Source organism: Balaenoptera ricei, chromosome 12, assembly GCF_028023285.1.
Source record: "Balaenoptera ricei isolate mBalRic1 chromosome 12, mBalRic1.hap2, whole genome shotgun sequence".
NCBI classification, from domain to species: domain Eukaryota; kingdom Metazoa; phylum Chordata; class Mammalia; order Artiodactyla; family Balaenopteridae; genus Balaenoptera; species Balaenoptera ricei.
In genome coordinates, this window is record NC_082650.1 from 31,439,071 (window position 1) to 31,560,966 (window position 121,896).

Genomic DNA, 121,896 nt, shown 5'->3' on the forward strand with positions numbered 1-121,896 from the left:
CTGCCACGTGCAGTGACGACATAGACCTCATTCCATTAACAACGTGAAACTCATCAGGATTCAAATCAAATCATCCCATGGCAAAAGAAGGGGAAAGCTGTAAGCCTGAAATGCACACTGTATTCCGTATGAGGAAAGTGCTTTTTCACTGAAGATGAAGCTCATAAAATAAGCAGTATGTTAATAACACGCTGAGACATGCCTATTAAGGGATACTTGTGAAAAAATTCTGTCTATGGTAGATACTGCTTCAATGCCAATGGCCTGTCTGAGAGTCTGCCATGGTATTTATGCACAAGGGTTGCTTATCAGTGAATGATGCAATTATTCAAGAAGACTTTTTTGATGCCTGTGGTTGGTCCGAGTCTCAGCCTAAACAAGACAGCACTGAGTTAGAGACTGAACATTTTCAGTGTGGGCTGCGGCTGATGTCATAGAAGTACACACCCTGATATTAAGCCTCCCAAAGCATACCCATCATCTTGATTCATGTTTCCTTTTTTAGCTACATCAGTTCCTTAGTGGATAAGAAGCAACACATCTGCCTACACAGCAAAAATCTTAATTGTCGGGGGAAAAAAATCTTTGTCTAAACCCAAGAGTCTCTCCTAATACAGATCAGTAAACGCTATCTTTCTACTTCATGCTTATCTCAGACCGCAGCATAATACTGACTATGCTAATTAGCCCACAGTGTTTTATATGCCTTCTAGCGTTTGTGCTTTAAGAGTTTTAAGAAGCTCTGAGATAACTATCTTAAGAACATACATTGTTCAGAGATCAGTGTGTATAGAATGTGAAGAAAAGAAGCAGTGGAGTTTGAAAAGAAGTGTTCCCTTTAGAACCGAATTTAGACTCACATGTCCCTGCTCCACCTCTGCCCAAGGTTATGTAATGTTACTTAGCCTTCTTGGACCTCAATTTCCTCACATGCAAAATGGGGAGAATAATCCCTCAGAGGGCTGTTAGGAAGCTGAAGTGAGATGGTGTATGCAAAAGGGCTTTTGTAAATTTAAAATTTCTACATAAACGGAAGGTGATATAGCCATATAGGGTATCCATTTCAGGCACCCTGACAGAGCACTAAGAGGCATTCTTGTTAAATTGATCAGACAAAACTGGCATTGTGAGTTCTAACATCAGATTAAACAATGCATTAGTTCACATTTACTTCAAATCTGATGATGTCAAGAGTTTAAATAGAGTGGCTTTTCTTCCTTTATGGTGTAAGCTCTGACCTAGAAGCCTGATGCCTTCGCAAAAAGCCTTATCCATCTGTTCAGATTTTAATATATGATTCCCATAGGCAAAGTTATTTAAAAATTCCCACATAGAGGAATATTTTAGAAACTCTTTGGACAATTTGAACAGCTTAGTTTTTAACACTTTAGCATGTACTGGCTACCAGTTTCCATTCAATTTGAAAACTTGCTTGTCACTATCATGGTAGCATAGTTCACATTTAAAATTAAATGAAAGGAGAAAGTCTAATGTAGAGTGTAAAATGTCTGTGGCATTAGGTTAAGCAAAAAAATACCATCTTGGTTTCTGAGGAATAAATAACCTAAAGAAAACATCACTGAAACAGGCAATAATAATAAATTTTCAGTTGTCTCTTGAATATTTACACATGATATTTTTACCTAAAAGTTTCATTTGTTAAATGTCTCTACCAATTCTGAGCACCTAATCTAAAAAATGAAGAAGTCAGATTTGATGTTCTCTAAGCTCCCGCGGAATTTTAACACTCAGAAATCCCTGCAAAGATGAATGGTGTTATCAAGTCAGACCGCAATGGGCTTTTTAAAATCAAGGCTTAGTTGGACTTAAGAAGAGGAAGAGCCACTGAAAGACAGAAGAGATGGGTACATTTAAAATCCTCATACATTATCTAAAAGTACTTTCATAAACATGGTCTCCTTGGGCTGAAAAATAACTATGAGCAGGTGGGAAATTGGGGGCTCAGGGAAGATTAGGTCTGACCCTGAGCTCCCATGGCAGGTAAACAGCAGGTGTGGAACTCACACCTCCACCCTCCTAGCCAGTTCTCTGGGTCCTACTTAATGATTTTCAAAAAGTATTCCAGGAAGCCCTGAAGTTGTGAGAAGGGGCTTTCAAAATATTTATCCTTTCATTTACTCCCATTCTTTGAAATAAATTCTCATCTCAATTCTGTCTTCCTCTTAAACCTATTGATTTGCTTTCCCCAAATCACACATTTGAAAGAATGGTTACCTCCACTCTTTTCATTCCTACTCACTTATCACCTTAATTATCACCGAGGGGACTCTACCTGTTTAGGTAGAGAAAACAAAGGGTTGTAAATACTCCTGGTTGCTATGGTAATACATTTGAGTTGCTAATCTGTCAGGAAAAGTGTTAGAGAGACATCTCCATGTAGAAGCATCTGTATTCTCCAGCACCATCTCAGACTAATGCAAGCAGACTACAGGCAACACAGGATTCTAACTAAACTAACAGAATAAGTGGGGCAAGTAGCAAACTGAAGGAAATAGCATATTTTTTAAAATTCTTTTCCTTCCTCACCCCTCTAACCCTCAATTCCATTTACCAGCAAGTAAATGAACAGGCAAACATAAAACACAGACCACATGCAACAGTCTTGACTACCTTCTGACAAATAACTTTGCATCAGAAAATATCCTAAGAAAGTCAGAGAACTAATTATAAGGAGGGAAAAGCATGAAGGAAATGAATGTAATTTAGATAGTAAACATCCGTGCTTCTTTCCCACCTCTGAACTCCCAGGGAGTACGCCCTCTCTTTAACCTTCATCTTAAGCAAATACAAGGAAATGTAAGCCAAGCCAGGGTCCCTGAAGATTTTAGGATAATATTTATGACTATTTTTCAGAAAGCCTTCTGGCACACCATGTTTTTTGCTGGAATTCATTTACATGATTGGATTTGAGGCATGTCAGAAATATCGGAAGCCCACTCCCAACCGACCATCACGACAAATCATTCCCCGTCCAGATATCCTTATATGGCCAGACTTCCTATAAATCTGATGGCTTAGTGTATGCATTGCGTATGGGTCTTGGCTCTGAGTCACATTCCCTGGGAGCTCTGATTTCCGCTTTGAGGGCTGGCACAGACTCCTGCTTGCTCTTATAAGAAAATGTCTACGACTGAAAGCTGAAATGTGCAAGATTCCTTCTTCAAGTACACAAACACTCCAAGTCTGGCCACTTTCCTGTAGTCCTGCCAGGTTTTCTCTATGTCTGATACCTGATCAAGTAACCTTTTTTTCAGGGAAAAAAAACCCAAAAAACATAAGAGAAGGAATGTAGTACATCCGCAGCTGAACATCTTACAAGCCTTAACCAAACGACCTGTACAAATGATGCCTGAGTAGACACACACATACCTTATATAGCTCTGTAAATAGGACTCAGTGGCCAACTCAGTGAATTCCTCATTCTACCAGGAAAAAGAAAAAATGCTCTCTAAAAAGCATTTGCTAGATAAACACTTGCTTACAAGACAAAATTAGTGCATCTTAACCATTTTACACACAAATTCAAAGACCTTTTTCTCCCAATTCTGACCTGCTGTCAATCAAAAGGGTTGGGATAAGTCAGAGCTGGAAGAAGTTATAAGAAGCCACTATTTCCACTTTACTGCCCAGGCACACACAAACATTTGCTGAGTCATTTATAATAGTGCAAGAATTCAAATCCCATGGCATGAGTGAAGGACAGAGTGTCAGCCGTTCCCTTTGAATTTCCTGGCATTTGATGGTCCATATCACAATATAAACATACTTTTGAGTCTGTGAATATCTTGGGTGTATTCATTCTTTCTCTCCCGCCCTCCTTCTGTCACTGTCTTAATAATCTTTCATTTTAAACCTTTCAAAAGAGTTTTGATCATAAAGCCCCAATCTAACCTTACATGCACAGCATATTTTTCTATTCTGAGATTCCATGTTCTGTATATTTCAATATGCTTATTTTCTCTTAGCCAATATTAAAACCATCCAACTGGAGCTAACTATGGACTTCTGAGACTTTGAGGGACCACGTGAATTTTATTAAAACCAAATTCTTTTTATAATACTTCCCGATATTTTAACAACACAGTAGAATAGGAATATACTTGTTATGCTTGTGGAGAAAGAGAAAATCAAGAAAGATCAAAAAGATAAAATTAAATTAAATTTAAAAATAAAGTAAAATAAAATAAAGCACCAGTTCTCTGAGAACTGTAGTCTAATTAACTATCATTAAACCAGCATTTTATAAACGGAAACTCAGGAATATGACTCCTACTTATGACTTCCCTACGATTTGTGAATGGTAGCTCCAAGAATACAACCCAGGTCACCCAACTGTAACCCAGTCCAGCAATTTAGCCCCTCCATGAATGAGAGTCTCCACTCTACTGGACATGAAGTGGTGGCTCTTAGACTCTCCAGAGTATTCAAAAATTCCCAACCAGTTCTCCCATCTACCTCACCCTGCAAGCCACAAGAGCTCATGGCTCAGGCCACATGTCACTTTGGGTGAGGTCCCAGCTTCACATCCCTCCCCTTCCCCATCCACCACACCTTTCCAACCATTAGTGGTAGATATAATTGGGGGTTTAGGTCTTGAAAGATTTCACTGTGGCTTCCCACATATTTTGGACTTTTAAAATCATCCACAGGGGAAGAAAAAGTTGGGGGCCAAGTTGCCTTTAACACACATGTGGCTATTAACATAACTCGGAATGTTCCTTCTTTAAATAGGAACTTTTAAGGCCTCTTCTCGTTGAGGAATGCTTGGAAAGAACATGAAATAACAATGATGAAAATTCTTCCTGAGCTTCAGAGACCCTCATCGTTGGCTGGCCATTCCCACTGTTGACATGCAACTACACTGTACAACATGTGGACTGCTTAACAAGGTAATTGTGCACAGATGATGTGGTCTGTGCTGAAGTTGGAGTAGTTATTTTTTTTCTTGGCTCTTTTTCAACAGAATGAAATGAAACTTGAAAAAATGTGGCCAGTTTAAACAGGCTATTTTCAAATTATAAATCTATAATGTTTCTGAAAGCTTGCCTTTGCATCTGAAACAGATAGGTTAATCTTCCACCTATACAAGGAAGCATCAACAACTAAAATGAATCTACTCATGGGTAACACCAGCATCAAAGGATGTGGCATTACAATAGGAAAAAATGGCATAGCCCTGGAATCATTCTCTTTACATAAAGTGGAAACTGGAGTTATTAACAAAACACAACTAAACTATAGATTCTAGAGGGAAGCACAGTTAATTAACTGACTCCTTAGTGAAGCTAAATAGCAATATTAGGAAAGGGACATATGTTTAGACTTTATTGGCCATATCTGACATCTGCACACAAGCAGAGAGAATAAAACCTATTCTTTCCTTGTCCTGATCTCCCTCCTTTAGGCTACAGGCTCCTTGGGTAATAAGAAGTAACAATCACTATTCACAGGTGTGTGGAGAGTCACTAAAATATATTACTTACTGACACTCTTAGTTTATAACCAAATATAATGGGGGTACAGTGTTCTCATTATATAATCAGATTTTCTTTTCAACTGCAACACAACTAAATCTTCACATTTGAAGATTATAGGTTTTAGCATAAGAAAAATCACTCATTTCTCAAAGACCCACAAATGTGTTTAAAACTCCCCAAGTGAACCCCAAGCTTCTTGCTGCTCCCCTCCTGTATGGTTCCCCTGTCTTCCCACCCCCTTTCCATCTCAGCACCCAGGGCTTCTACCTACCCAACACATAATCACTTGCTCTGACATAACAATAGATGGATTTTTCTGGAAGTGTTGATGTCCACTCACCCCTTTTCCCTCTCTATAGCCCCAACCATAAAACTGCTACATATATTAAGAGAAAACAAAGCAAGAGTGGTGGAAATCCCTCCCAGAAAACTGCATCCCTACGCAGACCCCTGTCTTTATTCTCCTTCTCGTCTGGCGTGGGCATCCAAACCGTTACTCCAAGTGACAAATGATCAAATTCCTGCATCTCCAATGTGGGATTCAGGGATTTGCAGGTATGCTTCTGCTTCTAGGGGATTTCAAGCAGTTAAAAGCAACGTACCCCTTTTCTGCTCTCTGAAGAGTTTCAAAGGCAGACAGCCTCTAAAACTAAAAATCATTATCAAACCAATAAAAAAGGAAACCTTTTCGAATTTTTTAGGAATCCCTGCTATTAGCCTCTTCAGCTACCTACCTCCTACAAAGGATTTATGTCAGTGTGTAGAACAAGCACAGCTATTAGAAACAGAAGTGAGTGGCATAAAAATAATGATAATCACTGCCGATGTATTTTTTTTAAATGATATAAATCAGGAGTGATGCGAAGAGGCAAGAGGGAAAAAAAAATCCTATTTGGTGGCTGGAAATACTGAGCCTTTTTTTTTTTTTTTTTTTTTTTTGGTGAGCTGGAGTGTGCCAGCTTTTTCAGACGGGAGGAATGCTGAGTGTCAAGGGGTCAGGATCAATCCGGTGTGAGTTGATGAGGCAGGAAGGTGGGGAGGAATGCGAGGAATGTCCCTGTTTGTGTAGGACTCCATTCAGCTCATTGGCGAGCCGGGGCCGCCCTGAGCGTATAAAAGCCTCGGGCTGCCCGTCCTGGCCTCACACAACAACTCTTCCCCGCCGAGAGGAGGCAGCCAGTGCGACTCCCACCGCCGACGACCCACTGCCTTCAGCCCGACGGCAGCCGCCCAGGCCGACAGCTCCCGAGACAGCAGCCCGGCGCGTCCCGACCCCGCCTCCGGCCCGAACTCGAGCCGCCCGCCCGGCCCGCCGCGCCACCCCCGCCCCGCCGCCGCCCGCCGCCCGCCGCCCGCAGCGCCCCGACCATGTCCGCCGCCGGCCTGGGCCCCGTCCGCTGCGCCTTCGTGCTCCTGCTCGCCCTCTGCAGCCGGGTAAGCACCGGAGACCCCCGCGGCGGCCGGGGCCGGGCGGGGGACCGGGAGGGACCCCGGCGGCGCCGAGGGGCGTGCGCCCGGCTGACAGCCGCCTCCCTCCGCAGCCCGCCTCCGGCCAAGACTGCGGCGGCCGGTGCCAGTGCGCTGCCGGCCCGGCGCCGCGCTGCCCCGCCGGCGTCAGCCTGGTGCTGGACAGCTGCGGCTGCTGCCGCGTGTGCGCCAAGCAGCTGGGCGAGCTGTGCACCGAGCGCGACCCCTGCGACCCGCACAAGGGCCTCTTCTGCGACTTCGGCTCCCCGGCCAACCGCAAGATCGGCGTGTGCACCGGTAAGACCTGCAGCCCCCGTCCCCTTCCGCCTCCCCGGGCCCCTCGCCCCGCGCCGCCGCCACCACCACCGGGGCGCCGGGGGACACTCGATGACCCACCACCTCTTCCCCTCACGCTCACCGTCCCGCCGGAAAAGAAAGCCGCTCGAATTGCGTCCCTTCCTCAGGCTGTTCCCCTGGAGCCCTGCTCCCAGCTCCCATCCCCGACGCGCTTCCGGTTCAGGCTCGAGAACCGATGCTTGACCCCTGCACGTCCCCTTTTTCCCTTCCTCTCCTTCAGCCAAAGATGGTGCCCCCTGCGTCTTCGGAGGGACGGTGTACCGGAGCGGAGAGTCCTTCCAGAGCAGCTGCAAATACCAGTGCACTTGCCTGGACGGGGCGGTGGGCTGCGTGCCCCTGTGCAGCATGGACGTCCGCCTGCCCAGCCCCGACTGCCCCTTCCCACGAAGGGTCAAGCTGCCCGGGAAATGCTGCGAGGAGTGGGTGTGTGACGAGCCCAAGGACCACACCGTGGTCGGCCCTGCCCTCGCTGGTGAGCTGAGTCTTCCTCTAAGTCAGCCTCGTGATTCTCCCCCCTGGGGCTGAATCCTGACTTTGCCAAGGGCAGGGGGAAATGTCTTAGCCTGGCGTCTTACCTCGTGTTTGCGTGCTCTGCTCTCACAGCTTACCGACTGGAAGACACGTTTGGCCCAGACCCAACCATGATTCGAGCCAACTGCCTGGTCCAGACCACAGAGTGGAGTGCCTGTTCCAAGACCTGCGGGATGGGCATCTCCACCCGGGTTACCAATGACAACGCCTTCTGCAGGCTGGAGAAGCAGAGCCGCCTCTGCATGGTCAGGCCTTGTGAAGCTGACTTGGAAGAGAACATTAAGGTACGTTTTCTCCTCCTATTAACTCATAATCATGGAACAAGAGTGGACAGGACCAAAGTTAGGACAGGACCAAAGTTAGGTCTCTTACCACCCTTGTTATTATAGGCCTGTCATCTCCAAAAATATCCAACCATTGAGCTGTTTTGATGGAATGAGATGTTATGTAATAGGAACCACCAATTTTCCACTCGGAAATCCTCCGCAGTGTTAGTTCATTCAAGACATCCCAGAAGAGGCCATGTCTATTTTTGGAAAACTGGCAAATGAGACTCAACCTTCCCCTCCTCAAAACATAAACAGAAGTCAGACAGCCCTAAGGCGAGAACACACAGAGGTTGAAGAAAGCCACACCCCTTGCAGAGTCATTGATTTTTCTGTCCTCCCTTGTCTTCCTCAGAAGGGCAAAAAGTGCATCCGGACCCCCAAAATCTCCAAGCCTGTCAAGTTTGAGCTTTCTGGCTGCACCAGCGTAAAGACATTCCGGGCTAAATTCTGCGGCGTGTGCACCGACGGGCGGTGCTGCACCCCGCACAGAACCGCGACCCTTCCCGTGGAGTTCAAGTGTCCCGATGGCGAGGTCATGAAGAAGAGCATGATGTTCATCAAGACCTGTGCCTGCCATTACAACTGCCCCGGGGACAATGACATCTTTGAGTCGCTGTACTACAGGAAGATGTATGGAGACATGGCCTAAAGCCAGAGAGAGAGACATGAACTCTTTAGGCTGTCACTTGAACTGATTCACATCTCATTTTTGTGTAAACATGATTTCAGTAGCACAGGTTATTTAAATTTGTTTTTCTAACTGGGGAAAAGAAAAATTCCCACCAAATTCAAAATCTTGTGCCATATGACATTCAAACAGTCTGTCAACCCCAGACACTGGTTTGAAGGAAGCAAGACTTGACCGTGGGACTGCATTAGTGCATAGCACCAGCATGTATGCTAGGAGCAGTGGTAGGGGACCAATAGAAAGCCTTGTCATCTTACAGTAGTGATGTGCCTGCTATTTGGAGTGTCACTGGGAAGGAAGACTCACTGACCTGCCTGTAGCTCCAGTGACAGCTAGGATGTGCGTTCTCCAGCCGTCATGAGGATGAGTCAAGTTCTTCTCTAAGTCATAACAGCAGATTCAGCTCTGACCTTCTGATTTGGATGACAGTGTTCAGGAATCAGAATCATGTCTATTAGACTGGACAGCTTGTGGCAAGCTAATTTGCCTGTAACAAGCCAGATTTTTTTTTTATTGATACTGTAAATACTGTGTGTATATATATATATATATATATTTGTACAGTTATCTAAGTTAATTTAAAGTTGTTTGTGCCTTTTTGTTTATGTTTTTAATGCTTTGATATTTCAAATGTTAGCCTCAATTCTGAACACCATAGGTAGGACATAAAGCTTGTCTGATAACTCAAAGCATGAAATGGATATTCAAATGGAAATTCTGCTCAGTTAGAGCAACAGTTCATCAAAACAGGTTTTTTGCTAAAGGTGAGGCAGCAATGTCCTTGGAAGTCCGATTTGTAGGTTGGAAATGTGGTAGGCTCACTTTTAATGTACAAATGACCTTTATTAAAAAATGAGTGGCTCTGTATAGCTGATTGGTTTTTCCACCTGGAAGCATTTGTTTCTACTTTGACTATGACTGTTTTTTTGGACAGTTTATTTGTTGAGAGTGTGACCAAAAGTTACATGTTTGCACCTTTCTAGTTGAAAATAAAGTATATATTTTTTCTACAAAGGGCTTGGTTATTCATTTATTCTCTAAACATTTCTGAGTTTTCTTGAGTAAAAATGGGAAGCTTTTGTTTGTCTTAAAACAATTCACTTATAATTTTCTAGATATCTTTTATCATCTAATCAATTGGTTAATCCCTTCAATAGAATTTTTACATGAATACACATCACACTGAATCAGGTGTCACAAATTTGCAGGCATATACACTGTATTGAGTACACAGGCATTTTTTGTTATCTTCACAGTACTTTATAAACACTTCAATTCTCTCTAGATTATTTCAGTCTCCACTAACCCCTGTTGTATTACACTTGGTCCTGTTTACATTTAATACCTCTCTGGCCATTGTGGGCATCTAATTTCCAACCTGTCATCACACAATAGCCCATGTGCCTTGCACATAGAAAAATGTTTTGAATTTGTATGCTCTACTGTAGATCACACACTAGCCTATGTGCCTTGCACATAGAAAATGTTTAACTATTTTTTGAATTTGTATGCTTTACTGTAGATTTATTTCTGAACTTGAATATCTTACTGTTAAATCTAAAAAAGTATAAAATCTCCATTAAAGTGGAACAACTTAATAAGTCTTATTTTGCATTGTTCTTTCATTTGCCAGATAACAAATCACAAATACATGATGGCATAAGTAGAAAAAGAAGGATAAGCAAATCTTCCATTCATTTGTATCATAGAAATTTGCCTTAAATTAAAAGCAACTCCTCCATTTCTCCTGATGAAGTTTTTCACTTTATCAGATCTCAAAATCAATAATTTACCAAGTGGTTTGACAAAATGAAATTGTTCAAGAAGCCCTGTGTAGAAATGATATTGGACCTCACCAGGTTTCCACTGAAAAATCAACTGACATAAGTGGCAAACAAAAGGAACACTCCAGGGACAACTAAAAGCCCATTTTTTTCTAGATCAGAATAGCTGTGGATTCTAGGGGAAAAAAAAATAGTTGCAGACAGACCAAGCCCTCACAAGGTAATTAGCAATGTTGTAGTGCCAGTGTCATTCTAAGAGACAGAAATACAACCGAAAATAAAGACTAGTTCTACAAACAGTACCCATGCCACAAACCAAAGGGAAAGCTTCCCATGTTCAAAATGTGAAAAGTATTTCTGGTCAAAACGTTGGACTTGGGCTTCCCTGGTGGCGCAGTGGTTGAGAGTCTGCCTGCGGATGCGGAGGACACGGGTTCGAGCCCTGGTCTGGGAGGATCCCACATGCCGCGGAGCGACTGGGCCCGTGAGCCACAGCTGCTGAGCCTGCGCGTCTGGAGCCTGTGCTCTGCAACAAGAGAGGCCGCGATAGTGAGAGGCCCGCGCACCGCGATGAAGAGTGGCCCCCGCTCGCTGCAACTAGAGAAAGCCCTAGCACAGAAACGAAAACCCAACATAGCAACCAATCAATCAATTAAATAAATAAATCTTTAAAAAAAACAAAAAACAAAAAAACAAAAAACGTTGGACTTTTAGGATACACCTACATACGTATACAGCAATGCCATCAGTAGCTGCACTCCACTTCCCCAAATAAGCCCACATGCAAACACACACACACACACACAGAGCACACTGTTTGCTTTACATTTCCTTTCTGTCAGTTGACTCCTAGCTGCAAAGATGAAGGGCCATGGTAAATGAGCCTAACTGTTTTAAAAGGAATTTGAGAATTCTGGGAAGATAGAAGTAATAATGGAAGCATAGATTTTAGATTTTCCAAATCTCCACATAAAAACAGAGTAACTAGATTGCAAAATCAAAACACCATGAGACATATTTACAACAGAATTATATGGCAATGTATCCCTTGCCCCAAGATAAGAGAGGGGGAAAATCATCAACCACCACAAGATCCGCACTATGTCAGCATAAATGTGAGAAAAAGCAAAGGAATGCAATAGGGTATCTGATGCTTCTGAGAAAGGGAGAGCTCCAAAATATCCAACAGTGAAATATAGGAGATCAATCTGAGGATAGCTTATGAAACTGGTAGGAGTTTTGCCCATTCCAACAAAACTTAGAAACCAAGGCTCTCTCCCAAGGGAGGACTCCACATTCTTGGGAGTAAAATCAAAATTAAGCAAGTCAGAGACAGCGAAAACATTGAGAGAGAGGGTCCAGGTAAAAATGAGAATAGAAACAGATTCAAAATCTCAGGAAGCAAATGACCATATTTTTAATGCTGCATGAAAACAACCAAAGAGGGAGCTCTATGAAGTCAGAAAAGCTATTTAAACCAAGCCTCCTTCCTAAATAAAGTCCAGGAAAACTAATTTTACCTAAAAAATAGAAAAGCAAAATTATCAAAGCTAAATCCATAATGATAAAAATCCTCCAGAAAGTAGGCATACAGGGCACTTACCTCAATATACTAGAGGCCGTATATGACAAACCCACAGCCAACATCATTCTCAATGGTGAAAAACTGAAACCATTTCCTCTAATATCAGGAACAAGAAAAGATTGCCCACTCTCACCACTATTATTCAACATAGTTTTGGAAGTTTTAGCCACAGCAATCAGAGAAGAAAAAGAAATAAAAGGAATCCAAATCGGAAAAGAAGAAGTAAAGATGTCACGGTTTGCAGATGACATGACACTATACATAGAGAATCCTAAACATGCTACCAGAAAACTACTAGAGCTAATCACAGAATTTGGTAAAGTAGCAGGCTACAAAATTAATGCACAGAAATCTCTTGCATTCCTATACACTAATGATGAAAAATCTGAAAGAGAACTTAAGGAAACACTCCCATTTACCACTGCAACAAAAAAAATAACATACCTAGGAATAAACCTACCTAAGGAGACAAAAGACCTGTATGCAGAAAATTATAAGACACTGACAAAAGAAATTAAAGATGACACAAACAGATGGAGAGATATACCATGTTCTTGGATTAGAAGAATCAACATAGTGAAAATGACTGTACTACCCAAAGCAATCTACAGATTCAATGCAGTCCCTATCAAACTACCACTGGCATTTTTCACAGAACTAGAACATTTTTCACAATTTGTATGGAAACACAAAAGACCCTGAATAGCCAAAGCAATCTTGAGAAAGGAAAACGGAGCTGGAGGAATCAGCTCCCGGACTTCAGACTATACTACAAACCTACAATAATCAAGACGGTATGGTACTGGCACAAAAACAGAAATAAAGATCAATGTAACAGGATAGAAAGCCCAGAGATACACCCACACACATATGGTTACCTTATTTTTGATAAAAGAGGCAAGAATATACAGTGGAGAAAAGACAGCCTCTTCAATAAGTGGTGCTGGGAAAACTGGACACCTACAAGTAAAAGAATGAAATTAGAACACTCTCTAGGGCTTCCCTGGTGGCGCAGTGGTTGAGAATCTGCCTGCCAATGCAGGGGACACGGGTTCGAGCCCTGGTCTGGGAAGATCCCACATGCCGCAGAGCAACTAGGCCCGTGAGCCACAACTACTGAGCCTGCGCATCTGGAGCCTGTGCTCTGCAACAAGAGAGGCCGTGATAGTGAAGAGGCCCACGGACCGCGATGAAGAGTGTCCCCCACTTGCCGCAACTAGAGAAAGCCCTCGCACAGAAACAAAGACCCAACACACCCAAAAAATAAATATAAAAATAAAATAATAAAATAAATAAATAAATAAAGATTACTATTTAAAAAAAAAAAAAAGAACACTCCCTAACACCATACACAAAAATAAATGCAAAATGGATTAAAGACCTAAATGTAAGGCCAGACACTATAAAACTCTTAGAGGAAAACATAGGCAGGACACTCTATGACATAAATCACAGCAAGATCCTTTTTGACCCACCTCCTAGAGAAATGGAAATAAAAACAAAAATAAACAAATGGGACCTAATGAAACTTAAAAGCTTTTGCACAGCAAAAGGAAACCATAAACATGACGAAAAGACAACCCTCAGAATGGGAGAAAATATTTGCAAACGAAGCAACTGACAAAGGATTAATGTCCAAAATTTACAAGCAGCTTATGCAGCTCGATATCAAAAAAACAAACAACCCAATCCAAAAATGGGCAGAAGACCTAAATAGACATTTCTCCAAAGAAGATATACAGATTACCAACAAACACATGAAAGGATGCTCAACATCACTAATCATTAGAGAAATGTGAATCAAAACTACAATGAGGTATCACCTCACACCAGTCAGAATGGCCATCACCAAAAAATCTACAAACAATAAATGCTGGAGAGGGTGTGGAGAAAAGGGAACCCTCTTACACTGTTGGTGGGAATGTAAATTGATACAGCCACTATGGAGAACAGTATGGAGGTTCCTTAAAAAACTAAAAATAGAACTACCGTATGACCCAGCAATCCCACTACTGAGCATATACCCTGAGAAAATCAGAATTCAAAAAAGAGTCATGTACCACAATGTTCATTGCAGCTCTATTTACAATAGCCAGGACATGGAAGCAACCTAAGTGTCCATTGACAGATGACTGGATAAAGAAGATGTGGCACATATATACAATGGAATATTACTCAGCAATAAAAAGAAACAAAATTGAGTTATTTGTAGTGAGGTGGCTGGACCTAGAGTCTGTCATACAGAGTGAAGTAAGTCAGAAAGAGAAAAACAAATACTGTATGCTAGCACATATATATGGAATCTAAAAAAAAAAAAAAAGGTTCTGAAGAACCTAGGGGCAGGACAGGAATAAAGACACAGATGTGGAGAATGGACTTGAGGACACAGGGAGTGGGAAGGGTAAGGTGGGATGAAGTGAGAGAATGGCATGGACATATATACACTACGAAATGTAAAATCGATAGCTAGTGGGAAGCAGCCACATAGCATAGGGAGATCAGCTCGATGCTTTGTGACCATCTAGAGGGGTGGGATAGGGAGGGTGTGAGGGGGATGCAAGAGGGAGGAGATATGGGGACATATGTATATGTATAGCTGATTCACTTTGTTATAAAGCAGAAACTAACACACCATTGTAAAGCAATTATACTCCAATAAAGATGTTTTAAAAAAAAAAAGCCAAATGCATACAACAATATTATACAAACAAATAATAAAGGACAGAATAACATATCTACAGATAATAAAAGCATGCCAGAAATACATGCCCAGAAAACATGTCAAAACTATAACCTACTATTTCAAAAGAACATTAAGAAAATAACACTGGACATAAATGATTAAAAGGTAACGACTAATGACATAAAATAACAACATAAACGAGTTAGTAAAACCTGGAAATATGGTGATAAAAACTCAAGAAGGAATTAGAAATTAAAGAAATATTAGAAAAATAGAAGGAACACAAGAGTGAACAAACACAACAGTTAATTCCTTAAGAAGAAGAGATAATGAGGAGAGAAATTTTTTTAAATAAAAAAAGAATTAAAAGGTTTCAAGAAAAAGTGGTAAATATTACTGATAGGCAAAGAAGGTCCCACATATGAATAGTAGGAGTTCCTGAAGAAGAACAAAACCAAAAACTATAAATCAAGAAAACTGAAATAAAAAGTGATTTGAAAGAGATACTGAAAAAAAAGAAAGAAAGAAAGAAAGAAAGAAAGAAAGAAAGAAAAGAAAGAAAGAAAGGAAGAAAGAAAGAAGGAAAGAAAGAAAGAAAAAGAAAGAAAGAAAGAAAGAAAGTGATACTGAAAAAGCATGCCATATACCTAATAAAATCAACCAACACTAAGACATATTCTAGTAAAATTGCTGCACTATAAAGAAAAAGGAAAAACTGTTGGGACATCTAGGCAAAAAGAACATAAACCTTATAAGTAAAAGAAAATTAATTCATTATTCTGATAATGACAGCAACACTTCATATCAGAAAAATTACAATAACATGTTTAAGATACTGAAGGAAAGAAAATGTGAGCCAAAGAATTTTTACCCTTCAAAACTGATATTCAAGAATAAAGGACACAGGCAAATCATCAAAACCATGTAAGAACTCAGGGCATATTGTTCCTATGAACACTTTCTGAGGAGCCTAACTGAGAAAAAGCTAAAAAAACAAAAATGTCTGAGAGATGCTAACGTAAGGACTGGTGGTGAGCATTAAATATAGCTTATCTTTAGAACTAAGACTAAATAAAGGCTAAAGAGGAGAGAGTAGAGTATACAGTGGCTATATACTCTGATAGTGCGGAGTGCAACCATACAATGTTTGGGGAGAGAATGAAAGTAGCATATGCCCCCCCCACACACATTTAACTCCTTTTATTGGTGGTGGTGGTGGTGGTATTGTTATTCTGAGACTATGGGGTGTGTAATGTGAGATCAAGCAAATTAGCCATTATGGACATTCTAACACTATCCCAAGTGGTGGTGAGTTCCTAGGATTCTTAGTGAGGAAGTCAGAAAATACAGATGTAATATAAAAGTGGTTAAGTTAGATTCTGTAGTCCTGAATTTGAATTAGAAATATCAGCGTAAACTTATGATGTATTTTATCTTTTAAAACACACACACGTATGTACATTTCTTCCTACATCTGCTCACTGAAAAAGCTTAGCTACAATGACAACTAAAAAGCAATGGGCATCCCTAAGTCCAGATTGTACTCTTGTTATTTTCCACTAAAAAAACCTAAGGCTTCTTGGAGAATGGCTGACTCCAGGACTGGGGCAGTAAATGTGTAAGGTAAATACATTTATGCAGGGAACACCTTTATATATTGGATAATAATGAAGCTAACAAGGACCATTAAGATCATACTGAAAGGATTCAGGAGGCAAATTGAAGAGACTCCTACTAAAGATGGGGCAATTTGAGCTTCTATGAGAATAAGAATTGCAGTGTATTAAGCCTATCATCTATCCTTAAATTGATTAGCTCATTATGATAGCTAAAGAAAAAACCTAATTGGCCACCTGAGAATATTAGGGAACCTATTCATTATACACTAAATGTAATACATCCATGATGACTTTGGTTTCATATCTTTGTTCACATCTTTGTTTTTCTACACAGCTCATAGTGCTTCAGAAGAGATTGGTCTAATCTGTACCAACTCCAGACATAATCCAGAGATGACTTTTAAAAGAAATAAATCTCTTAGTAGTATTCATCTCATGATATTCAATTTAAAGTAATTTTATATTCTTTAAAAATAATTTTCTATAATTTTCCAAAATGAACATGCATTATTTCATAATCAGAAAAAGTTTTAAAAAATAAATCTTTTAACTCATTAAAAAAATGGCAAGAATATGCCAAAAAGTGTTAGAGTTTTTCATGATTTCAGATTTAGATAAACAGCTCACGATACATAAACAGATGGCTAAGCCATTCAAGTCACCATTCTTTAATGTGCCATGTGCCCAGGAGCATGTGCAACACACATATAACCTCTAGGCTACATGTATTCATGTATATTAAGTGTATTCTCTTACCTCATTTTCCAATTCCGTAAATAAATTCATGGAAGATTTTCTATTATAAATTTACAATAACTATTCTTTATCTCATGAATCATACTGATTATATATAGACTGTTGCTAGGACTAAGAATAAAGTATGCAATGTAAAATGTATTCTTAAAATACTGTCACATTCCAAATCTAAACATAGGATCCAAAACAATAAACATGGAGACCCTCTTCTATATTAGATATTTAAAAGACAAAGAATAGTAAGAAATGTAGAATGTCACTGATTAATTCGAATTTATGTCTCAAGAATGTAAAACATATGTAAGATTTGCATTAAGTCAACAAATTCAAATACAGTTTTTGTCAGCACAGTTAACACAATTGGGTTAATTCAAATTGGGAAACTGAGATCAAAATTTAAATTTATACTTCTACATTAACTGCTAACAATGTTTATATTCTCCATTTTTCAATCCAATATATATTGATTTATTCTGTTTGAGATTGAAGTCCTTTAAAATTGAAACCCTTAGCATTAAAAAAAAAGACAAACTATTATTATTTAATTCTTTTTTCAAATGTTCTTTTATATCATTCCAGAGGATTTTTTTTTTTAACTAAGCATATGCTCAACTCTTTATTTTTCTCCCCAATTCCTCTCTTCCTGGATTCTTTCTGATCTGTGGTCAGTATTTGTTGTATCCTCTCTAGTGAGTTCTTACAAAATACTGAAAATGACATTACATCTAAGGGCTTAGGAAATATTTTCTACATGACTGTTTTTTTTGTTTGTTTGTTTTTGCATTTTGCTTATTTGCTGGTTTTTAAACTTTACCCATAATTTGGGCTGATGAATCTCAATATGAAAATTATTTCATGTCACTGATAATTTGTAACTCAAGGCAAGTTTCCATGTTTATATTAAGGAGCTCTGAGAAGTCTGAGAAATTCCCAGAACTCCATTTGCATAAACACCTTGAAATAGGGATGTGGTGAGAGAAGGGACATGTGCGGGGCATGAGCCAAACACTAAAATTGCCTAGATTTGAGGAGGGAGTTATGGGATTTATAATGTGACCATTGGGAGATACATTTTAAGGAAGACAGGAGCTTTGCTGGAACTCTGGGGAAGTCAGTTCATGTGTTCTGCCTTGGTGAACAGCAAAAGAAAGTGGGAAAGGCAACTAAAAATGGTGTCCTGTATACAGAATAGTATACATATTCTCAATTCTCTCATTTCTGGTTTCTGGTAGCTTTCATCCTTTTGAGTTTGAGTCTTTGTCAATTTTCTAACTATCTTTTTGAGGTATTCTTTCTGTTTCTCTGCTCCAAACATGATTGTCTAGTGACCTCCTACACCCAGAGATTTCTCGGCTAACTGGAGTACATAGAGGACCCCACAATGAGTAAACACTCATCAGTCCTTCAAGCCAGAAGCCCAGCATCTCTGTCTATGGGACTTTTCTACCAGGTATGTAGAGTAACCAATGGAGATATAAAGGACTTTGAAAGAACAGTGTGCCATCTTAACTGCCCCTAAAGGGCTTAATAGAGAGCCTATTGAGATCTGGTCTTGAGGAGTGATGCTGGAAGTCTAATGCTCCCATTAGTCACTGAGGGAAACCAGAAGACTTTTGAGAAGATGTATGGGATTGAGGTCCTTTACAATTAAATCTTTTAGAATTTAATGGGATTCCAAGGATAAGCAGTCAAGAGCTGCTGGCAATCTCTTGGAGCCGTGTTCACCAGAAGGAAGACCTGCTAGGATGTGTTGCTGCTGGTTAGGATCTGTGACAATATGGGTGGCCACTGGAAGCTCCTGCTATGGAAATTCTTGCTGACTACTGTTGGAAGTAGTGGCCAAGAAGTGGTCATTGCCAAGAGCAACAGCCAAGAGGCTCTCCTGGGCGATGTTGACTGGAGGCACCCTTGGGTGTTTTTAATAGAGAGCTGGGTCCAGGGATCATCTGCTTGAAGAGCTTTTTGAGGGAAGATGTTGTTCGTTTTGTGTAAATATGCTTAGGTGAATCATCCTTGATGTTAGGAAAAAAAGAGGAATACTATTGGTCTTATTATGCTCCTCACTAAGAGAACATCATAATTTCTCTCAAAATCAACTTCTCCATGTGACTCTGCATTTCTATTAATAGCACTATTAATCTACTTGTTACCCAGGTGGAAACACTCCATTATCATGGAATCCTCCACTTTCCTTTTACCCACACTCAAATATTTTAACTTCAATTTAGAAATTTATTTATAGAGAAAGTAGTCCCAGACGCAGTCATAAGGAGAGCCCCATGCTTTTGTGAATCTTACCTCCAGGAGCTCTATGAATATTGGAGGAAAATCCCCTCTTGCTTCATGCAGGGGAAAGGGAAAAGTAACCATTTAAAAATACACCAGAGGGCTTCCCTGGTGCCGCAGTGGTTGAGAATCTGCCTGCCAATGCAGGGGACACGGGTTCGAGCCCTGGTCTGGGAAGATCCCACATGCCACGGAGCCACTGGGCCCGTGAGCCACAACTACTGAGCCTGCGCGTCTGGAGCCTGTGCTCTGCAACAAGAGAGGCCGCGATAGTGAGAGGCCCGCGCACCGCGATGAAGAGTGGCTCCCGCTTGCCACAACTGGAGAAAGCCCTCGCACAGAAACGAAGACCCAACACAGCCAAAAATAAATAAATAATTCTTTAAAAAAAAAAAAAAAACACACCAGAGCCCTCTGTTCTTCTTAACAAGGCCAGGCCCAAGGAGAAATTATTTTACTAGAGCCTTACCTATTGGGATTTTGTTCGAGTCTAACCTACCTGGAGGAAGGAAAATACTTAACTTCACCTCCCTCTAGCTATGTGGTCACACCAAACACAGGGGGGACTGAAAGTACTGGTGATGTTTACAGGGGCACAAGCTCAGCAAAAGACTGAGGCCCAATCATAGGACTATAAAATGCTTCCCCTCCCCCAACACCTTACTACTACATTACTAAAGGCCTATTTACTGCAGTTCCTTTTACTCAGTACATCATGTCTACCTTTCAATAAAAAATTACAAAACATACTGAAAGGCAAAAAGCAAAACCAAAGGGCTTCCCTGGTGGTGCAGTGGTTGAGAATCTGCCTGCCAATGCGGGGGACACGGGCTCGAGCCCTGGTCTGGGAGGATCCCGCGTGCCGCGGAGCAGCTGGGCCCGTGAGCCACAATTGCTGAGCCTGCGCGTCTGGAGCCTGTGCTCCGCAACGGGAGGGGCCACGATAGTGAGAGGCCCGTGCACCACGATGAAGAGTGGCCCCCGCTTGCCGCAACTGGAGAAAGCCCACGCACAGAAACAAAGACCCAACACAGCCAAAAATAAATAAATAAAAAAGAAAAAAGATGACTACAAAAAAAAAAAAAAAAAACCCAAAAAACCCACAAACAAACAAGAAAAAACAGTTTGAAGAGATTGAACAAACATTAGAACCAGAGTCAGATATGGTAGAAATATTGGAATTATCAGACTAGGAAATTTTTTTTAAACTATAATTAATATGCTGAAGAATTTAATGAAAAAAGTAGACAACATGAAAAAACAGATGGACAATGTAAGCAGAGAGATGGAAATTCTACTAAAGAATCAAGATTAAATGTTAGAGATCAAAAAATACTGTAACAGAAATGAAGAATGCTCATCAGTAAACTTGACACAGCTGAGGAAAGAGTTTCTGAGCTTGATATGCAATAGATACATCCAAAACTGAAAGGCAAAGAGAAAAGAGACTGGAAAAAAACCCAGAATATCCAAGGATTGTAGGACAACTACAAAAGATGTAGCATACACATAAGGGGAATGCCAAAAGAGAATAAAGAGAGAAAGGGACAGAATTGATATTTGAAGCAATAATGACTGAGAATTTCCCCTAAATTAATGTCAGACATTAAACCACAGACCCAGGAAGCTCAGAGAACACCAAGCAGGATAAATACCAAAAAACAAAAACAAAAACAAAAACCCCAAAAACTATACCTAGGCATATAATATTCAAACTTCAGACAATAAGAGATAAAGAAAAATTCTTGGGAGAAGCCAGAGGAAAAAAATACCTTACCTATAAAGGAGCAGAGATAAGAATTACATCTGATTTCTCCTCAGAAACCATGCAAGCAAGAAGATAGTAGAGTGAAACAATTGATGTGTTTCCAGAAAAAAGGCCACAAACCTAGAATTCTGTACCTTGTGAAGCTATCTATACATAAAGAAAGACCATCAAAGAAGAAGTAAGTAAAGTAAAATTAAAACTTTTGCTTTTCTTTAGTTGATCTAAAAATAGTAATTTGTCAAAATGTAGTATGTATGCTTATGTTTATGAACTAAATAACATCAATGATAAAAGAGACTGAAGGGAGGAGTTAGGATTATTTTATTATAAAGTACTACCCATGAAGTAATATGGTGTTATTTGCAAATGGACTTGGATTATTTTAAATGTATAGTGTACTCTATGGCAATTACTAAAAAAAGTTTAAAAAGAAGTATAACTGATGTGCTAAGAAAGGAGGGAAAATGGAATCATATAATATAGATAATCTCGTTAAAAGTCAGTGTTCCAGCCAATTAAAAGACATAGATTATTAGAATGAATCAAAAAACAAGACCCAACTATAAGTTGTCTACAATTAACCCACTTTAACTATAAAGATATATGTAACTTAAAAGTAAAGAGGTGGAGAAAGATAAGGCATGCTAACACTAATCAAACGAAAGCAGGAGTAGGTATATTAGTTTCAGACAGAGCAGACTTTAGAACTAGGAAAGTAAGGAATACAGAGAGGCATTATGTAATGATAAAGAGGTCAGTAGTCCAAGAAGACATAACAATCTTTGATATGTATGCACCTAACAACAGAGCATGGATATGTGTGAGGCAAAAACTTAATAGAACTATGAAAAGCAATAGATGAATCCACTATTATACTTGGAGACTTTGATACCTCTTTATCAGAAATGGACAGATCCAGCAGGCAGAAGATCAGTAAGGACATAGTTGAACTCCACAGCACCATCCATCAACTATATTGATTAATTGATTAATTGATTGGATATAATTGACATCTCTAGGCTACTTCATCCAACGACAGCATATTACACATTCTTCTCAAGCTCACGTGGAACATCCACGTATAGACCAGCATAGACCATATTCAGGGCCATAAAATATTCTTTAACAAGTTTAAAAGAATTGAAATCATATAATGTCTGCTCTCAGACTACAATGGAATTAAACTAGAAATCAAGAACAGAAAGATAGCTGGAAAATTCCCACATACCTGGAGATTAAACAGCACATTTTTCAATAACACATGGGTCAAAGAAGGACTCTCAAGAGAAATTTTTAAAGATTTTGAATTAAATGATTCTCTCAGTAGGGCTTCCTAATGGGGCCCAAGCAGTCACTGGGTAGTTCTACTATTTCTGCCCCTTCTCTAACCTCTCAGATGCTTCAGTGAACACTGGAAACTACTAAGTCCTCTTTTCCTTCTCTCTGAAATCTTCGTAAAACTGTTAATTGGGTTGCAGTTCCCTCCATCTTATTCCCAGGTGCCAAAATCCCTTCTCACCTTGATGGTGACAGCTACTACTGCATGCCTACCTTCACAAATCTCTATAGACAAATGGTAGGTACCAATTTCTATTCACATGCCTCCAAACTTAGAAAATTCTAAACCATCTCCAGCTTTCTATTTCTGTCATTCTTATTACAGATTTCACTATTTTTGCCAGCAATATTTGTATGAGTCTGCTAATTAGTTTTCCTGTTCCTCCACAATTCTTCTTCTTAATTACTGCCATCAGATTATCATCTCTGGTCACGTAAGTTTTGTGCTCCGAAAAAGATGCAAAAGTTATTCTCAAGGTAAATACCATCTTTGCAGGACTGTATTCAAGATCTACAAAATAACATCAAAGCATCTACTCAGAATAAGTTCATATTACTTTGTTTTTTGCTTTTTTTTTTTTTTTTTGGTTGCATTGGGTCTTCTTTGCTGCATGTGGGCTTTCTTTAGTTGCGGCAAGCATGGGCTACTCTTTGTTGTGGTACGCGGGTTTCTCATTGCGGTGGCTTCTCTTATTGCAGAGCACGGGCTCTAGGCACGCGGGCTTCAGTAGTTGTGGCACATGGGCTCAGTAGTTGTGGCTCGCGGGCTGTAGAGCTCAGGCTCAGTAGCTGTGGCGCATGGGCTTAGTTGCTCCGCGGCATGTGAGATCTTCCTGGAGCAGGGCTCAAACCGTGTCCCTTGCACTGGCAGGCGGATTCTTAACCACTGTGCCACCAGGGAAGTCCAAGTTCATATTACTCTTATACATAGTTTTTATGCCAAAACCAAACTGGGCTTACCATATTTTCCAAATAGTTTCCACACTTTGCCTTCATTCAGTCTAGTCCCTCTGCCTGAAAAATTCTTCCCCTGATTCTTCCATAATGTGTATGTGTGTAAATGCATAAATACATTTATATATGTCAACCCTACACATCTTTTAAAACCCTTCCCAGAAGTCACTGCACAAATCCTTTCCTGGTTGCCCTGACCTGTCAGCAGCCATCTTTTCTTTAAAACATTCTAGCAAACATTCTGTTTATATCTGTACTATGTCACTTATGTCAATTTTACCCATATTCTAGTTCTTTGCTGTCCAATAGACAAATGTGGCTATTAAACTTAAATGAATTAAAATTAAATAAAGTGTAAAATTCAGCTTCTCTCTCACATTAGCATTATTTCAAATGCTCAGAAGCCAGTGGCTTCCAGATCGGACAATGCAGATATCACAAACATCTTCATCGTCACACAAAGTTATCCTTGAAAGCACCATTCTAGTTGTTCATAGATTTACTTTCTCTCTCAACTCCAAAGTTCTTGAGCTCAGAAACTCAGCTTCGACATGGAAGATTCTCAATAAACATGGGTTAAATTAAATGGGTTATTTAATTATGCTAGTACATAAATATATGGGTCATATCTTTAAATTAATCAGGTCTCATGTTTATTTGTGAATAATTTTAAAAATTTAAATATCTTTCTAAAGAGTTGATCATTTTCATTTAAATTCCAAAGCTAGAAATGCAAGACAAATCAGGCATAATATATGTAAATAGCTTATCGAATAGACTGAATTCAGTAGAGTACACTTAGGAAATAGTTTAATTTCTCACCCACCCCCTAACCCCTAGCCATTACACATTTTTGATAAGTATCCTGATCCTGTTTCTTTATATTTTAGGTAGATCCCAGAGATTTGGTATATTTTTAGCTATTATACAATTTTTATATTCAGGTATTTTAAAAAAATCTATTCCAATCTAAATCAAAACTATAATCTGCATCTAATTTAAATATCCTCTCCTTCCAAGTAGGGAGCAAAGTTTGCAGGGGTGGTGGGGAGGGAGTGGCACTTTTTTTCTCTTTCACTCAACTTGTTCTACTTCGTTTTGCCTCATCTTTAATTTGTAGCTTCAAATTAAACTGTTACCAAGGCGCACTCAGTGATTTGCTTACCACCTTTTAAGTCCTTACTATGGTAGTGCTATGCGTTGTGTTAGGTTCTAGGGGAGATGCATAGGTGAGTAAGATGTAGTTTCTGCTCTCACAGACCTTAAAACCTATGTATAGAGTAGAAATATTTCTCAAATAATCACAAAGTAAGGTAGAACATGTTAAATTTCCCAAGTGTTGCACTGGAAAAAAATCCTATAGGAGAGGGAAGGAATGAAAATTCACTTTCTGCTGAGACTTTATGACAAAGGAACCATTTGAGTTGGGTTTTCTAGGAAAGATAAAACGTCTAAGGCATACATTTCTTAATGTCATCTCAATATCAGACAAATCAGATATATTATGATCCAGCATGATATTCATTTACATCTATTAGGTTTCTTTCAGTTGCAAATGACCAAAAAACTCAATCTAGCCTGGCTTAAGCAAAAAGGGGATTTATTGGAAAAAAAGGAATTTAACAGAAAAGTCCTAGGTACACTGGCTTGAGACAGGACTGGATGAAAGAACTCAAAGTACATGACCAGGGTTTGGTTCTCTCTCCCTCTCTCTCTCTCCCCCCACCACCCTCCTTCTGCACCCCCCCTTCCTCTCTCTCTCCATCTCTCTCTCCAGAACTCTTCTTTTCCATCTTATATTCTTTTGTCGCCAACAACCTGTCCCAAGGTACCAGCACTTCTAAACCTACAGCCTTCTGGATTCACAAAAAGCTATAGTCTTTGACCCAGAATTCCAGGCAAAATTCTGAGTTCTCATAAATTAGACCAGCTGAGGTCAGCGCTCACTCCTGAACTGGTCACTCATGCCAGTGGAATGGAATGTGGAGAGTGGTTTAACTCAGGTGGACCTTGGAGTCTATGAGTGGAATCAGCTTTACCCAAGGCACCTGGGTTGAAAGCTGGAGGAGGATGATTCCACCAGTGCAGGGATCAGTGAACTTTTTCTGTAAAAAGCTCCATAATAAACATTTTAGCCTTTGTGGAACATACAGTCTCTGTCTATTCAACTTTGTCATTTGTAGCTCAGAAGCAGCCATGGACATTATGTCAACAAATGGGGATGGCCTCGTACCAATAAAACTTTATTTACAAAATCAGGAGGCAGGCCCTGTACTAGAGAGAAATTGAATACAATTATAGGATGGAAGTCAGGCAACAAAAAAACAAACAGTAGGTATCTACGACATGCATAGTACAATATAGGTACACCTGCTTCTCTGAGTCTTCAGCCCTGCCCCCTCTTTATGAGAATCTTAACAGATGACTTTCAGGAGGCTGCTTTTCCTTTAAGTTCACCTGGCTTCATATTAAAATAGTCTACTGAGTGTCCAGGTGGCTCTTACAAATACTTGGAACTAGGAAGAAAGGTGACAGCCTTCATGATAACAAGTACCAGTTCCAGCAACAGATAATATGCCTCTGGATACAACACTTTCATGTGCTAAGATATATAATCTCTCCCCACTGCCCCACACCCAAATAATTCGTTTCTTCCCCAGTCTTTTCCATGCCAGGTAATGCTACTGCCTTTTAGCCAATCATCCAGACCAGACGCTGAGGTGTCGTCCTTGAATTCTTTTCTGCTCACACTCCACAGTCAGCCAGTCAGCAAGACCTACATCCAAAGTACATTCTGAATCTGATCCCTTCTTCCTACTGTCACCACCACAACTCCAGTCCATGTCACGTCATCATGGTCCCTCTCCTGGATTTCTCTAACCACCTCCCCAGAGGTCTCCCTATGTCCCCTTGCCCTTCTACTCTCCTTTCTCTATTCAGCAGTGGGGTGATCTTTGGAAAATATAAATCCTCCCATGGCTTCCCATTATGCTTGGAATAAAATCTAGATTTCTTAGCATAGTTCACAAGGCTCCCATGATCTAGAGTTTCTCGACTTTCCCAGCCTCATCTCCTAACACTCTCCCCTTTTTAGCTCTATTTCAGCAACATTATCTTCTGGCCATTCCTTAAATGGTCTAAGCTCAACCATGCCTCATGGCTTTTTGACTTTCTATTCCTTCTACCGAGGCAGATTTTTCCTACGAATTTTCTAACAATGTTAAGTCCAATGGAATAAGATGTTGTTTCTCTTGTATATCAGTAGGGTATACAACAGTACTTGACATGTAGTCAATAAATATCTTCTGAATGAATGAATGAGGCAAATGTGGCGAGAAAAATAAGGGCAGACACAGAGACGATGGGATAACGCAGAAATGTTCAGATTAGTGCAAGAATTCCAAGGTTCCACAAGAAGACAGACCATCCCTCTGTATAAAGTTTTACTGTCTGGTCCGAGAGCTACAGTAAGAAAAATTAAAAGTAGCATTCACTCAATTAATAAAAGTAAACCAGAAAGAACAACCACACAAAAAAATCTTAGTAGTTGCTACTTTAATTAATGAAAGGTTACGTTCTTCTGAGTCAAGGTACTTTATTTATCTAGAGCTCAGAGAAGAAACAATAGATTTTCACCATAAAGAAATAAGTAGTGTGCTAAATTAAGCCTTCGGGAAATGAGTTGATTTAATTAATGCTGATTTTCTAAGTACAGAAAGAACCTTGCAGAGAATTCCTAACACTAGCAAAATTGGCAACAAAAATACTTCACACTTATAACTGAAAAACATAAAATGCCTACGTCAGTAAATCCCAGAAGATGTCATTAGGGACAAATAAATAACTTTATTGGAGTTCAAATATCTCTATGACTCCATCCTGACATGGACCCTTGTGGCATGTGACAGGTGGCACAGGAATTATACCTTTAATGTTAATTTACTAATTCTGTTAAAGTGTTAATTACTATAAATTATGCACAACACCATTCTGGGGAGAATGAAACATGCTGGTTTTCTTTACTGCTGATTAATGCAAAAATCGTCTTTTTCAAATTAGATCAATAAAAGAACAAGGAGAATAATCCTCTTACTTGGAAGTGTCTACCTCCTAAATGCCTATATTAATCAGCTTTCCTGTGGTGACAAGTCCCAAATCTCAGTGACTTGTAACAACAAATGTTTATTTCTCGCACAGTTCCATGTTAGTAGCTTTGCCTTGGCTGCTGTGGCTTTGCTCCATGTGCATTATCGTGCCAGGAACAGGGCTAAAAGAGCAGCCCCTCTTTGGGACACTACATCATTATTGAGGCCAAGGGGAAAGGGCAAGACGCAGAGGCAAACCACCCAACTGCCCTTAAAGCTGTTACTTGGATGTGGCATTTGCATTTCCATTGGCTGAAACAAGCCACATGGCCAAGTTGACATGGTGGCCAAGTGTATTCAGCCCATAGGGTGGCTCTACAAGCCCTGTGGCAATGGGTGAGAATGCATAATTATCCTACAGGGAAGGGGACTGAGTCGTGGGTACAATGATGCAACTACCACGAGAGCCAATTAACATAGGTATCTTAAGTGTATCTTTCTCCCGGTAAATGATGTTGAATTTTGTAAAGTTTGTGGTTCTGAAACCTCCTGCAGTTTTTAACTCCTTAGTTAAGTCCTTGATGACGAGTTCAGTTTTATTCCTCTGTTTCTGTTCTGCCATGGGACACAAGGATTTAACCCATCTTCTCTCTTTCTAGACCGTCCTACCAACCTACTAGATACTGAGCCCAATTGTCATCTTATGTAATCCTCCCAGGAATCTCTGAATATTCAAATAAATGAAAGGTCTGAGAGGCTAATGAAGTTGCCAACTTTCTCACTGCTAGAAATTGATTTGTCCAGGATGTGAATTTCTTGGACTTTCTGACACATCATGCTGTCTGCTATGTGGACTTGTCTTATCCAGGAACAGGAAAGGCCGGGTATGGGCTGGGTGGAGAGGGGTTTTCAGGGTCATTTTAAGGCCTTGGTAGGCCCTGAGTTTTTTTATTATGGAGGCTTCACACTACATCACATAAAACATATCAAAACAAATCCTCATCCCACACTAAATATGATTTTCAGCTGTAAATTTTTTGAAAGGATGCTTATAATTTTACCTTTGAAGCTATTTGGCTACAGATAGCATTTGATTGATGGTTGACTATGATTTGTCAGCTATCACCATGTATACTTAGGAAGTATTTCAAAGTAAGAAATTCCAAATACCAAAATTATATTCAAAGGCAATGAAATTGGTATAAATACTAAATTTGACAATTAATACAGTTGACGTGGTGCTATATTTGTAGATTTTAGTTAAACACTTATTACTTTCAATTTTCCAGTCTTCTTATATTGTTTGGAGCCATATGTATTTTTTTCAGGACTCAAGTATTTTGCGGGGTGGGGAGCAGTCTCTAAAATGCATATAGGCTCCAGGATTTGTGCATACGCCGCCCAGTGGGTTAAATGCTTTATCCTAGAACTATTCTGGGTGAGGAAAAACACATCCTCAAAACGTGGAGCCCAGAGACAGAGCTTTGAGAAGAAATTAAAGGTCAGATATCATCCAAAGATCAAAGAATAGAATCTATGTGTGAGACAGCAGGACAAAAGTGGGAGATTTGAGATTAAACCTGAGGAATATGAGTGAATGGGAGAAGCGTGGAAAGAGATGCTTATGCAGTGAGATGCCTGCAGACACTGGTGCCTCCGTGGCCTCTGGGGAGGTGGGAGCTGCTGAAAAGCTGGCTTTTAAGTCCAGCACATTTTTGTGGTTGACCCAGGGCAAAAATGTGCCTTGAACTTTCTGGCCCCAAATGACTGCTTCCCCAGACTCCAGAACTCCTGCACTGACACCATTCTCACCCTCTCCATCTTTCCAAGAGATCTCTGTAGCTCCCCTTCTGGGCACCTTGCAGGAGGCACTTCTTTTCCTGAGTGGCCCCAAGGGCTTCTCCCTCGGGCATTTGGCTGTCCTGAACTTTCAATGAAGGGTCACTGACTCTGATCCCAGGAAAGCCTATTTCCTCTTCTTGATTTAACTTGTCCAATGGAAACTGTTCAGTTGTTGAGGCAGATTCCTTCTGTAAGTAAAGCTGCATTTCTGCTCCCAAGATTCAAAGTGATTTCTACATTCCACTCTCACTTTATTACTCTACAGCACTAACTCTATTACTTTTAGAGTCATACGACCTCAATAATTAACGGATTTCTCTTACTGTGATGGAGCCTCTCAGCCCCCTGATTTTTTCCATTTCCCATTGAATTCATGTTTCCGGTCTGAAGAAGATACCACTAGGTTTCCTCTTGATTTTGAAGCAGAGGTGATTGATATGCCATTAGTAAAACTGTTTCCATAGCTTCTCTTTAATGATAAAATCAGGTGACTCTTCACCTAATTCCAGCAAGAGAACTTCTGGAATCTAATTACTGTTTCATATTTTTATAAAAATATTTTTTCACCTTCAGTACCTTGATTGATGAGGACCAAGATTATGAGTCTGACTCCCAGGTCTAATCTCATCCCTTCTTCATCATGGAACATAAGGACATTGTCTCAATCAATTTCTAATCACAGAGCTATTATGGAGGTGTCAGTTCATGTTAAAGAGATCTTCAGAGGAGACACAGCTGCCTGCCTGGATTCTGGGCAGACTTGGAGGAAAATTGAGGAGCTGGAGCAGAGCACATCACAAGAGAGATTTGATGGAGGGAAAACGTGGACCTGAGGGTGGTCTGGATGGCCCACCCACCAGGACAGTCTTTAGGTGAAGAGACTGACCTACAGCGTCATCGAAGTCCACTAGCAGGGCACTACAGGGTGAGTGGTATCCCCTGGAATTATGCAGTGTGCCATCTGTGTAACTGTATACCATGGGCCTGACAAAGGGAACTGAGTCTGGTAAGAGAGAAATGGCATTGGGAGCAGGCCAAGCTAGCAGAGGGCAGAGCCTCAGCTGTCCTGGGTTTCAGAACAGGAAGACCATCCTCTGCGGTCTGGAAGTGATTATGCAGTCTGAGACTTCATGAAAATAATGTTATTACTGCACCATCCAGAAAGGCAGCCACTAGCCACATGTAGCCATTGAGCACTTGAAATGTTGTCTAGTGTAACTGAAGAACTAATTCTTAAAATTTAATTTTAATTAATTTAACTTTAAAATTGACATTCAATTCAGTTATTGGAAAACTTTTATGTATGACTTATGAAATGGAATAACTCAGTATATGAACCTATTTTTAGCTATAAATTTTATGAAATCTAAACACATCAAATTTAGTGTCCAAATTGAGATGGGTTGTAAATGTAAATACACACCAGATTTCAAAAACTAAGTATGAAAAAAATGTAAAGTATATCTATCTATATATATATATATAATTTTATATTGATTTCACATATAAATAAAATCAGTCAATATATCATTAATATATTTTATTATATAGATTAATATATTGTTAAAATGTATTATTAATAGAATAAATTAACATATTTAGATATAAATATAACTATATAGTGTGTAAAATATATAATTACATAAATATATACATGTAAAATTAATATAGTTTAGAACATTTAATATATCATTCCAATTAATTTCACCTATTTCTTTTTGCTTTTTAAATGTGACTTCTAGAAAATTTTAAATTACATATGTGACTCATATTTCTATTGAACAGTGCTGCTGTATTATGTATTCATGTATATCCTCTAGATTGTTAAATAAATATAATTTTTAATGGTCAAGTACTATGCAAACTTTTTAATAACTTTTTTTCCACTTCTCAATGTTAAGAACATTTTGTCATATGAATAGATATTCATCTATAACCTCATCAGGACTAAAATAAATGAGATCCTTGTTTGCTGGGTGAGCTTATTGCTGAGCAATTGAATCTCCATTCCTTAATTAGACTTTTTCCTAAAATATTGATGGCAGAGAGCTAGCAGGTGGGGGAGCCCTGGACCATTCAGTGAGATGTGTTTTTAGGAAAGAGTAGAGACTTGGATGAAAGGAGTGTTTGTAAGCTAAACCTTTCATATTACACTTGCCCTAGTTGCAGTAACAATAACAGACTATTGTCTGTCAGTAGCAGCTATGGGCTATTCTCTCGTACAAGCTTATCATCAAGCAATAATTCTATTTTTAGGAGATGACTCTGTAGAGTTGACAAAGCATAAAGTAGCTACAGACTGCCTCTAAGCAACCAGTACAAAGCAGATGATGGGACTTGCTGCATTTAAAGTCTTATAAGAGAATGGGGAATAATAAAGTCTCAAAATAGATTTTCCTATAAGAAACTTTCCCCTTAAATGTCAACTTTTGAAGTTCAACTCAAATATAGCAAATCTGGACTTCTCCTACATAAAGAATAATTATTTTGTACATATGCCTACATACACTGGCATAGAAAGGCTTAGTTACTTCACAAGTTTCCAGATCCCAAAGCAATAGTAAATGGCACCAATATGCCTTGCACGGTAAAAATTGTCCAGAGACAATATTCACTGTTAATGCTACTTCTCAGAGAAGTAGCATGGTCGTGTGGAAAAATCATGAGTTTCTAGTGTCTAAGACATTTAACTCCTGGATCGACATTTATGGTTGCGTGGCCTTAGAATGTAATTTAACCTTTCTAAACTTCAGTTTTCCCATCCTTAAAAAGAAACAATAGTAAATGCCTTCTTCGTCAATGTGAATATCGAATTTAGTATTGCATTCAATGAATTCTCTCAATTGTCTATTAGGTAGCAGGCACATAGTAGCTGATATAAAGTAAGCAATCAGTAAATATTCTTTCTTTTTCATCTTAGGTTACTTAAACATCTAATGTCATTACATTAGAGAATGCACAGGTAAAAGAGCAGAGATAAGAAGAAAATAGAAATCAAGCATGATACCCTGCCAAAACAGACTAATAGGGCTATATAGTTTGGGGTTTTTTCTCGTTTCATTTGCCTATAATAATTTAGTTTTGAAAGACATTTTAGTGGGAGTCTACTGCAGCATAGTCATTTGTTCTTTCCTTTAATTACACCGATATTTGTGGTCAGCTGAACACATGTCTGGAAATTGACGATTGTCCCTCCACATATTTAACCTTCATCTGCAGGGATGCCATACAAGGAGTTGAGTCTCTATGTTCAAGAAGTAAATAACAAAACAAGACCAAAGTATACACTTATTTTGACAGTGCACATCATATCAAACATATTAAAATGCACCCACATTCCTAATTAAACATATAGATAATTATAAGAATTGAGGTTTGGTTGACTGACATATTGTTTTATGTTGTAGATAGTGACCTATTTATTAATTTTGATTTACAGTTTGGCATTTTCTTTTTGTGACTTGTAGATGAAACTTTGTTTTTCAAATTACAAACGTTGTTGTAGGCCTTCAAAATCTTATGTACCTGGGCAAACACTGTATCAGAGTATCTAACAGATAAAAGACTGTATGTGTTGTGAGGCGGGGTTTCTCATAAGTTAGTGGAAACAGGCTGCTGGTCCCCGCACCTAGAGTTTTTGACTCAGCCCGTCTGGGTAGAATATGAGAATTTGCATTTCCAACAAGTTTCCTGGTGATGTTGATACTATTAGTCTAGCGACCACGCTTTGAGAATCGTTAGTGTTGTGTTTGTAACTACTACAATGCAGACAATCAAGAGCAGACCGTTAGTGAGGGGACTACACTTAAATAAGCGAAGATGTGTGAAGGGGCTTCCCTGGTGGCTCAGTGGTTGAGAATCTGCCTGCCAATGCAGGGGACACGGGTTCGAGCGCTGGTCTGGGAAGATCCCACATGCCGCGGAGCAACTAGGCCCGTGAGCCACAACTACTGAGCCTGCGCGTCTGGAGCCTGTGCTCGGCAACGAGAGAGGCCGCGATAGTGAGAGGCCCGCGCACCGAGATGAAGAGTGGCCCCCGCTTGCCACAACTAGAGAAAGCCCTTACACAGAAACGAAGACCCAACACAGCCAAAAATATAAATTAAAAAAAAAAAAAAAAAAGATGTGTGAAGATATACAGGAGATGTTTGATTTGTACTCAAACAGCTTACTGCGTGGCAAGGGTTAGTGTCTGAAAGACGTGACATTGGTACAGAGAACAGTGGAGTTTCAGTTTTAACAGTAATTGGTAGAATTCTCTTGGGAAAGTCACTTCTTTCTGGGTCCCAGTGCTGCCTGCATAGAGCGGGTTTTGAGTATCAGTAAATTATTAAATAGTAATCACTATATTAAAAAAGTTTTTTTTTTCTTTTTTAGTATAAGTGAGAAGTGAAAAGAATGGGAGCTTAATATCCCTGAGAAAAATATACACAGTCTAAACACTACTGCAAAACAGGAGGGCAAGAATCTGAGTGAGAATGCGCCGGTTGGCACAGTGGTTGGCTGAGGCGAAAAGGCCCTGAGGACCAGCTACTCTGTCACAGCTTTAGAAAACAATTGCTGAAAATCTGAGAGTGAACTAAAAGAGCTGTAACCTTGCCGTCCAAATGAGGGTACCAGCGAGGAAGAAATTGTAGCAGTAAACAACCGTCCCTGGACCCGGCAGGACTCAGGCTCAACAGCGACACCATGTGGCAATGACTGACAATAGCTGTGCTGAGGTACAGGGCAGTTCTCTCTGCCTGGGGCTGGAAGAGGACTGACTCCCTTTGTATTAAATAATCCCTAGGAGTTCTTGAATAATTTGCTGGAGAGGGTGAGGCCTCAAAAGAGAGACACTGGACTTTTTTCAATAAAGGCAGTTGGATTTAAAGTGATTCTACAGAAAAATAAAGAAATGTGACTGTATTTGTACACTAAAAATTGGTGATTTGGTTCATGCCTGAACTATATTATTTGTTTCTGCCATGAGGAGTAGAAGGCAGGACTCAGTCTTCTATATCTAAACCTGTAGCGGTCCAAATAATCAGATAGGAAGACACTGTCACAGGTCCCATTCTGTTTTCATGTATGTCTGTGGATGCTAAGGACGGCTTGAATGATGTTAGGTTTTAAGTGTTTGCCAGATGGATTTCTGTTTCTGGGCAGTAGACAACTTGAACATTCTCCAGCCATGTCTAAACCTAGAAATTCTGGGTAAAATATAGCCAACAATCTTTAAAATGCATGGTTGAGCTCTCAAGAAAAGAAGGACTTCCATAGGGCCTTCAAATAATAAGATATTAAAAACTAAAGCTATGAGTGCAAAATAACACTGAGGTTATCCTGGGAGGGAAGAGGGTTCCAGCCCCAGGAACCATAAGTCTGGGGTCTTAGCACTCACATGAACACAGCATATGAAGCTGTGATGCCAGGAGGCGGAGATGAAAATAAGACCACCACCCCAAGCTCCTCTCCCAGTAAAGCCAGAACACTTGAAAGGGTGGTCTAGAAAAAAAAGAAATCAAACTACTAGCACAGGAGAAACAGTTTTGTCTGCCTGGATAGGGAAAAAAGTCTCTTCTGGCATTAACAGTTGTGGGCTTTCCCATAAGTAGTTTGAGGTTTGAAGGAGCACTACGTATATAGTCTGGGAACCCTCAAGCTAGGAGGTTAATATAAAGGTTGGTCCCCAAATGCTAATATCTTCAGTGTGCCTCACTAAAGCAAACTGGAAACCATTTTGGAGCGGCATATTCCCAAGTCAGGCTGTGGAGAATTTCCGTGGATAAATATGTGTTCACAATCCAAAATTATAAAACCTTGATTAAATAATCTTTCATGAGGGAATGTTAGGGCACAAAAACAGGAATTTTAGACCCCTAAAAATTAATGTAATGGAGGAGTAGAATATCAGTTCGGGAGGGGTTTTGGGGTGAGAAATAGGTCTCTACTCTGTGCAAATGGCAATGGCTGCGAATGGCTCCCTGAGTCCTGAGTGGAGAGGATTCTGAGGCCGCGTCCAGGCTCAGTGGAAAAGCCTGAGTGTCGTATGTAGTGTTCTCTTCTTATTGGAAAAGTTTGTCTATTTTATCTCTCTGGATCAGGGATGCCAGGGCCTAACAAGTAGTTTGAGATAATAAAGTATGTAACTAAAAGAGAAAAAAATAGCTGCGAAGCATTCTCAGTCCTCCATAATGCCTCCCCCAACTTACTCCCTCCTATAAGTCTCCATTGCACTTTGTACATCCATTAATTATAACTTATCTGGGGCTAATATTAGAAGTGTACAGATCTGCCTCCTGTACTAGGCAGTGAGCTCCTTAAAGGAAAAATAGATGATGTTTCATTCAAATGTGTATACCTAGGGCCTATCAAAGTACTTAGCAGAGAGCATAGGTTTACTAAAAGGATGCTGAATTGAACTGAGGGAGAGGAGCGAGCGATGGGACATAAGCAACCACTTCATGCTTTATGCTGTCTTGCCAGACAAACGAAAACCATTCACTTTATCCAAAGCACCAAAGAGGAAAAAAACAAACAAACAAAATTTGAATCACACATTTATTTTTGTATATCTCCCTCTAACAAATTCTTGATAAGTGATCGATAGATCAGCTTTTTCAAAACAAAGCTCTTTAACTCTTTGCTAATCTACCTGTCTTTCTGGAATCCCAGATTCTATGGCCACGGTAGTGACACCAAATGGTTAGAAGCATCAAAGGCAGCAATCAGTCTTCAGAGGACAGTCCCCGTGGGACACAGGAAGTCAACTAATGGAAGCGTTAGCAGCCCAACTGCCTCATGTGCCACCTAAAAGCTACTATTTTTATTCCTCACAAGATATTTTCCACATCAAAATTGTTGCCTTTTTCCCCTTGATATATCTCTTACTTCCCAATTAAGTTTCAGGCTTTCTTTTCCTTTTCCAGTTTCAACCCCAAATTCCCTCCCCAGAGATATCTCTCCAAACATGGTTTTCTGAGGAAGGCTAACAGTCCTGGCCTGGAGGGTGGTAACGGTACCTTTGATACGGGTGAGAGCACAAATGCCCCTCTCACCTCCAGGCAGGGCTGCCAAACAGGCAACCAGTTTAAAGAGATAGAACTCAAGCCCTGCCCTCCTCCCCTTCATTATACCCCACATCCAAAATCTCTATCTATCACTCACACTCCTGTTTGGTCTGGACAAGGGAGTGACTTTGGCAAGGCTCTCAGAATATTCTTCATGAACTCTGGCATTCCCCTTTGCGGTCCAGTCAACCACAGTGGATTAGTTCAGTTTCCCCTTTGCACAGAATTTTAGGAGTTAGTGGGCAAATTTGGAGACGTGCTGTTGAGAGATCAGATTACTTAGAGTGGCAGAATTGAAGGATTAAGGAGAAGGAAAAAGCTCCACAGAAGATCAGGCACTTGAGCAAGACCTTGAGGGAAATGGATAAAGATACTCCATGGAGACAAGGCAGAGCACACACAAAGATGGAGACGATGGGAGGTGGCCATGGGGTACATCAAGGGTCATGGTTTGAGTAAAATGTAACCAATATAACAGGATAAATGAAGATGAGAAGTAAAAAGTGATGTTAATAATCTGGTTGGGGTCAGATGGCCAACGTAAAAGAATTGCAAAGTTGTTCTGTGGTAACAACCAAAACCACAACCATTTGAGTATCTACTATGTGCCAAGTTCTACCATAGCCACTGAGGCTACCATGACGTCTCAGATATGGACTCAAAGTCCCCTTTAGGAACCCACAGCCTAGTATTTACTCACTAGACTTTTGAGAAACACACATTATAAAATAAGGGTATTTTACCCTGTGGCATAAGCCAAGTGTCTTAGGAAGCCAGAGGCATGGGGGGAAGTGGCAGGGGTCAGAGAAGCAAGTTCAGTATTACTGCAGGAGAAGGTGAATTCGTTTTTTCTGTTTTTAGCTTTTGACCCTGTTTGCCTATTTCCCCTAGTCTCCAACTCTGGCAACCACCTATCTGTTCTCTGTTTCTGTAAGTTCAGTTTTTTTAGATTCAACATGTTAGTGAGATCATACAGTGTTTGTCTTTCTCTGATTTATTTCACTTAACAGTATCCATCCATGTTGTTGTAAATAGTAGGATTTCCTCTTTTTTGGTCAAATAACATTCTACATTTACACCGCAATTTCTTTCTTTATCCATTGGAACACTTAAGGTTGTTTCAGTGTTTTGACTATTATAGCTAATGCTGCAATAAACATGAGGGTGCAGATATCTCTTCCAGATAGTGATTTCATTTTCTTTGCATATATACCCAGAAGTGGAATATCTGGATCATGTGGTAGCTTTATTTTTAATTTTTTGAGGAACCTCCATACTGTTTTCCATAGTGGCTGTACCTTGTTACCTCTCGCCTTTTTGATGATAGTCATTCTCATTGTGCTTTTAATTTGCGTTTCCCTGATGACTAGTGATGTTGAGCACCTTCTCATGTACCTGTTGGTCATTGGAAAATATCTATTCAGGTCCTTTGCCCACTTTAAAATTGGATTTACTATTATTATTATTATTCATTATTATTGCTATTGAGTTGTATGCTTTCCTTATATATTTTGAGTATTTACCTCTTATCAGATATGTGGTTTGCAAATATTTTCTCTCATTCTGTAGGTTCTGTTTATTTTGTTGATCATTTCTCTTGCTGTGCAGAAGCTTTTTAGTTTTATATAGTCCCACTTGCTTATTTTTGCTTTTGTTGCTTTGTGCTTTAGGTATCACATCCAAACAAAAATCATTGTGAAGACCAATGTCAAGAAGCTCTTTCCCTATATTTTCTTCTAGGAGTTTTATGGTTTCAGGTCTTATATTTAAGTCTTTAATCCATATCGAGTTAATTTTTGTGAGTGGTGTAAGATAGGGGCCCAGTTTCATTCTTTTGCTTATGAATATCCAATTTTCCAAGCACCATATTGAAGAGACTGTCTTTTCGGCTCCCTTGTCAAATATTAGTTGACTGGGCTTCCCTGGTGGCGCAGTGGTTGAGAATCCGCCTGCCAATGCAGGGGACGCGGGTTCGAACCCTGGTCCGGGAAGCTCCCACATGCCGCGGAGCAGCTGGGCCCGTGAGCCACAATTACTGAGCCTGCGCGTCTGGAGCCTGTGCTCCACAACAAGAGAGGCCGCGATAGTGAGAGGCCCGCGCACCGCGATGACGAGTGGCCCCTGCTTGCCACAACTAGAGAAAGCCCTTGCACAGAAACGAAGACCCAACACAGCCATAAAAATAAATTAAAAAAAAAAAAAATAGTTGACCATGGGAGGAAGTGAATTTAAATTGGGCTTTGGAGAGTGAGATAATCAGAGGCTTGGGAATTGATAGGATGTGTGAGCAAGACAAGAGGTATTGTTAAGGGACAAAGCAAGTGTGTTTGGATCAGCAGAATATTGGTAAATATTTAACAACTAGCTGGAAGAGATGGAAGGTACTGGTTTGTAACAATAGAAAATTTCTATTGTAAATGCTTCTGTGATAGACAATTTCAAGCTACCAATGTAAAGTCAACCCACTTGCAAAATCTCTGACAAATTATCCATCAGCTTTTATGAGCCTCTTGAGGCTGGACACAACACAAAACAGCCTGGTTTGAGCATATTGAATTTGAGATGACCGTCAGACATCTAGATGGAGGTTAGTCACCTAGTCGTAAGAATTACAGGTCAATTGTTCCGATGAGAAGCTGAGCCAAAGCAGGGTCTTCAAAGTCCCAAAGGTCTGCTGTATTGGGGGAGAGTGGCTTCATGCCCCTCTGCAACTAAAGTAGCTCAGCTCTAAATCTGTTTTATTCTTAAACAGTAGGTACCACTTCACTAGTTTAGAGGCACCAAATAAAACAGTGTTTCAGGTGATATTCAAATTAAAAGATACCTTCAGATTAGCATTATGTCCAACATGCCCTTAGAATTACCCTTTCTACGCAGCCTAAGTAAACTCCTAGGTCCTTCACGCTGATGCTTGTTACAGTATTTCCCATAATCACTTATCGCCACCTGCTGGATGAAGAGAAGTAGCGCTCAAGGACAAATTGTATCTCAAGGACAAACTGAACTCTAAGTAGCTATAACTTCTGGGATGTTTGTCCTCTGTCACTGTTGTTGTTATAGCAAACGCCAGTTGAAAAACAGTAGTACAGACAATTCAGAGAAATGGCATCTGCCATGGACGTCTGCAGCCATCGTTGGCTGTTCTGAGAGCTTCTACATGCCTGCTGAAGGTCTCTGCTGATTGGCCCAGACTTCAGTGACTTGTGAGATACAAGGGGAGGTATTTCTCCTATATGAGACTCTTGCAAACAGTTCCTCTCAGTGGTCAGTGCTCTAATGGATACTCAAAATGATAGGCAGTGCTTCCCAAGGAATTCCAATGGCATCTGTATATTTAGTTCATGAGCATCATATGCCCTTAATATTTCCTAAACTGAAGGGATCCTATGGTGATATTTCACTGTGATCTAATAATATTTTAAAGGTTTTGATTATCCACTTTATCCTATCAATAAAATGAGAGTCACCTCAATTTTTTGGCAAAGTGATTACGGCTTATCAATTCTACATAAACATAATGGCAAGGGTCAATTATAGTTGCTGACTTTTTCTTTTCTTACTTTAATCTAATTCATAAGAATGAGGACTTTGTTATAAGAAGAAAAACAATAACCAAGAGAAAATACAAAAGATATCTTAAAGTAATTGGTCAGATAATTATTAATGTGATCACTGCTTTTCATATAATCACAGCAAGGTGAAAAATTCTGCCAGGGGTATGAGTTTTCTTTGTATTGAAGGGGTTCAGAACAAGTCTCCCCAAAATGTGCCACTGTGGTATGTGGATTATTTTGCACTAAAGGCAACGGAGAACTTGTAGATTCAAGAGAAACTTTTGCCCCTCCCATGAGTACCTGGAAGAATTTAAATTAGGAGTTTTTCCCAGAATTAGAGTTATTGCCAGAGATCAGTTTTATTTGAGTGGCCCATCTGTGTGGCAGAGCAAACATCTAATTACCCAACATCTGCTTTTCTTCTTACTGTCCTGTGAATGACCCCCCTAACCTTGGAAGGCTCAGGCCCCTAAGCCATTCCTTAGCTCAGAATGGCACATAGACTTCATTTTACCTTTCTGTCTTTGAACCTCTCATGTATGTGGAGTTCCCATATATTCAAAATTAAACTTTGTTTTTCTCCTGTTTATCTGTTTCACATCAATTTGATTATTAGACGAGCTGAAAGAAACTTTGAAGAGTAGAGGAAAATTCTTTCTCCACAACAGTATTATTTGTTATTTTTTCTAATTGTTTTATATAAACCTACTGTTTTTATAAACATAAAAAAATGGATGCTCATCAGAAACATAGCAACTAACGTTCAGATTTAATCTGATTGAGAAAAATTAAATAAAATGACATTTCTATCAACCAACATTTGTCAAAAAACCTACAGTTAACATTATTGTTAAGGGTGAAAAATAATGTTTGCTTGCTAGGATTGGGAACAAGGTAAGGATGCCCATTCACCACTGCTATTCAACATAATCCTGTACGTTCTAGCCAGTGATATAAAGCAAAAAAGGAAATAAAAGGAATACAGATTGGAAAGGAAGAAATATAACTGTCCTCATTTGCAGATGGTATGATTATCTACATAAAAAATTCCAAGAAATCTATTCAAAAAAATCCTAGAACTAGTAAAAGAGTTCAGCAAAATTGCATGATACAAGATCAATATACAAAAACTAATTGTATTTCTATACACTAGCAATGAACACTTGGAGATCAAAATCTTAAATACAATACTATTTACAATTGCCAAAAAAAAAATGCTTAGGTGTAAATCTAATAAAAACATGATGAAAACTGTAAAATATAAATGAAAGAAATCAAAGATCTAAATAAATGAAGAGACATACTGTTGTCATGGACTGGAAAACTCAACATAGAAAAAATGTCAATTCTCTTCAAATTGATATACAGGTTTATTGCAATTTCTGTCAAAATTCCAGAAGATCTTTTGTTGGTAAGGACAAGATTATTTTAAAATATATATGGAAAGGTAAAGTAACTAGAATAGTTAAAACAATTTTGAAGAAAGAAAAGAAAAAGAATCACATGGGAAGACTCACCCTACCTGATTTCAACATTTACTATATAGGTTCAGTAAACAACATAGATCAATGGAAAAAAATAGAGAACCCAGAAATAGACCCACAAAAACATGCCCAATTAGTTTTTGACAAAGGTACAAAAGCAATGCGATGGAAGAAGGATAGCTTTTCAACATATAGTGCTAGAGAAATTGAATACTCACAGGCAAAAATATAAACCTTAAACTAAACACACATTTTGTACAAAAATTAATTCAAGGTTTTGGATCATAGATTTATATGTAAAACATAAAATGATAATGCTTTAGAAGAAATCACAGGAGAGAATCTTCAGGACCTAAGGCTTGGTGAAGTGTTCTTAGACCTGACACCAAAATCATGATTCATTTTTAAAAAAAAAAAGGATAAATTAGACTTCATCAAAATTAAAAGCATTTTAATTTTGCTAAGTAAGTGCATCAAAAGTTCCTCACAAGACCCTGTTAAGAGGTTGAAAAGACAATCTACAGACCAAGAGAAAAATAATTCCAAGCCACATATCTGATAAAGAATTCATATACAGACTTTCAAAAGAATTTTCAAAACACAACAGTAAAAAAATAAATTAAATAAACCATCCAATTAAAAAGTGGGCAAAAGACAGGAAGAGGTATTGCACTAGAGAATATACAGGTGGCAAATAGGACATGAAAACATTCAACATCATTAGCAAATAAAGAAATGCAAATTAAGATCACTATGAGATATTGTACACCTATCAAAATGGCAAAAATGAAATATTGACACCCAGATTGCTGGCAAGGATGAGGGAAAACTGGATCTTTCATACATTACATGTGGCAATGTAAAATGGTACAGTCATTCTGGAAAATAGTTTGGCAGTTTCTCAAAAAAACTAAACATACACTTACTATACAACCCAGCAATTGTCCTGCTGGGCATTTACCCCAGAGAAATGAAGACTTATGTCTAAACAAAAACCTGCACGTGATTGTTCATAGCAGTTTTACATGTAGTAGCTAAAAACTGGAAATAACCAAAATAGATGAATATTTAAACAGACCATGTGCATCCGTAACAAGAATGCTACTCTGCAATTTAAAAAAAAAAGAACAAACTAGTGATATATGTAACAACTAGGATGGATCTCAAGGACATTGTACTGTGTAGAAATAAAAGTCAACATCAAAAAGTCACATACTATATGATTCCATTTATATAACATTCCTGAAATGACAAAATACCTTAATATATGTATATATCTCCTGAATTTGATTTACATGATTTACCTGTCTATGTCTTTCTATTAGATGTTATCTCTGGGGGCCAATGTCATCTTTTACAGATCAACTGTTGTTAGGAGTTAGGGATGATGGAGGGAGAAGGTGGGTGTGACTCTCCAGGGGTAGCTGTGGGAGGTCTGTGGTGATGGAATACTTCCGAATCTTGATTGCAGTGGCACTTACGAAATCTAAACATCTGATAAAATGACACAGAACTATGCACACACTTTATACCATTATCAACTTTCTGTTTTGAAGATGCAGTCACTGGGAAAACAGGATGAGGTATATGTGGGACTATCTGTACTGCCTCTGCAACTTCCTGTGAATCTGTAATTATTTCAAAATAAAAAGCTGTTCTTGAAAAATCCAACTAGAGAAAAAAGAGAATATATTAATGTGCAATTAATATATTAATATTTGTATGATCAGATTACTTCTCTTAGTGAATTCTAAGGGTAGGGATCCCATTTACTAATTATACTTCTGCTGAGTCTCTTTACTGCCTCTTTATGCCCCAATTTTTATTCTCTAGTACACAGACAAATTCTATCACATTTATAACTCTTTACTGAATTTAATGATTTACATGTCAATGTCACTCTATTAGATGCCAAATTCAGGTCTACACCAGTGTCATCTTTGAAACCTGTGTTTAGCACAGCTCCTGGCACCTATTAGGGGTTAAATAAAGGTTGGTGAATGAGTGAGCTATATCCAAATGAACTGTACGTTCATTTAAAAAAATGGAAGAATGAATGAGTGAATAATTGCAGATAATAGCTATGGGAGTTTAGAGTCTCCACAGGAAATATTTTGGTAAATGAAAGCACCTAATCTTACAGGGAACATGCTTATTCCATCAGTCCTGGTTATTTCCTAAAATGGAACAATTCTAAGATGGCCAGCAGGAGGCGAACTGCTCCTTACTTTAGTGCTGAAATCTACCAAGTACCGTGGCTACAGGAGTTTCCTATATTCAGTTTTATCCCATGTTTACATTTACAGAACTAACAATGTTTCTAAAGTGACAATTTTTTTTTTTTGTTATTTTTGCTCCTGCTATATTTATTTTTGTTGTGAAGCATAACTGTAAACTTGCAAATTCCCCATCTACAATCAGGATTTACCATCTATCTTGTCACCATGTCCTTCCCCACCCCTCGATTGAAAAAAAAAAAAAATGTGGTCAAACAAACAAAAACCACCTTACTTAAAATATACCGTGTTAACCATCTTTAAGTGTACAGTTCAGTAGCGGTGAATATATTTGCACTGTTGTGCAACAGATCTCCAGAACTTTTTTGTCTTGCAAAACAGATGCCCATTTAACATCTCCCTATTTCCCCCACTTACACACCACTGGTGACCACCATTCTACTTTCTGTTTCTGTGAATTTGACACTGTAGATGCCCCATATAAGTGGAACCACCCAATACTGCCTTTTGTTGACTGCCTTATTCACCTGTGTCCTCCAGGTTCATATATGTTGGAGCATGTAACAGATTTTCTTTCCTTTTTTAGACTGAGTAATAGTTTATTGTATGTATCGACAACATTTTGCTTATCTATTCATCCATCCGTGGACATTGGCGTTGCTCTCAGCTATCGTGAATAATGCTTCAATGAACACTGATGTGCATCAATGTGTCCTTTCAAATACGGAATCAACACTCGCACACAAATGCCTTATGTCTCAATTTTCAACTCAGCCTTGTCCCCTTCAGAGTGTTTCACAAACAACTGGAGACAGATTGTGAAGAACAGCAACATAGTATAACACATAACACAGGTAGTCCTTTCTTCTACCTTCAACAGTCTCTACCATTTCCAGCCTCTGCCCACTGCCTGGTCCCAAAGCCAATGTCACATGTTTCAAGTTGGGCTTATGATACCATCCATGTTCAGGTATCAATTATATATTTTTGCATAAAAACCTCCCTAAGACATAGTAGCTTAAAATAATGATTTACTATTTCTCATGATTCTGTAACTGTGATCAGCTGGGTGGTTCTTCTGATGGTTTCCTTTGGGGCCACTCATACAGCTGCAGTCATCTGGCGGCTCCATTGGGACTAGAGGCCATCAGATGGCCTTATCCTCTCATTTGGGCCCTTGGAACAGGCTGTGAGCTGAGCCTCTCTCCTACATAGTTTCTCATCGTTCAGTAGTTAAGCACTGACTTCCTTACATGGTAGTAGGAGCATTTTCAGAGGCAGAAGCATAAGTGGCAAGGTGACCTCATTGGTGGACAACCTCATGAGTGGAGAAATGTCACTTCTGCCACATTCTATTGGTCAAAGTAAGTCACAAGGCTAACCCACGTTCTAGGGATGGAGCAGCAAAGTCTCATTGCAAAGAGGCATTCAGAATGGAAAGAGCCAACAATCTATTATAATGGTTAAATAGGGACATAATGGGAGGAAAACCAGTGAAACAGAGAAAGAGAAAATACGGTTGACAGATATGTGAAATCTCCTTGGTATGCACTAAATTGGAGAAATAAGTCAAAGTCTAAAATTATCCAACATAGGATTTTTTAACCTAAGGTGAAGTGTACCTTTCTCTGAGACACAATCTCTGAAGAAGGAAAGATCTCAAATATCCTAGAAAGTCTAAGACAACCTCAGTCCATCTTTCCTCCCATCCCTACACTACCCTTGGACTTCAGAAAATTGGATAGGACATAAAATATTCCTCCCTGACAGTTTAAAGGAAAACACAAACAACTCTCAGACACAACTGGAAGATGATCGCTTCATCTCAGAACAAAATAGGATGAGTAATATGAAAAGAAATGGCATTAAACTCAGCAAATTACTACAGGATAAAAAAGGAGGAAGGCTGGAAGGAAGGGCAGGAGAGAGGAAGGAAAGAAAGGAGGGAGGGAGGAAGGAAGGAACGAAGGAAGGAAGGAGGGAAGGAAGGAAGAGCTCATTACATCAATCCCATCTAGAAGAAAAACACATAGGTCAAAAGAAATGTTTCACATTACAGAACAGGTTAACAGAAACGTGAATCCAAAAAATAAAAATAAACCTAAGGAAGGTATAATAAAATAATAGAAGGAGATTTTAAAAGGGGGGATAGTAGGCTCAAAGAAGTAATAATATAGAAATAATAAATTACAAATAAGAAAGAAGAAAATAAACATTACTGAAAAATGGAATCTGGGCCATGTAAGGAGGCTTAAGATAATCATAGTGTTTGAAAATATAAAACACAAAGATTAATGCAATTATCAATAAGTTAATAAACCAGAAAGGATGTTAACAGTGGGTGACTGCATCAGATGATTGTTATTTTCCTCCTTATATTTTACAATATATTTTTTAAATTGCCAAAATAAAAATAAAATCTGTCAATTAGGAAATTGTTATTTTTTTTAGGAGAGGTTATAAGAAGTAGTGAAGTTTGGAGACATGGTCTGAAACCAATTTATTGGACTTTACAAAAAAGGGGAGAGGTTGGTGAAGAAATAACATCAGGAAATAAAAACCAATCACTTATCTGTCCTTTCCTACAGTGAGAGGAGAAGATTGTGAGGGAGCCAGAGGGAACAGATGCCACAGGGTAAATACTTTAGAAAAATAGAAGAAGGACACGTGCATAGTCAAAGCAGAGATGTGGAATCAGTTCAGAGGTAGGAATCGCAGATGTGTGTGTGAGAAAGAAGCATTAATCATTAAGAAAACAAAGCCCTGGAGGAAGTGAGGAGTCAGGTCTGGGGGAAAAAGAAAAAGAATCACACTTCTTCTATGATGGATTAGAAGGAAGTTGGACCAGGTGTGCACACAGAACATGGGAAGGAAGATGATAAAAGACACATGTCTTGTGCAGACACATGTCTATGGCAGAATTCAAGTCCGAATGGGCCTTTTGGAATTGTGTTAGCATCGCCATGGCAAACAGCAATGCAACGAGGGAATGGCACGTACACACTATTAAGCTGTACCTATTCAATATCCTTTGGTACTGGATACTCTCTGCTGTTCAGACATTTATTACCACCTATATTGACGTGGATAAAGACACTTCAAATACTTTATGAATTTTCAAAATATTTTTTGCCTAAATGAATTTTACTGTTTTTTTTTCCAGATTATAAAATTGATGCATTATAGAGGAACAAGAAACTGAAGATCACCCCAAATCCCACCACTCAGATACAAATATTGTTAATAGTTTAGGGCATTAACTTCCAGAGGGAACAATGAGAGGGGTGACACTGAAGAGGAGAGAAAGAGAAGAAAAGGAAGAGAAGACAGAAGAAGGGAAAAGAGGAGGAAAAGGGATTTTATTTTTCCTTTCACCAGAATCGGTAAATTATCATATGCTATTTTAGAAGCTGTCATTTTGAATTCCTATGGTGTGAAGTTTTCCACTTTAGTAAATTTAGATAAGCATCACTTTTTAAGAGTTTATTCTATTATATGAATATACTATACCATTACTGTTTCCCTAGTAATAGTCAACCATTTAGATTGAGCATTACTTTGTATCTTCCAGCAGTTGGATCACAGCTTCTTCAGAACAAATTTGAAGAACTGAAAGTTCTTCATACCGAAGACTGAAGTGTTTGTGGACAATTTTTAGACTTTCAGAACACAGTTGTCAAATTGCCGTCAGAGATGTCATAGCATCTTATGTTGTGCTGCCCTCCTCAAGGTCTGACTGCCTATAACTTTGAAACACTGGAGATCTGCATCTTTTTAATCTTTTTCCCACAAGGTAAGCATAAAAATACATTAATAAATGAATTTAAACATTTTATGCATTTATGTTTGCTCTTTTCATTTCTTTCCTGTGCATGTCTTAATCCAGACTTTTGCCCATTTTTCAATTGAGGGTTAACGTATCTTTGTTTTGTTTCTAAGTGCTTTTTTAAAAAATTGGTGATATGTCATACTATTAACACACTATTAATAAATTTACTTCAAGAACTGTTTCAGAGTTCAATTACTGATGGAGTAGAACTTGATGAACTTGAACATTTTCAATGTGTTTATTAAGAAGGCAATATGACATACTCCTTAAATGTATGAACTTTGCCAGGACCTGGGTTCAAATCCCTGCCAGGGATAACCCACTAGCTATGGTTAGATGAGTATTTTCACATTACAGGATTGTTGAGAATATATATGTAAATCATTTAGCACAATGTCTGGAACAAAATAAGTACCCAGTAATGGGTACTTATTGTAATTAACATCATATTTGATCTCAAGATCTTTATCATAATAATATTACTGATTCATTGGTTATTCGAGAATTTAAGTTTAATCATTTGTCAACCTTCCATCAGAGATGGATGGGATGATTTCACCCACCTCTAACACTTCTTGGTTCACTACTATCTTAGCCAATGCTAGATTCCATTGCCCTAGATTTCAAAGATAGGAGGAAGGTGTGGGAAAGAGGAAAATCTCTCCTCTTTGGTAAAGGGAAGTTGCCTGAAGTCTGTTTGTTCCAGAAGCTCCGGTGTGGTCCCTACCACCTACTTATTTCTTCCAGGCTGATTTGCTTTCCCCCACAGCAGAAGGTGTTACCTGGAGTTGATGAACATGAGAACTAGGATATTCTCCTGTATGAGATGTAACGACCCCTCTTGGGGCCCTTGCTGAACCAAGGCCCCACCCCGCCACCCCCGAGCTCGGTCGGGGGCTTCTTTCCCACTCAGGTTCACGTTGCCAATAAGGAAACTGAGTTTGGTGCAAGCAAGACAGGCTTTTATTCAATGGCCAGAGAATGGAGAAGGGGAGCTCATGCTCTAAAGGCACCATCTCCTCTAGCACTTAAAAAGGGAGGGGAGTAAGGGAATTTTAAGGGTCAGGAGGCAGACAGGTCATCAAGGCACGAGGAAAGGGGTGGAGATCTCTGGGGGCAGCCCGGGCATGCGCGGTCTTCCACACTCCTTTGCACACGGCACCAATTGTGCAAGCAGGGTACAAATCCCCCCGTTGGGTGAAGATCTTAGCATGGGGATGAAGCAAAGGTAATTCTCAGACTCCTCCAGGCTTCATCTGCACAGGTGCGGTCCTGTGGTCAAGTCAGGGCCAGGTTTGGAGCAGCTGACTGCTGTGTTTCTCTCAAAGCATGTATCTCTCCTAGTACAGCTGCAAAGCACCTCTGCCCAACACCAGGTACTTTTGAAACAAACACAGAGATGAGTCGGGGGAAGTGTCTCTCAGCTTTCAGATGTTGGTATGGAAACACAGAGATAAATCAAGGCAAGGAAAGTGGTGACATTTAGCCTACTTTGTCCATCATCTTGGATCAAGCCAGTTCCGTCTGGTTTGCCTCAGGCCTTTGTGGCAGCCTGTTGATAAAACACAACTAGCCTGTATAGTAAAAAAAAAACAGTTTTGCTCCTGGGGCCTGGGCTACGTAGCATGGATGACATTCCCATGCACCTTCACCTTTGCCATTGAATGTTTACGACAGCAGCTTGTTACCGGAGAAACACTGTGTGCTTTATGGAGAGGTTTTCGTTTGACATGCCAAAACTCTGAAGAGTTCCTTTTTTCATTTTCAGTTCACCAGGCATCATACTTTCCACAGGATGTAGTCAATGAAACGACTGTAAGTGACCCTTGAAAGGCATTCTTGATCTTTTATTATTTTTTAAAAAAATCTGCGTTGTGCACTAGAAACATATCTATAGATGAACTCTTTTTTAAAGAATATCCCACTGAAAATTCCATCTGGCGCTTAAAAACTAAGGAAGCAAAGAATAATTAATTTCAGTGTGATTGTCCTCCAGCTGCATTTCTGTAACCTGTGATTCCTTGGCTATCTTAAATGGATGTTTTGTTAGGATCATCTCATTGGTTTTTATTCACCTGGGCATTTTTTAAATTGAGCAACTACTATGTTGCCAGGCATTGTGCTAGAAACAGAGGATATAAAGATTATTTCTGTTCTCAGTGACAGATGACTTTGCAGACAAGACAATAAATACATGAAAGGAATATATCAATTTAAGAAACATGCTAAATACCAAATGAGAGTTATGTGAAATAAAATTCATATTTATGGCAAGACAGGAAAAATTTAAACATAAAAATTCTTTTCTGCCCTTTGGCCTCCCCTCTCCCCCCACTGTGCATTGTGCATCTGCATTATGCATTTACCAAACCTTCCCCTTCAGCAGGAATACCTGCTCAACCATAAACAGCAACATTCTCCCAGCATCAACAAGACAAGTCCTTAGAAGATAACATTCCTTCTTAATCTTGTAAAGGATCACATGACCCACCATCATGGCACTTAAATCTGGATTATGTAAACTGTCAATAATGCATCATTTAATGTACAGCCATCTGTCTCAAAAAACTTATATAAACTGTGTCTTGACTTCTAACAGGCGGAACAGTTCTCAGAGCTTTCTGAGATGCTCCTCCCGGGTTATGATCCCCAAATTTGGCTCCAATAAAATTTTCCAATTCTTTCTTAGATTGACTGATTAATTTTCTTTTACAGTTACAACCACTGGGAGGAAAGAAATCCCACAGTATAGAGTTGCACTCCTGGCGAAAGAGCACATTCAACATCACTCAACATATATCTCATCAAAGTTAGAGTTTTTGGGGATAAGCTCAAAGGATACAGTCTTAGCAAATTTAACAGAAGATCACAGGCTGGGAAAAGTATAGATGATGCAGCTTCTTGGGACTTCTCACTTTCCTTATATGGTTTGTGGTAATGTGTTCTCTTTAGGAGACAATCCTGCCAGGTCCCTCCCTGGAAGCCCCAAGTAGAAGCCAACAATCCTCTTATACCTATAACCACATCACTTTAAAATCATTTTATTTCCTTTTATGGTTGCAGGTTGCCTTTAGCAAGCCATGTATTTAGACCTAGCATGGGGTGGGGGGGGGTGGGGCAGTGGGGGGAAGAGAGGGGCTGGGGACAATCTCTTAGTAGGTCTCAATGCCATCTAGCAACACTGTGCCCAGGTTATGGAATATGGGCAGTTGGGTGCAACTACGTAAGAATGTCTAGCCTTGAAGGCATGTGCTATTTATAATCTCCAAAGTCTAGGAGGGTATGATCCCATGATGGATCCCTTAGGGGGATAGAGACGAGGTTTCAAAAGCACATGTGCGTTGGGCTAGAACTTAAGAGGTTGATAAGTAAGTACCAAGGGGGCAGGCCTCCCATCTGTCCTGTTCCCCAATTTATCTCTAATGCCTAATTCCTTGACACAGGGTAAGCACAGCTTTGAAATTTATTGTCAATCTTGATCTAATTGAATCTAATCTAGTTGCAGTGTCTTAAGTGTGCTATTAAGTTAAACAGTGGCGTTATCTTAAAAACAAGTAAGTACACAAATAAAAGCCCCATAAATCTACCAGCCTGTTTCCGTTTTGACCTTAATAAAAGTGAGTAACTCTTCAAAGAGTGAAATTGTGTCAAGGTATAGAGTAGTTTATGATTGAGAATTTTGAGATTTCTTAAACTGTGGAAATTTGAGCAATGAGATCTACTCATTGGACTGAGAAAATGTTGTTCTCATTTATTTAAAATTGTTTCAAGTTTTTATTAGCTTATAAACTTTCAGTTCTGAGACCTGTTTTGCTTCCTTTATTTAAACCCAGCGCAATGCCATCTAAGTGTAGGCATAAACGATTTTTGATAGTGAAAAATACCTGGACATCATGGGGCAAAATTATCAAGAGATGTAAAAATCTCATTTCCTGGATGTTTATTAAATTGTTTTGTATCTCTACTCTGTGAAAGCCGAAGTCTATTCTGAGTTCTGAATTTCTGATATATAATGAAATTGGATATGAGTTTTTAAAGTAATGTGTTAGATATTTTTACTAAAATCCTCAAATTGTCCCTTGAATTGAGGATTTGAGTGAAAGTATGAAGTTAAATTTAAAACAGCCACGTTGGGGTAGGATTACATTGCTTCCTTTTGCCATCCCATGGGTATAATACCTATTCCAGAGATTCTTTCATTTCTAGTACCCTAAAACGTATTTCATACCTCTGTGGCTTCTGGTACAGATATGATTTCTAGCAAACACCTTTTTTTTCGCTCATTATTTATCTATCACGGAAAGGATAAATGCAAAAATTTTATGTTGAAAAAAATCTATGGAAGTTACAAGTTGGAGACTTTCCTCCTGGTTTCAGACCATTTGAAATACTGGAAAGATATTTATATATGCCTGTCACTCGTTGTTACCTAGAAGTACGACTAAATGTAATTAAAACACCACAAACAAGGATATAGGTCACAAATCAGAAATGGTTAACTCTGTGAACCTGAAATGAACTTCGGATCTTTCTTCCGCCTCCTGACAACACAGCTGGAGTTAATTGTCTACAACCCTTGTACTCAGCACCAATCCCTGGAGAAACACCATCACCCGCCCTTCCTGACCCCACCCTCCAAACACACATCCACATCCAGGCAGGAAAGCAGCCAAGATTCTGTATATACAACTTTTATTTGTAAATTCACATTTCTTAGCTTAGAGACACTTAATCTATAGAAGTTTTTTTTTTCTTTTTTTCCCCTACCTTACAATATTTAGACTGGCCAAAAAATCAGGGAAAACGCCCTTGGACTATAGCCATGATAAAATTTAACTTGGTGCTTATGAAAGCACCCACACACCAAATTCCTGCGATAGGCTTCAGCGTGAAGTATAATCACATTTAGTTTCAAAGTTCAAACAACAGTTTCAATTACAGATAAACACGTACCCACAGATCTGGGCTGGACAGTTATTGCAGCTAATGGCAGAAAATAGTCACGGTGGGGGGGTGGCCGTAGCCTATCCTGGAGGACTCAGTGATTCAGCTCTATCCTGGTGGGTCTTATCTCCTTAAACAGGACCAGCCAGGCCAACTGGCCTAACCACGCTCTGCATATCTCCTTACCCTGCCGGAACCTGAACATTCGCCTTCTTCCCCCTATGGTTTGCCCTCTTTTCTCTGATTCTTGGAAATATTTTTAAGTTTCACCTGATTTTTTGCTCTGCCGTGAATAAACTAACCAGCTAGAAAATTATGTATGAGAGTTACTTACCTCATTTAACAAGTACTGACTGGAGGAATGGCAGCAAAATTAGGGGTAAATAAAGGTTTTGCTGTGCATTTGAAAAGGAAAGAATAGCCTTTATTGAAAAAAGTAGGATACATACATTTCCATATATGATCATGTGAATTTACCATTCAAACCGGGGACTAGTCACATGTCTTAAGCAGATGAAAGAGTGCAAGAAAGGGTCTCTTTCAAGACAAGAGAAGAAAAAAAAGCATATTGTATAAGAGCAACTGAAAGCTAAGTAGGAACAGATGTGGTTGCCTTTTCCTTTAAAGAATCAGCGCAGAATTTATAGTCTGACATTTCCTTTAAGAGCAGGAGATTAACAAAGTAAGAAAAACGAAATAGTTGTATGTTGTAAGTTGGTCACAGTGACACTTGTAGAAAATATCGGAAGTAGCAGTAAATGGAAAAATGCCCCAAATGTATCCACCCAAGGGAGGCTAGAATGCCGTTTTTTCACTTATTCACCTGCAGAGCTCCAATTCATCCTTCATGTCCTAGCCCAATCATTACCACCTCTGGGAAGCCACTGCTGATACTTCCAAGCAGCACCCAGTGCCTGCTTTGTACTCCCTGGCACCCTGCCCATGGCTCCGTTATAACATTTACCATCTTTTAGGGATCATTTACACTGCTGCTGCCTCCTCTCTCTCACCAAGACTGGAAGGATTGTCACTTGCTTTTCTCTGTATTCTTGCTGTCTGGCAAAGGAGAAAGGCATCCATCCATTTAATTAAGATCTGCTAAGATGCTCCATGTAGAGGCAACTGTGTCTGCATGTGTTTTGAAAAATATATAAAAATCAATGAGACACTTCTATAAAGAAGTAGATATCCTTCTGCTAAGTGCAGATAAAAATCTTCATTATTATATATAAAATAAACATAGCAAGATTCTGAAAGGTGGAGAGGAGAAGGCAGACAGGCTAGGGATCTCGGGACCCAAGGAACAACACTGTAATGAGTTCTGCTGGGTTTTCTTTTAGTTCATACATGCTAGGCTTGTTGCTGAAGAAGTCAGCAACCTGGAAATGTCAATGAGTACAGACAAAAAGAAGCCCCAAGAAAGGCCTGCTATCTCACCAGCCAAAGGACCAGAAGAGGAGTGGCCTAGCAAGGGAGAAAAAAATAACTGCTCCTCTCGAACTAAACACCACATAAAAGACCATGATCCCACCCATGCCAGCAAAGACAGAGGTTTGCCAGGTTGTGAAAAGGTGCCCCAAGTCCTCTGCCAGGACAGCATCAGAGAAGACTGAGTAGGAAACTGGTAATTTCATTCCCACCTAGTGATAATAAAGTTTTCCCTGCCACCCCTGTCCACAACATCAGTGGAGACCACATGGGGGCAGTAACAAGGTGCCCTGCACATCTCAGCCAGGGAAGCATCAATGGAGACCCAGTGGGAAGCTGAATTCTCACCCTGCCTAGTAACAGGGGTCCCCTCTTACTCCATGTCAATAGAGGCTGAGTAAGGAACCTGGCAATAATGAGACAGTGCCCCCAATTCGCCTGCTAGGGTGATGACAGAGAAAGTCAGCTAAAACAGAAGGTTTAAATAAGATCCATAGTTTCATACATAATCCCTAAAATATCCAGGTTTCAGTTGAAAATCATTCACTACAACAAGAACCAGAAAAATCTTTTTGAATGATAAAAGACAATAGATGCCAACACAAAGATGACACATGTAGGAATGATCTGACAAGGATTTTACAACAGCCATCATAAAAATCTTCAATAAGCAATTATGAACATGTTTGAAACAAATGCAAAAATGGAAAGTCTCAGCCAAGAGAGAAAATTTCTCAGCAAAGAAATAAAAGCTACAAAGAAGAATCAAATGGAAATTTTAGAAATAAAAAAACACAATAGCTGAAATATAAAAATCAGTGGATGGGCTCAACAGCAGAATGGATTAGACAGAGGAAAGAATCCGTGAACTTGAAGATAGATAGAACAATAGAAATTACCCAATCTGAACAACAGAGGAAAAAAACAGACTGGGGAAAAAAAATGTACAGAACCTCAGGGATCTGTGGGACTAAAGCAAAACCAATGAGACTTTCTAAATTAGTAAATAATTTTCAGATGCAAATTGTATTATCTAAATTAGGTCTTTGTGGCCCCTCTGCTTTTGAAGAACAAGTATCATATGAAGGACAAATACAGATCTTTGTTGTATTAATATAAGACTTATATCAGACCCAAGTAGCCTAAAAGTGAATGTAGCTTTTGAAAGTCCACAGGTTGGTACTAAAGGGTATAGTCTATGAAGCAGAGAAATCAAGTTCATTTATCATGACTACCGAGAAGATATAAAATGATGGTAACACATTCTGTTCAAATCAATGGAACTTCAAAATGAACAGCTCAGAACAGTATAGCTCTGCTGCTGGTAGCGTCATTTTTTGTGCACAGAGGAAAACGTTCCCACTATCTGGATGAAAAATGCCACCTTGCATGAGTTGACAAGCTCTGTGAAGCTTCACTAAGACAAGACACACTTTTAACAGTCTAAATAACCATTTTTGGAGTTATTTTCAACCTATGTTAAATACCAGTGAGAAGGATGGGAATATTTTTCTTCTTTGGTACAAATGTAGAGTAAAATTTAGAAAAAGATGTACTCAATACACGCCTTCCCTCAAAGTTTAACTTGAAAGAATCATTAAATCTGAAGAAGCCCAGTCACAGTTAAAAAATAACACAGGATTACATACTTTGGCTTTTGAGGGGCTGTACAGAAAAGATAGAAATAGGGCCTCAAATATTTTTGCTTCCATTAACTTTTATGATTAAAATTAAAATAAACTCTAAGTTAAAAAGAATCCAGAATCACTCTTAAATTCTTGGGAAGAAACGAATGAAACAGGGCCTAATTCCAATCCTCCTCATCAGTCTAGTGTTTGCCAGCATCATCGAAGTTTATTAATGATAATAAGATTCAAACATCTGGTGTCCAGAGAATGTTCACAGCTACTTCTGCCCTTAAGAGAAGTAGAAGAGCAGTTTTAGGTATGGTCTGTCTTTATTCCCCAATCTGAACAATTCTTACACATTCAGGCACGTGCGTGACTCAATAGGAACACTTTCCTACTGTTATGCGGAGGCCACAAGTTTCCCTGAGATGGTTGTGTATCACAAGAGGATTCCCAGTTCTAACTCCGGTCAACAGTCTCCGAACAAGGCAATAGTGTAAATAGAGGATGTATAAAACAGAAGGTTCTTTCAAAAAGATTTACAGCGTGGTTTTGGAATGGAAAACATCAGTCTTCTTGGTTAAAGGTTGGCAAATGTGTTTTCAACTTTAAAATGTCTGAAATTGGCTCTTTTCTTTCTTGATAGAAGCTGAGTCCAGTGATGTGTTCAACATCTGCGATTCGAGCTCTGTGTCGCCTCAACAACTCTTCAACCCATGAGGATTCATGCTTCCCATGCTATGAGCGTGGGAAAGGAAGAAAAGTCACTGGAGAGCAGTCAATCAACCTTCCCTATGAACTTTCCATCTCCCCCATTTTAATCAGCCGTGACACCTCGGCTCTTAAATGGCAGATACCACGAGAGTTGTTAGGCATAATCCCTGCTCTTGAGTAGCTCACTATCTAATACGTACCATGCATGTTTGTTTAATAGATGTATCAAATTTGGGAAAAGTATATGTGGAACAGATGTTCCTCTATTACTTTGGTGCAAGAAACGTCAACAGTATGGGGTTAAAAAATGTTAGAAAACAGAAGCAACATGCCATGTAGAAAGAATATGGAAATTAGCATCAAGAAACTTGGATTCGGGCTTCCCTGGTGGCGCAGTGGTTGAGAGTCTGCCTGCTAATGCAGGGGACACGGGTTCGAGCCCTGGTCTGGGAAGATCCCACATGCCGCGGAGCAACTAGGCCCGCGAGCCACAACTACTGAGCCTGCGCGTCTGGAGCCTGTGCTCCGCAACAAGAGAGGCCGCGATAGTGAGAGGCCCGCGCACCGCGATGAAGAGTGGCCCCCACTTGCCACAACTAGAGAAAGCCCTCGCACAGAAACGAAGACCCAACACAGCCAAAAATAAAAAATACATATATAAAAAAATTAAAATAAATTAAAGAAACTTGGATTCAAGTCCTGTTTCTACCATTATCCTACCAGGTAAACTGAGGCAAGTTATTTAACATCTGAATCCTAATTCTCTTACCTGCACCCTCCTTACTGGGTTACTCTGAAGATCAAATGTAATGATGTATGCAAATGCACTATACAAACGCTAGTTCTTATCCGAATCAATTATCAATGTGTTTGCGATGAAGAAAGGATTAGGGGAAGTGGTAAAACGCACTTTCATTTCTGGTGAGGTAGTGAAGTTTTAGCTAATACGAGATCAAAAAAGAATTAAAGCCTTATGCTCTGGCACATGGAAGCAGAGATGGTAGCTAAGGCAGGTAATAGGGGCGGAAATCATACATCCATGTGTTGGTATACATTTTTCTGAAAATGGCTACTGGAGAAAGTCAGATGAAGAACATATCCACTGGTTGGTGTACTATGATTATACTTTAAAGGCATACTTCAATAAAGGTTCATGTACCCTTAAGATATCATTAGTTGGAAATGGTAAATATAGACTTTTCACATAAAAAGGAACAGACCAATAATTTCCACTTTCCCATTAGCCTCCAGTCATCCACTACCCAAAACTGCTGTTCCACTCAGTCTCCTCCTCTCCAGCAGTCCTCACTCTGGCTTTCAGGGGAATAGCCCTGACTCAATAGACTACTTGGCCAGTAGATATCTGCCATCTGTTCCAATATTTACAGGAATAAATAAAAAGTACACACAAGGGATCTGTTCTCTCAGGCCAATATCCAGCTAATCCTTAGTCACTATTTCCGTAAGTATGTGTGACACACCTTCAAATAATCCTCTTTCTGGTTCACGTTCAATATTTAGTGTCTTCTAATTACGCTGCCATTATAGAATTTGTTAAATGCTTGTATTTAAGATATCGGTACAATAGCTTTTGGAATGGTACAGATGGAAAAGGGACTCAATGCCTAATTCATGGCACTTAACATCATTGTGGTCAGTGAAGTGTAAGCATAAGTCTATTGCTGCCTTTTTTTGCAGGGGAGGGCCCAGAATTCAGGCATGGATTTAATGGCTAAGCCATACGAGGTCACTAAGTTTTGACATTTTGATCTTACTGTTAGTGCTTTTAACCGACAAGAATGATGTTCTCTGAAGATATGTCATCTTAGAGGATCAAATTTAAAACCATCCTATAATTTCGAAGTACATGTATATACCAGTTATGTTAGATATGACACACACAAACATATTTATGTGTCAGTGTTTAAGGTAAATTAAAAAAGGTTACTTACAGCACAGCTCTCACTGTTATCAGTCCTGTGAGGCAAAATGAAAGCCAAGGTATCTAGATTTTCACACTGTGAGGGAGTCTGAGATGTATTTTTACAACTTGTTAGCACAATGAAGAAGTGAGTTGGAATCATAATTTCTTGATTACGGATGATTCTGCTGTTTCTGTAAAATATGGTAATATTCACTTTGAGAAAGAAATAACTATCTTCTTCTTATTGAATATTTCACTCAAGTATATTGTTAATACAATACATCCCAAAATAAAATTCAGTCAAATAATTAAACATACTGTAAGAGGCTAGTTATCATAATACCTCAACATTTTCTGCCAGATGGAGAAAGAATAAGAATTAGAAGACAGCTAAACACAATCCAAATAATGTGATTTTCTATAGAAATTTATTAAACTTTGGATTTTTGGGGGTAATTCTACATTAACAAACTGAAATTGAGACACTAAAGAGAAAAATATCAATTTTGAATATGTACAACCAAGACTCTAAAGCATTACTGATAGTCTTTTATATTCTAGGCAGTTATGAACAGAGAGTGAAAGAGAACTGGTTTGGGATTTTTTTATTCTAGCTCCTTCAGAGAACCTACGAATTCTCCTATGTTTTACCTGGATCTTCTTTCCTATCCCATAACTTTTTTTTTTTAATTGAAGCATATTCTCAAAGATGTCCCAAGTGACACTTTTACCTCATCTTAATTCTGCCATTTCCTTTGGTCTCAAAACTAGATTTGTTTGAAATTAAAAAAAAAACAAACTAGATTTGTTTGGGTGGTATTTTAGCATCTTTCAAAATTTAAGGTAGTGGTATCATTGTTTTTAAACATAATCGTATGTGGAACCATGATACATAAATAGATGGAGACAGCGCTCTGGTTGAAGCTGTGAATGGGAAAGGTATAAGTTCTCTTCTTTTCCCATTCTACTGCCGTCATCTCTGAGGCATTTACATGGGACACTTATGCCTCAAGGGTTATAGTAAAAAAAAAAAAGAAAAATGTAATTTTACAAACTAAAGTGATCACAGGTGTATGTGTGTAAACAGTAATCCCTAAATCTGCCTGAGAGAGTGGTTCTCAGAAAGGGGCTGAATCTCAGTGGATGTTTCACTCTCTTTTTCTTATAGTCTGAATAGAAAAATTGCTTCCAAAAATCTTGTAATTATTGTTCTAATAAAGATTAACTAGTCTCTAAAATGTTCTTCCCCTCTCCTTTATAAAAACAGCACCACTGATGGTTTCTCAAGAAGGTCACTGTATCATTCCCCTGCCGGTAGAGTTGGGTAAAAGCTGTGACATTCGACCAGGGGCAACCCTGGGGCACTACCGCTTTATAAGCGTTCTGCTTCCTTGACTCAGGATGCCTCCAGCCACACTATATCATTCTTCATCTTCTAATTGGCAGTATGCAAGTTAAGACAGTATCTTAACAATAGCCACACAGAGAGATTTTCAACACTGATGTTATCTTCTTAACAAAGGCAGAGTTCAGTATTTAATATGAACTACAGAATTATTCATCTGAGCTGAGTGGGCGATAAACACTGCTTTCATCTAAAAAATATTTAACACTGAGCAAAACATCAAAATTAATCAGATATTTCAAGGGGCTTCCAGCGTAATCAGAAATGTCATGTACATAAATATGAATAGCATCAGATAGAAAAGGTTCTGCTGACTCAACTGGATGGTAATCTCACTTGAGAGCTGTTTTTAAGAGTAAATGAAATACGCTCTTACTGTTTCAGAGTCTCCAAGGAATCATAACGTCCGTCATAATCAGAATCAAAGACGGGACCACTGACAACATTGAGACCATTTCTTTCTTCAGCATACCTTTGCAGCAGGGTGCCATGAAAGTAGTGCCATATAACTGAAACAAGAAGGACGACAGTACAGTTTCAAAAGAACAAGGTGCCATGTTGTCATGTGAAATAAATCCACACCATGATTCAAAATTAGCGTTTGTCATAATTAGGGGTAAAGTCAAGTTTGGCCAAGAATCCACTGTTCAGCTTTGGCCCTTGGAAGGACTAACCAGCAAATGCTGAATTCAACTCTACTTGAGGCATCCTTAAACATGTGCATTATCATGAAGCTGTGATCACACATCATCATTAAGCATAAAAAAAAATCATGAACACAAACAAGGCAGGTTATTCAAATTTATTGTTAATATCTGAATTTTTTTGAAATATTCAAAAGCATTCTAGATGTAAATTAGAGTAAAAATTTCCTTGTATGCTCTATATTTTGAAATTCTATATGTCACAAAGTATAAATGTGTATTTATTCTTATAAGAGTCAAGTATTGCAATAATTAATAATGATGTAAAATCTATTCATTTTAAAATAAAAAACAATTATCAAGAACTTCCAAATAGTTAAATAGTACAATAGACTGAAATTTAATATATGTTAGTAGACCGTATTAGCTACATAACTTAGGAAGAACATTACATACTTTTTCCACCAAAAATGTTTGTAAACACTTAAGTACAAAGCATAATAATAACTATAGGAATATATCATAATTCTAATACTTGTAGAATTTTTTGTGTACTGGTATTCTCAAAGTTAAACAAACCTATAAGAACACATTTGATATTTAGTCATTTAATTTAGAGCATCAGTCTTATTACATATAAATCATACCTATAATTTAGGGAAATTCATTGAAATTATGAGACATAAGATTAAAATTTTTTACCTTGAAAACTCTGGTACATGGGCACTATATTAGTAGTAAGCAATGCTTCAGAATATACTTGACTTGAACCTTTATTTAATTCTACAAAGAAAATAACAGGTCAACTATTTCATTCTTCACATGTAACACTAGGAATTATACTTTCTCATGGGAGACATTTAAAAACATCAGCTGAGTATCATCTTAAACTTGTAAAACTTTCCCAGGTACTGGGTCAAGGGGAAATGCAATGTGTTTGGTCAAGTCCCTTAAAAAAAACAAAATCTTTGGATCTTTTCTTCTTCAAGATGAATTTATCAATGAAACAGAATCTTTAATATGAAGGTCTCAAATTAAACATATTCAAATTTTACCTCATTTGCCTTATTTCAACTAAAGTATATTGTGTTGACAATCTTCTTTCCTAAAACTCTCTCACAGTGAAAAGAAAAAAGAGAATATCTGGCTTCAGAACAACACCTACTAACTAGAAAAAACATCACAGGATGTCTGCCTCAAAATGCTGTACAAGGCTTCTTTGTATGGACTTTTGGCTTAGACCTGTCTATTTTTATAATGCAATAGCCAAGTTCTGACTTCAGAAGCTTGCTCTGGGGACTCGATTGGATATTGGGTGTATTTGAGCACCTGGAGGCTTCTGAGTTTTGCCTTTTTAGGACGGATTCAAATTGTCTTCTCATTAACATACAAGTCTGCCACTTGAAAACACAGAACACTTAACTTCAAAAAAAGCCATTCCTTAGGGGCTTTGTACCAGTGAAAGAACAAGCACACTTAGGCTCTCCCTTTACCTAATTCTTTGACAAGTCACATTTTTCTTTTCAAACAACAAAATGATATCTCCTTCCTAAGAACCCTGATGCATCCTTCTGACCTGAGTTTTCTCAAATTCTGTTTAAAAGAAATGCAGAAAAGTGAAGAATGTTCTATCTACAGTGCCTGCACTAAATCCATCACCCTCCAAACAAAAGTAAAAAGGTTTCCAAAACTCAAGTTTTAGACACTTGAAAATTTTCCCTAATAGTTCTATTTCCCTTTCACAATTTTCACCAATAAATAAACAAGACGTACACTGCCCCATAAGAAAGAAAAGGAAACGAAAGAGAGAAAGAAGGGAAAGGGAAGGTCAAAGAGGAAGAGACTTACGTGGTGGGGAAAGGAACCCATAACTCAGTTTAGTGTTATTTTTATAAAACGAACATTTATGGACAGGTCTAAGAGGAATTCGGAGATCCTGGTAAAGACAATTGGAAAAGTCTTCTGTAGAGAAACTATCCTGAAGAACAAAATGAAAAGGACCATCAGGGATCAGGCATACGGAAGAAAAACAGAGAGTTTTATAAATAGTTAAAGGTGAATCACAACATAAAGTCATGGAGTTCTGGCTGTCGGTTCATGTCCTTCACCATTTTCCATTTTTCTACGAGAGTATTCATCTTGCTTCTAACTGAAGTGTAAGAACTCTTTACAATATTAAGGGTATTAATCATATATGTGCAAATATTTTCCTACTATGTTGTGCTAATTTTGTTTATAATGTTTTTGTCTACTCAGTTTCAAACTTTTGTGTAGTGAATTGCTGACTTTTAGAGATAGACTCTTTCATATCCAACACAGCCACAACAACAAAAGTAGTGGGGCTTAGGGGGTGGAGAAAAGCCACTGAACAGCAATTCGATATGAAAATCTCAGGAGTAGTGATGACTCTGAATTTTTGCAGCTTTCATTATATAAGAAAACTGAAAATTCAGAGTCCAAGAACACCATAATTAAGGTATTAAACAACAATAAATAGGATGGGGACCTACAAAACACTGGGTAAACTGCTATATACTACAAAGTCAAGTAAAATGTGTTTAAAGTGTTTGAAGATGCTCTTTAAAAATTAAAAATCAAATTAAGGTAAAAACATGTTAATACCTGAAATGTCTGTGTGTATTCAATATATCTATATATAGACACAGAAATTACATATATATATATATATATATATATATATATATATACACGTCTCCCTATCTTTTTATTTAGCAGCCTTAGTGAGTAGTAACAAAAGCTCTGTTTTTAAAATCTAACTGCTACAGTCAACTAAGCTCTCTCAAATCCCCTTTCCATCCCTTAAGGGCATCCTATAGCTTGCCAGACATTTTCAGTTTTCGAAAATCTGGTCAGTCTAGTTTAAAACTTCACTTCCAGATAAGATCTAAATCTCATCTCCTCCCCCCATTCTCTTTCTCATCATTTATCTTTCTACCACAGCACCCAAGGGACGAGAGTGAGGGGGAATGGTGGTCTTATTCTGGGATATTTTCCCCTACTTCTTTCAAGGCCAAACTCTTCTGGTCTGGGTGGTAGACAGGATCCCTGACCTTTCCCTGGTTTGGTCTGGGTGTCTTCCTATAGGTGGTATATACAGTGAGGTAACTGAGCTTTAATGGCCTTCTCCATCACTGAGGACCCCCTACGATTTGGGCAGCCAAGGGAAATCCTTGTACTTACACAGCTATGTACTTTGAGATAAATTGATTGTAAAACTGAGTTCATTAAATTAGAAATTAGAATCATCAAATATTAAAACTGAGAAAAAACAAAAGCAAGGGAGAAATCTTCACTGCACACCCTTGTTTCACAGAAGAAGTTTGCTCTGAGTGTCAAAGTCACGTAGCTAGTTAGTAGCAGAGCTAGAACAAGAATCTAATTTTTCTGACTCTCAGTTCAGTGATCTTCTAATTTGGGAACCGATTACAGAGCCAAGATCGACAGTGAGAAACTATGCTTTCAATGTTTTGCTTAATGATAATATAAAATAACCACACAGAGGTAAAGAGGTGACAAATACTTGCATTTCGGTCGATGGTGTAGGCTGTCCAAAGGGGCATCAGGATGTCATGGCTGTAGCCACTCACAAACTGGTGCTGGTAAAGCAGACAGACAGTGCTATTCTTCCGGAGAATTCTGGGTCTTCCATAAGGTAGAGTGCCACGCTTAATGGCCTTCTCTTGGGTCATAGGGGGAAAATGAAACCACCATTCAAATATGCTTAGTGTGCATGATATGATAATACATAATGATACACTGATCTAATTCTTTCCTCTACTTAACCCTATTGAAAAATTATTTGTAACTATAAACTTAAACTAATTACAAAGAGCAGAACCATAAACAATTTAAAAAAAAAGGAGTTCACTGCAGTTTTTGCCTATGAAGATTCTGAAAGATCAATGTAATACTAAGATATCACAAGATATTACATGAAATTGCTAGGAATTTCAGCAATTAGGACTTAAATTATATTACTAAAATTCTTTAACATTGTCTTTATTACTTATTTTCCAGGATATACTACAGAAGGAAAATTTTCTGGTTGATGTGTGTACCTGAAAAGCAGAAGTTCAAAACTGAAATTATGAGACTACACTGAACGAAACAACAATAGTATGTATACCGTTTACTGCCCCTTTTCCCAAGCATCAGATACTTTTTTAGAGTTCTTTGTATACATCGTTGAATTTAATTCTTATACAGCCCTAAGAATTAAGGTTATATGCCCATTTTATAGATGAGAAAACAGCAATTTATAGGGAGTAAATGCTTTTTCCATGGACATACGGTTCCTAAGCTCATATTCAAACCCATATCTACTCAGTTCCAAGGTGTCACTTTTCACCACAAAACTTGGCCACCTTGGGGCCATCAGAGATTTCTCTAATCTGAACATTTACAGAGATTTTATAAAGAGAAGTTCTACATGAATAGAACTTCATTCATATAAATGAATGCAGAACTTCATTCATTCTGCATATATGAATGCATAATTCACCTTTTTATTCCAGCAAGAAAAAGCTGTGAGCCAAGTAACTTAAGGATCAGAGACTGTGTCAAAGTGATGCTAAATATCCACATTTCATCAGCTGCTTGCATATTCTTAATTTTCATTCAAAAGTTATGAAGAAATAACTTTAGATAAATAAATCAATTTATACTCCCTTATAATTAACTAAGAATTAGGTAAGATAGAAAGCTAATGGGTATTTTAAATGGAAATCTGAGGATCTATTATTATAATATTGTATAAACCTATAAATATCTTCAAAATCTCAAGACACTCCACTAAGTTCATAAAGAGTGATTCAGCTTCCACTAATTATATTACATGCTGTTTCCACTGTAAACATGCTTTCTTTCCTTATGACTAATAGTCTAGACTATCAAGCTAAGAAATCTCTCCGGTTCATCAGGTCGTCCTCCATTACTACCTTATTTTGTTGGTATTCTCAAACAATGACCCAAAAACTAATTCTGTGGTTCACATTGTTGAGAAAAAGCTTGCTTCCACATCCCAGGCTCAAGACTAAGCATGCCTTACCTTCTGCCATTGTCAGATTCAACTGTGTCTGAAAATCCACAATTGGCAAAATCTAAAAAATTAATGATACAATTTTTAAGGACTGAGAAACATGCTTTCATTTTGTAATAAATGAATTTTACAGTTTAAGTATTCCACCACAGAACAAAGATAAATTTAAAATCATTTTGTGCAAGTGAAAGTTATTTTTTTTGAAGAAGAGATAAAAGAATAGGGATAATAGTTGCAAAAAGACAAAATTGTTAGCATAGCATAACACAAGTCATCGAAAACAAGAATGTAATTGCTGCTTTATAATTCTTATCTCTACTCTAACAGTCTTTTTACAAGTCTAAATTAAACCTAAAACAGAATGGAAAGCGTAAGATAAACTACTCAAATGTCTATTTTTATGGACACTATCAATTTTGTTCATAACTTGTCATGTATTTTCATCTCCTTACAACAACTGTATATTAAGATAGGAGTAAAAAACGAAAAGTGTCATAAATCCTTTTCATGCCAAAAAATGATTATTTTCCCTCTAAATTTAAAATAGGTTGGGATGTATTTTAGAAAAGGAATATTGTGATTGGTTCATAAAAGACCTCACTGCTAGGATATCAGCACGGATTCTGGGATTCAGTACATTTCAGGACTCAGCTAGACCTCTCCCAGCCTACAGCCAAATCAAGTCTCGACACAGGGGGATAAAAATAGAGTGAGAGTGCAAAAACCCGGAGCAGGAAAAATAAATAATAAAAAGGTCGGCATGTGTCACTGGAATTGAAAATAAATATATGTTTACTCCCACTCATAAATTTTAATTTAATCATTATGTATTTCTACAACATATGCTATGCAGAGGGTGTTAAAAAACCATACCCACTGGGCTAAACTTCTTGAGACTACTTACCGAGGGATCACACAAGCAATCGAGGCTCTCCCTGGGGGCTCTTGTGAAGGGGCACTGGACTAAGGAGCGGAATTCTCTGGGATGCTTTGGGGTATAAACAGGATTCTTTAGAAGGTGGTTAAGGCTTCCATGAGTTCCATTATTAGGAGCTGGTGTCAAATTCAGTAAATCTGCATAATTTCAAGAATGGTAAATAAAGATTTACTTAGAAATTTCAAAACTAAATAAATAGTAGACTTGAACTATGAATTTTATCTTTTAAAGCCAAATCTATTTAAGAGTCCTTAACTCTTTACCTAAAATAAAACTATAAATCTCTCTCTCTTGGGCTGTAGAGTACTTATGACCATGCTATTCTCAATGGAAATACTGATATGCATGCTGTACTTCTCTATAAAAATTTCTAAATTTTAATGTATACAATAAATATAGTTATCTCCTGTTGAATGCTTATTATATGCCAATCAGTATGCTAATATATTTTTCTTACTTAATCCTCAAAACAATTTAATAAGTTATTGTCAATATTTGGTAGATGAGTACAGGCAGACCTCGTTTCACTGTACTTCATTTTACTGCACTTCAGAGACACTGCATTTTTTACAAATCGGTTTGTGGCAACCCCACATTGTCAGATGATGGTTAGCATGTTTTAATAATAAAGTACTTTTTAATTAAGGTATGTATATTGTTTCTTTAGACAGAAGCTATTGCACACTTAATAGACTACAGTATAATATAAATGTAACTTTTATATGCACTGGGAATCCAAAAAAATAATGTGACTTGCTTTATTACAGTCTTCACTTTATTGCGGTGGTCTAGAACTGAACCCGTGATTTCTCTAAGGTATGCCTGTAACCAGAGTGTTTAGCTTAAGATTTCAAGCTACTAATGGAGTAGACCTAGGATTCAAAACCAGCTCTGTCCAAGTCTAAGACTCACGCTCCTAATAATGGCAAACACTTATACAGTAAAGCGCTTACTATATGCCAGGCACTGTTTAAGTGCTTTAGGATATATTAACTCATTTAAGTATACAGGCGCTCACTAAAATAATTTTACTTAGAACATATTTAAGGTTTTACAAATGCCCAGTATTGTTATCAGAAAAAGGAAGTAATATTTAAAATGCAATACTCAACCATAAAAGTACTAATTTGGAAGGTGCAGAGTAAACTAAGAACATAGTCAATATGTCCTCCTCCATTTCTATAACCTTGACATTGCCATCAATTCAACTATTATTGCTACCAGAGGATCCACCTGTTTTGTCTTCCTTTCACAACCCCAAACTCTTTTCTCTGGCTTCCACCCTGATCTGGTTCAACTGTCATCTAATGAAGTCCAGGGCCTGGCAAAGCACTGGGCGCTTGGGATGTACAGACCTCCCTACTTTGAGTGTTGTACTTTACCACTGTGCAGTCTAGTGGAAGGAACAGGTCAGTCATCAGATGATTATGTTCTGCACATTTTTTCAATGACTCTGGGTCAGGAAGAAGAAAGGTGGAAATATAAGGGTCTGTCTTGCCATATCATCACTTCCAGAAAGGTGCCCAACATGTGACCTACTTTTCATAATCCTATTCCAGCTCTGTGTTCAGAAGGGAGAAAAGATGCCTGTTCACACTTACCACACATTAAGTTATAGACTTCAATATTTTCAAAGGAGTCAACTTCAATGCCATGCTTGAATCCAGGTCCGTAGCCAATAAAGAGGGCCTACGTTGGCCAGAAAAGAAACAGTTTATCTACTCATTTCAGTTATGTATGGAGTTGGTCACCAAAAAGGTATTTTATATCTTCCCCATTGTACATATATAAACTGGTTATATTAAGGTAAGTGGAAAAATACTGTGCCCAGCGGACTTTCTAGGATATTATTTTAACCCCTGTTGTACTTTTAATCTAAGGACATCTAGGTTATTTTTCTTAACTGCATTATAATTCCTAACGTGACAATCAGAACAGAATGATGATGAAATCTTTTTTCAACTGTGAAATGGGATCTAAACCTCATTCTTCCCACCACACACAGTGCCATACGGATCAAATCAGAAAATTATTATGAGTATATTTTGAAAATTTTAAAGTGCTAGGTAAGTGGAAGGCATTATTATTTTTGGGGCGGCCGCGCTGCGTAGCTTGTGGGATTTTACTTCCCTGACCAGGATTGAACCCAGGCCCTCAACAGTGAGAGCACGGAGTCCTAACCACTGGACCACCAGGGAATTCCCGGCATTAACTTTATTTAAAACATAACTATGATATCTTTTCACCTATTAAATTACTGGCTTTCATTTACTGTGGAGCAACATTCTTAATGAAGCACAAATACATACAAAATAATTAATAGAAATTTAGTATGAGGTATAAGTAACATTCATAAAATATGAATATAAATATTTAACAAAATTCTATTAATTTATTTAATGTCCAAATAAAACAGCTATATGAAACTAAAAGCTTCATTAATTCTCATTCGAGACATATAATGACAGTCTATGATTTTAAGTCTAAAACTTCATATATCAGTTTTTTCTTCAGATATAAACTATAATTTTTACTGTATACTAGGTTTACTCACTTGCATATTTGAAAATGCATTGTCAGAGCCATGAAATCCACCTCCACAATATTTCCTTTCTGAAGGATTCCTAATTTTCACATAATATAAATTAACAATGTAAAGTCCATTCATAAAGCAAAACTGACAATCATGACATTATTTCCATTAATAAAGAGTAACTATTCTTTAATATTCAATATTTTTCTTTAATACTTTTGTACACTTTTTAATATTCTTTGATCAAAAATAAGTAACTATTGTTAAGCAAATCAAAAAAAAAGTAAATAAAACCACTTGTCTTTGAAAAGCATTAAGGGGCAGCCACGTTTATCTTTCATTTTGTAGACGAATCAATTATAAGCAATACGGTATAAAGGAGAAAACCATTAGCATGGTTTTGAACCCTAACCATAATATTTACTCAGCTGTGACTTTGGCAATTTAATTATCTTCTCGTGGTTTCAATTTGTCATGCTGGGTTTATAAAAATTAAATGGTTTGTACTAAAGAAATGTTTAGAACACAGTAGATGCTCACTAATATTAGTTCTCCCATGAAGGTAAGGACCTCCTCTTCTTTCATATTCTTTTCCTAAACACTGAAAGCACAGCTCTCTAATAAAGGAGAGACAGTGCAATTCTGTTGACTGAATTCTGGTTCCCTGCTTAAGTTTTGCTGGACAGAGGTATTTATCAGCCCTGGCTTCCTGGCAACCATACAGAGTTAATGATCAAGTTTTGAGATATTAACAATACGAACCATCCAAAAAATTTGCTGAACACACCAATAAACTGAGGTTTATTAATGGACTAGGATAACAAGAATGAAAAAACAGCTTTGTCTAATGAAGAAGGTAATGGCTCATTATTATAAAGAGTTTTGCCAATTATTTGTTAGACTCTGAAGGTATTATTAGGCAAAACTGTAACATGCAGAAGACATACAATGGCAAGTGGTTACACAAATGTGGAGCATAAGAAATAATCAAGACAGATGTGAGGGGACAGAGCAGTGGTTCTCAGCTGGAGGTGACTCCCCTCCCCAGGGGGCTTCAGGCAATGTCTGCAGATATTTTTGGTTGTCACAACTATAGAAAAGGTGTTTTTTCATCTAGTGAGTAGAAGCCAGGGATGTTTTCAAATATCCCACAACAGACAGGACAACTCCCCAACCACAAAGAATTATCTGATCCAAAATGTCAATAGGCCAAGGTTGAGAGACCCTGGGATAGAGTGAAGAGAATCATATTTGTAGTTTTCATATAACGACATCATTGGAAAGGGCCCAATTGTTACCTTGAATTACTACAAGATCAAGCTAAGTTTACCTGGGAGATTGTCAGAACTTACAATGCAAGTTGCCACTGAGGGTCCAAATAGAATGTCAGGGGCTCAATCCTGTCACTTTTGGCGAAGTGCAAACGCTTGGGTAAGAAATGTTTCAGGTAAGGTATGAAGTGCTGGTTTGGTTCCTGGCACTGAAATTGTAGAAGGCAAAGAAAAACCATTATTTCCATATTTTCTTAAGTGTAAACTTCCCTTGAAATTGCTTTCTAACGCCATATGAATTTTTTCTCACAAACATTTAATCAGTATGCCCAATAAGTCACAGATGCAAATAAACTGAGTTCTTACTACCTATATAAAGTACAAGTTGAATATTCCCAACTATTGAATGTTCTTATTTTTATAGAAAAATCATAATTATTACATAAGAGTCCCGGGATGCTTAGATTGAGTCACTAGTTTGCCTTTGTGTTACTACTGATGATCATATTTTCAAACACTCTTATAACAATTTTAAGAATTTTCTTTAAAATTGTAAGAATTTTCTATCAAGTAAAAAAATGTAGCATAGATAATAAATCAGCACTAGGACAAAAACTTATTTTAAAAAATAGGCATAAGAAAGACTGGTAGAAAATATATCATAATGCTAACAGTGTTTATGGTAGTACAGCTATAGGGTTTTCCCTTCTATTGTTTTCAGTTATTTCTTGTACTGTCATATAAATTTAACAATGTCAATAGATAAATAAATTCTTAAAATTTAAAAAACCTACATTATTGGGGTTTGTCCTTAAAGATCTTTAAAAACTACAGAGCATTTAAATGTTGGCCCAGATACTCAAAAAATTAGATTAAATTCTATAATCCCAAGAACAAATACTGAAACTTTCTTCTAAATATATTTTATACAAAACTAGTAATAACAAAGTAATGGGGGAAAAAAGATACTCACAGAAAGGTTTTTGGCGATGCCTTCATAATTAACTGAAGGGGGGCAAAGATAAGAATTAATAGTTGAATGGTATGTTACCACTAGAAATAAAAATAATACAAAAAATATATAATGTCAGACTCAAACCCTATATTTAAATACCAAAGCTGGTTTCAAACAGATCATTTAAATCAGGGGTCCCCAACCCCCAGGCCACATACCGGTACTGGGTACTCACAGCAAGAGGTGAGCGGCGGGCTAGTGAACAAAGCCTCATCTGCCGCTCCCCATTGTTCCCCATTGCTCGCATTACCACCTGAACTATCCCCTCTCCCCATCCATGGAAAAATTGTCTTCCACCAAACCAGTCCCTGGTGCCAGAAAGGTTGGGGACCATTGATTTCAATTATTATATACTAGCCATTGACAGGAATAAGACAGATCTTTAGGAACCAACCAACCTCTACTACCACCATGCCTGTGAAATTATGTCCTATTGTCAAGTGAAAAGGCAAGTTATAGAACATCAATTTATCCATCCATCTGTCATTCACATGTGTGTCCATTCATCCATCTGCCTGTCCATCTGCCTATACATCCATCTGTCTCTCTATCTGTCCATGCATCCAAATATCTACCCATCCCTCTATCCACCCATCTAGATCCTGTATAATGTCACTTTGTAAAAATAAAAATGAATGTGTTTTACATATACATAGCAAATACCTGGGAAGACACATCCCAAATCTAAGTACTTATCTCTAGAGAGAGGAACTGAGTTGTGAATTAGGGGGATTTAGGGTGGAAAACTATTACTTTTTACATACTTTGATATTCAAGGATAATTCCAGAATTTCCAAATAAGGACATAGGGGAATTTAGAAGTGAGGGCAGGTAGAAGAGCTTTGAAACTGAATTTGCACAGCAAGCCCACAGTGTACTTACTTAGTGTACTCTGTGCTGCAAACAGTAACTGCCTAGCTCCCTACGATTCTTTTAGCTATACTTTACATAAGTTTGAGAAAATTATCCAGATAAAAGAATATGTACTGTATATATATTTTAATGTATGAATGTAGATACAGAGATATGTAATTTTTACTTTAAAGTGGGAAACTTAGGGGCCTAATTGAGATAAGGGTGTGGCTAAACTTGGCCATCCTATCCTAAACATCTCTGGGGACTGCCATTGCCTGTATAGTTTTATAACAGGTTTTGTAACAATCATGTACTACTTTAATAAATTTTTTAAACACTAATTAAAACTTGTTATTGTACAAGTTAGAGTCTGTGCTTTGGGTTACTATGTTAATATATTGGCATAACTATTTTCCTGCAGGGAAATCTACTTCTTCTCATGAACATTCAACAGTATCTACTGAAACATATAGCACTGCATATACCCAAACCTAATCCAATGCTGATGACTGCCAGAAAAGCTCTTTTCTCTTTCCATTTCAAAGGTAATTGTAACAAAAAGATAAACAAAACTGCCCTTAGTATTTGAGAACTACCAAGGATGGTAATCAAAGAGGGGTACAATAGAGGTGCAATCAGTTCTGAAATAGGCTTGACTTTCAAAAGAATGAATATTTAAAATTTCTTGGTAGTTTAGTTTGAGTACAACATGGGGTCAAGAGAGAATGTGAAATTTCTTCTTCTCTGTTCAAAAAACACATTCTCATTGTTTTTTGGAATAGTTTAAGAAAGTCATTTCTGAGAACAGAAATTAGTTGCTTATAGAATTAATCATCTCTGCCAGCATTCCTCCTCATAATGGAATATTATCCTATAACATCTGTAAATTATTTTAATGAAATGACATTAATCAAAGTTGAATAAATGTAACTGAACTTTTCTCTTAAGTTTTTATTTTTCTAGTACAAGTAATCTTGAACCCAACACAAGCAAAAGACACAACAATAACATAAAATTGTACCAAGTTCATCAAATAATATTCTTAGACGTTAATAACAGATAAGCGGTTAGACTTGTGCCCTCCCATCTAGTTCCATAAAATCCCTTTGGGTGCAAAAGATCAGCTCTGGAGATTTAATCATGAAAAGGAAATTAATTGATCCCCTTTAATTTGGAGACATAATGATTCCGAGGAACGTATTGTGAATATAATCATATTCAAAATTAGCACAGAGATATACTTACATGAATAGTATTTATCTGGTACATCAGAGGGTCTCAATCGAGCTGCAGGTCCATATATAACTTTAACATTTTTAATATCCCCCAGATATTTACTCAGATACACATATTTCTTACAACTGCCTTGTTCCATGCCTAGGAGAAAAAAATCCCCAAACATGTTACAACTATAATAAAAAACATTTAACATGTAGGACAGAATTTCTTTCACTTCCAGAATTTAAATCAATAAACATGAGGTCAGCACTCATGACAGTTGAACACCTAATAGGTAAGACACAGAATTTCATGTATATCTACCACGTCACTTAAAAAAAATCTTTTCCCTTTCCTTCATCCAAAATTAGTGTTTCTTCTTATTTATATATTACAATATCTTTATGTGAGTGATGAGGAATATCACAGTTTTAGACTGAATATGAAAGCGTAGTTACTTTCTCAGAATCACCTAGCATATTAACTATGAGTATAAAACTCTCAACCTCATTCCAGGACTGGGGGCTTCTTTAGGATACAGCTTCTTAGGACTGTTTCTAGAAATAGTTTTCAATAATTATTTTTGAAGCAAACAATAATAACAACAACAAAAAATAAACAAAAAGAACCTCTTTCCTATTTTCTTGTATATATATCGCTTTTACAGTCCCAAGGCTATACACATACATGTTCTAAAGGTCACAGTAAGTAAAAGTTAACTTAAAATATTGCCAAAATTAATACATACTGCTTTTAAAAGTCAGCTTTATCATGCTAGAGAAAACAGAAGCAGCACATAATGATCTATTCAAATTACACCTAAAATTTTGAGAGTAGATTTACCAAAATTTAATGTTAAAAAAATTGTTTTAACTCTCCAAATTCCTGGTGTAAGCCCTCCCCAAATCAGGAGATGAGTGCATTGTGGTTAATAGGCTCTTAGGTTTCTGTGAATTCTACGTTTCACTTGTGATTTGTATTTAATGTAGTATTTTCTAAAGGCTTTCTACAAGAAATCACATTTAAAAGAAAGAATTAACTATAAAAGTCAGAGGAAATAATAAAACAATAATCAATCGAGTAAACTTCTGGGGGCACCATTTAACCTGAAGGAAAAATGATGCAAATTCAGGTTACCATGATCTGAGATAAGGATGAGGTTCAAGCATCTATGCAAGTTCAACTCTTTTAGACCATCCATCAGCATGCCAACCATGTTGTCAACCCTCTGCAAAGCTCTGATGACCTAAGAAAGGGAAACATGACCTCATGTCACGCAGTTAAAAGTATTCATGAAATGCTTCTTATAGTTCTATGTACTTAATTTTTTAAAATTAGAACTTCTAGGAATACAACCCATTGTTTCCATACAAACTGTATTATTTTGCATATGAATATCACAAGGACACAGAATGGCGCATGATTTTGGCAAATTACCTCTGGCTCTTCTCTCCTCCTCTCTCCGGGCAAAACCACCGGAGGCAAATTCTTGTGCAGTTTTGCCTGTGTCTTCGGTACTGTATCAAAACAGTCTAACCTTTATCTATAGTCTGTGTATTTCACTGTATTATGAAACAAGCTCTTTCAACATGGTCTTTCTTTCACTCAAAGATATCCAAGCAACATGGATTGGAATTTTTAAGTATGAAGATAAAGTGGGTTTCGACGAGCCAATAATACTAGCGTTTAACTGAGTTTATAAATTGATGAATATGATTTGAAAAGCGATGGGCTCGACCTTGAATGAAGATGAAAGAGAAAAGCAGGTACTTTGGTAAATCTTTAGTGAATAGAAAAAATAGCACTGGTCTTAAAACTTATGTGATCTGATAATCAATTACAAAATGATCCTTAGACTTACTTGTAGCCAAACTGACCTAGACACGGGTCTTAATAGTGAAAGAATAAAAATTATACTAGCATCTGGCCAATTGTTCAAACCAAGATAAGAACTATAAGAAATTTCCATTTGTCTAATTATGACATGGCCGCATTGACGGCCACACATCTCCCACCTCTAAGAAGGAGCATTTCTACTTAGCTGAAGGACAGAATCAAAGCAAGGGCACGTGGGTTGTTAACTACACTGAAGTTACTGGAGATCGGTTTTGATGGAAAGAGTACAAAGGGTGGAGTGTGACAGGTCTCATTTGACATTGAAAATATAGAATTTAACTCATCATTGGTTCAATTTAGCACTGTAGATAGTGTTAAACAAAACAATGCTTCCAACTCTTTTTGATTAAAGTGCATCTTTTGGTTTAATAAAACTGTGCTTAATACTCACTCTTTCCAGAAATCATGGATTCCTATAGAATGGTCTAGAAACCTGCTTCAAAGCAAGGTTCAGTTAGATATTACCAGGTTTAATGACGTAATCACTGATAAAAATGTACTTACTTCACTGCTGACTGGTCCATAAGAGTGACCTGAAGAATCTGGTTCTTCTAAATACAGAGTGTAAAAGTGTGGTCTAAATCAAACAGTATCAAAATGTAATATTTTACGAACACATTGTAAAACAGAATAGAAAGAATAATTCAACAACTGATAGTGAATAAAAGTTATACAACACTGGGGTAACATTTCTAAAATTGCTGAGAAATAATTTACATGTTTAGAGTTCTTCAAAATGTGGCTGTAATAGGGCACTAAAGAGTTCATTTGGATATAAAACATCATAGCCAATAGCAAAGTTTTCCTGTCGTCTATTTAAAATATTCTGGCATTTTTATAAAACAAAGGAGTATTTTATGACAGAAATTAATCGCCTACATACCTTTCATCTTTAGGAAGCTGCAGCCACTTAAGAACAGCTAAAATTCTTTCTTCAAATGGTACTGAACTAATATGAAAGATAAAATGAAAACGAATCTGTGACAACTGTTTGGGTTTAAGATATAAATGTGTGTCTCACTGAAAATTGCATTCAGAGAGACTAAAACAATTCAAGGCATCAAATGTGTTCCAAGCAATGTAAGAGTTTCACCTGAAAACTTAAAATTGTTTTCCCGACAAAGAAACAAACATTAAATTTTTCACATATGCAAGTTGTAGCCAGTTGTAGCCAGGTTTAAAGGATTTGCTTCCTATACTCTACCTGAGGATCTTACTCCTGGACCCGAGAATAGCAATTGCTAAGGCATGAATAACCCATGTGTCAATACACTCTTCAAAGAGGACCTCATGAAGAACTCACTCATTGACGACTCTTAGTAAAATTGGGAAGTGGACACCTAATGAGCAGACAGTTCTCCTGGCAACAATTTCTGGGCAGAATTAATGACACCTTCCTGTGGGCACAGGATTTTGCTTACAGGTCTCCATCAGAGTGCTTGCCCAACCCCAAGTACACTTAGTTGTACCTTGAGAAGGTCTCTATCAGACCCTGAGAAGCCAGAGAACATATATCACTACTCTTCAAATCCCCCAGTGGGATAGTGCTGATAGCGGGATAGCGGACAGTGCTGGCACATAGAATCTCAATAACCATCTATGGAATGAAATTAACGGCAAATAACAAGTTGCTCGTGTGAACCATAAGGAATAAACAACAGCATAAGGTCACCAAAGAAAATCATTATGCATTTCTTGTTTGGAATTTATGAACTTTTCCTTTCGTCCCTCAAATACATTATCGTATTGATTTTATGACATAAATTTCCCAAGTGAAAGACAAAATTATTTTGCTATTCTCCCTAAAATGATCCAAAGAGAGTTTTCCAGAAAAAAGTTTCTGTTTTTTTCGTGGTACCTCATGGATTTTGAATATCACAGGGAGGTCACTCCAATCAGTTCTCACATTAAATGGAACGTTTAACAAAGTAATTTGAAAATGCAAATCCAGGGGTGCCATTAATATCTTCTTTTAAATAATATTTCCAGATACCAGAGAGTCACTCCTACCTGTGTCCCTTTAATACTTTCACTTCCTTCTCCTCGTTCTTTCTCCCTAGAGTGAAAATGTGCAGGACCTCTACTTTCACCAGGACTTCAATTCTTATTCCTGCCCAAAGATCTGAATGCAAACTCTAACATGTTACCAGTGCTTTCTAGAAAACCTCCAGGAAAAAACTCGTCATAGTTTTACTGTCTATCTATCATCCATCTAAAACTCTTTGAGACAGAGTTCTTATTCTGACAGGTCTCATTTTTCAAACAACATATCATTCAAATGCTAGAACTCAGGCTATGATAAGAAAATAAACAGTTCTATGTTATAGGTCCTAGAAAAAGTACAGCTATACATACCCATTATACATCTTATAGATGTCTGGGAAAATTCCATTAATTTTCACATCTGATCCTGGCCAAAAAAATGTGCCCGTCTTCAGGCCTTGATATTTAGCTGTAAGCCAAATCTGGGGAAGCCAGTGAAGGAAAGTTAGGAAATTATGCAAGCATTCATTTCTTAGGAAACCATGTGTTCATGCAACACCAATGCTTTCCTCCCAAATGTTAGAATGTTTTTGACATTAATAAGCTCCAGCAGTTAGACTACAAAATAACAATGTAATATGACTTTGAACAGCAGCAAAGAGAAATTAAATAATCAGAAATTAAATTAACCTAAAAAATATGAACAGTTGATAACTCCTGCAACTTTTATAGTCATACTTCTACTTAATAGGTTCCTTCTTAAAAGAAGAAAAATTCATGAAAGGAAAAAGAAAAGAAAAATTTACAAATATACATATCTTTAACATACTGACATTTTTGCTTATGTAACTAACATTTATTAAGCACTTATTATTGCCAATTACAGTTCTAAATAGTATTCCTATAAGCATCCTAGATTATTAATTACAGTTCTAAATAGTATTCCTATAAGCATCCTAGATTATTAATTCAACTAATCATCACAATAACTCTATGAGGTAGTTAACAGTATTTACAGTATTATTTACAGTACAGATATGAGAAAATTGAGGCACAGAAAGAATAATTTACCCAAAGTCACACAGCTTTAAATGTCAGAGCTAAAATTTGAATTTATAACTTGCAAATGCTCTTCTCCTCCCAAGAGGAATATCAAGACTACCCAAATAGACCTTATAGAATTGTCGTGGCAATTTATAAAAACTCAAAAGGAGAACACATCTAACTCACAATCAGAGAGAATCTTCTAAGTTAACAAATGCAAACAAAGTCAAAGTTTACACCTGTAGAAACCGTTAGCTTTGTGTAGATCAAAATATTACCCCCAGACTACTGCTCTTCGCTACTAGGACAAAAAGGTAAAATCAAGCAGAAAAGAAAATTGGCTCAGCATAACCCAAACCCCACTCTGGAATAAACTACATAATGATACAAGCTATATTTAGAGTTACCTGAATTCATCTCTGTTTGCATAAGGATGGCACAAAACATACTAAATTAAATGAGTTATTAAAAGCTCCAGGGAATCTGGTATTTTACTCTGATAGAAACAGATGAGAATAATAAAAATAATTTTAATAGCGAAAACAAACAACTCACTGGTTCTCCTTTGTACCACTCAGGATTAAATTTCTCTTTACTTTTAAGTGCAAAGTAAGCATTCATTTGGGGATCATACATTTTATTGTCAATGAGGCCATGGGATTCTGGATAAAGTCCCTAAAAAATATAAAATACAAGTTTTATGCAAGTTTTAAAGTTACAGAACAAAATCATCAAAGAGAAACAGACAACTTAAGCTACAAGGAACTTAACCCAGCTTAAGGAGAGAAGAACAAAACAATGGGTATTGTTAAAACACAACCAACCACTCAAGATTTTATGGAGTATTTGTGTTTTAATTTATGTAATAGGAGAAAATAAATTAGGAATGATATGGATGAAGTTCTATATAAAGAAGCAGCCTAATTTTGAAAAAACTACTGTGTTGTCCTTTTGCATTGCTCAGTGAAACATTTCTGCAGAACAAACTCCTTTTTGGGTGGGTCCAAGAATAGCTTGTACCAACACAAGCTAAAGCATTAATTCTCTGGCTTCAACCCTAAGGCCTAATGAATTCTACTTTTTTTTTCTGGATTCAAATTAAATCTGCAAACTTTGAGTGAAACAAAAATAGAGCTGTAATCCTACCTAAAGTCAGGCAAAGTGGCTTGCTTAGTCTCATACATCAAGATGATTGGAAAGACAGCTGAGAACATGTGAGTGTAGACAGTCTGGGGTTCAAATAAAGTAAGATAAAAACTAATCAGAAAAAACAGGACCCAAGAATCAGAGACTCTTAAATTGAAAGGGAACCAAGAAATCATTTCTTGGAGTCTTTAGTCACCTCTTTTCACAGATGGGAAATGGAGACCCAGAAGGTAAAGTGACCTGCCCAAGGCCACAACTAGTTAGTAGAAAAGCTAAGACCAGAACCTAGGTTTCCTTGCTTAACTACACAATGAAAAAGAAGTTATTTTTTTCTGATCCGAGATCTACTTATTGTCTTGAAAAATGTTACACTTACATCTCACTTCTGTGAACATATAAAAGTTGAAATGCAGAGCTTACTGTGACAATGCTGTAGTGATTGGGGAAAGTTTTTGTTGGATATACTGGTCTCATGTTTTTAGCATATGTTCCACAGGTTTCTACAAGGGAAAAAAATTAAATATTGTTATTAAATACAACTAACAATCTGTTTCCCTTATTTAGCTTTGGTACCACAGACTTCTAAATAGTACTAAAAAATGAACCCAGAAGGGATTTACAACCATATAAAAATTCAGGGTGAATTACAAAGCAACATTTTGGATTCGAATTCAATGTTAAGAGTTAGTTTTTCTCTTAGTTAGAAAATCATTAAACAAAATTGTTAAGCCAATGAAATACTTATCCCATACCTATCAATAACATTAAGTTCCAGATGGACCATAATGATTCTTGCTAGATCTTTGTCTGCTACTACTTGGTGGTAACATACTAAATTATAAGATGTAGTTATATTTTAACAACAAAAAAACTGCACTAGTAGCTAAATCTGCAAAATTAAAACAAGAATGAAGCAGTAGCCGGGACGACAGTGCCCCACCCCAAAAATCCAATCTAGCTAATTCCAGATAAGTTCAACACTGCTCTAAAGATAAAAAGCATCTTCTGGCGGCAAGTACAAGAAAGGACAGAAGTCAAACTGTTCCTGATTTAGCCCTAGCGTCACATTCCTCTTCTGCCTCTACCATTGACGACGGAATACCTAACTAATGATTCTAGCATATCAATACCCCATTGCCTGAAAATATTCCTCAGATTGGCACGTGTCTTTCTATCTCACTGCCTTCCAAATAGTTCAGAACTACAAACTACATTCTCCAACTACCCAAAGAGAGGACTTAGTCTAACTGTGTATTGATTTCCTTCCAACTTCATATATAGGTACCTACAGCTCCTTAATTCTGAACTCAGGTTCTGAACTCATATTTGGTGCTATGGAAACAAACTTTCCTCCTGATGATAACAAAGGGCCATATTCAAACCTCAAAGCTCATGAGCTTGGCTGGTAAGAATAGAGTCTTCCTTGCCCATGCAAGCTCCCTGCTAAAGACTTTTTATGTCAAATGATTATTTATAAAAACTATTTTCTTCCTGGGAGAAATTAAAAACTGAAATTTTTAAAAGTTCTCCAAATATTATTTTCGCTTGTTACAATAGAAGTACAATAAACAAACCTATGTATTTACTGAGAGTGGCTGTGATGTTTAAACCAACCTCATATACTCAAGTCCAGTAAATAATGTTTCAGAGCTCCAGAAGAACACCAAAACAGTGTATTTACTTACTTCTAGTTCAGTCCAGCATTACACTGTGGCTACTTAAATACTGATCACTGATAACAAGCAATGTTCTACAGTTTTTATACCTATATTTAATTTTTTCTTTTTTCAGTAACAATGATGATACAAGTGATGCCCATATTACTGGTGGTTAATGTGATTTAAAACTTTGGCATTAATACTAAGAAAAGACTATTCTACTATTGCATTAGTAACTTATACAATAATCAATTAAGGCTTTATTGAGGTAAAGAAGTTGGAAGGATGCTACACGATACTATAAGATAAATAACAAATATTCTATATCTACACTACTAGAAACACAGCAGAAATACCTTCAGTTTTTGAAATGCTATTTTAAGATGTAATACATATTAGATAAATATATAAATAATTTGTCCATAAAAGGAATCCAAAAGTCTAAGAAAAAAAAAAGTATATCTTATCTCATCCTTATATCTACATCTATCACCAAGGGATAAAAATCCTAAAATAACTACTATTATCTCAGAATTATTTAAAAGGCAGTTTCAGAACAATTACAATATTAAATACTAGTTCCTTATCATTAGGTTTAACTCTTTTGCAATAGAGGAGTTTAGTAAAACAGATTCTGCCAGTATTTTTGGAAAAAATGACTCCCTCCTTGGTCTATCTCACTGAAACTGTGGCACTCCAATAGTAAACTCTGAAGTTACTCACTCAGCTTGCTAATAACAGGAAGAAGTCCACCCCAAGTGTGTAAATATTCTGCCCTGAAACCATCCAAAGAAAATAAGAGGGTAGGAGGCATTTCAAACCTGGTTAATGAGAAAGAAAGAAAAAAAAATTGTTTAAAGAAGAAAGAAGACACAGATCCATGAAGATTTTCCACTGAGGCTGATATGTAATCTAAGGTAAACTAACAAGCTCAACAAACATCCTCATAAAGAATATTTTGTAAGCATCTATATTCATATATATGCTTTTATATTTTATTATATATATCATCAAATAGTACTGATTAAGCACTCATACCATTTTGAGCCACCATACAGAGACCATCATTTATGATTCCTGCTATTCCAAAAGCTAGACCAAAAGCAACTAAAATGTAATAATATTTTCCCAATTTGCAAGAGAATAAATGTTAACAAACAGCATGTTCTAAATTATGTTCTTGTTTCCACTACTTTTTTTCCTGTAAAAGCATTTTCTGATATTTTCTCTACTTGAACCTAATAGATAGTATCTCATATCACATAAATTATATACAATATTTAGCTTTTAAGTTTACCATATTTAAAAGATATTAATATTTAATTGAGAAGTTGGTGAGGTATTTACTACATTTAAATACATAAACAACAAAGAAATGATCCAAAGCTAGAAATGAACAAACAATGAAGGTACACATACACACACACACACACAAACACACACAGATTTACATGTGTGGTATGGAAATCCAAAGAGGGAAGCAAAAAAACATGTGTAATGATATATTCAGCAAAAGAGAATAACTATGGACAACCATTCCGTGGCTACACCAAAACAGGCATGGTTCAGAAATTTTGCAGCTTCTAATGACATCTGATAGAGAGTAGGAAAGTCGTATATCATTGGATAACCATGAAAAAACTTTCCACTGAAAGTTTACTCAGTAATTTAAAAATCTGAGCACAAAGATTTACCTTACCTTGCCTTTTCCAACTCTACTGCCTCCCCAGCTTACTCTCATACCCAAACACAAATGGAAAAAGGAGGAAATTTGTGTATAATTTCCACTAACTAGTATTTGTACCATAGTTCTGTTGGGAGACTCTGCAGAATCAGCTGCATATAGTCTCAATGGTCCATGTCTGTATAAAATTATTTCTATTCAATCAACAGAAAACATAAAAACAGTTTGCTGGGCCTCCAGGTAAATATACGGGTATAATAATTTCCAGTATAATAAAATGTGTCCTAAATTATGGTCTTCTTGTAAAGAAAGGAGGACTTATATTTTCCACTAACAGAGTCAACATTACAATTGGAAAATAATAGTCAATGTTCAGAAGGAAAGGAAGATTCAAAATTCATTAAGTGTAAAATTTCCAATATACCTTGGACTTAACAGACATCTTAGGATATATGAGAAGTCCTCTTTGAAAAAAGTCTCTTCTGTTGGAATTTTTTGGGTTTAGTTTTTGCTGCTGTTATTACTATTGTTTTAAACAGAAAAGAACTCTTCCATCCAACAGAAAACAAAAATACTTATTTAAAAAACAAAAATAAATTATATACATAAGTAAGCTAAAATACAGCTTTAAAATGTTTAACAGTCTGGAAAAATCATTATTTTAAAGACATAAAAATATATTCCTGAAGATTAATAATTCAAATTATATGAATTTGAATTCATATATCTCTGTTCAAGTGGAGCAAAGATAATTATGTTTAATACTGTCACCAAATTTCTACCTTCTGAATTCCACACAAATTTTTTTTGATGACCTTGTAAACATAAGGTATTGTAAAAATACTCTAAATACAAAAATAACAAGTATAAATTATAAAAATTATGTAACATCTTCTCACAGACATGTTATCCCAAAAATATATAAATGAACCAAAACACACAAAAAAATAAAAAGAAGCTGTAAAGTAATTCACTATAAGTTCAACTTGAAAAACTTCAAATGAATGTAAAGATCCTTCCTTCCTAAGAAGGAAAACACAAATACTTTCACCCAACACTCATGAATACTAAATATTCATGACCTCTCTTTTTTCCACTAGCTTCCAGAGTGGGGAGTCATGCCATAATCATCTCTATACCACCAGTGCCAAAAGAAGGCTTAACTAAAAATAATATTTACTGAACCAATGAATAATTATTATTTTTATTTGGAAAGAGAAAAAAATGGTACTCCTAAAAAAAATTAGTATCTCAGAATATAATCTTACCCTGCTGGACACTGTGGATCATTAATACTCTCACATGTTTCTTCTGCCCAACTTTTCTCACCTAAAACATTTTCAAGAAGTACAATGAGTTAAACACACTCAATAGAAACAATGATTGTGATGCTCGTGAGACACATTAGGACAGATTCCAAAAACAAAATACGTTAACAGATACATAGATAATATGGGACATGATTCTAGGGAAACAAAACAAATAAAGGGAGTTATTCTGTTTCAAAATAAAAGTTAGCTGATATCAGGAATTAAAAAATGAATGTATGATTGCAAGACTAAAACATACTACTGTATTTGGGAGAACTTGAAGGCACCTTTTCCATTTTCAAATTGTTAATATTTTCAGCCAAAATTTACAACCCTGCTTCTATCCACCCAACAAAATCTTCTGGTATTAAATCCTTGATGTCTTAGTTCCTCTCATACAGAGCCAGGTTCTGTCAAAGAATTTCAAGGAACCCTGTTAACACCTAGACGAGACATCATAATAACATCAGTTTACACAGAATCTTATGCACTAACTTCACGTCCACTCTCTCAATGCACAGCAGACATCGTCCTCACTTACTATAAAGGAACCTGTTATATAGTCAGCCAGGACCGCAAAAGTGATCTTTCCACAAGTACAGCGTTAAATATGCAGCTAATATCAAAATAACACGAGGGGGTTGTAGCAGGAGAGTGAGTGACTACAGATAAAACAACATTGGCCGTGTTAGATAATGGTAATTATTAAGCTGGGTGACGCAATCTTCATCACATATTCTCTCTATTCAGGTATATATATTTGAAATTTTCCTTACAATACAATGTTTTTAAAATATTTTTTCAGCCAATATGGTTGGTCAATAACTATGACTTCTAATGTAAAAAATACATCTGTGCTAAACCCCGCTAGGACCTAGGAAGATGTAAGCCTGCACGTGAACCTGGCAAGGGCATGACCCCCTGACCTCGGCACACAGAGCCATGGTTGATGCAGCAGTCACCCTTGTCCTTGCAGTCATCCGAACAGGAGCAGAGGCTTCGGGACAACCTTTTCTCACCACACCTGAATTTGCTGCAAGTCCATATCCGTTCTAGAAACAAGTATCAACATAATACATTTCAGGGTCCAAATTCAACATGTCCAAAGTGAATACAGAAATGCCTCTGGAACATGATCCATGAAGAGACAATGGACCATTTTCTAACCCTTAGTCAGTCACAGAACCTGCCACCACAGTGGTAAATCTGAACTAAGAGAAAATATGCAGGCAGCAATGATTATTCACTAAAAAGCCAGAATCTCATCGTTTTAAAATGTAAACAAACATAATTCTTATTATACAACTCCCACGTCCATCTTGGCTTCTTCCACCAGTCATTGTCAGAGTTCTCAAAATTTAATCTAAACCTGGCTCGCTCTCATTTAAATGTTATTCCATGTCATACGTAGAGAAGACCAAATCAAACTGAGAAAATTTCCATAGTCTGATAGTTTTACTTTGAAGTTTAAGTGGACATCTTAAGAACTCTTGCTTTAATAAGCCCATAGAAATATTCATATATTTTAAGTAGCCTTTTTGAACTTAGGTGAAATGCAAATTAGCCTACATAGGCTATCAGCATACATTAAAAACAGGCAGTTTTGCTATCCATAAAACTTTTAACAAGGCAAAACATGTAAATGTTTTTTCTCTCAGAAAATATAAAAGCCAAATTTTTAAAAATCTCAAATGGGTTAGGTAAATCACATACCTAAAAGATGCAGAACTTTTCTTTGCTCTTTTACCAAGGCCCATGACTCCATCTGTTCCCCTGCATATTTTTACCTGGTTCTATACACGTCTCCTGGTAATCTAGACAGCAGTTTCCAAGGTCAACGCAGGCAACATCACAGCGACAGTTCCCAAATGTTCTCTCAAAACAGCGACCCTTGCAACTTTTAACTGAAAATATTGAAGGAGTTAGATGTTTCTAATCATTATATAATTATAAAGCAAACATCAATTAATACACCTAAGTTAGTTATAGTCAGGTTCAAATATTGTTTTAGAAAACACAGATGGGGTGGGCAATGAAGTTAACCAAGAATCTTTTCACAAATACATGTAGAAAGTAACACAAACAGAAGGCAGTAACCTTATAGAGTTTGCAATTTTATCTCTTGCCATAGGAAAAAAAGATGACTTTTTTCTTTTATATATTATAAACCCTACTGGGGGTAATAAAACTTAAATACTTTTGAATAATAAAGAAAAGAAAAATAAGAAGACCTTGTTCTTAAGATTTTATGCAGAGTTCTCTAAAAAGTGATAATCTATGAATATTTCAGAAAGACAGAGAATACCTGACTTACATCATTCTCAGTCTGGTGTAAAGAAGTAATGTGTTTGTACAGAACATGTTCTGCGGGACCCATCTCCCACCATCACCTAAAACATCCATTGCACCTTCAGATCCAGCCTGCTCCCTTTGAGAAACTTTCCCAAACTCCCAGTCTAGGTCCTTTTTCCTTTTCTTAAGTTTGTATAAAACCTTATCCTTCATCTCAGTCACTTACTTTCATTTGTAACTAGATCATTTGGTTAATATCCCAGTCTCACCCTAGAGCACAAACTTCTTAAGAACAAAGACCACATCGGGATGTTACCCAGTTCACTGTATCCCTGGTGCCTAGCAAGAGCCTTGACTAGAGCTGGTACTAATACGTTTTTGTTAAATGGATAAATGGCAGATATGGAAGGAAAATACTTTTCATTAAAAACAATTTTACATTATAACTCTTTACTAGTTACCTAGAATAAGCTAGGTTTTTATTGGATTACTAAAAATCAGGATGGTAAGAAAAAAAATCCACTTATAAAATAATGGAAGTCCAAAAGAAAAAAATGAATAATCCTAGCTCTTGACTGCAATGGTCTCCTGACCCAAGAAGACACTGCCACAGAGTTTAACTCTCATTTAACACTGGGAAACTAGGCAATTTTAAGGACATGAAATGACAATAATAATTCCTAGGATCAAAAATATTAACTTTCCTGACCCAAGGGGGGAAAGTTATTATAATAATAGCTATTACTTGGAGCTCACTAATATGTTCCTAGTCATTTAAAAAATAATATGCATTCCATGTTGAGTTTAGATTAAAATTGCTGTTTTCAATCATTCGGTTTTATTTTTACATGCCAAACTAAACTCAAGGGGAATTACTCTGTGTCTAAAGGCTACATAGGTGAACACTAAAGTCTACAGCTTTTTAATCTTATTAAACATTGATAGTTTGCTCTGAATAGTTGCTGACTAAATATATAAAATTACATTTCATTCATTTCAACAATAAATGACAGCTTAACAATCACTAAAATTTTTTAAATGACTAATAGTACAATTACAGAATAGTTGAACAGAAGGATTTGTTCAATTTTCAAAACCAAATTCCCTAGGAAGACCATCAATGATTTTTAACAGGGAAAAAATAAAAACTACCTCAGAGCCAAAATAATGACTGCTACAGTGTACTGTTATTCATAGTTTTATTATTCATAGTAATCTTGTCAGTGTTGGCTAGATTTCTACATTCAATTAAAAAAAATGTATATATATATATATATATATATATATATATATATATATAAGCTTAAAAATATCACTGCTGCTTTGAAATGTCTGCAATTTTAAAAGACTTATAAGCATTAAGGATAAGTTTCTGGTTGCCCAGGGATGCTAATTGGTTACCTAGTAACCTCAAGGGCTGCTCCAGCACCTAACTCCTTAGGCAGAAAAAGTGTTTGGGAGTCACTGGAGGAAGTCAGGGAGACAGGCTCCAGGAGCACAGCAGCAGAACCTGTCAGCCAGCTGCTTGTTTGTGTCTTTGTTCTTTATTTTTTGTTGTTTTGAGGTTTTTCTGCTTGTTTGGTTGGTTGGTTTTTTGATCATAGCCCCTCTTCATCGTTTTGGGATGAAGTTCTGCAAGTAAATAAAATAGTATATGGCTAAAATAATAAAAGAGCTTCAAGAAAAAGGCTCAAACCAGCATCAAATTTGCACTGTCTATGGAGTACTCAAGGGATTAGGACATAACGCTTATCTCAATCACATTCTGAAAAAGGCTGACTAGTACCCCGACACACCCACACACAAACACACACACTAATTACCTTCTTTGGCACAGCTTGGTTTCAACCCAAATATACAACCAAGGATTGTCGTTAACACACAGACTGACAATACCTGTGGAGAGAAAACAAAAATGATGTGGTTTCAAAGCCCTTTTATCTCTTCAAATGTTTTATTTCTTTAAATACTTCTAAACTTGTTGGTGCTGCTCTGTTTCCTGATCTGGTGCTGGTCACATGATGTGTGCACGCTGGAAAAATTCAAACCGCACATTTTTGCTTCAGGTACTTTTCTGTATGTACGTCACACTTCAACAAAAAGTAGCAAACAAATCTATGCCTTCCTAGGTTAATGTTGCCAGAAATTTCCCAGTTGATGTAAATGAATCCAGTCCAAAAACGTATAATAATTAAGGTAGGGAAAAAAGAAACCTAACAATTTTCTACTTGTTAATCCATAAAAGGCAATATGAGAATATCAGATGCCTCTTCTAACAGTTTAATTACACAAACCTAAACACTATTCTCATATTCACTGTGACAGCTTGTGGGAATGAGCAACAGACAGGGTTGGATGACTACATCCCGGACCCAAATGTTACCACAAACTGGTTGTGTAGAGATTTGGAGCAGGTCACTTTAACATTCCAGACATCAATTTACTCACTTATAAAATTAAAGGGCTGGACTCCTTGGATCCCTAAAAATCTTTCCAGCTCTAACATTTTGCAACTTTCTCATTCTCCACTATTCTGGACTTTGACATTTGACTTTAACTAGATCATTTGGTTAATATGGTGTCAGTGATTACACCATATAACTCCTAAGAACAATGACAGAAGTTTATTTGTGAGTTAGAAAAAAAAAAAAAGGAGCAGAATAATCTACAAAATAGTCTTCAATATTTTTCAGTGGAATGGAGTTCCCTTGGCAGCTCTCTGGAATGTCACATTTCAGGACAATTCAATAAAATATGCATTGAGCACCAACTATGTGTAAAGACTATATTATGCATTGAAGGAAAGAATAAGAGATCCCCCAGGGAGCTTCTACTTTTTGGGAAAAGGCAAAAGCAACAGCACAAATGGCTCATATTTGGTAGACTCTAGTTGCAGAGTTCTATAGTTGTTTAAAGAAGAGAGGCTGGGGTGGTTGGTGAGAAGGAGATCAGAAAAGATTTCATAGAGGAAGCCTCTGGGCTGGACTCTGAAAAGGGGAAATGACGGCATGATATTGCCAGGCAGAGTTGATGGAAGGGAAGAGAGGGCAGAGCAGAGAAAAACCAGTATAAGGAAAGGCTTGCAGGAAGGAAGGCATATGGGAGGTGGCAGATGAATAATGAGCAGACTACTTTGGCTGGAACCAAGAATATGAAAAAGGGAATGGACACAGTATGGAAAGGTGGTGTGGCATTTCCCCAAAGCCAAGATGAAGAGATACTAACGAGAGGAGGAATGGGTGAATGGGACAGGGTCGGTGGTGGGTAGAGGCTTTTATGTTTTCTGAACTCATTCCCTCACATAAAACATACTGAGTATTGACTGTATGCCGATCTGTAGTCTAGGTACTGGGTCCTCAGTAATAAAAGAGACATGACCTCTGTCCTCAGCATGCCTACTGTCAAGGGACTGCAGAACTAAAGAGGAAGTGAATGGCAAATAAACTGAGGAAGCAGGTTTAACTCATTTCAAAAGAAAACGAAGGTAAAGGAAAGAAGAGTGAAAGTACAGTGGATCTAAAATACAACAGGGTCTAGGTCAGGTTCTTTTTTTAGGAAATCAAAAATCTAAATGTATATATGTCCATTAAAATAAAGAGCCATCAGAAGAAGAGCTTGAACAAATAAGTAAAGAATGGCAAATAGAACAAGGTCGTAAGAGTACTAATGGATTCTCCTAAGCCTTTAATGGTGGTGTAAACTAACACAAACTTATGGAAGAGTAATTCTAAAGGATCTATCAAAAACAATAAAAACTCTCTTACTGTCAATTATAAATATATAGGGAAATGAAAAAATAGTAAAACTAATCTGTATTTAGTATCCTGTAATTTAAACCATGGAAAATTAAAGTTTTATTTCTTTGTAATAAACCTATCAAGAATAGTCTGAACGGTGCTTTATCTACTTCTCACAATACAGTGTGAGAATCTTTTATATGCCTTGGCAAATTGTCATATTCCTTTCTAAGTTTAGATAAGTTTCCAACGTTTTAACCTTTGTACTTTTAATATCATGAAATATCTCCAAAAGTTCCATTAATATGAATCTTTGTATCACTGTCACTTCCTCTGGGACATCTTCATCCTTTTCCTCACAACCATGCTTCTCATGTCAATAAATTCGCTGTCACTAAGTTCCTTTGGCTGTATATCTAGAGTCTGTTGAACAGCAGCAGTGTTAGCCTACCCACAGTCAGCTATCTCTTCCATAACCCCGTTTACATTTGATCTGAATTTCATTTCCGGCATTATCACTTTTCTTTTTTTAACTGCACTTTATCAGCCAAGTCCCTCTTTCAATTATTCATTTCTATAAAATGTGATGTAGGTCTACCACTGGCAGATCAAAAAGCAACACAAGTACTTGTTTTTCTGTCTGTGCTGAACTGACCAACAGATGCATAGTAACCAATCACTGACACACTTTAAAAGAAGTGACATTGGTCACTGACCATGATATGCATCTGCTATTTGCATAGTGTTTTGTGGACTGAAAAAGCTAGTAGCAAAGATTGTACTTTATGCAATTACTCACAGTCAATAAGTCTTAGTTACTGAAATTTGAACCATGTTGTTGGGAGACTGGTGTTATTTAATTAAACTGTGGGAACTGAAATTGTACATGTCAGAGAACCATGCAAAGCTAGCACTGCCTGTATTCTCACAAGTGGGCAATAATATAGTATATAACATAATAATATATATATCCAAGGATGTTTAATTCAGAACTGTTTGTATTTAAAAATAAAAAACAAAAAACCCAGAAACAACCTAAGCTCATTATAAGAAACTGGTTTAAACAGTCAGGTTAATCATACAATAAAATACTCTCAGGGGATTAGCCTCAGAGATAGGTGGGTGAGAAGAAGGCTTAAAGATACAAAAACCAAAAAAAGCTGAGGGGCAGCCGTAGGAAGTTGGAAGCAGCCCTTCAATCCTTTTCTGTAAGTAAGAAGCATCTGTGGGGAGTGAGGAAGCCAAGGTGGGGTTCTGAAGTGATGAAGGGGGCTTAGGAGACCCCACGTGAAGGATGGCAGCAAATCAGTAGGGACAACAGAGATGGAGTCAATAATGGAAGAGTGAAAAGATCCTCCAGCTCTGGGGGCCCAGCTTACTGAGATCATGAATTGTTTGTAATAAGACCCAGAGGCCTCTAATTCCAGGAGTGGGAGTGGAGGAGTGGGGTGAAAAGATAACATGGCATGGGGAGATAGGAAGCGAGGGGAAACAGAAAAGGGAACAAGAGAGTCAAGGTGTGACTGCAACAGCTGAACAGGGATGGTTAGGACCATGTGAACATGGGTATCAGGATGGAGAACTGTGAGAAGTGAAGGATCGAGCGAATGAAGGAGTGGGAATGAGGGAGGGAGTGAGGAAGGAAGAAGAACAGAAGTTACGGACTCTGAAGAGAATTTCAGTGTCTGAGCTCTCAGAAGTGGGACGGTGTGGAGTGGAGGTGAACCCACAAGTAGAAACCTGAAATTGGCGTAAGGTACTTGCTGGAAGTAAGAAGATGAAAAAGTTCTACTACTTTTACTAGTAATCGGAGTTAACCTTTTGACAATGAATGAAAATCATGATAAGAGAAGTTATTTATATTCTCAAATTTATTGACTTCCAATACATATTCTCTCACTGCTGAAGAAATTCAGTCATGAAGATGTATTACCAATAACCTTACTGTTCTAACTAAATATAAAACAAAACTTGTGAACAGTTCTGCTAAAATAAGTCTCATCTTGAAGAAAACTATGAAAAGATTTAGTGGTTAGCAAGCATTTAAATTGCAACCATGAGTTTAAAGCATACATGATACATGAAAATCTTTGCCCTCTTGTTAAGCTACAGAAGAGGCATGCTGATTTTTTTAATCACCTCTTTGTTACTAAAAGATGTTATTTAGATTTACGTTTTAGATAATGCATAGCATGAAACTGAAACTAAAGTATGACCATAGAAGCAATCATTTCACCTCTGTAAAAGATGAAATTTAAATTACCTACCACTTTGTTACACAACACCCAATCAGAATAGTTTTTAGTAGGAAATTTCTCACCAACGATTATCAGAGCTGTGAAATCTAATTGAATTTGAATTTCCTTCTCAAAGTAGTTTAATCCAACAATGTCAAAATCCACCATCCTTTTATACCTCTATAACAATTTAGGTAGTTTTCAAGTTTTGATATTTTCTTAGAAGCTATAGACAAAATATTTCATCTTAGAAAACATGAAGCTTGGAGACATATAAGTAAAAGTAAAGTTGCTGGAATGTTTTGCCTCTATATTAGAACAATATTTATTTGGAGTTTCCTGCTTGTTTAGAGTCCCTGAATCATTTCTTGGACATTTAGTGAACCAAAACAGGTATAAAGAAATCACTCAATTTTTTTTCTCACAAATTCCCTCAAACACAGTGGCGTTAACATAATCAGTATTATTCTTTCTTTATCAAGTATTCATACAAATATGTGTCTACTGGCCTTTGCTAAAGGCCAGAGATGCAAATGAAAGCAACTCCTCCCCTGACAGAGAAAGCATGTGGACATGAAAATGAATGATTACAATGGAACTGGACAAGAGCTACAGTTGAAATATGTAAAAAATGTTAACATGCTACCAGCACAGTGGAGAGAAGAAAAGGAGAGAATGCTTACAAAAGGCTTCACAAAGAGAGAGGTGGGAAAAAAGGAATTTCCCCTTCAGTCAATAAACAAATGTTTGAGTGCCTGCACTATGCACTGGATTTCGATTCTGTGGAGAAGTACAAAATTAAAACAAAAAGAATTTGTGGTGAAATCCCTAATCTGAGTTGATAATCTACTCAGGGCAACAACTCTAGAATTTGTTGATGATAAAGACATGAGACAGTGAGAAGTAACCTAAGAATTAAACTACATAGTGACAATGTGTCACCCATGCACCCATGCATAAGTACAGAAACTATTTTTTAACTGTACAGGCTAGTTGTGTTTTATCAACAAGATGCCACAAAGGCCCGTGGCAAAACCAGACTGAACCAGCTAGATCCAAGATGGCAGAAAAAGTAGGCTAATGGTCACCATTTTCCTTGACTTGATTTAGCTCTGTGTTTCCATATCAACCCCTGAGAGCTGAAGGACACTTGCCCTGATTTATCTCTGTGTTTGTTTCAAAAGTACCTGGTGTTGGGCCGATGGTTTGCAGCTGTACTGGGAGAGATACATGCTTTGAGAGATACACAGTGGTCAACCGCTCAGAACCCGGCCCTGACTTGACCACAGGACCGCATCTATGCAGATGAAACCTGGAGGAGTCCAAGAGTTACCTTTGCTTCATCATCATGCTAAGATCTTTGCCCAACGGAGGGATTTGTACTCTGCTTGCACAATTGGTGCCATGTGCAAAGGAGTGTGGAAGACCACGCATGCCCGGGCTGCCCCCGGAGATCTCCACCCCTTTCCTAGTGCCCTGATGACCTGTCTGCCTCCTGACCCTTAAAATTCCCTTACTTCCCTCCCTTAGAGGAGATGGTGCCTTTAGAGCATGAGCTCCCCTTCTCCACTCTCTGGCCATTGAATAAAAGCCTGTCTTGCTTGCACCAAACACAGTTTCGTCATTGGCAGCATGAACCTGACCGGGAAAGAACTCCCTGATCCAACCAGGGGGCCTCAGTTCAGCTAGGGCCTCAAGAGAGGGGCCTGGTGTCTAATTCAGGAACAAATCTATGCAATGGTGCTTTGTGCAAAGCCAGGGAAGTACAGAAAATAACACCAGTCTGGGAAAGAGAGAATAACAATGATTACAGTAATAGCCATCACTTTTACAGAACAATAGCAACCATCCCTTCTGTAGTACTTACTATGTGCTAGGCACTTTTCTAAGACTTTTCTATCAAATCATTTAATCCTCACAATAACACTGTGACACAGATTATTTTATTTACCCAGTTTAAGGAAACTTAGCTGCAGAGAGGTTAGCAACTTGCCAAGGATCACAGAGTTGATAAGCGACATGGGCAAGATTAGAACTTAAGCAGTCAGATTGTAAAGGGAGTGGGGCAGGAGCGGGGACACGGGAGTGGCTGAAAGGTGGCTGTGGCCTTCGGGGCAGTCAATGTGGAGCTGTTGCGGATTTAAACATGAAAGTGACATGACTGGATTTATAAATTCTAGAAAGATCCTTTGGTGACACTGTGAAAGGTTGTGCCGTAAGTCACTCACCTGCCTGTCTTCTCTCAGGAAATGCTCTGTCCTCCTCTGGGTCTTTCCAATTACTGCAGCCCTGACCATGCTCTGGGAGGTTTGTTTATCTGTCTGTCTTTGACCGGACTGTGAGCTCCAGGGTGGCATGGATTTATTGACTCATCTCTGTATTTTCTAGGTCTAGCAGAGTGCAGAGTGCATAGTGCATAGACATTCAAAATAACTGCTGACCTGAAAAATCAGTAAACTGATTTAATTAAACAATTTGGGGGGAAACTATAAATCTCCCCCTTTTCTTCATCTGAGTTGACAAAGTCAATCAGTTTGTTAAGTGCCTTTATATAAAGGGTGCCTATAATAAATATAGGCGAAAAGCATTTTTTAGGAAATGGACAATTGCTGGATTTGGTATTCAAATGTGACAGATGCCTCTCCAATTTGAAGATGAATTAGCCGACCACATTGCCTATCAGTCCTCTGACCTTTTACTCAAGTAGCATGCTTTCTGGAAACGACTCTGTGGGAACTCAGACCTACGCGTTGCTGGAGTCTTCGGGGAATTTTCTTTCCTAGAGGATGAGGATTAGATCCTAATGCAATAAGCCCAGTGCCAAGAAACTCCCACCGGAGACTCAGAGGGATGTCATGCTCAAAGATAATGTCTTGTTCTTGAAGAACTTTGAAGTGTTACAAAGTTCAGTGTAGAAGTTAGAACAACTGCTTGAGTGTATTGAGAAGTTTTTTAAAGACAAGGTTCTAACTTTTGCTTGGCCTCTTATATACTCAGTATCATTTTAGTTACATTTGACTTAACTGAAGATTCTCCCAAATGGCAGTGAAATTTCATGTGATGCAATTTATGTAACTGGTCAAATGAAAATGGGGGAAGGAGATACTACGCACTGGACAAGCACATCACTTAGGGGCAAACCTCACACTCAACCTCTCAGTGAAACCTGAACACGCTGAAAAAGTTGACATCTACCTGGTAGAAAGGGGTTCAGTTTCAAAATGGTGAGGGTTCAAATCCCACCTCTGTTCATTCATTTTTTTCAGCATTCAACAAATATTTCCTGAGAGGCTACTACATGTTAAGAAGAGTCTCGTGCTGGGTATACACCAGGAAACGAAAACATTTCAGTGCTTTCATGGAGCTTACCTTCTTGCGACTTATAGACAACCACCAACTATGTGACTTAGAAATGTTTCATATCCTTGCTAAACATTATTTTTTATCTATGAAGTGGTGATAATACACACCTCAAAAAAATGGCACAAGCCTTGGACATAATTTACAGAAAGTACCCAGATTGGTGACTGGGGCGCTGAGGTACTCCATAAATGACAGTTCCTACTAGGAATATCCAACTCACTTAGAGCACTGAGACATTACAGATTCTTCCACAGGAACAATATAACCTTATCAATGTTTAATCAAACTTCAGGGCATTCTTTCTTATTTGCTGTTAAAAGAAATGCCAAAAACCAGTATACTAATATTTCCCTTTTTTGGGGAGGGGGGGTTTAATTCTGCAGTAATCTGTTTAACAGTGGTTGAAGACCATGCACTGGTAAAGAAAATATGTCAAAAAGGTGTAATAGAGAAGAAAAGCAAATTATTATTTTGCAGGTAACGGCTGTACTGGTAACTTTAGTTATACCTATACAGCAGCTCTCCAACCCATGCCACTGAAAAAGGGATCCATGTAAACACCAATCTGTGTATTAGAGATTACTACAGATTCATATCTGCACACTTAACAAAGATTAGCTGTGGATTGATCCAAGCACTGTGCATATAAAAATCTCTGGAAAAAGTCTGAAAGAAACACCTTAAAGTATATATACTTCTCAAAAACTACACTTCCTACACTTTATCCTAAGGCAAAAAAATTATGTACAAATATTTAGATACAAATATATACATGCAGTACTATTTATAACAAAAATAGACATATGTACAATGTCTAATAGTAGGAAAATGGCTAAAGAAAATATGGACTGTATATAATATGAGTATTATACAGCCATTAACAGTTATGATTTAGAAGAATATTTAATGACCTGGGGAAAGACATTGTTGAGTATGAACTGCAAACTATAAAACAGAATAGGCAATATGGTCCTAATTTTATGTTATACATAATACATAGTTTACAAATAGTCTTATCTCTGGCTGATGGGCTCACAGTGATTCTTGTTATCTTCTTGGTACTTACCTTTATTTTCCAGTTTCCACAATGAACCCATATACTTTTAGAATCAGTATACTGGAGAACCCAGGGGGCTAGCATGGATAATAGTGACCCAGAGGAAAGTTTACCTCATTCTGGCATTTTAGTGATCTTCAGCATAACAGGAAGTCCTCCCTGCCCACTTAGTCTAAGCAAACTCTAATCAACAAATTCTGCCTCCAGTTAACCTACCTAATCCCTCATTCTTAAATATCAATGAACCACCATGATTCACCAGTCATTTGAGGTAAGCCTGCAATATGAGATCAACAAAAAGAAAAGGTCTAAGATCAATACAAAGGAAAAACAGGGAGGAGGAGAGAGAAAAGCATTTAAAACAAACCCATCTAAATAGTATTCTCAATAGGATTCAAGAAGTTACATACAGGGCTTCCCTGGTGGCGCAGTGGTTGAGAATCTGCCTGCCAATGCAGGCGACATGGGTTCGAGCCCTGGTCTGGGAAGATCCCACATGCCGCGGAGCAGCTCGGCCCGTGAGCCACAACTACTGAGCCTGCGCGTCTGGAGCCTGTGCTCGGCAACGAGAGGCCGCGATAGTGAGAGGCCCCCGCACCGCGATGAAGAGTGGCCCCCGCTTGCCGCAACTGGAGAAGGCCCTTGCACAGAAACGAAGACCCAACAAAGCCATACATACATACATACATACATAAATTTAAAAAAAGAATGTAAGCAGACAAGAATAGCATTAAAAAAAAAAAAAAAGAAGTTACATACAAATATTGAAATCAAAAGGCTCATACTACTAATATCAAGTAACCAGAATAATAAATCAAAGGCTCATACTTATTCACATCACTATAAAATACCAGAACACTAACAATAAAAAGATCTTCAAGTGAAAGGTTATGCCAACTTCACTTCACAATAAGCAGTAAAGAAGTGTAAGATCAGAGTTAGTTTTTCCTTGAAGGATAGAACTAACTGGGGAAGCTCTCTGGGCCTAGAAAGGTCTGTGCAAGAAGTTTATTGACTTCTGGTTCAATTTCTTCATTGATTATAGAATTACTTAGATTTTCTAATTTTTCTTGACTCAGTTTTTCTTGGAATTTTTCACTTCATCTGCATTTTCAAATATATTGGTATAAAGTGATTTACAATAATCACTTGTTATTTTTTCAGTGTCTGTAGCACTGAATTTGTGTTCCTTTTTTTCATTCCTGATGTAATTTGTGCCTTCTCTCTTTTTTTGCGTAATCAGGCTCACCATAGGGGATCATACCTTTTCAAAGAATTTGCTTTTTACTTTGCCAGTCTCTTTTTTATTTTACTGATTTCTGGTCTTATCTTTATTTTTTTCTTTCCTTCCATATCCCAGGTCTAATTTTCTGGGTTTTCTTTTATTAAGTTGTTGATATGGACGCTTAGGTTTTAGCTTTTTTAGACTTTATTCTCTTTTAATATTACTTTTATTCTAACTTTTAAACCCCTAAGACATTGTTGTTTTATAAGTTCATTTAGGTTTACCCAAATATTTACAAGTTTATGCATTTTAATGCATTTTTCCTTTATAGTTTTCATCTGGAAACATCTGGAATCAGTTTCCTTCTGCATAAAGAAATCTTTTAAAATTTTCCTCATGGCAGATTCTGTCCGTGTTTGTTAGTATATACATGTCTTTATTTTGTTCTCATTCTTGAACGGTATTTCTGCAGGGGTATACAATTCCAGTCTGGCAATTGTTTTCTTTCGGCACAGTGAAGATCTCATTATACTATGAGAATTCAGCTGTCAGTCCGTCACACTTGAAGAAAATTTGTCATTTTTCTCCTATACCTTCAATGATTTTTATTTTTACCTTTGTATTCTGCAATGTTATTCTGTTGTTTTTTGACATATATTTCTTTTATTTATTCTGCTTACGATTCAATGAGCTACTTGAATCTAAGGACTGATGTCTTTCGTCAGTTCTAGAAAATTGTCATCTCTTCAAATAGTGTCCAAAATAAAAGGTAAAAGGGATAATACTATCAGAAATCAGTAAACCTAGCAAGTTTTTTAAAGAACCAAATAAAATTTTTAGAAATAAAATGAAAAATAAAATGAACAAAATTAATTAAGGGATTAGGCTTCACATCAGAAGAGTTGTAGAGTAGTGGAAGACAGAATTTGTGAGCTGAAAAATAGATCAGAAGACATTATCTAGCATGTATCACAAAGAAAGATCACAAGAAATTATCCTTCTAATTCAATTCACTATTATTTCTTCAATATTTTCTTTAAAAAGGACAAGAATTTTATAATCTGTGTCTGATAACACTACCATCTGAAGTCATTGTTTATTTGCTTCTGCTGTGTGATATTTCTGCTGATTTTTGCTCATGTTGCCATTTTCCTTTGTGTGCTTAGTTGTTTTTAACTGTGTTCTGTTCATTGATGTCAAAAATTTTCAGGATTCTTTAAAGCTGAGGATGATGGTGTTTTCCTCCAAAAAGGATTTATGTTTGCTTCTGCCAAAAACATTGGTGAAATTTCAAGTTTGAGACCACCTTCACAACTTGAGGTAGATAAAGTGAGATCAGCTTGTATATATCTTTATATATGGAGGACACGCCATAAATTACACAATACCTATGTCCTCCACAGGATGTTCCAACTTCATACAACATATTACGTATATAATTCACTTATAATATAATATATAGCTTATAAGGTATATAAGCATCACAATTTCTTCATAAAATGAAATTATGACTTCAAAACCATATCTCAATTTCTGATAGTTTCCAAAAACATATCTTTTATATCTCTGTCTCTCTGGCCCATGCTCCACCTTTTCAATTTCAATTTAAGAAATATTAGTCCCTGCCAGTACTATTCCAGGGAATATCTCATATGACAACTGTATTAAGCTGAATGTCCTTTACCCTCACAATTACATCAGCATTGGCCATTAAGAAAATAATGATAATATTTATTCTCTCATTGACAGGTCTCAATTAGGAGTCACAGAAATCATTATCGCAATACCAACTTATGACTAGCATAGGTTGAAGATTACAATGACAGAGAGAAGAAGAGGTGCTAAAATAAAAGTGTAATGGGGGAGTCATTTTATGAAGTTTCAAGCAATAACTAGCAATTTCTTAAACTATAATACACACACACACACACACACACACACACACACACACACACACACACAAAGAATGACAACAAAAACCCAAAAATATCCAGGGTCTTGGTGATCAAGGCCATTTATCACCACTGCTTATAAGAGTAACTAGAAGGACCGATCACGAGGCTAATGACAACATAACAGAGAGGAACACCATGGTGGGTTCCTTTGACTCTGGACAGATCCATACATGTAGGGTAGAACGTGTCACTACCTGCACAAACCCAGCTGCTAAAGCACTTCTAGGATGTCTATATGAGTTATAAGCAAGCTAAGATCACAAGCCATAGCACTCCCCCTCAGAGAGACTCTTACTTCTATGGATAGAAGGAACCTCTGCTCTGCGGATACTGTATTTTCCACAAACATAGAAGGGAAAATATTACCTTTAAAATGAGAGATGCTAAGACAGGAGTCCACAAAAACAAGCTTCAAAGACGTATCACAGAAATTTTGGTTGACTTTCTAAGAATTCATCATCGACACATGTTTTTACAATAATGACTAACAGAACTGCTGGATGTATACCATCATTTCCAACAGTACTTCTTCCAATTTATGTCAGAAATATTGCCATGAAATCTGGTACATTTCTTAAGATACAAACTACTTCTCATATTTAGTGAATGGGGGAAATCAGTAGCAGGCTGAGTTTAATAGACTTTACCAAAGTGAATTCTAGTCATGAGTAAAAAGAAATATATTCACATTGAGAAACTACACACTCTTCTTTGGTATTCTTTTTTCTCATATCCTTTTAAAAAAGAACAGAGGAGAAATAAACTTAGAAGGCAGTAGAGCAGTTTTATGAGGTACAAAATATCATTAAATTAATATTTAAATATTTAATGTAATATTTATATTATTATTATTTTAAATACTGGCTCTTAAAGGCTCCCCCATCTGTCACTCAGCAGCTCTGAGCTTTTAACCCTTTCCTAAGTAAGAAAGAAAGATAATGGCAGACATATTTTTTTACCATTCAGATATGACACTATGTACATGAAAGATAGAGAAGATAATGCCCTCAATCAAATATAAATCTGTTAGGAGTCGCTGATAATAGAAAGTGCAGTTCAAAACAATTATCTTGAATAAGCACAGTGCTGTACACACTTGGTTGAACCGGTTCTCAGGCAGATAAAACTATGAGAGTCTTGTCTAAACTATAATAGTCCAGAGAAGGGTTTTGGCACTTTTAATATTCAAGCAAATAGTCATTTCATCATTTCCCTAATTTTCAATGAATTATCCTGGTAAAATAAGCATTTGAAGAAAAGTCTCAAAGAAAGCTCAAATCAGTAGCCCATGGGAGCTAGTAATGATAATTGGAAAATATTTTTTTAGGAGAACAGGTTAAAATGAAATATCAACTCTGTTGATGGACATTTCCGTTGCTTCCAAGTGTTGGCTATGATAAACATTGCTGGAGTGTAAAAAAAAAAAAAAAAAAATGAAATATCAAATTAGAACTCTAGCTTAAGAAAACAGAAACAATGTTAGAACTTTACCATAAACTGTAAGGAAATCATTAAAATTCTATCCATTTTCGATTAAAAATATAAGGATGGCAAAATTGTAGCCCTAATCTCAAAGAGACCAATAACTCTCATGCCTTTATATCCAAATTAAGATGTGAGTTACTTCTGGAGCTCTGTGATATTGCGAAAAGCACGTTATCTATAGCCCCTTTATTGGGTTAGACTGGGTATTTTCTATTCTCCCTAATAAATCTAAAATATCTATGAATCTACTTTCCCCTGACATTTGACCTTACCTTTATTTGGATCACCCCTAACCCCACATCCTGTACCCTCCTCTCTTAAGGAATATTACCCCCAATATATACATGTATTAAGATTTCTTGTTGAACCCAGGCCATTGGAATAAACTATTAGGCCTGTCATGAGAAGTACCTGAAACACTAGCCTGCAAGCCTTACTTTCCCAGGTGAAGCAGAAAGGAGGTCAGAACCTCACCTGAGCCATATCCTCCATATCAGAACTTTTCCTGGGGACCCTGCAAGGCCTCCAGAGAACTGATTTATCTAGGCCAGTAATTCTCCTTTCCTATAGTGTTCATTTTTTTCCCCCCAGTTTTATTAAGAAATAATTAACATATATCACCGTATAAGTTTCAGGCGTACAGTACGATGGTTTGATTTAAATATACAGTGAAATGATTACCACAACAGGCTCAGTTAACATTCATCATCTCATACAGGTACAATAAAAAGAAAAACATGATCATTTATTTTTGTTTCCAAAAGTACCAAACATTTTCAAAGGAAAAAAATCCAGTACTTATAACTTCTGCTTGAGTGAGCAAATCACTTCTCCCAGATCGCAGTGACTGCTTTCACAGACCGTTTCCCTCCGAAGTTAAAGGTCAAAGGATAAAAGTCCATTTGGTAGTTTAAAGTAATGGTCTCAGCAGAGATTCAGCTTTTTTTTTTTTTAAATAAATTTATTTATTTGTTTGTTTTTACTTTTGGCTGTGTTGGGTCATTGTTTCGGTGTGCGGGCTTCTCATTGCAGTGGCTTCTCCCGCTGCAGAGCATGTGGGCTCTAGGCACACGGGCTCAGCAGTTGTGGCGCACGGGCCCAGTTGCTCCGCAGCATGTGAGATCCTCCCGGACCAGGGATCGAACCCGTGTCCCCTGCACTGGCAGGCGGACCCCCAACTGCTGCGCCACCAGAGAAGTCCAGAGATTCAGCTTTTTTTTTTTTTTCCCAGAGATTCAGCTTTGATGGCAAGCTTCCTTCCATGACTCCCACACCCTCACTGAATCTTGAGACGCAAGCACCTAATCAACAAGATCAGTAACAGCAAACACCTCAACACAAAGCAGGGTCCTCTTAAAAAGCTGGTGGGTGACTCCTCAGATATAGCCTCCTGCCCCTAGAATTTCCATTTACATCCACAACTGGGTAATGCCCACAAGGGATCACAGAATTATTAAATATCAACACTGTTCTTAGTCTGATGGCTTATTTAACCGTCTTCTGTCTTCAACAGGACTGTTAGTATTGAAAAATACATTTTTGTGGCCTCTCTTTATCTAATCTTCAAAATTACCTTAGCTTCTTAAGAAAAGCAATCTATTGAGAAAAGAGATCTTGAGGGAAGTATATAGTAAACTGGATTTCTATCTCTTGCCTTACAACAAAATAACATCTGAAATAAATATTTAAAGGTTTAACATGAAATCACTAGAGGAAAATATAGGGAAATATTTTTAGGGTGATAAATATCTTTACAAGCATGGCACAAAATCCAAAAATTATAATGGAAAAGCTGATATATTTGATTTCATAAAAATTAGGAATTTCTGTAAAAATTCCAAAAAAAAAGAACCCCTACCACAAGAAAAATCGGGGTGGGAGAAACTAAGGTAAAACTTTCCAACATATGACAAGAAGTTAATTTCCATGATAGATTATGAGTGTATAAAAGTTAAGTAGAAAAAGATAACTCACAATTTTAAAATACCAAAAGTAATAAACCAGATATTTCAGGAAATAAAACAGCTAATAAAAATATGTCATAGGCCTTCATTAAAAATCAAAGAAGTATAAATCAAAGAGTCCCATTTTTACCCAATGAAATCGACAAATGTTAAAAAGATTGATAATTACAAGTGCTGGCAAGGATATAAGGAGAGACAGGCACGTTCATACTGTCTTCATAGAAGCATAAGTGTCTTTCTCAAAGGTCATTTAGATGAATCTATCTAAATTCAAAATGTACATATCCTCCACTCCTGCAATTCCAAGTCTCTTAACTTATCTGATAGAAATGTTCACATAAGCAGATAAGGATATGCACAGAGATATTTATTTATTGCAGCATTATTTGTAATAGCAAAGACAGGCAAATAACCTAAATTTCTGTTAATAAACAATTGAGTTAATATAATGGATTATGGTAAACCCAAACAATATAAAATACTATCCAATTACTTTAAAATTATGTAAATCCATCACTGAAATACTTACTCTTAAAGCCTTCAGTCCCCATGCTGGCAGTCTACTCTGAGGCCATCATGTTGCGAGTAAGCCCAGACTATCCCAGGCACAGAGACCAGTGGGGAAGTCCTGAAACTACATGAAGTGGGAGAGAGATGCCTGGCCAGCATCTAGGTGCTCCATTCCCTATTGCAACTCCAGCCACCAACTGACTGCAACTGCATGACAGACCCTGAGCCACACCTGCCCAGCCAAGCCTTTCCCGAATCCCTGACCCATCAAAAACCACGAGGGGCTTTTGAGTCTACAGAGCTGATGACCAGATGCTGAACAGAGATGAATTTATCAAGCTGGTAGTACTAACCAACAAGGCTTCCTGACCACATAAGAGAACATGCTTGCTTTTCTTTCTCCCAGACTTTATGCCTAAACCATTCCCACAGCAAAATGGTAAATGAAGGAATCTAACAGCTGATTCTGCGGAAAGTGCACAGCTGGCCAGCTTCATTCAGAGGTAACCACCTGGTTCTTCATCACTTCACAGCGAAGGGAAATGTCTGAAAACTATTCCACAGAGTGATAAAGGGATGTGAGTGGTGTGATGTGTACTTTTCTCCCTTTGGTAAATGCACAGAAAGTTTAGGCATATATGTTTACATACGTCCACTTCTAATTTTCAGGTGGAGAAGTGGACTTTTGGTTACACTCACTAGTTTTATAGCAGCAAGAATGTTAGTAAACATTTAGGGGAAAAAAAATAGGACAAGAGGAGCCTAAAAGTCCTATCCCAGAAAATAAGGGGAGGCACACATACACTCACATACAGACACACACACTCACATACAGACACACACACACGCCCACACAATGATGGGGTACGTCAAAAGGTATAAACTCCCAGTTATAAAATAAATAAGTGATAAGTGCTGGAGATGTAATATACACTATCGTGACTATACTTACTAATACTGTAGTGTATATTTGAAAGTTGCTAAGAGAGTAGAACTTAAAAGTTCTCATCACAAGACAAAAAACTGTAACCATGTGTGATGATGTTTCAGACTTTCAGACTCATCTTCTAGCACCAGAAAGTAAGGGAGTGCTAAACACATATACACGATGATGGGGGTATGTCAAAGGGACACAGGAGCCAGCTCCCAATGGCCAAAGCTGGAATAATTTGAGCAAAAATACGAACAACATATTATTAGGTTATAATCCAAAGTGTAAAATAAATATCAATGAGTTAATACTGATATAAATATATGATTGAATAAATTAATAAGAGTAGACAAATCTCCAGTACAGGAGAATTCCAAACAATCTGTGTAGATACCCCACTCTCAAGGTGAAGCAGAACTCTCTCCTCTTTAAGTGTGGGCTGAACACAGTGACTTCCTGCCAAAGAGTACAGAATGGAAAGGCACAAAAGAGAATATCTTCGAGGTGGAGAAGCCTGATAAACACTACCTCAGCCAGGTAATTAAAGTTAACATCATCGATGATTAAGTCATATTAATAGCATAGACTCTTGATATGGTATGTTAAGAATGACACTTTACCTCTGCGGTCTGTCTCCCAAAAGCACATGATACCCATCTCAGCCTGAGGAAAACATCAGACATTCCACAAATATACATGACCAGTCCTCCTCAAAACTGTCCAGGTCATCAAAAACAAGGAAAGTCTGAGAATGTCTGAGAAACTCAGCCAAGAGGAACCTAACGAGACGTGACATCGAAATGTAACATGGTATTCCTGGGTTGGATACCAGAACAACAAACTAAAAGGACATCAGGAAAAAACTAAGGAAATATGAATAAAGTGTGTACGTTAGTTAATAAGGCTGTACCAACATTGGTTCATTAGTTGTGACAAATGTACTATACTAATATAAGATGTTAGTGACAGGGAAACTGGGTGTGTGGTATATCGAAACTCTCTGTACTAGCTTTGCAACTTTTCAGTAAATCTAAAACCATTCTATAAATAAAAAGTTTATTTTAAAAGGGAAGGAAAAAAAGAAATAGGCGTGAATCCATATTATTCCACCACAAAATTTCCACTATTTAAAAACGTTGGCTACTTTCTTTTAATTTTTAAAAAAAATGCATGCACACACACATAAATGTACACAATTTTTTCTATACACATTTTTTTAATCAAGAAATTATTCTATACATAATTTTGTTTCTTTTTTGCATGTAATACTATTTCATAAGCATTTCTTATTTTATCAATAAATTCTTTAAAATATATATATTTTTAAATTTAGGTAGAGCCATAGGTTGGGATATGGACCCATTTAAACAATACATGGTATTGTTAAGTGAAAAAGCTGAACCTCTGCTTTATATATTTCAGTGCTATATGATTTTTAAAAAGAAACAATGTGCAGACGCTGCTTTCACATCTGCCGCCGTCAGTGGTGGAGACTGATAAGCTGCGTGGATTTGCCTTCGGGAAGGAAGGAATTACTCCCCTGGCTGCTGGGGGTGCCACCCGGCAGGGCCTGCCTCAGCTGAAGAGAGCACTTGCCCAATGCCACACCCCTGCCCAGGAAAGCCAGCTCCCTCTTGGACAGCTCTAAATGGTCACGCTAGTAGGAAGAGCTCACAGAGTGGGCGGCGGCCTCCATTGAGAGACCGCCTCACAGCTCACCTCACCCTCCCCACAGTCCTTTTCCTTCCATAGGAGCTGATCTCGAGGGCACACCTGTTAAAACCCCTGGGATGCCAGTCTCCATCTCAGTGTCAGTTTCCTGAGAAACCCAAACTCTGACACTGCCTTTCTCCTGAGCTTCTATCTCAGAGAAATGACCTCTTAGTAAATATCAGTATATTACCCAGGCTCCCTGGCTCCAGCATCAGAGCAGGATAAGCCAATGGGAAACACTGACAGAAGATCGGAGGGTGGGAAGACGGGAGAAGTCAGAATACATCTTCCCTGTTCTAGCCTCAGACAGGACCCCTGGCAGGGGCTGCATCTCTCCAGGGTCCCAGCTCCTACAGCGAAGTCCTGGCTGCCAGCTCTGGGTTTCATCAGCTTTTCCCTTCGCCTTTCCTGCCCTCAAGGTAGTACAAGCTTCTTTCTGGTACTATTCCCTGGGTTGCCACGTTGCCATACCATCCCGTTTGGCTTTCAGCTCTTCCAACACCTTTGTAACTGGTTTCTTATATTAAATTCTCTTGATTAAATTACCAGGTATGGACTTTTATTTTTCTAATTGGCCGTATAGCAAATGATCAGACATCAGATAGACACATACATATAGCCCAAGGCATAAACGAAGCTAAATTAAATATAGGCAAAGAACTTTTCATTCTGAGAGTTTACTTGTTTTTAATTCTCAGTCTCCTAGATGCAAAACATATTTTAATTCCATCTTGCTTCAGTTGGATCTCAAGGGGAAAAAAAAAGCACTGCCAAAATAATCCTAAAAACAGTTTGTTTCATTAGAAGCTACAAGCAAGAAAGACATGACTCAGTAAATAAAAGGAGTATTAAGTCATTTTAGGAAAAAATGTTTTAAGTTTTGTGTTAGCTCATAAGACAGGAAAGAGAGGAAACCAGTTTATTAACAGTACAGGACAGCCCTTGCCACCCTCAGGCGGAGGATGAAACAGACGGACTAAGAGGTAAAGGGCTATGGGCTTTGTCTAAACGACATTGTTTTCCTTGCCTAGGCAGGTCTCCTGCCTATGCAGGTGGTAGGTCAGAGACGAAGAAACACAAAAAGAGAAAGAACATCACGTTCAGTTAAGTTTATGTGATTTATTTCTAGTTTTTTTCTGAAATAATTTTTGGAACATAATGACTACAGCACCTTGCATTTATTCTCGAAAAATGAGCTCAGTGGAAATAGACAACAAAAAGATAACTTCCAGAGGATTTTTGGTATTCTTCCTGAGGACAGAGAATGGGATTAACAGGGAGATTAAAATGACCATTTACTTTCTTTAAAGACCCAGTGGTTAGGTACTCAATCACAATTACACTCAATCACAATTACAGTGGCAACTTAAAGACAGAACTTAAAATCTGGTAATGGATATAGGGGTTTATAATTTAGGAGGGAACCATAATTTTAGAAATGTGTCACCTTTTAATGTGTATATTTAGGCTTAAGTCAACAAAATTACATGCGTTCATTTGGATAAGGAATCTTAAAATTATATTTGTAAAAACATTCACAACTTAACTCCCTTAAGCAACTTCTTTTCTTCTATCAAATGTTTCTTCAACAAACAACATTTGTTTTATGCACATTTTCATTATTACTTGCTGGAAAAAAACATAAAAGTAAAAAACCCTATGATATCACCATCTTTGGCATGATTCAATTCAAGTTTTTAAGATGATAAAATGTTCCCTCTGTCTGTGCTGCCCTACAGGGTGGTGCCAGCACATCACTGCTGAGCACTTAAAAAGTGGCCAGCATGATGAGGAACTGAATTCCTTTTTATGCTTTTTAACTTTAATTCATGCAAATTTTAATTTGCATAGTCACATGTGAAACTTAAAAATCTAGTAGAAAAGAGAAAGTAGTTATGAAATAGCCAAGTAAAAAAATAAGACGGTGCTCTTTCTACACCCAACATGCTCTCTTTAATTTGTTCTTGCCGTTAAAGCTAAAATGACCTTTCCAAAATGTAAATGAGACTTTGTCACTATGAACAAAAGTGGAAACAAAACCAAGCAAACAGAAAAATATGTCAGTGAGTTTCAGTTGCTCTTAAAACAAAACCCAAAAGCCCTAAGATGGTCTGCAAGGCCCTGCCTGGCCCTGGCCCCTGACTACCTTTCCTGCCTCATCACCCATCACACATCTCTCTGCCTACCAGCTACCTGGTCATCTCCCAATTCTGGGTCACACCATGCTCCCTGCTACCCCAGGCCCTTTGTATGTTGTCTCCCCTCAGAATCCTCTTCTGCTCGCCTGTCACTTCCTCCTGGACACCTTCTTAGACCTCTCTGACTAAGCCAACTCCCCCTCACTACCCTCTCTCACAGCCCTGCATATAATTTCTAGGCAGCACCAATCACAGCTGCAGTGAGAGACACTCTTGCAGGATTTTTTGATAAACATCCAGTCCTGTGGGGATGGATCATGAGAACAAGGAGTAAGTCTTTCCTCTCCCCTCACCACCATTTAGCCCCCAGCCTCTTAACCATTACTGCCCACACAATAGGAACTCTAAATATTTGTTGAAAAAGTTACTAACCATAACCATAATCATAACAATAACCCCTAATCTAGCCTCTACTATCTTTCAGGCACTTTTCTAATTAGTTTATATAGATTAATTCATATAACCCTCAAAACAAACCTGTGAGGTAGCTACTATTATTATCTCCATTTTATAGGTGAGGAGACTGAGGCATAGAGAAGTTAAGGGGCTTGCCCAAGGACACACAACAGTTATGGGCAGAGACAGGATTCAACTCCAGCAGTCTGGCCCTTAACCACTAAGCTCTACGGCCTTTATATGATTAAGTGGCAACTGCGGTTAAGTGATCCAGGGACAGGGGATACAAGCCAAAGAGCAGTAAAGGAGCGTTTCCTTTGGGAGGATAAATTCAGTTGGATCCCAGGGGGTACCTGGTGTTGGGTGAGAAAAAAGGAGGTGAAAGAGCACTTCTGGGGTAGAGAAAAGAAATGGTCCCTGTAAAGTGTATCTGGCGAACAGTAAAAATCTGAGCTGTAACGGAAGGCGTGTTTCAACACAGCTGGAACTTTTGTTGTGAGATAGGCATCTTGAGACCCTTTCTGACCCTCTAAATTGGCAAAGTACCACCACAGCAGAAGTTGAAAAATAACCTGAACCCTTTGAACTTCTAAATCCAAGTTATGCATATAACATGTGCAAGTCCCCTATAAAATATGGGACATAGAGTCCCCCTGAGGTGTGGGTTCCATACCAGACTCACTCACCAGCCAACACGTTTGCTCCCTCCTGCCTCACACAGCTGTGCCAATTAAGCAGATAAAGGGCTTAACATAGGGTCTGACATAGAGTAAACTCAACAGAGGCATATGGGAATTCAACAAACACACAGCACTTACTATGGGATGGGTCTGCTCTGAGTCCTTGACAAATATGGACTAATAAATGGCTACACATCTATGTCCCAGGCCTGCAGGACTGCTATGAATGGATGAAGCTGTTAAGTGTTAAGCCCTCAAGTGGTAACACTGTTACTTGAGTAATGAGAAATAAGGCTGAAAAGAAGAGTGCATTTAGGAGTACACAATTTCCCACATGTGTTGTGGCAGTCTCTGAGAAATTCTGAGTGGAAACAAAGTGCAAGGAAGTAATTATTTTCGGAAAACTAATAATCGAACCATAAGAAGAGACATAGGCAATGGAGATGGAGTTGAGGGATGAATAAAACAAAAACTGTGTCCTAAAAAATATTTAAATTCTTGGGGAATGATTATGTCTGAGGTATGAGTAGAGATGCTTTCAAAGATTACCCAATGAACTAAAGTTGATAAAAGTCTCAAAATCCCATTCATGAAAGGTACATTAAAAAGCTGTCTAGCAGGACTTCCCTGGTGGTCCAGTGGTAAAGAATCCGCCTTCCAATGCAGGGGACGCGGGTTCAATCCCTGGTCGGGGAACTAAGATCTCCCATGCCGCAGGGCAACTAAGCTCGAGTGCCACAAATACTGAGCCCGTGTGTCTCAACTAGAGAACCTGCGTGCCGCAAACTACAGAGCTCACGCACCCTGGAGCCATGCGCCACAAATAGAGAAGAGAAAACCTGCACGCCACAACTAGAGAGAAGCCTGCGCACCCCAAGGAAGAGCACGCACGCTGCAATGAAAGATCCCACATGCATCAACGAAGATCCTGCGTGCCACAACTAAGATCCGACACAGCCAAAAATAAAAAATTAGAAAAAAAAATAGCCATCTAGCAATGGGAAAATTTCATAATGGAAATATAAGTTAAAAAAGAAAATAGAACAGTATATGCAGCATGATCCCATTTTTGTTAAAAAAAAAAAAAGAAGTGATACACATAGAAAAGTCCTGAGGGAAAAAACCAAAATATTAATAACAGATAATAACAAGTACACAATCTTTATTTTCTCCTTTATACTTTTTTTATACTTTCTGAAATTTTTGCAATACGTAGTATCTTTATAACAAGGGGAAAATATTATAAGCTCTCTATACAAAGATTTAAAACCTAGAAGAAACCCACCTAATCCAAAACCCTCATATTATGGTCACAGAAAGTGAAACAACTGCTCAAAGGTCACACAGCAAATAATTCTTGTGAATCCAGGTTTAGGACCCTTCACATGACCCGTCTCTCAAGATCTTTGAAGCTTCCCAGAAAAATCAATGTTCTCTTTTTCTTTGAAAGTTTCCAAGAAATGACAAAGGCAAAAAAATACTTTCCTATGTCAACATTCTTCACATTCACTTCCTGTGAGCTGATCAGTAAGGTATTTAAATACTGTACAAGCAGAGTTGTTTTGTACTATTTCTCTGGTTAATCCAAAAAGAGATAAGATCAACAGTCTATTCACAGTGCTCCTAACCCACACCCTTCCCACCTGAATATACTTCATTCACCTATTTCTCCTGGTCTGGAAGTTTCTAATCTAAATGGTGCTGGGTGGCACTTTATAGGAAGCCAATGCGTTTGGACGATGAAGTATCATGGAGTAAACTCTGTGCCAAAGACATCAAAGCTGACTCAATCCCTCAACACCACCTGAAAAAGCCCTGGTCTAAGACTCCTTTGTTTTGGTATTATGTCAAGTATATTGTAGATTGTTGAGAATGTACTGAAGTGGAAACTTTGAATTGAAGAGTTCTATTGATGGAGCAATGTAAAGTGAAATCTACTTGATATTCTGATAGATGGATGGTTGAACTGGAAAGAACATTGGAGTGTTATCAGATCACAGCAAAGGCAGAAGACTGGCACAGCGGACAGCAATAAAGAGCAATTAAAGGACAAGCCAAGGCAGGGTAAGGAAAGGCAATTAAAGAAACAGACTGTGTATGAAATGTCCTGTAGACGCGACAAAAGCGGTGGGGCTACTTTAATCAATGTGCCTCTTACTTTCAAGGAAGGAAAGGGGCAAATGCAACCAGCAGCAGCACCACTTCCACCCAACGCTAACACAGTTGAGGTCATTAAGGAACATTCAGTAATTTTTTTTTAAATCATAGCAACATGTATGAAGTCAATGGCAGGAGAAGGGCTGATTGGAACCCCCAGCTAAAGAAATCCAGGTTGGGGCGCCTTCTGTGCCTCGTCATAGCCCTATGGAGTGCTGTTCCTCAAAGTTCAGTGTGCAGACAGATCCCTGGGGATTGTGAAAATATAGATTCTGGTATGGTAGGTCTGGGGTGGGGCCCAAGAGTCTGCATTCTGTAAAAGTTCCAAGGAGATGATGCTGATATGCTAGTCTACAGACCACACTTTGGGTAGCAAAGATGTAAAGTGTCTTCTGAATAAGGAAAAATTTTTAAATTCAGTAACACTGAAGCTTATCAAAAATAACAAGAAAAATGACCACTTATTCAGGGCACACTATGTGCCACTTTGTATACTTTATCTAATTTAATTCTCCTAACAACACCTAACAGGGTTTTATCAAGCTTATCTTATGGTTGTAGAAGCTGATATTCAGGAAATTTAAGTTATTTGCCTACCTTCAAAAACAGCTAATAACAGTACCAGGATTTAAATCCAATTCTGTCTGACTTCATTTCTCAATAAGTTACAGCAATGAGATTAAGAGAATTATTATACTAGTTTTGTGATCTTGGAAAGCCCCCTTAATTTCTCTGAGCATGATTTTTTCATCTCTAACATGGAGATAATGGCAGAGCTGTGGTTTGGACCAAACCAGGTGGTAGATGTAAAAGTATTTTGAAATTCATAAAGGACCTTACCTAAATAAGACACAACAACTGTTGTAAATAGCTGATTCTTTTTATATGCCTTAATTTCCTTTCCCTCTCTTCCCAGTACTAAAAATAGTATTGAATGAACACACCTTTCCTTAAAGCAGATATTCTCAAAACTGTTGGTTTCAGAATCCCTTTATACTCTTAAAAATTACTGAGGACCCTAAGAAGCCTTTTCAGATAATTGTGTACATTCTTATTTAAAACTAGACTAAAATTCTTAGTTATAATTTCTTAAAGGTGAAATGCAACATGAAACTTGAAACAATATTAATGAACTTTTCATACCATTATATTAAAATTCATTAGTCTATCTTGCAGTTTGATTGGAACTTACACCCATGCATAATTTTGTAAATCATCCATTGGTCCTTTGGAAAATATTGGTTCACTGAGCTACGTATTTCTTTCAAATGTTGACACATGTCATTGTACCAGATGAAAAAAATCACATTCCTTACTATCTCATCTATTTCATCAGAAAAATCTTTAAGGATTGGGACGCTGTCGAGCTTACAGCGGCAGAAACAAGTTCTCCAAAATTTCAATTTTTACCTAAAAGATCGAGTTTTATGACAGGCAGCACGTATCTCATTTTGTTTTCCTGGAAGTGACAAGCTAACGCTTTTCATTTTTGCGAAAGTATGTGCCAAATACCCAAGTCTGAATCACTGGTTTGTCAGCTGCTCTTTCCAATAAAAATGGTGTTCCATGAAAAAGGCAGCTAGTTCAGCTCACAACTCAAACAGCAGCTCAACTGCTTTCCCTCCAGAAAACAACAGTACTTCAGGCTGCAGCAGACGTGCTAAAGGCAGACTCCAATGTTGTCGCACAGAATATTAAAAAGGAAGGTAATTTAGGTTCAAATTTAATAAAATCTGCTTCATTGAGGACATTTTTACTGCTTCATTAAGTGAAACTGGCTTTTTTGGTTTTAACTGCAGATGCATGAGGACTTGTACAGTTGGTGCCACTGCCCTGATTCCTGCTGAGGGGCAAGCAGTTTTCCGGCAGTGTAAACGGCAGCACAGTGAGAAGGGTGAAAAATGTCTATTAATGTTCAAATGGTTTAGACTTCACAGTCCCCTTGAAAGGCTCTTAGGGACCCCTCAGGGATTTACAGACCACACTTTTAGAACTGTTGCTTGAAATACTCTGGCTGAAGCTTTGTTCTACCTGTCTTACCTTTTGCTTCTAAACATATTTATCCAAAATCACTTACAGGTACTCTGGAGTAATATGAAACTCTATTTGGAAAAAAAAAATCACATAATAATAGCTAAATTTATTTTATTGTATAATAGCATCATAAAAAATCTGTTGAGTTTTTCAGTTCTCTCTCTCCATGAGAGACCAAAGGCTCCAGATGCTTGCTAATGCCAAAAAACTTATCAAGGGAAAGAAATCAGCTCTAGGAATAAACTATTGGGCTGGCCAAAAAGTTCCTTCGGTTTTAAGTAAACATAAAAGACATTTTTCATTTTCACCAAGAACTTTATTGAACAACAGATTCATTAACCAAACGAACTTTTTGGCCAGCCCAATACTTTCTCAGGACTATTCCCTGAAAACCAAGATAGAGTGATCTTTAAGGGTCTCAAACCACATCAGTGATAGGATATTTGCCACCTAAATATGTGTAAAGTCCTAAGGTATGGTGAGAAAATGATTGACCCACAAATGAGATATGCGTGCGAAAATTCACTCACTCCAAAACGACTATCATGACTCTATTTTCCTGTTGTAGTACATCTAAAGATATATTAAGAAGGAAACTCAGATTAAGAAGAAAGTCACTTTCCCCCAAATCTGTATACATTGGAAGCTCACAATAACATGATTATTGACTTCACACTGATAAAAGGGAAATAAATGGGGGTGGGGGTGGGGGGTTTCGCCATTAGTCCAGAATAAAAATCTGTAGTTAAAAGTCCTTTCAGTTGGGCTTCCCTGGTGGCGCAGTGGTTGAGAATCTGCCTGCCAATGCAGGGGACACGGGTTCGAGCCCTGGTCTGGGAGGATCCCACATGCCGCGGAGCAACTGGGCCCGTGAGCCACAACTACTGAGCCTGCGCATCTGGAGCCTGTGCTCCGCAACAAGAGAGGCCCACGCACCGCGATGAAGAGTGGCCCCCGCTCGCCACAACTAGAGAAAGCCGTCGCACAGAAACGAAGACCCAACACAGCCAAAAATAAATTAATTAATTAATTAATTTTAAAAAAAGAAAGAACAAAAGTCCTTTCAGTTATCATAGTCCACTACTTACACGTGATGTGACTTATGTCTATAAATTTAACCCACTGTTTCTAGAAGTGGAATAACTGAACCAACTACATCTGAACAACTTGAGGTACTTGTTTAAAAAATACAGATTCTTTAGATCCATTCCTATCTTAGTCTGCTCAAGTTGCTATAACAAAACGCCATAGACTGGGTGGCTTAAATAACAGAAATTTATTTCTCACAGTTCTAGAGGCTCAGAAGTCCAAGATGAAGCAATTGACCAATTTGCTTCATCAGGTGAGGGCTCTTTCCCTGGCTGGCAGATGGTTGCCTTCTCACTATGTCTTCACATGGTCTTTCCTCTATGGGTGGGTGCGTGTGCTCAGATCTCCTCTCTCTCTTCCCCTTTTTATAAGGCCACAAATCCCATCATGAGAGTTCCATCCTCATGACCTCATCTAAATCTAATTACCTCTGAAAGGCCCCACTTCCATATATCATCACATTGGTGGGTTGGGACTTCAACATATGAATTTGGGAGGGACACAAACCTTCAGTCCATAATAATTTCAGATCTTCTAAATCACAGTCTCTGGGATTGGAGCCCTGGAACCTATGGTCTTTAACAGTTCCCAGCTGGTTCCTATGCAACCTAATGTTTAAGAAACACCTCTGCGAGCCTCAGTTTCCTTATCTGTAAAGTAGGATTGACTGTCACCATACTTTCCTATTTCAGAGTTGCTGATATGCCAAGGATCAATTAAAAATATATGAGAAAATGCTTCTGAAAGTGCAAAGTGCTATGTAATAATCATCTGAACTTTTACCGCCTACTTTTCCACCAAACGTTATTCTAAAAACCAAAAGTGGGAGGATAAAATGAAAAATACTATCAATAATATCTTCATTCTTGTAATCAAACCTCATACAATTAAAATACTCAGGAAACAGAATGTTCCAGTTAATATTTAGCTGAACATTCTGGTCATTCTTTTGAGAAGCCCTTTTAAATATATTATTATACTTTCTCTCCTTGGTAAATACAAAACTTAGCTCTTGTTTGATGCCAAAGGGTTTTCATATTGGGTCAGCACTCTGAATATCAGTTTTTGTTGCACAGAACTTAGAAGAGTAATCTATGTTCTGCCTTGGGCTCATCTGCTAAAAGGTTTCTTGTTTATTTTTGTTGTTTGGGGGATATTTCATGGTTGATGGAGGCATGTTTATTTTAACCATAGGCAGATCTCTAATTACAAGTTGTATTCCAAAAGGTTTTTGTTCCTATGTTGTTTGAAACTTGAAGTGCCTTTCCCCCTACCTACCTTCCCAAAAAGTTATGAATCATGATTAAGTTCTTTGGCTTGTCTAAAATGTCCATAATATAGATGAAATACATTTGCTATGTCTTAAAAGTAATGCAGATATTTTGCAATGGAATTTATCAAACTCAAAAACAAAACTGAATTTAAAACTATTTTCATTTGCCTTTAATACTGATATCTGAGAAAAAGAGTGGCCTGGAGGAAGATAAGAAGCCGACAAAAAATTCCTATAAGTATTCTAAAAAGGTTAATGGTCCCCAGATCTTTGTTATACAAAATGCATAAGGTCTCTCAACATGGCTCTAGCGAGAGTCATGATTCACAGTCATGATTAAGATATGACGGGGCAGGAGACGGCAAAACTGAGTGCCCAGAGGTAACTGAAAAAGTGGAATAGAATGGAAAAAAAAAAGGGTTGAAAGGGTGCCTGTGTATTCCTAAGAGGCTGCATGAAGTAGAAACAGCTGAAATATAAATGGTGAGAGAGAGAAAGACCAGAATATGACTCAAAGCAGAAGAAAGGAAGTCACAGAAAGCAATGCTGAAGAAAACAGTTCCCTACAAGAGCCACAAAGACTTCCAAAGAATTTGGGGTGTGACAGCAAAGTCACCAAAACAGAAGATGCCTTGGTATAAGCAGGGAGACCCATTTGTACCTGAAGGATGGCCTTATTTGTACCTGCCAAACGGCTGCACCTGCCTTGTTTCTTTCTGAGGGCGTGCCCAGTAGCTAGATCTTGATTCTGAATTCAAGTTATCATGGAGGCCCTGCTGGCCTCTTCGGTATGCTGGCCTTAGTTGGGAACTTTTATCACTCATTCACTGCCTCTTCCATCTCCCTATGTGCTAAACAAATGATATTCCAGTTTGATCTTATCCCTGAATTGATACCCAATGTCATCTCTATTAATGCACCTATATTTGGATTCCTGACTTTCAGCTGGCCATATGGGTATGTGGTTGTGTATTTAGTCTTCCCATCTTTCCCTTTTCCAAGTCAAAGTGTTACTCAGTCTAAGTAAAAGTGCACTTCATTCGTTCGACCAAAAGCTGACACTGAGTGTGAGGTACCATCTTAGGCCCAGAAGTAAACACAACAGTGTTGCTGGGTTCCTAGAGACCTTGGGTACATGTTATTAGAACACGTGCAACAAACACCATAAGGGGAAAACAGGAGATGTCTCTGGCCCCTAAGATGTTCTGGTCATTTTTGAAATAAAATGCTCCACTATAGCTGGACAGATATAAAATTTTACAAACCAAAAAGCAATGTCAATTCTGAGTCAGATTAAGAGCAGAGGACTATCTTGAATATTCTCCACGCTGTATTCTAGAAATAAGATGATATGATGCAAGAGGGAGAGAAAAGCTAACAGAATTCATAACTTTCACACTCAAATGTCTGATAAACAAGGGCAACTTCTGCCACTTACAAAGAACTCTTTCATCAAAAGGTGAAAGTTGTCTTCACTCACAGCCACCCACACACAAGGCCCCTTATGAACACACACACAGGTATATGTATTCATAAGGACAGCAGAAGGTCACAAACACAAAATTATGCCGTGTAAGAGCTTACTGTACAGTGGAGAAGTGTACTGCAACGTGGTTGAAAATACCTGCCAGGGAACAGGAAAGTTATTTCAAATAAATGTCCGTGGCCAACCTCAGTGGAAGCTGACATTTCAGTTCAAAACTTAACTTGGAACCAGTAAAGGCATCCAGATCTAACATATCTACTGAAGCATGTACTTATTTGCCCTTCTGGGGTTTTCCACAGTCTGGCTCAGTGCCTAGGCATGAGTACTTCCAGAGCCCAGGGCCAAAGCCTCCAGAGCAGAGCCTGTGGTCTTCCTAGGGATCAAATGGGGAGAAGCCAAGGTAGGGCGGGATCGTCCCTTCTGCATCTACTCTCACATACCTCCGGCATTTAAGTTTATCTGAAACACTTTCAGAAAAATGCAACAGTCACCACTGCTTAGCTCTCCAGAAGGCAATTCTTGTGTTTATCCTACTAGATAACAACCGTGTGGCTGAGGACCACCTCAGTGGTTGGGCTCTTGTAATCCCAATCCCAGATGCAACTAGTCAACCCATTTCTTCAGGTTTATGAAAAGCGTGCTGATGTTTCACCTGAAAAAGGAATCCCATAATTGCAGCTTCTCTCTGGAAGACATGTCCCAGAGCTCTTTGATGACAACTGTCAAGCTCCTCTTGGAGACTTTTCCCTTTAGCAGTGCATCATTTGGGAAAGTCTAGAGGGAAGAAGGGTATTGAAGTAGGGAAGGGAAAGAAGAACGGGTAAGAGGTTTCACTTTCACCTGAAACCATTAATTAAGAGTTTCAAAAACACAGCAGTGAGTTTTGGTGTACATTAATGGTCCACTGTATTTCATCAAAAGTCATGAAGTAAGAATTCTGTCCAGTTCAACGTGTGTTACAGCAAGAGACTCCTCCTAATGGCATAAAAAATATTCATGATTGTCCTACTTGTAAAAGTACTAAAGACACTTCCACGTCAAAGCCCAGAGTTGCATCATCAGAGCATAAAGAAATGCTTTTGGACCAGATGACTGCAGGTGTCAAAGACTGAAATGCATGTTGCAAAGGCAGATCTCTGCTGATACCTATTGTGGATTTATAAGTAAATGAATAGGAAAGATTTTAAAATGGAATTTAGCAACTGGCAATTTACCAAACTTTCAAGACTGTAGATTGGCATGTAGAAGTGATTTCACACGGGAGTTACATACAGATTCGACGTACAATTATTGAATGCCTGCCAAACACTGAAAAGTACTGATACTAAGTTAAGTGATAGTGTTGCAAAAGCTAAGGTCTTCCATTGACAAAAACAAAAAAGGTGACTCAAAAGACTAAAACTAAGTTCTCATCAATGTCAGGTGTTCTTAAACAGTGATATATGATGCAGAAATGTATCTTGAGATACAAACAGTATGTGTTTTGGGACACTTACCCTTTGAATCTTAGGCTTATTTTTAAGTACTAATTATATGACACCATCTCTTTAGTCTAGGAATGTTGGTTCCTCAGAGCACTGTATCATCTCCACGATACCCAAGACATAGTGAAAATGGAAATGCTTATGAAAGGAAAGATTTCAAAAATCAGAAAAGATATCCTCTACACCTCATTGTTTAATCATAATATGTAAGTGATTATATGCTTTAAGGTACACTAAACATAGAACTGTCACTTCCATATAATACAATAAAATGATTATATCTCCTTGTAGTTTTCAAATTTACTCCCCCACATACAGTGTTGCACAGTGACCCTCACAATAATCTTATCTGATGCACATAGAAGTGATGTTGTCCTCATTTTAACATAGAAGAAATTGAGGTTTGGGGAGAGTTACAGGAGGCCCCAGCAATTAATAACGGCCATGAAAGCAAGAACCCAGGCTTCTGACTCTCAGCCCAGCACTTCCTACCATACACGTAGAATGAAAAGCCACCCCACATTTCATAAAATTGACTGTGGATCCTGCAACTGTCACGACAAAATAGCAGAGGGAGAGTGAGTACTTCTGTTAGCAACCAAAACCGTGTAACCTATGATTGAAAGAGTAGACAAAGAATCATTAACTTTTCTTCACATTCACGTAACATGAATATTGACGGAATTTCTGAACAGCTGCATGGAAATTCCTAAACAGAGCCAAGAGAAAAAGTATTTTCTAGAGTTCCTGATACAACTTAAAGAGCTCTGTTAAATCTTCTCAAGTGGAATCGGTTAATGCAAGGAAAGTCATCAATACTGCACCCAGATTCCCCCAAAAGAGGTAAAACTTTAAATTAAAAAATAAAATTAAAAAAAAAAGCAGAAAAAACACCTTGTCGGTCCTTCCTAAGACCAACAATTTTCGGGCTGGTCATTTTTCCCCACGAAAAAGCTTGTGCTCTCTTGCGGGGCGGGGCGGGAAGAGGTGGGATTTCTAAAGATCTCGATTTTTAACAGCCTGGTTTCATAAACAGGCCCTTCTGAGAATCAGTAATACAAGTGAGAGTGAACTATTCCCCCGGGGGGAAGAGAAGGCTCGGCGGTGAGGAGCACTGATAAAAGCCCGCAGAGGAGAGCGAGAAGGCGAAGAGGAGCGGCACAAAAGCTGTCTCTCTCCGGGCCCCGGGTGCTGACGGCGCGCGCTCGGAGCGCAGGAGCGGGTGCCGCCCTCCCCGCCCTCCCGCGCGCCGGGCCGGCCGGGACCTACCAGCGAGAGCACTTTATAGGTGTTGGGGTCCTTGGCCGTGCGGGCGCGCGCCGCCTTCTCCAGCGGCTCCTCCCCCAGGTCCATGGGGGCCAGCAGGGACGAGGCCGCCTGCGGCTCCCCGGGCGCCTCGGCGGCAGAGCCGCGGCCCGGCTCTCGGCCGTTCCCCGCCGGGCCCTCCCGGGGGCCGCGCCCGCCCTCGCCGCCGCGGCTCCCACCCCCCATGCAGCCGTCGCGCTCCATCGTGGCCCTAGACGCTCGGCTCCCACCCCCCCCGCCGCGCCTTTAATAGGCTCCGCGCGGGCCCGGCCCCGCCCCGTCCCGCCCGCCGCGCCCGCCCCTTGCCGCCAGACCCTTGGCTCGGCGCCCGAAGTCCGGCGCTACGAATGAGGGGAAAGCAACTCAACGCCCTGGATTATTTGGCTTCCTGTCTGATGGCGGGCGCTCTGCGTGTGGGTTATTTTGGGTCCTTTACGTGGGCGCTTCTTTAACTCCCCCCCGCCGCCCCCCCAGCCTTCCCCGCCTCGAGCCCCGGCCACCAGCAGAACACTTGCAGGAATCGCCCTGCGTGGCCTCGGGGCGCGGGCTGGACTGGAATTGCAGAGCGTGGTCTGCAGAGGGCATGAGATCATGGGGCCCCAAAATAGAGCGTAGGAGAGGGAGGATGCGGCCGCCGGGCCAGTGCGGCTTCTCAAAGGCGGGAGAGTGCAGTCAGGACAGACCTGTGTGTTTCTGGATGGACAAGCAGAGAGGCTATGGGGTCAAGCGTTGGGGGAAGCGACCTTTGTCTCCTACGTAGAAACAGACAAGAATTCCCTCAAAGCCCTGCTATCCACTACCTACGCTACTCAGGACTATCCAACCTTAAAATACCTGAATTTACAAATGCACACATAAAAGAGATTTAATTTTCTATGGTTTTCTGTGGTTTCTGTGCTGGGGGTGAGGGCTGCTCTTGCTTTATTTGTTTATTAGTTCTTTTAGACTTTATACATCGAAAGCTTCAAAGTGTCCGCGCTGCGCTCTCCTGAGGTTGCTGCCGATACTTGTTAGCAACGTCAAAAATTTTAACAGGCTGGAATACTTTGATACTTTGTTTTTGCACTAGGACACGAACAGTAGGCTATAATTCTTGGTGGGTTTTGCTTCACCTTTGATTCTACAACTTTTACATTTCCTTGCTCATCAATTAGAAAAACCACAAGTGTGTAGTGACGTGAGTCTCGGTTGTCAAGAGGAAAACAACGACTTTCCATACCCGGAACTGACGTTAGTGACCAAGGAAATTTATACCATCCAATATCAATTAATTTTCAATTCATTTTGATTTCAGGAATATATA

At 38.1% G+C, this 121,896-nt stretch overlaps 2 protein-coding genes across 3 annotated transcripts; one reads left to right on the forward strand and one right to left on the reverse strand.

The window, feature by feature from the left end:
* The first annotated feature begins 6,828 nt into the window (after positions 1-6,828).
* Positions 6,829-9,884, forward strand: CCN2 (cellular communication network factor 2). The gene is made up of 5 exons (XM_059941194.1): positions 6,829-6,932; positions 7,040-7,262; positions 7,543-7,794; positions 7,926-8,137; positions 8,535-9,884. The coding sequence occupies exons 1-5, from the start codon at positions 6,867-6,869 to the stop codon at positions 8,829-8,831; spliced, it is 1,050 nt and encodes a 349-aa protein (XP_059797177.1). The 5' UTR covers positions 6,829-6,866; the 3' UTR covers positions 8,832-9,884.
* Positions 9,885-53,072: 43,188 nt separating this feature from the next.
* ENPP1 (ectonucleotide pyrophosphatase/phosphodiesterase 1) lies at positions 53,073-120,797 on the reverse strand. Of its 2 annotated transcripts, XM_059941195.1 has the most exons (25): positions 120,558-120,797; positions 88,138-88,210; positions 85,810-85,926; positions 84,949-85,074; positions 83,981-84,041; positions 81,752-81,849; positions 79,791-79,870; positions 78,780-78,899; positions 77,553-77,662; positions 76,081-76,146; positions 75,702-75,774; positions 74,439-74,547; positions 73,329-73,460; positions 71,187-71,218; positions 70,295-70,422; positions 68,964-69,033; positions 68,011-68,098; positions 66,377-66,546; positions 65,482-65,533; positions 63,959-64,113; positions 62,262-62,391; positions 61,116-61,196; positions 60,146-60,278; positions 58,393-58,555; positions 53,073-56,464 (listed from the first exon to the last, which is right to left on the reverse strand). In XM_059941195.1, the coding sequence occupies exons 1-25, from the start codon at positions 120,795-120,797 to the stop codon at positions 56,294-56,296; spliced, it is 2,778 nt and encodes a 925-aa protein (XP_059797178.1). In that variant the 3' UTR covers positions 53,073-56,293. The 2 variants fall into 2 exon arrangements, with proteins under 2 accessions (XP_059797178.1, XP_059797179.1); XM_059941196.1 differs by lacking the exons at positions 53,073-56,464; positions 58,393-58,555; positions 60,146-60,278; positions 62,262-62,391 and having other exon boundaries at positions 61,121-61,196; positions 120,558-120,794.
* Positions 120,798-121,896: the final 1,099 nt, after the last annotated feature.

Bases quoted from the DNA above. Each gene is read 5' to 3' on its own strand.
- CCN2 (XM_059941194.1), top strand. From the start codon at position 6,867: ATGTCCGCCGCCGGCCTGGGCCCCGTCCGCTGCGCCTTCGTGCTCCTG. The intron at 6,933-7,039 runs GTAAGCACCGGA...CTCCCTCCGCAG, and splicing joins TGCTCGCCCTCTGCAGCCGG to CCCGCCTCCGGCCAAGACTG. The intron at 7,795-7,925 runs GTGAGCTGAGTC...CTGCTCTCACAG, and splicing joins GGTCGGCCCTGCCCTCGCTG to CTTACCGACTGGAAGACACG.
- ENPP1 (XM_059941195.1), bottom strand. From the start codon at position 120,797: ATGGAGCGCGACGGCTGCATGGGGGGTGGGAGCCGCGGCGGCGAGGGC. The intron at 88,211-120,557 runs GTAGGTCCCGGC...TTCTCTCCACAG, and splicing joins CCTATAAAGTGCTCTCGCTG to GTATTGTCAGTCTGTGTGTT. The intron at 71,219-73,328 runs GTAAGTATATCT...GCCCCCCTTCAG, and splicing joins ACCAGATAAATACTATTCAT to TTAATTATGAAGGCATCGCC.